Raw genomic sequence first — 144,179 nt, 5'->3', positions numbered from 1 at the left:
AAGAAGTAGATGTGGTGTATCTGAATGGTATCAAACAAGAACCTGCTTCAACCTGATGTTTTCTGAATAACTGGTCTGGTAACCCAACATATCAGAACATTCTGAGGATTTGGGTGGGAGAAGTGCTTGGGTATCTGTGGAGTTGTAAGGATTTGATTTTTTTTTTAAACTAGATTAGTACCAGGGCTGAAAGGCGTCCGCAGGCAGATTTTAGTCTCTACTTCCTAAGTAAGTGGCTGGCAAGTTAATCTACAGGATTTGCCATAACATCAATTCATGCTAACGGTTGTCTCACTAGCAAAAGTGATTTGCACCCTAAGACTGGGTCAAAGCCACTAGATGTACTTATTTTAGACTACTGTCCAGCAAACCTATATCTTCAAGACAGTCTTCTTAGCATATGCGCAATGTGCCTCAGGGGGACATATGACCAGGATTCATTGTCAAATTGGTCCACTGGTTGGATCATTAGCCTCCCCGGGTTGAGCCAAGTACTGACAGGGAGTGTGACACGAACGCATCTATGCCCCCCCTTCAAGTTAGGTCACTCCACTTTTGATACATGGAATAGCAACTGATATTGCCATAGACAAGGCAGCTGATGCAAATATGTTTAATGATTGGCAATCTCAGCTTTGGTATTGTAAGCTTTAGCAAACCAGAGTAAACAGTCTTTGATGGTTACTAAGAAGTGTCTAACCAAGATATGCATGAGGCAGAAGTGCACTAGAAACACAGAAACACTTAGGGTGACCAGGTGCCCCAATTTTATAGGGACAGTCCCGATTTTTGGGTCTTTTTCTTATATAGGCTCTTATTACCCCCCATCCCCTGCCCCGATTTTTCACATTTGCTGTCTGGTCACCCTAGAAGCACTATAGGAGCACATATTCCCCAGTTCCACAAACGCTCAAACTTCCTAGTCTTGCATGACCATAAAGAACACTTCGCTAGATTCTTACCTGAAAAGCCATCTCTGTCTTTCCCTACAAAAAAAAGGTAGCTATTGCTTCAGAAAGATGTTCTAATATGGGAGCTGCAGGTGCTCAGTGTCACTGTTACAGGACTAGCTGCACTGCTGATTCTACTTGGGTGTCCTGTGCTGGTCTATCGCAGTGCCTCAGACATTTCCTACTTCAGTTTCCTCCTCCCCCAGGGTTTTCTGTTTCTCTGGAATTTCACATGGCTCAGTCCTCTGTCTGGGTCACTTTGAATTCAATTCCCTTCTGGGGTAACAGTTCAAAAAAACTCAAGAATCCTTCCTCCCAACCCACTTAGGCTCTTAAGCCCACACTCTGGACTCAGTTCCCAGCCTGCCCAGGGATACCTTTAATTTTTTTTTCTGCTTTGGATACAACACTAACTCATAGGATGCTTCCCTGGAATCCTCTCAGGGTCTCAACCCTGCTGAGCTATCTTTTTCTCTTCTATGCTATTTGGGAGTCCCCGCTCCATCTGGCTGCTTCCCTGGAGTCCTTCCAGACCCTATTTCAAGGCCTTCCTGCAGAAAGCCAACTTGCTCCCCATGGTTCCTCTCTCAAAATGAGTTTCTCAGCCCATGAAAAGAAATTACCAGCTGATCAGGACCAATTGGGCTGGAGGGATAGCTAACCTGGCACAGGTGTGGCTGAGCCCAGCGAACCTTAAACATGCAGCCAACCTATGACAGGTTCTTATCTACTGCACCCCTCACAGGGGTCTGGCCTCAGACCTTTGCCTCTCATGGAGTGCTGAATTATGGAATTCCACTGCCAGATAAGGGCCTGGGTTACAGTCTCCTGAGTACTAACTGTGAGTAATTCAGTAGGTCACACTAGGGTTGAACCCTGACAGGGCCTCTCTTTGGGAGTGTAGCGAAGTGATGACTCACAGGTGTGGCATCTCCTGCTTGTCATCCTAGGAATTAGCTATTTTCCAGCTCTGGAGCACCCTTTGCCAGCTGATGTCTCCCCTGCCTCAGGCCTTCTGTCCCTCCCAGACCCCAGTGCCCTTTTCCTCAGGGTTCTGCCCCAGCAGTACCCCCACACTCTGGGTCTCCCTTCCCAGAGGAATCCCCAACCCTCTAAACCCACCTAGCCTCAGTGGCTACTGCCAGTCATCATCTAGCCCCCGCTCACTGGGGCAGACTTCAGTCTGTAAAGGCCACTCATCATTGGCAAGCGAGTCAGACCAGCTGCCTCTGCCTAAGCCAGGGCTGCACCTCTGCAACCCCAGTACCACCTTTGGCCTTTAGCAAGGCCTGCAGCCTGGGAATTTGCCAGGCTGGAGCTCCCCAGCTCCTCTTGCCTCTCCCCAGCCCTGCTCTACTGACAGTACCCTAAGCTCCCAGGCAGCCAGGTCTTTCCCTCTCCAGAGCAAGAGAAAGACTGACTCAGCTCCTGGCCTTTTAAAGGGCCAGCTGTGGCTGCTTCCCCAATCAGGCTAGCCTGGCTGCTTTTCCTATTGGCTCCCCAGGGCTGTTTTAACCCCTTCAGGGCCAAAGCAGGGTGACCACAGGGAGCCTGTGACAGAAACTAATTAAAGTAACTAAAAAGGTTTTCAAAACAAAGCATATTTCTTCAATTCATAGAATCATAGAAGATTAGGGTTGGAAGAGACCTCAGGAGGTTATCTAGTCCAACCCCCAGCTCAAAGCAGGATCAACCCCAACTAAACCATCCCAGCCAGGGCTTTGTCAAGCCGGGCCTTAAAAACCTCTAAGGATAAAGATTCCACCATCTCCCTAGGTAATCCATTCCAGTGCTTCATCACTCCCCTAGTAAAATAGTTTTTCCTAACATCCAACCTAGACCTCCCCCACTGCAACTTGAGACCATTGCTCCTTGTTCTGTCATCTAGTCCATTCCCCTGCAGCCAAAGCTTCCAGATCCTCCCCATCCGGGCCCTGGCTCCCTGCCCTAGGAGAGGGGCCCACAGGGAGGCGCTGACTAATGGCTGGTGTTGTGTCCTGGGCTTGTGCCAGCCATCCTGCCACCATGACAGGGAGCGACACTGCCTCCACCTGGAGAATGAGGCTGCAGGTACCCTCTCCGGTCCTTCCCCAAATATCCTCCATCTCCCCCTTCCCCAGCAGTATCCTCTTTTGGGGAACCTGAAGTATGGTAACCCTATACTATATTTATAAAATAATTAACCTATGTCCTCAATTCATCAAAGCCTCTGAAAATTAGACTTTAGGCAGTGAAATCCATATTTATATACCTATATAACTTAAGTGACCCGACATTAGAAGCCACTTTTGCAAATGTAGCCCTGAATACTTAAAACCTGGGAACAGGAAAGGTTTTACTTGCTTCTCCTACTACAAATAAATCACCACACGGTAGTGATTTTTGATGACTACAATAGTTTTTTCTTAATTCACAGCTGTGCTTCCCTAAAAATACTGCTCATGAATCATCCTGTGAAGCTAACTAGTCTTCTCTACTAAAGTTTCCTTTTGACAAGATTATGTTCCAAAGCTTTAATTTTATGCAATCATATCTGGAAGGCAGCATTTTAATATATTTCTACACAATGAACCCTCTTTCTTTATTTATAAGGGATCGGGAAGTGTTACCAATTCCCCTAAGCCATTTTTATTAGTTCTTTAACTGATCAATAGGTTTGAGATGCCTACTGAAGATCCATAATTTATATTTTTGGTGCATGTTTCTTATGCTGTACTAGTTTGCTTTGAAAAAAGGCTCTGTCAGGATGCAGTGTCAAACTTTCCCTCAAATTCACTCACTGGATAAGAGATATTAGTAAGTAATATTCAGTTTTCAAATGCTTTTTCACCTCTAATACCAACAGCTATTCCTGGAAACCAACATTAATCTTTTACCGAAACCCAGTCAAGGTCAGCGTGGAAATTAAGAGGCATTTTCTTTTCTCATTCCATGCACTTGTCAACACATACAAAGGCAGTGTCTGTCTCTCAGCATATCCCTCCTCTCAATGCTTCTCAGACTTTCTATGATAACAAGTCTATTTGATACTTTCTTTGAAATCTGGATTGTATATTTATAGTATATACCATGGTTAGGTAATGATCGAGGGATTGCTGCAAGCAAGGAAGATTAAGGATGGATGGACTGGTACCCAGAAAAAAAGCTTCCCCCCAGCCTCAGCCCAAACCTTGAGCTGAAGAGAAGCTCCCAATTTGACTGCTAGTAATGGGTAAGAGAAATTTGTTTGGTATGCCCAATGCCTCATGCACAGGACTTCTGTCAGATTTCCAGTTTGACTTGTGCCTTTTTAATGGCTCTTTTTCTCATTCATCTTACATCATATTTACAATAAAAACTGATATGTCATATGTGATATGGAACCCGCTGACACTATAATTGGTCTCCCGTGTAAACAACTTGTTGGCCTTCCTCTTACAAGTTAATACACAATTAGTATCCGCTTTCCAAAGATAGTAAATGTTCTATAGCTTTCAACACTTCAGGCCTTAACTGTCAGTGGCAAGAAGTAGTGTTTTGATACTCATATCACTACAGATGAGAGGGCTCACACGTCTTGTAGAAGTTAAAATAAGTGAAGAGGGTCAATTACTGAAGTCATGGGCTGTTTTTTTTAAGCCAAACTCAAAATTAGTCCATTGGTTGTACCTGAATCACGTAAAGCAACAAGACTAAATGCCTTGATTGTCTCAGAGACAAACCAGAAAACAAGATGAACAATTTGTAGGCCAGGGTTCCAGGATTAAAATATCAGAGGGGTAGCCGTGTTAGTCTGGTTCTGTAGAAGCAGCAAAGAATCCTGTGGCACCTTATAGACTAACAGACGTTTTGCAGCATGAGCTTTCCGAAGAAGTGGGTATTCACCCACGAAAGCTCATGCTGCAAAACGTCTGTTAGTCTATAAGGTGCCACAGGATTCTTTGCTGCTTCTACAGGATTAAAATAAGGTCTGACATTACATGGGATCTTGCACAGTCCCCTCAGCATCTTTCTTTGCTTGCACTGAAGATTTTTAAATTCCTTGTGAGCTAGATGAGGGTGACATGGCAGCCTTGCAACCACTGCTCTGCCTGGTAGGAAAATGTAGGCCAGATTTAAGTCGGTGGGCCTGAGTTCCCAAACTCCAATTGAAATCAATAGGAGTTAGGATTTGAGTGGGATGTTCAGAAGCACTTTGGCACCTATCAACATCTTTAGGTGCTTAGATGCCTTTAACTATCTGGCCTTATGATTTCATTACAGGGCAATATTCCATTAGGAGCGGGAAGGTAGTCTCACAAGGGACTGGGGATGAGGAGAGCGTCAGAAAAAATTTCTAGCATGTACCAGTTTCATATAATTATATCGTGTGCAGAAAACATGAAATTATACATACTTGATTCCTACATACATATTTGCACTCTCCTGTGCAGAAGGGACCATTACTTTCAGGTAGAATTAGTAACTTCTTCATATTTAAGCCACTAAGGGTATGTCTACACTACAAGACTATTTCGAATCAACTTAATTCGAATTTGTGGAATTGACCTTATGAAGTCGAAGTTGTGTATCCACACTAAATACACTAGTTCGACTGTGTGAGTCCACAGTAACGGGGCCAGTGTCGACTTTGGAAGCGGTGCACTGTGGGAAGCTATCCCACAGTTCCCGCACTCCCCGCTGCCCATTGGAATTCTGGGATTTCCCCCCAATGCATGCTGGGGGGAAAATGTGTCGAGGGTGGTTTTGGGTAACTGTCATCATTGAACCGTCAATCACGCCCTCCCTCCCTCCCTCCCTCCCTGAAAGCGCCTGCGGGCAATCTGTTCGTGCACTTTTCTGCTCAGTGACAGCGCGGGCGCCACAGCACTTTGAGCACGGATCCCGCTGCAGTTATGGCCGTTGTCAACTCCTCGCACCTTATCGTCCACCTCTTCCACTGTCAGCTGCTGAGAAATAGGGCTACTTTTCAATGGTGCTGCGAGCACTGGTGGACCATGGGGGACGTTTTACCAACATCAACGTCGGGTGGCCAGGCAAAGTTCATGACGTGCGTGTTTTCAGGAACTCTGGTCTGTTTAGACGCCTGCAGGAAGGTAGTTTCTTCCCGGACCACAAAATAACTCTTGGGGATGTGCAGATGCCTATAGTGATCGTCGGGGACCCAGCCTACCCGCTAATGCCCTGGCTCGTGAAGCTCTGTGCAGGCGCCTTGGACAGCGACAAGGAACTCTTCAAGTACCAGCGAGCAGTGAGCAGCGTGACCTGTGACTGTTCAGTTTCTTTACAGAGAAGCTGAACCTGCCCCTGTTTCTTTACCAAGTTATTGTTGACTAGCATCTGCAGTTACATACCCCGCCCACCCCGCTTCCCCAACTTCCAACACACGTTTAAAAATAAAATACATGTTCCACTGTAACTTTACAAAGGTTTCTTTATTGATGATTTTGTGTTACAGAGTTGAAACTGGGACACGGACTGTGCTGGGTAGGGTGTGCAGTGATGTAAAGACCACCTGTAAACTCGAGGAATGACAGGCTCCTGCTCCCAGAGCGGTCTGCAGTGCCGGACTGGATGTTTCAACGGAGCCTGCCATCCCTCCTTTTTGGGACTCTGTGTGCGGGGGCTATGTGGCCTTTTGGCGGGGGAGGATGGATACAGATTCCTCTGCTGCGTGGCTCTGTGGTCCAGGACAGGGGCCGTTGCATGAGATCTGTAACCCCCCTCCCCCGCTACAAAGTCACGTACCCCCCACCCACACAGAACCTGCAAACCACCTCCCATACCGACCAGGGTGCATACTGACAGCAGTGTGTGTGTGTGACCTGCTGCTGATCCTGCCCCCATGTCTGTACCCTGGTAAAGGTGATTGTCCTGTCAAATTACCAACCCCCTTCCCCCCCTTCAAACACAGTCTCCTCTAAAAGAACATGACGGAAACAGTAATTAACAGAAAAGTATTTTTTATTATCAACTAGACAGTTAGGGGATGAAACTGGGATGGGGGCTTGGGTGAGGCGGGAAGGAAAGGACTTCTCAAAATTTAGGGTATGAGAGCTTTTGGGTACTTGAGCACTCTGCTGGGGTGCAGTGACAGTTTTCACGGCCTCTGGCACCCCTCCTTCTGGTTGTTTTGGGTGAAGGGGGTATGGGACTTTGTGGCGGGGGAGGGCGGTTGCAGATACACTGCAGGGGGGCTCTGTCCTCCTGCCTGAGGTCCTGCAGAACATGCACAAGGCGCCGGAGCATGTCCGTTTGCTCCCTCATTAGTCCAAGCAGCGTTTGAGTCGCCTGCTTGTCTTCCTCACGCCACCTCTCCTCCCGTTCGCTGTGTGAGCGCTGGTACAGAGAGAGGGTCTCCCTCCACTGGCTCTGCTGGTCCGCCTCGTCTCGGGAGCACCCCATAAGTTCAGCGAACATCTCGTCCCGTGTCTTTTTCTTTCGCCGCCTAATTTTTGCCAGCCTCTGTGAGGGGGATGCTGTGGCAGGTCTGGAGACAGTCGAAGCTGTGTGATGGGAAAAAGGGAGTGAATTCCTTGCAAAGATACATTTTTGCGAACAATGAACACAGTCTAGTCTGTCTCTGTGAATTCTGGGTTGAGATCCCAGTGCCTGATGGGGCAAAAACCATTTTCGCGGGTGGTTCTGGGTAAATGTCGTCAGTCATCCCTTCCTCCGGGAAAGCTACAGCAGACAATCATTTCAAGCCCGTTTTCCCTGGATTGCCCTGGCAGACGCCACAGCGTGGAAACCATGGAGCCTGTTTTGCCTTTTGTGCCTGTCACCGTATGTGTACTAGATGCCGCTGACAGAGGCGGTCCAGCAGCGCTACACAGCAGCATGCTTTTGCTTTTGCATGACAGCAGAGATGGTTATCAGCCATACTGTACCATCTACCATACCATAAATTGGTAATAAGATGGTCATGGTTACCAGTCCTTTTGCACTGCACCATTTGCTGCTGTCGTAAGTGCCTCTGGCTGCTCTTAGCCAGGGGCGCAAAAGCCAAAATTGGGAATGACTCCCTGAGTCAATCCCTCCTTTTTGGTATCTAAAAATAGAATCAGTCCTGCCTAGAATATGGGCAAGTGTACTAGAGAACCACTGTATCAGAGAACCAGAGAGCACAGCTGCTCTGTGTCAGATCCTGCATAGATTATGAGCTGTACGCTATTCACAGGGGGTGCTCCTGCAACAACCCCACCTGTTCATTCCATTCTTCCCCCCAGCCTTCCTGGGCTACCATAGCATTGTCCCCCCACTTGTGTGATGAAGTAATAAAGAATGCAGGAATAAGACACAGTGACTTGTTAGTGAGAAATGAGTGGAAGGCAGCCTCCAGTTGCTATGATAGTCCAGATAGGACATTAAGGAGTGTGGAGGAGAGGAGCCCAGCATCCTGCTGCTAGTCCAGGGGCAATTGAATCTTTAGTTTACACATGAAGGGTGGGGGCTGATGAAGCTCAGCCCCCTGTTGCTATGATGAAGACGGTTATCAACCATACTGCACCATCTACCATGAAAAATTAGGTGCACCTGACATTGGGGGACCTGACAGATGCTAGTCGGCATGGTTACCAGTCCTTTTGCACTGCCCCATGTGCCAATAGGCTGATGATGACGATGGATATCAGTCATATTGTACCATCAGCCACCCATGGCGGGGGGGGGGGGGAGCAAGGATATTGGTGTTGACTGCTGCAGCATCGCATCTATCTGCAGCATTCAGTAAAGATACAGTGACATGTAAAAGAGTCAACAGAGGATTGTTTTCCCTTTCACTTCTGGGGGTGGGGGGGGTGCGTAAATTGCCGAGCTATGCCCTGACCCACCGCGGACACTGTGTTTGACCCTAGAAGCATTTGGAGCTCAGCCAAGAATGCAAATGCTTTTCGGAGACAGCAGGAACTGTGGGATACCTTGCGTCCTCAGTCCCCCCTCCCTCCATGAGCATCCATTTGATTCTTTGGCTTTCCGTTACGCTCGTCACGCAGCAGCGTGCTGAGTCTCTGCTATGCCGTCTGTCCGGAGATTTTTTTAAAATACTTTGGACCAGGCGTAACATTACAGTAATTCCCCTAATTAGATGCAGGAGTCTCCGAGCGAGATCACCCTGAGGACGGTCACTGAAGGAGATAGAGAGCACATGCTGCGTGAAAGCCAGCACAAACCAGGGCCCTATGCAGCTGTGCTCGGGGAGGCAATGCTCCCTGAGTACCTCATGAAAGCCTCGCGCGGAAAAGTGTGCTACCACGGAGCACCCAATAAGGCAGTTCTCCCCAGGAACCTCCTGCGGAGGCTTTTCGATTACCTCCAGGAGAGCTTCGTGGAGATCTCCCAGGAAGATTTCTGTTCTATCCCCATATATAGAGAGACCTCCTTTTCACATACTTCAGATTCCTGTTATATTAAGAATAAAAGTTTACATGGTTAAAGCATTTACCGACTGCTCCTTCCCCTGATTCAGGATCCGGGTTAATGGCCGGGGAGGGTTGGTAGGGGATCTCCGTGACGGTGATGAAGAGATCCTGGCTGTCGGGGAAACCAGCGTTGTAAGCGCTGTTGCCTGCCTCGTCCTCCACAAACCCTTCCTCATCTTCCCCGTCCGCGAACATCGCCGAGGAACTGGCCGTTGACACTGTCCCATCGTCAGAGTCCATGGTCACTGGTGGGGCAGTGGTGGCAGGCTCCGTAGCGTCCGTTTGCCGCTTTGATTTTTTGGTAGCCTTGTCTGGGGTCCTTGATTTTCACGCGGCGCTGCGTTGCATCCCGGCTGTATCCTCTGTCTCTCATGGCTTTGGAGACCTTCTCGTAGGTCTTTCCATTCCGTTTTTTGGAGCGCAGCTCCGAAAGCACAGACTCCTCGCCCCACACACCCCAGTCTATGCTGGGTCCCTCTTTCTATTCAGAGATTACATGAACTCCTCTGCTGGAGAGCTCTGAATTGCTGCCGGTGCTGCTGAGCTCGCCCCGATGTCCAACCACGAAATGAGATTCTAACTGTCCAGACAGGAAAAGGAATTCAAATTTTCCCGGGACTTTTCCTGTGTGGCTGGTCAGAGCATCCAAGCTCGGACTGCTGTCCAGAGCGTCAACAGAGTGGTGCAGTGTGGGATAGCTCCCGGAGCTACTAAGTTCGATTTGCATCCACACCTAGCCTAATTCGACATAGCCATGTCGAATTTAGCGCTACTCCCCTCGTCGGGGTGGAGTACCGAATTCGAACTAAAGAGCCCTCTAGGTCGAATTAAATGGCTTCCTGGTGTGGACGGGTGCGTGGTTAATTTGAATTAACGCTGCTAAATTCGAATTAAAGTCCTAGTGTAGACCAGGCCCAAGACTTACCAATTGTTGCTCCTATTGTAATATCATTATAGCTGACATGTTTCACTTCTTATATCTTCTAGTGTCTAGTGAGTAACATTTTTGGTAACGATTCTGAAGTTAGACATACACTTTTAGGAGTACAGTACAAGTCTTTCATTTGTCATTCCTCATACCAAGTTTTGAATATTTTATAGCTACTTTCAGGAAGCAGATGACTGCCTTGGAATGAATAATTAAACCTCATTTTAAAATAGCTGTCTTTGGGGAATGGGTGTCTCACTGAACTGAACAATATCTAATTCTGCTCCGAAGATTATTTCCTTGCAATTTCCTGACCTGGATTCCAGCACTTTCAACACATTGATCTTCAAGGGAGAAATAACAGGTCAGATACTGTAAGGCTGGCACAAAGGACTTTAAATGACTAAGCAGACAGAAGGGTGTGAGACTAATCAACTCTCTGTCACCACCTACTATAAAGACTTCAAAAAAGACCCCATACCATAATTTTCACATGAATTTAAGGATATCATCAAATCCTTTGCCAAAAACTCCAAGGGAAACTCTACAAACTCATCCCCCATGAACATGCTTCCAAAATACACAAACAAAGGAACCCATACAGGCCCATCATATCTGGCCATGGCACTCTCACTGAAGGACTATCAGGACTCAAAGAAACCATCCCCAAATGACTCAAGACACAAATTCCAGGACAGCAGCAGGCATCATGTGATTTCTAGGACTGCCAGATCTGCTGAGATCCTTTCCTGGAGTAAAACTGTTACTGATGGTGTCAGCAGATCTCTTAATGCCTGTATAGAAAAAAGAATAGAAGATAAATATACTGAATGTGTTTATTTGTATTTCCTAATCAAATCGTAGTGGTTGGAGAGATCAATGGATCAAATCCTTCCTTCTATTTCCCCCATATAACACCACTGATTTCAGCAACAAATTTTGGCCCTGTGGGTTTAAATGACACTAACTGTGTGACTCCAGAAACAAGGACCAAATCCTCTCTGAACCTGGCAGGGCACTCATTCTATTATACTAGCCAGCTATGTTGTATTCAGATGCTGACTTCAATTTATTTAGTAAATGCTGTAGTAATATTTGCTGTGCAACTTTATATGGCATTTTCTACAAAAGTGATTCCTCTGTTCATTTAACGACAAACTGTCATCCAGATCTTAGAATAAAAAATTCCTCAGGTACCTCCATGTGTCACTATTTAATATCATATTGAAGTTAGAACTAACTTCTTGTCAACATATGTGAACTAAGAACTAATAGACATTGCCATAAACAATGTTTAAGTGCCCTTTCTCTTCTCCACAGCATCAGTACACATACTGATGGATACTCAGTAAGTATTTAGCACCTTTTACTCAAGTAACTGAAGGTTAACTGTGCCCCAGGTACATTTCTTTCATCTTTGAAAATATTGGGAATGACATTAAATGATGCTGTAATATTCCCAAAGATACAGTATAGCCTTCCAGATGTAGCATGTCCAGGAACTGATATTACAGCAGATTGGCTTGGTATGCCAATATGTATACAAGTTTCAACAAGTAGTTGGAATTTTATTTTCAAGGTACACAGTTACAATCTTCTTTTACACTGCTTCTTTTTCACATTAACAACTACTTTTGGCAGCATCTCTTCCTTTGATATAGGTAAGGACTATTTGCACAGTACTGTACCATGGATTTATTTTAAATTTTAACTGTCACCCCACAAGACTTAATAAATGTTGACAAAGACTGTAAACTATTATCTCCAAGTGGATGGTGGAAGGGCTAATAATACATGCATGACAGACTTCACTCCCATTGGGTGTCTTTTGTGGCTGGGCCTGGGGATTAGCACCATTGAGGTCTGATGCCTTTGCCAAGTACATAGCTCCTCTCTCTCTCTCTGGAATGCAGCACTCCAGCCAACTCACCTAGTTCTCCCCTTCCAGGTTATCTAAGTCCCACTGGATATCTGCCTGCTGTTCCAGGCAGTCTTCCCATAGCTGGTTGGAGAATCCAGGTCCACCCACTACTCCAGGTTCTATTCCAGTGACCTTCTGTCCAGTAGCTATGGTCTGCTTACTCCCAGACCTTGTCTCTATTTCCCTAGAGTCCTTCCTACTTCCCTGCTGTAGCCTCTGGTGCCCAGATTTCCCCACCCAAACTGCCTCCTCTCAGGGAATAACTAAGGGCTATTTCTCTTCTTTGACTTCTTGCCATGTTGGAGACTACTTCCCCTACAGCCCTCTCCAGTTCTCAGCTTGCTGTCTTTCTACAAACTCAGCCTTCACCTGCTCAGCTGAGCTTCATTTGGCTCTCCGACAGGAGCAGCCTATCAGGTTAATTGTTCTAACAACCAGCTCTGCCTTGTGTGCGGTAACAATGTCAACAAAATTGGCATCCAGGATAGATTGAAATGGCAGCATTATAAAAAGGAAGTAGAAGGGCTTCCAAGAAGCAGGAAAAACAATTTTAAAAAAGTATGTAACATTTCCTTATGCAAAGGAAAAACATCATGCATTAAAATAGAGGTAATTAACTAGATTTATCTGCTTGAAGCTGGAGAGTCATTCAGCTTAGTTTTACATAGAGTGTAGTAATCTAAGTTTTATGGTACCAGTTGAACTAGATTATTCCTTCATACATCACACCCTTAATTCATTATCCCTTACAAAACTGGCATAAAAATGTAATAAAATGCATGTCATACATGTTTTGTATCTTCCAAACTAAACCCTTTTAAGGTAACATTTAAGAAACAATGTTGAAGATGTATAAAATGCAGTATGTTGTCAAATACCACACATTTATACATGTTAATTAAAAACAATTCCTTTTGGCATTTATTAAGTTTTAAAGATTGTTAACATAATTAAATACATACAGAAACTAATTTCATAAAATGATAAAAACATTAAGTATTAAATATTTAGGGCTAAATTCTGCTCTTATTTATGCCAGTCAGCTTTCTTGAAGTCAATGTCAATGGGTTTGCATAGAAGGGTATGAGTTTGGCACTATATAATGATTATACAACACACTTTGAAATTAAAATAACTTGACTTGGTATAATATTTTACAAATATAAAAGACAAGGAAAGAACAATCATAATAGACCATATCAAAGGATTTGTTTGTTTGTTTTTACTGTCTCTAATAATTGTGAAAGAATCCTCAGTATTTTTATTCAGAGCATTTCCCAACTCAGTATTCAAAAAGGAATATCCATTATCTCCCAGTTTTATGTGTTTTACCCCTGAATAATCATAGTTAGTCTTGCCATGTGGCACAAAAAATTGAATAAGACAAAAAGTATTCCATTTAGATATCATGTCATCTGGTGTAAAACAGAGACTTGTAACTTATATGGAAAAATATACTTTATTTTCAGAAAAGACCACATTTTTATTAATCAACTTCTATGCAACATTTCTGAAGTGAAGTTGAGGTGGATATTTTTTCTTTCCTCTTTTTCTCAAAATCCTAAAATGATTATTGTAAAATTCATATGTATAATACATTTTATTTTCTCAGATACTTTCAAAACATATTCTTATTGACCATATTTCATAGCCGTTGATGTCACTAATATGTGCTGCCAAATCTTTCTAGGTATGAAATGCATGTTTAGTCCTCCTACTCTTAGAATTCATTAGTGATATAATTTATTTCTGCTAGATCTCAAAATGTGCCTAAACAAACATAAAAGGTGTGTCCCGGGGCTGAAGACCTCTCATTCTTAAACAGATAGAACAAATTCTAAGACAAAGTGTGGGTGAAGGGCTTTCAGTTCTTCTTAAATTTCCTGTTATGGCCAGGATGCTCCCATTTTTAGCTATTTTTATCTGATCAGTAGTTTCAGTCTCCTAATCTGGAAAGTTCACGATACACTCTGAGGCCTGTTCTACACTATAAAATTACACTAGAAAAATCCACACACCCATGGTGTAGTTAAGCTGACTTAAATTCCCGTGCAGACTGCACTAGGTTGATAGAAGAATTCTTCTCTCAATCTATCTATTGCCTCTCAGGGAGGTGATTACCTACACCAATGGGAGAACCCATTCATTGGCATAAGAAGTGTCTACACTTAACCTCCAGTGGTAGCTAAAGTGTAGACAAGCCCCTAAGAGAGTGCTAGTTGGAGATCTGTAGTGCTAAATTTCTTCAGAACTTCAATAACAGAAACCTAGTTATAAAGATGTGGCCAAGAGCATAGTCCTTCCAACCACCCATAGACATAGATTCAGCTAATCAGTAAATAAGTCAGTACATCCCTCAAGCTGATAAAAGGAAGCAGTCAGATCTCTCTCATTCCAGGCATAGCAACAGTCAACACTAGGGGCTAATAAGCCAACCAGAGCCCAGTACAGAATGAGAAGCAGTATGCTCATCCAAAACCATGTCTGCTCTGTGTGAACATTAAAAATCTAATGGCTTGTTTTGTAATATTTGCCTGGATATCTTTGGTCAAATATCCCATTCCTTACCAACTACAGTTGTGTGGCTGACTGTCATCCTCTTACACTAGATATTTTTCTATTTTAGCGGTGAGTGAAAGTAGGTCCTCTAAGAATCTATCACGCCTCTGGTGCAGCACAAATAATAAATACATAATATAAAAATAATAGTACATTATATGTCAATTATTATATGTACAAAGATCCCACACCAGACACTATTTCAATTGGAAATAAAAATAACTGAGTATACAATCTTTCCAAAACATCTGTGTGGATTCTTACTCCTACACATTTCCAGTGACTTTAGTGAGATTGTCTGCAGGAGTAAGTGTCCTCACATGCATATCTGCTTTATAACAATGCTAAGCCAGAATGAAATACATTATTATCTAGGATCACAAGATAATGACAGAATTAATTTGTGCCACTGATGTAGAGGTAATATACTTGAGCTCTGGGCATCTATATTTTTTGTACAGGTTTGACATGTCAAATATAAAATTCCTGAAGTTAGATAATCCAAATAAATGTTATTTTTGAGTAAAAAGGAACTTATTTTGTTCTGAATCATAATGACTATCAAATTATCACCAAGGAAATATAGTTACTGTTTAAACTCATCACCAGTCGGTACAAATTTCTGGGTCCTGTCAGTCCTACTTCACATATTTCTTGATCTCTTTCATCAGAGACTAATCATAACAGTTCTCTCTTCTTTTTAATATGTGGGACTTAGTTTATTTCTTCAAATACTTGGTGCAGACTGCAGGATATGCTTTGTCAGCTTCCATTAGCTGATCACATATCTGGGGGAGTCCCTAACTGAAATCATCCACAATACTTTTACCATTTAAAAGTGCATTATGTATGACTCTTGTTTATCAGAGACAAAAAAAGACACTTGCAGTACATGATTGTTGAAAGTGTGCACTATATATAACTACTGAGGGTCATTGGCAAAGAGAGGTAATTGCCAGTTAATTTGATGCAGAATTGTTGTATTACTATATCATGTTTTCTAAAATAAATATGTAGTGGTAAAGCTCTAGATAAATAGGTCTATAAATTTAAATCCTGCAGTTATACTTAGAACAGGCATGTTACAGCAGTATAGAGCAAGCTTCTCCTGTCACTCTCCATACCTCATTCCTATTCCTAGAGGACCACCTTGGTGATAACAGGATAGTTCAGTCTCTGTGCCTGATCTCTCTTCTGATTCTCTGATGTTTGCTAAGAAGTTTGGTGGGTGACAAGCATTGCTATGGATTTTGTGATGAGAATATCTCTCCACTAGGAACTGAACTGAAATCACCTAATTTCCCAGAGTCCTTCAAATAGTCATTGGTAATGGTAAAGGTGCTGAGTAATTAATACACTGGAACTGATTCATATCAGTGACCCTGAAATGAAAGGTTCAATATCCCATGCTTAATTGTCGGAGCCAACCATTAATTCCAGCCAACCCACTATTAACACTTCTCCCCACTCAAAAAATAGCATATTGTTCATCTACAGGGAAAGGCCTTTATTTAGATCACTTGAGTGTTTTTTTCTTTACTCTGTAATATCATATGCTTTGCTAAATACACTCTGATGATAAGGGATGGACAACATGACCTAACTAGGTCTTTTCCATCTCTAATTTTTAAGTTTGGAACAATATATTTCAGTTTTTCATATTTCACTGGAAAGATCATTTTTAATGGAAAAAAACAATAACCACGGCAACAAACCTTACTTACTGATCAGCTCTAAATACATTTTCTGATCTGGCCTAAGACAGAAAAGTTTGTATACAAGGATGGATTATCTTTAATGCAGGAAGAATAGAAGGCCTTGAGTAAGGATGAAAGAAGAATTTTTTGTGTCATATTTTGGTGTAACTGATTTATTTTACAAAAATATATTTATAACTCTTGTTTATATGTGAATGTCTTTCTTATCATTACAATTTCATTTTATAACAAATCTCTCATGACAAGCAACAATTAAACATTAAAATATTATAATAATGAGGTGTGAGAATAGGAAGAAAACAGAGAGGTATAAAAACTTGATAGTACTAAGCTAGTCATCTGCTTATTGGTGATCACATGTCTTTGTAGAGTCATAGCAGCCATTACTCAGTTGCTGTCTGTAGCGTCCTCAGGAAGGCTCCCCAAGTGGGAGATAAGCTTCTTCTAAGGCCTATTGTTTTCCTAATGGCCCATTCCCCTCCGACTGCCTAGAATGAAAATATCTTGTCTAGTGGGCATTACCCAGGTATAACTACACATGAAATACAGATACATAATCAATATTCATAACTTCAGATACAAAAATGATACATGCACACAAATATTATAATCATATTCAGCAAATCATGTGAGATGTCATTGGAAAGGTTATGAATTATCTTGCATAAAATACATTATAACTATGTCATAATCATATCAATATGAAGAATATGGGGTGCAATGTCACAGTAGGATCACCCCCTATGCCTTTGCAGCAGCTTCTGCTTGTGGTAGCTAACCTTTCACAGTAGGGCTTCCTAAGGCCATGATTGTTCCAAGGAGAATACTCTGACTTTGAGGTGTGCCATGTTCACAGAAAACATATCACTGTCTCGGGCTGTTTTATCTTTTCATAGTAAACTCTATAAGGTTGATAGAGGGTGATGTGCTACTTCTCAGCAACATCACACCTAACACAGAGCCTCTCACTCCATGATCCAATCCATCCAGTCTCTGATCCTTCCCTTCTATTAGGCACCAAGACTGCTGTCAAGGCTGAATCCCAACTCTGTCACTCTGAGTGCAGAAGTGGGGCCCTCACAGATTTTAAAAATTAATACTGGCCACTCCAGGCTTATATTAAACTCCCAAGGTTACAGCTTTTCTCTGACCTTGGCTTGGTAAACGCTGCCACCACCCAAATGAAAACAAACAAACCAACCAAGGAAGGGAAGGTGCACTTGAGAATTCCTCCCTGTGGGGTATCCTCAAGCCCTTTCACACACACCCCCTCCTGGGAAGAGCTGAGAAAGAAAACAAAGGAAATTAGCTGTGGCTACCAGCTAATTAAACAACATGCATAAACTTCTTATGGCAACAAAAATCCAATCCTGTTCTTAAAAAAGTTAAATGTTATTAAAAACAAAAAGAAAGAAAAACATCTGGAATTTAGGCTTTTGCTAGATTTTAAAAGAGCAATTCCAAAAATCAAGCACACAAAATAGCTTTCTTGGGGGTTCAGCTTAAAGGTTACAAGCAAACAAAATCATCTGGGGCCAGCACAGAGGAGTCCACAAGCCAATAAAAAATAAAAGAAATAACCCTAATCACATCTAGCTAAACATTCTGATCTACTTACACACTTGAAGTTCAGATAAGTAGTTCTAGGCATGATCTGATGACTTATAATCATACCTGGCTTAGCTGCTTATAGCATGACTGCTCTGTCCCACCAGCCCAGAGAACAATAGACAAAGGCAAACTTTCTTTCCCAATTTTCAAAAAAGTTCTAGCCTTCCCATTGACATTTTTGGTCAGGTGCCCACTTTTTCTTCTTTACCCGGGGGACTTTTTAACCCTTTACAGGTAAAGCAAGTAAAGAACAGCTACCAAGAGGGATTTTACAGCTAACTAGCTGGGTGTCCATCAAAGGGAGCTATCCCCCCACTTTATTCATCACAACTGCTGAACAGCAGATGCTGCCACAGAAGTCTTTACTGTGAATAGATTTTGGGGAGAATTGATATCCCAGATTATCAAAAACCTTTAATACAGAAAATATGGATTTTATCAAACAAGAACCAAGTAGAAAACAATGATACTCAGGTTTTTTGACTGTGGTACTTGCTAGTGGGTCACTATTCTCTTAAAATTCTGAAATAAGTTTATTGGCCAATCTATGCTCTGAGAGAAGTAAGGGAACTGTAGATGACTTGGCAATATTTTAGTGCCATGAATATATCTTAACACACACAAACAAACCAAAACCTTATGGGAAGAGCACTTAATATGGCACAGCTATAGAGGCTCCCAATTTAAAAAAAAAAAAAAACCTATGAATACCTTAAGGTGATGGTGGTTCGGGGAGGGTGTTAATTAACCCCCTCCAAACGCTCTCATACCAAGCAGAATTGCTCAAGCTGGAACAAAAGAGAAGATTTGGTCCATAATGAACATGTTCTCTATGACATTTTCAAGTATTTGTAATTTTGCTTGGAGGGCTAAAAAAACAGTATTGGGTACAGACACAGTTCTATATATACTCACCCACATGTTTTACCCCATTCACATCAATAAGCTCATACGTATGAGCAAAATTAGGTAAGTACAGTAGAACCTCAGAGTTACGGACACCTCTGGAATGGAGGTTGTTCGTAACTCTGAACAAGACATTATGGGATGCTCCTCAGGGCAGAATGCTTGGAGCAAGGGCTCATAGCTGTGCCTGTAAATTTCAGCATCTTCACCTCCTACATGTAAGTGGCTGCCCAGAGAGTGGGGGTGTGCACAGGCAGCTAGTTCTAGCCCCCTGGCTGGCTGCAAGGTTGGTGAGTCAGGCACCCTGGGGCACTGTGGTGTCAATCGGCATGCCTGTGGCCCTTTAAAATGGAGTTGCTCCTCCAAAACATAGCATGCAGGCAGGAGCTTGGTTTTTGGCTCCAGCAGCAAGCACTCCAGGCCAGATTCCAGCAGAAGCTCAGTAAGTTTCTTTCCTGGAGAGGGATGGGGGTGGGAGGGAACTGTGCTCTTGGCTTACAGGAAAGCTGCAGACCCCAGCACTGCTCCTGCTCTGCCTGCTTGGAGGGGCTCACAGCTGTGCCTGTGAAACTCAGCGTCTTCACCTCCTGCATGTAAGTGGCTGCTCCCCAGGCGCATGTGGCAAGTAGAGGGTGGGGGTGGGAACAGGCAGCTGAGATGTACCTATCTTTAAAATATAATACAGGCACAATACAGTTGGAGGGATTGTATGCCATTTGTTTGTTAAAACAGTTTGCTATTCAACAATTTTTTCTTGGTAAAGTCAACAAAATCAATAGGTGAAATTGGCCCTTCTGGCCTTAGCTTTCTGGATAAAACTGTATCCTCATTCTTCTTGGCCAAGATTTTCAAAAGTGACTGTTGATTTGGGGTTCCTCAGTATCTGGGTTTTCAACTTGAGACCCGGAAAGGGCCTGATTTCTGAAAGTTCAGAGCACCAACCGACTGAAAACCCCATAAAACCTGTCTCATGTTGGGCACCCAACATCATTGTCTTGGAAAATCTTGTGCCTTGGCTTTTAGGAAGCAGGAATATACTGGTAGGAACTGCTTCACAGGTCTATGCAAGAAAACCCAACATAGATTAACTCTCTCTCAAAAAAAGTTTCTTCCTAACTCCTTCAGTGAGGTGTTGGCTTATGCCATGAAGCCTGAGGGTTTATGTCCCTTATACACTGTTATCCTATCTGCAGATATCCGCATCATCCATGTAAATGTCTTCTCTTTCTAATTGTAAGTTCTTTGCCATAGTGATATCTTGTGGTTCTGTAGATAAATTGTTTCTAAGTTTTAAATGTGCTGTCTTTCAGTTTCATTGACTACCCCCTGTTCTCTTATTATGAAAGAGTAAAATTGTCATAATTTGTTTCCAATCTAGCCATTCTCAGTCTTTCTGATCCCTCTTCATGTCAAAGTCTTTTCATGCTTCCAACATTTATTTATTCTATGTTGATATTGTGTCAGTCCTTGTAACTCTATCTATCTATAGTTACTAGGACTGAACACAATATTCCAAGTGACAGCATACTATCAATTCATAGACTGACATTATAATATTTTCAGTATTATGTTCAGTTCTATTCTCTCCACAAGCTCACTTTTTTCTTATTTGGCTATTACTTCTAGGCATGGAGCAGACATGTTCAATAGGCTGTCTGCAGTGATATCCGGATTCTTTTACTCGGGCACTACAGTTTATTTAGAACCAAGCATTTTTGGAAGAATATCATATTTAGTGAAACCTGTACAAAGAACATCCTTCACTAGATGCCTATACACCACCCAGAAGTATCCGTGCAAATGTACTGAATGCAATTCTTTTCCATCCTTACTGGAAAACCATTACTGCTAAGTGACCAATATTTTTGGTCCAACCAGCTTGAAGGTGAGAAATTATTTTCTCTCTTACAAAATTACTGAAACAGCGGTTACGTTTAGAAAAGTTGTTGAAGCCATTATGGCGTTAAAATATAACTTGCTATTTGTTTTCAAACTTGAAAATACTGTACACTGCATCATCTTTTACTGCTATGAAAGCAATATGATTAATGTTTTTTATGTTTTATGAAAAGGGTAATTGAATTAAAAAGCAAGATTTTCTTATGCTCAGCTAAAACCAATTAGCTGTTTTTATTGGCTTTTTTCATGCTTTAATGGTATGTACATGGAGAAATGGGAATCAAACAGATGTTACTAGCAGAGAATGAAACATTAATAATTAATACTTTATTTTTCATCTGTTTTTCAACAGTGAACATAAATGAATTTTATAATTTCTTTGTATTCTCCAAACACTGTGGAATGTGATGATGCTCTGCTTACTCAGGCAAAACTTGTGTTGAAGATAATGAGGTTTTATCTAGATAAAGATTAGGATTTTAGGCAATATAAGTCTCTATCTATAGTTTAGACCCCAGTCTTGTATTGCAATGCATTTTGCTAGACTCCTGTGCCTGGGAAGAACTCAAGTAAAACCAGTGAACAGGCTATTCTGGACTCTGGAACAGTCTGATAATTGCTGTAGGGTGCCTGCTGTAAATGAAGAACTTCCAGACTGTTCTGATTACTTTTGCCCCTCTTGGTCCTGGGTTGTGCTTATTTTGCTGTGCCGTGGAAGAGTCAACCTTGGAGCACTTTTGAAAAACCAACCTATAAGGCATTGACCCATAATGTGGAGTCACATAATCTCAGAGAGAACTCTAGAGGCCATTGTGCCTTCTGGAGTTCTCCAGCCTGCAGGCCACCGCTATGTACCAGTATGGTTTGCAGTGTATATTTTACTGCATGGCCAGCTAGCTCAGTATAGGGCTGAAAAATGGCCTGGCCTCCACCTTCTTCCTGTTCCTTTTCACCCTAGTTGGATGGGTTGTGTTACTGCCACTGTTAGTCTTGCAAAACTCTTGTGCTCAAGTGAGGCAGTCCTTCTTCTCTTCTTCTTCTTCTTCTCCTCTATTTAGATTCTTATACTAACCCTGTTGCCATGATATCTGAGCATCTGTGTTCAGACAAGGACTCAAATTATGTCCACTCCCTGTAAGAAGCAGATTGCATGTGGAGGAAGGCTTCGTCTTGCATACCTGTGAAGTGGTCACAATCTTTCCCTTTAATAATTTAAATGCATTCTGAAAGAAGCATAAAAGAGAGGCAACAACAGTTATGGGATCCTCAGTATGTTCTTTAATATCTAATAATGGCTTCTCTGGTTTCAGAGTCCTTCCAAATTGAACGTTTATTCTTTATCAGCATGCAAGGACAAAAGAAGCCTGCATCCTTCTGTGTATATTATAACGTGGTGGTTATTAAAATGATTTCAGTGTTCCAAGACCAGGCTGCATTGTGTGACCCACAGCTATTAAATTTTCCCTCCATTTATAATTATCAAACCAAGTAGTTTTATATAAAAGGCAGCAAATAATCCATTCCTGATATTTACAACAAGCTGTAACACTTAGAAGATACTTCACCACCAAAGACCTGGTGATATTCTATACTTTTCATTATTTGTACCATACTGTACACAAGAGTTTACTGTTCTAAATTATGGTGTGCTTTAAATCTTGCAATCCTGAGGGTCAGATTGGAAAAGATTTGACAGATTGACAGGATTAGCACTTTTCTATTCATCACCTGGATGGCTTACACCAGCAGAATACTAATACACAGTCTTCTAAGCCAAGACTAATAGATAGCTATAGACACTGTGACAAATATGAAAAGAGGAATCAAAGCTGACAACCACTGTCATCATAGCAAACAGTCATATATAACAAATTAAAGTACAAAAGACCACAACATAGTTTCAAGATTTCAGAGTTTAGTATCAGCCCACTGAAACCAGTTACTAAGAAAGTAAACTTTAAGGATGAAATATCCTAATTGCTCCCAGAGGGAGTACACAGAAGAAGCATAGTATTGACAATACATGTCTGTTATGGACAAGGTCCCTTAGGAAGGCAAGCAATACAATCAATGGTTCTGTACTACATTTGTTGAATGTGGATTCTGGTAGGTTCAAATTCAGGAGCAAGTCTGCTGTCAAATTACTCATTTGTCTGTGTATTAACAACCACGGAAAGGGCAGTAAAGAGAATATAAACAAGTGTAATCTGACTCAGACAACTAGGACATTCATAATCCCTGGAAGACTGGTTGACTGAACTGCAGCATATATGAAGACTACATTGGAAACATGTTTAATATTGCAGAGTGCCCCATTGCTCAAGGGCCCATTTGAGAATAAAAAATTGAATGTGCCTTATTTTGAAACCTATGAGGACTGTTTGTGATTCTCAGGAAACGGACAGCACCAAATATATCTCATTAAATTAATCCTTGCCAGTGAACATCAAGAGAACTAAAATTTGTGTCCCTTACTTCTTTTGATAGCTACCAGATAGAGGCCTATGAACTACAACCTTTAAATGAAAAAAGTGGAAAAAGTCCTTCAGAATACAATGATTTTCACACATTTCAGTGCTTGTTTGTAATTTCATAAATTACCATAAATAGCCATAAATGAGATGTTTCTAAATACCATGTTATAAACAACAATATCCTATCCCCTTGCTTTGCATTCTAAATTTGATTTAATGTTTATGAAAGATGCCTGTTGACAGTAAGTAAATCCATTTATTTTGGAATATCAGTGACATCATAGCAGAATTTCTAAAGTCTTCATGACCTATTGCTCATTTTGAGCACTCAGTAACTGATTTTCATAGAATAACAGGGTTAGAAAGGACCTCAGAAGGTCATCTAGTCCAACCCCCTGACAGATTTTTGCCCCAGATCCCTAAGTAGCCCCCTTATGGATTGAAATCTCCACCCTGGGTTTAGTAGACCACTGCTCAAACCCCTGAGCTATCCCTTATAGTGTTCTACCACCTATCATTCATCTTTCTCCTTGCTGGTCATCCCCTACTACAATGACCTTCCACTTCTCATTCCATAACACCCGGGAGTTTTCACCAATAGCACATTTCAAAATCTTCAATTCTTTTCTTGTCGGTAGCATTAACTTCCCATGACTCATACATTGCTATGGAAAATAATTAGGCTTTACACCAGTCTCACCTTCATACATTTTGAGATGCCATGTTTTTCCCACACTTTCTTAAGGGAGCCATAGGTTAGCAAGTCATCTCTACACTTCTTCCAATTTCTTTGGTTGAATATATATATATATATATATATATATATATTCAACCAAAGAAATTGGAAGAAGTGTAGAGATATATAAAATCCCAGATAATAAATATATCTACTGCTTCTACTCCTTGTCCATTAATTGTGATATCTGTTTGCATCCTGTTTTTGTTAGCCATTTCAGTGTACATTAATTTTGTTTTCATTGCATTCAGGAATAGTTCATATTCCTCACTAACTGTTTTTACAGATTCCAGTATCTGTTGATTGGTATTAGTGGTTGTGTAATTGGCAAAAAGTGTTGTGTCATTAGCATATCTGAGGTCAGTTAAGAGGTATCCACTAATGGAGGTCCCAGCTCCTTCCACTTTGTCAAAACCTTCCAAGGCTTGTCTCATAATAAATGCTGCATATATGTTAAAGAGGCCTGAGGACAAAATACACACTTGTCTCATACTCTGCCCAGGGGAAACCACTGACCATCGCTTATTAGGTTTGCACTGTGGTCTGTTGTTCATGGTAGAAACTTGCAATGAATTCAATTAGATGATTTGGAATCCCTATGTCTGCCAGTATCTCCCAAAGATGGTCATGTTGAATGGTTTCAAAGGCTTTTGAGTAGTTAATGAAGCAAATGATCAATGAATGATTGTACTCTTTGCATTTTTAAATGATGTGATGAATATTCATGATTTGATCACATGTGCCTTAATCCTTTTTGTCCACAGCTTGCTGTGGTGGTAGTTTTGCTTCTATCCTTGGTGTTTTATAACCCCAAACTACAGTAGAGTGCCAGGGGGACTCAGTGAAAACTCACAACTAACACTTTATCGTATTTCCACCCTCCTATGGTCACTCTCCTTTTCAGAGGCTACAAATCTCCAAGGTCTCTCTTGAACCCACATTTGCACCAGAGACATCTGACAAATCCTCCTAAAGCATATTTGTGTACAGTTTGTAGGACTGCTGTACTTCAGGAGTTCAGTACTAAAATGGCTACAAGAGTAACAAGTTTGTTTTTTTTTTAAAGCAACTTTAATAATAAAGTAAAATCCAGATGTTTCCGCTTTTCTGGCCATCATAACTTTGTTTAATCAGTTTATTAGTGTCTGTACTAAGCAGCAGTTATTATGGCTGGACTGCAATTACATGTGCTGCTTAATAGTGTGATTCTGTAGGTCTGATTTACCACTTCACCCTACTGAAAGTGACCAAGCTGATGGCTTGTGATCAGGAGGGCCATTTAAATAAAAGAAAAAAAAATGAACTGTGGAAAAGGCAGGAAGCACAACGAACTATCACTGAAGGAAAGAAAAGTACTAACAATACTCACTGGAGCATTTGGAGATTTGGAGCCTCTGAAAAGGAGAGTGTAAAAAATGGATACAGAGACAGGACAAGAGTAACAACTACAGGACCAGATGAAGGATGAACTACATTAAAGTGTTTACATGGTCACTAGGAGAGACATTAAAATGGTTTGGCTATAAGTGCCAGCTGTTTGTTAATGATACTTGACTCTCTGTGTGTATTTCATTTTGCCTGGATGATGTGGCTGTTTGATTTACTCACTATTTAGCCAAGATTGGGGTTGGGATGAGAGCTATCTGGGTGAAATTCAATCCAGATGAGAGAAGTAGTGATGGTGCATTGGAGAGAAGCAAATAGAAGATGTGACAGAGGTGATATTTGTTCATTTGTCTGAGGGAGCATGCCTGCCTTTTGTCACTTGGATTTGTAATCTAAAATTCCTACTGCATCTTTTATTACTTCTGGATGTTTGGACAGCAGCAACTGGCTAAGAGTGCTTTCCACCTTCCACTCCCTCTCCCCATTCCCAGTCACCACATGAGTAGGGGGTTGTGACCTTTCCTATCATATGCAGACCTCAACACACATATCATGACTGTTTCCTCCATATTAGATTGCTACAAGCCACTCTATTGAGTGGGCCTATATTTGAAAACCATTCAAAACTTTATACTTCAGAATATCGTGGCTGGCTTCTTAGAAGAGTTTTGCTCATGGAGCATGTTACACATGTGAATGAGACACTGCACTGGCTTCCAATTCCTGGGTTCACTTAAATATTTATAGAGTTTTAATCCATAAAGCTCCTTATAATGTGTGTCTTGGGTACCTAATAAGACATCTGTCTTTACAACATATCACAACACTCTAGCTAATTGTTTTGGGGACTCCCCTTTACTGGTAGTTACTTCTAACCTTGTGCCCATTCCCTTGAAGTAGAGACCTCTCCTACAGCTTGGGAAGCTGGAATTTACCCAGAAACCACTCCAACACCTGAAGCAGTAATAAACACATTAGCTTTATTGGCAAACAGTCACAGCACCTCCAAGTATTCAAGAGGGAACTCCTTCTCTTTGGACTCTGGTTGATCCAAACATGCGGTGTGGTGGGGTACATGCTCACAGGGAAACTTAGGCTGCCCCTTGGGTCAGTCCTCCAGCCCAAACTCCTGGTTTGCTGCGTCCCATCAGCATCATCTACTGCATGTCCACTCTCACAATCCCTTCTCCAGCTGCAATATAGATGGCGGCAGGAAGTAGGAGTGGGATTTTCTGCCATCTCTTGAGCCAACCAGAGCTCTGTGAGGGTGAAGAGGCCAGCTTCTCCTGTTTACTCATGCCTTTGCCATTCAGGACTCAGGGGGCAGGGCCAGCTTTCATAGCACTGCTGCTGATCTGTGGAGTGGGGCTCCAGGTTAATTATCCCCATATCCTTGCGGTCCAGGGAGGGAATTCTTAGGCCCTTTGGAATTAACTTCACCCTAGTCTGATAACACCTCCATTTGTTGACCTCCAGGGGGAAATACAAGGCTTTTTCCAAGATTGTGGGTTCAATAGGGTTTTTTTATACGGGAAGTTTTTCTTTTCTTTTTTAACCATTTGTACCTTAAAATGGAATTTTGAAGGTGCCTATGAAGAGTGTGTTAGGAACACTAACTAAATATAAAAAAAATGAAAATGCAGAATGTACAAACTACAGGAAGCTCTGCAGAGTGGTAATGCGGGCTTTCCTTCTTGGGAGGGTAGGGTGAAATGTGACCCCTTGCATTCCTATTCTGTCCACCCATACAAAGGTCATGGGAATCTAGCCCTAATTAATTTAAGAAAGCTAATATTGCATTTGGAAAAAGGGGGGTCTCTGTCTCAGTCCTTCTAAAATGGTATCCCTTATATGCTTAGGAAGAAGTTAAGATATTCATAACAATGTGGTCTGACTGAGAACCCCAAATTAGAGCTCAAATGAAAGAGTTCTCAAAGTGGTGCTATGGCTCGCTAAGCCTTACTCGTCCTTTTGCTCTTTCCAATCCCCATTCAAAGCAATGATAGTAAATATGGACCAAATATTGCAGTTCTTACTCAATTAAAGCTTCTGTTGATGCTGTTGTGTGGCCTCCTTATAGGTTAGCAATAGCCAGGGCCACCCAGGATGGGATTGAGGAGGGGGGCACCATATGGTGTTGAGACTTGGTGCATAGGGTGGCTTACTTCTCCAGCACCCTCCCCATCTCCAGCCTGCCCAAAATTTTTAAGGGTGTGTAGAAGTGCTGGCCAGGGCTAGCCCTCTCTGGGTTGGCGAGGAGCCACACTGGCTCACTACACACAACTGAGGTTTGGAGAATTAGTCCAGCTCTGGGAGTCTTCCCCGGTGGCCCTTGTGGAGGCAGAAATAAGTACAGTTATGCCGGGGCAACAATGACTCAGACCCTCAAGCAGGGGCTGAGCAATAACTCTATCTCAGTAGCAATATATACAGTAGTAAACCCCAGCCCTAGGTCAGGGTGGGGCAATAATAAGTCAGGAGCTCAGGCCCTCAGGCAGGGGCTGAGCGGTAACAGTATAAGCAGTAGTGAGCCCAGGCCCTAGGTCAGGGCAGGGCAATATGAAGTCAGGAGCTCAGGCCCTCTGGCAGTGCTGAGCAATCACAGTAGGCCCAAGCCTCTAAAAGGCCTGGGAGAGGAGGAGACTGCCACAGACGATTTGGATGGCAGGGAGGGCACAGGCCCATCCCCTCCACTGCGTCCCAGCCCGGGGCCCTAGCAGCGGCAGAAGACCCACTGCTGTGTCAGTGGACATCCTGGCCACAACACACTGACATGGGCTCTAGCAGTGCTGCAGCCAGACTAGGGTCGGCTGCCCCCGGTCTACTTCCGAACTCCCCCTCTTGTGGTAACTGGGTCATGGTGGTGTCCTCCGGGGGGTCCAGCACCATGAGTTCCTCGGGGTAGTGGGCGAGCGGCAGGCCCGGCAACTCCTCTGGGTAGTGACCACAGGGCAGGTCCAGCAACTCCTCCAGGTAGCAGGCGCAGGGCAGGTCCAGCAACTCCTCCAGGTAGCGGGCGCAGGGCAAGTCAGGCCAGTCCTGGTGGGGACCTTGGGCCGCAGGGGTTTCCCAGTCACGGGCTAGGCTGAAGGCATCTGGCATCCCCAGCAGCTGGCCCTTTACTGAGCTCTGAGGGCGAGCCTTTATATTTCTGGGTCGCCGCCTGACCCTCTGAGGGGTGAGCTCAAAGACCCTATCTCCGCCCACCCCAGCATCCAGATGGGCTCGTCACTCTCCGGGGCAGCGGGGAGCCACACCGCCTCACTACAGGGTGGTGGCTCAGTTTCAGATTTTGCCCCAAAAATCTCTGTGCAGTGCCCCTGCAACGATGATATCAGCATGAGCTCAGTAATAAGAGAACATGAATTTATTACTAGAAGAGGTGACAGAAAATGCTCAGCCACTGCTGCTGGTGATGCTGACTCCATCAACACTTTCACGTTCCTTGGGCAGGAAGTATGCCTCCACAGACCATTCTCTCCAGATTACTTCCTAGGTCAGGGGTCCTTTTCCTCAGGGAGGATCTAGCCACACTGTTTAGGAGCTATATGTTAATGTGCCACACACAGAGACCCAGCCAGCACAGTAACATGATTACAATATCATACCCACTGAAAAGTCTACTGCTGCCACAGCTTCTCCTGTTCCATAAAGGCAATGCATTGATGGTAGCAATAGTTTTGTCGGAGAAAATATGATTGCCAGTATCTTTAGTACTAGCTAGAACTAACTAGACAGCCAATCACAACTGACTCTATTCATAAAACCAATTATCCAATCCAGTCTTACAATGAAAAATAGGTATGTGTTTTACTAAAGTTGCTACTAAGCAGCAAAATGTTTTTATGCCAAGGAGCAGCATACATAATGCCTGTTTTTACAATCTGCTTTTCAATTTAAAAGTGACATGATTCTTATGTGAAATGTTCATAATATGTTATTTCATTGATGCAGAGTATTGCGGGGCAAGTGTGCCCCATCCCCTCTTGGGGTGGGGGCAGAGTAATTACTTCCCCATGGTCATGACCTTATGACAACCTTCTGTCTTGGATTGATAAGGACTAATAATAAAAATAAATATGGCTGCTCCCTCTCTCAAGGTTGTGTGGCCCAATGGTCAGAGTCAGGTGAAGGCCCCTTCCCACAGGGCTATGGGGCCCAATGGCCTGAATCAAAATGGCTTTCCGGTTCAGCTGGGGTGTATTGCCGAGTGTTCAGAGTCAGAGCTCAGCCAGGCAGTATGGCCTAGCAGCAAGAGTCACTACAGCCACCCTCCCTTAGGGCTGCTCTCAGGGCTGCATGGTTCAATGGAAAGAGTCAATATACTAGCTCCCTCTCTGGGGGCTGTGTGTCCTAGTGGCCAGAGTCAGTATGATTTCCCAGTTCAGGAGGGCTGTATGGCCTAGCAGTCATAGTCAATGACAGCAGCCTTTGTATTCAGGGCAGTGCCGCCTAGTGGCCAATGTCAGTATAACAGCTTCCAGACACAGACCAGTAGCAATATCACAGCCTCCAGACATAGGGCAGTGTGGCCTAGTGGCCAATACCCAGGGGACTGCCACCAGGTGGGGGGTGGCAGCCTGGTTAGGGGGGGACCAGGCCCACCTGACTCCACCAGGCCCCAACCCAGGGCCCTAACAGTGGCAGAACAGTCTGCCTCTGGGTCAGCGGGGAGACACACTGAAAAACACTAACCCCACTCGGGTGGGAGATACCACTCACTCACCCTCCCTGGGTCACTTGCTACCGTGTTTCCCAAAGCCGCAGTCCATGGGGTATCGGGGTCTCTGGGCTCCTCAGCGCGGATGATTCCCTGGGACTCTGCTGGTCACAGACCTCCAATATGACTCTCAGGATCTCCACCTCTCACAGGCAAGGGCTGGGAGGGTTCTTCAGCTGGAACTCAAGGTCCTTCCCAAGGTCCTTCCCCTCCATCAGCCAGCCTTGAATGAGCTGAGCTGCTCCCTTTTATACCTAATTTCCAGCTGGAGCATGTTTTTAATTGTTTCTGGCTTTTCTTTAAAAAAAAAAAACCAAACATTTTCTCCATTTCTTCTGTTTGAAATGGGAGTGGCATGGTTTAACCCTCAATCGCTGAGCAAAAACCTTTTAGATTCCACTTATTTAAGCCAAAAATACCAGAGGGTCCACTGAGAAATAAGAGCATTATCAAGAGTGCATGATGAGTTTTCAGAAACAGAGCCAGGTTTGATCATTATTTGTGTGATGGGGAAAGAGGAAAGATTTTTATAGTATCCCAAGTTGGCTGCCTCAAATCTGTTCCAGTCCAAAAATCAAACTGAGTAAGGCTATGGTACTCTCCAGCCCTCTTTTTCCCCCTAGAATTCTTTTTTTCTGTTAATACTCTTGCAACTATAGCTATCCGTTCTGCTACAGACTAATGGATTACTGCTTGGGGCATTAGTTTAATTATTTAGAGCCTAAACATTAAGGCATAATTGTTTTCTTCTGATCCTTCATCAACAATTCTCTCCCTATTTTTTTTTTGGCTTCTTCTTTTATTATGCTAACTCATTCTGGTTGGGAATTCAAATTGTTTCCTAACTTTAACCAAATATCATCCAGTTGAACAAGCAGGAAGAGAAACATTTAGGAGAGCTTATTCTTTGCATGTGATATTGTCAGCTTGCCACAAATACCACTGAAAAGGAATAGAAAGATAGATTAGATAGATAGAAAGATAAGGAGAATTATAAATAAGAGTCCCGACTTGTGATCTTAACTGGGCTTTTTTTTTTTTTTTTTTTTTTTTTTAATTTTAAGTGACACTTTAAAGGGTGTCCTATTTGATGGATTAGAGGTTCAGTCAGAAAAAGTTTACCACTTGTTGTGCAACTTGCATTCAAATTAATCTGCATAGGGCGGTAAATAATTTCCAGTATTCATTATATTCCATCATTATCTATTTAGGCTTGTTCAGTCCACTGCATGACAATAGGTCCCACCATATAGCTAAAAATCAGTCATCACTGATTGGACAAAACCTGCCGCTCCGCTTCTACGTTGTTTTATTGGAACTGTAAGGTAGAGCCAAACCATTGGTAGGTTTCCATTCTATTTTAAGTATAAACCATCCTTATCACTCTATTTTTTTTAAATGGCCATTCCATTACTATTTCATCTGGTACAGGTCCTCAGCTGCTATAAATTGGCATAATTCAATGGAAGGAACTGATTTACACCTGCATCTTTAACTTATTTAATATTCTGATTTTCAGTGGGATATAGAGCTACATTTTACCATGCTTTGTTATCCTGTTTCAGTTCTACATCTTCTTGGAACTTCAAAAGTTTCTTCTCTTTGGGTTATGCTTATTGCCAATGTAAAAAAACAACAACGTAAGTTTGAAGTAAAAGTAGAATTAGTCTTAATTAAACTGATCTTTCAAAGGCTCTCCAACCATCAATCTAAACTTTTCACCTTAGATACCTAGTTTGCAATGGCATGTATCAAATAACTGAAAAAGATAAGCTACACAGTATTTATGCACTTCTGATTCTTTTCATCTTTTTCTTCCATATTTTAGTGCAACATGATTTTTTCACCTCTGTGTATCCCATTCTGACTCAATATTCATTACATCTTACAATCAGTTTTCTGATCATTATTTCAGGCTCTTTGGAGAATGTTTAACAAATATTATTTATAAATCTGAATGGCCACAAAACAGATTTTTTCTCTTGTTGAAATACTTCCATTCTAAAATATTTGAAATAAAGGTGATTTAACATCTCACTAATGTGTCATCTAAGACAAGTAATCGTCAAAACTCTTCATGTCATCTAGACTCTGAACTATTTTTTAAACTTCATTTTTAAGTGATCCATCTTATTTGTAACTGCCTTGATGTTCCTCAGTATTCTGCTGATATATTCTTCTGCAGTCACAAGAGTGATCACTCATCACTTTCATTTCTAACTCTAATGTGGGATTTTTCATATTTCTTATCCAGCAAAAATTCTGATATTTGCAAGCTGCTGGCCTCTGATTAATCAAAGTATTATCCTGAGAAATCAATTAAAACATTGGTTGAAAGTTCTCTAAAAGTAAAGAGCATAAGACTGGTACTGTCTGCATTGTCAACTCATTATTTTGAACAAAGCCTTAAAAGCATGTAACCTGAACCAGTACGTGCAATATAAATCTACAGCAATTCTTTAGAAATGGCAGATTTCTCTCATGCTATTCTTTACAAGATGGCAAATATCTTATGTTTCTTTTCATAAAAAATCCACATTTTGGAGACTGAGTATAAGAAAACATATGGTGACTGACCAAGTGATGTCTGTAACCTTAATAGGGAGTTCTGCTTAAAAACTGGTGGAGTGATTTGACTTCAAACATTTTATTTAGATGTGGTAAAACAGGGTATGTATTTTGCAATGGAAGATTCTAGCCTGGGATCCTAGTAAACCATGCAGGAAATATGAAGTAGATTGGAATTGCCATTACAGAAGGGAAGAATGAGATTGATAGGTTCATAGATTTTAAGACCAGAAAAGATCATAAGATCATGAAGCCTACCCTCAAATGGAGGGGAAAATATGAGAGTGGAAAGAAAAAGTTAGTGAATTTTGAGGGGGAAAAGGAAGAAGGGGAAGGGTGTTTGAGTTTAGAAAACAAAAGGGAAGGGAAGAGAATTGAGGGTCAGATCCTGATTTCAGTGCAGTGGTGTAAATCTGGAGCAACTCCCTTGAAGTCAAATAGGAAATACACCTGAAGATAGAAAACACAATAGGAGACGCAATTTTACCTCCTATTTCAAGATCACAGAACCAGAGAGAGAATGTCAGCAGCAGCCAGGATAAAAGAGAGCTATAACATCTGAACGAAAGAACTTCTGCCTAGCCATTTGATCCCTAGTCTATAGCAGTGCATGGGATTCTTCCATCCTAAATGCAGGACTCTGGACTTGTCCTTGTTGAACCTCATCAGATTTCTTTTGGCCCAATCCTCTAATTTGTCTAGGTCCCTTTGTATTCTATCCCTACCCTCCAGCATATCTACCACTCCTCCCAGTTTAGTGTCAGAAACTGACAGAGGTGAGAAAAATCTTTTCAAGAAGAAAAAAAATGGCTGCTGCAAACTGGTACCCTTCAAAGTTCTAAAATGTACTATAGCAATAAAAATAAAACCTACATTTTCTGAGGAGCATAGGGAACAACTTCAATATCAAGCCATAAAATGTAAAATCAGGGTGGAAAATAAATCAGAAGCTTCTAAGAAAGAAAACATGCAGGAATAAAAATTGGAATTTGATTAAGAATTTGGGGTATTAAAAATGTTTACTGTGTTTTTTTAGTGCTTTGGAATGATAGGTCTATGTGTGAGTAGGAAATTGCTATGCGAATCCCCTCATGGAGATTTTCCCTGATGATACTATTATGGCACAAGATGTGGCAGAATCCCTTAGGAAACGCCTCAAGTCCCAACTTCAAACCTGTCAGCTTCCCAGGGATCTGCGGGGCCAGGTTTCCCTCAGACCAGACCTCTCTTTGAGGTGAAGCTCCATGGAATAGATGATACAACTCTACCTTAACTTTTAAATCTTTAAAGGTACACATTTTGGTACCAAATCATATTGGTTCATCTTGATTCTTAACTTCACCTGAAATCACATATTTAATAAAACCTTAAAATAGTATAAGAATGCAAAAATATTTCCCAATCCTCAAAGATTTACCCTTCTTTTGTCACTGAAGAAACCCACAGCTGTCAGCTCTTTGGTATTTTGAGAATTTGTATTCCTGTTCATTCTGTCACCAGTTTCAGCAATGTTTACCCAGAACTGGCTTTATCATTTAATGTTTTATTCCAAATGCTAAATTAGGAGTTGTAACAGTTGCCAATTAAGCTTCTAAAATACTAATTAAAGTGGAAAGGTGCTGCAGATAAGCTACATTTAAACCTTTTGTCTGTATGACTATTCTTCATTACAATTACTTTTAATTTTAATTTAATGTTTTCTTTTTAATTACTCATGGTAGTTATGTTACAGCTATGAAATATGATCTCCCAGTAAAAAGATCAAGAAATGCTAAAGGCTTTTTTAATATTAATTTATAGACATTATTACTGTTCAAATCAAGAATCAACGTCCCTCTCCCAAGGCTCCAAGAGTCAGAAGAACATGTTCCACCAATAATTGTCAGTGAAGTCCGAAGTGCACTACACCAGATGAAGAAGGGAAAAGTTCCAGGCAAAGATGGAATAATGTCAAAAATGATTTCCGCAGGAGGCAAAAAACTTTGGAAGGCCCTTGCTTTAAGATTCAGTCGATATCTCGAAGAAGGAAAAATACCATCTAGCTGGAAGGAATCTAATATCATTTCGATCCCCCTTCTTGTACAGCAAGAAAATCTTAAGAAATATCCCCCTATATGCCTGCTCTCTCATATTTATAAACTCTTTACAAAGGTGATAACGAACTGACTCTCGCAGAGTCTGGATGAACAACAGCCTAGAGAACAGGCAGGATTTCGAAGAAATTTCAGCACAATCAACCATATATTTATCCTTAGCAAGATTCTAGAAAGAGCGAGGGAATACAAACTCCCGCTGTTCACTGCTTTAGTTGACTATGAAAAGGCCTTCGATACCACTGAGTTCAATGCAATATTAGAGGCGCTTGCAGAGCAGGGCATTAATATGCAGTACATCAGTTTGTTGAAGGAAGTGAATACTGGATGTACAACAGACATTACTCTCCTCAAAACTCTCCTCAGCATTCCAATCGAGAAAGGCGTAAAGCAAGGAGATACGATTTCACCAAAACTATTTACCGCCTGCCTTGAAATGGTTATGAACAAGATCAATTGGAGGAGTGGTGTTAATATAAATGGAGAATGATTATCTCATCTCAGATTCGCGGATGACATCGTACTAATTGCCGAAAGCACTAACCAACCGCAGAGCATGCTACGAAGATTCAACAAGAAAAGCAGTCAGGCCGATCTGAAAATGAACAGTTGCAAAATGAAATACATGCAATCAGATGTCTTAAGAAAAGCCTGAATAATGGTAACAGGAGAAAAAATTGAAGAAGTGGAACAGTACGTATATTTGGGCCAAGAAGTTAATATGCACCAAGAGATTTGAGCAGGATGGTGTGCGTTTAATTCCATCAAGGACATCCTCAAAGGAAAAATTGACAAGACCACGCGTACAAATATCTTAAATTCAACAGTGCTGCCAGCCATGCTGTATGGCCATGAAACATGGGCACTGACGAAGAGAGAACAGTGGCTGTCGGTAGCTGAAAGGGCAATGGAATGAACTATGTTGGGAATATCCCTCTGGATCATATCCCAAATGAACGGATTAGAGAATCCAGCGGTGTGAAAGATATTGTCATGGAAAGCAGATATAATAAGATACGATGGGCGGGCCACATAGCACGGTTCATGGAAAATAGGTGGACCGCAATCATTCCCGAGTGGTACCAGCAAGAACAGAAAAGAGCACCTGGTTGGCCTCCAAGAAGATAGGAAGATGACATTGTTAAATGTTTCAGACAAATGTGGAGAAGAAAGGCAACAATGCGAGAAGAATGGCGGATGTGTTGTGATCGACGCAGTCTTAATGACAGCTGAAGACCGATCGATCCAGGTGATTAACACATCTAGGAATATATTGAAGATATTCAGCTAGAGCTCTGATTCTACAATCACGTGCATACAGACAATCCATTACATCCACATGGAGTCCTACTGAAGTCAATGGGCTCCACATGAGTGCCCAGAAACACAACCTGTTGTAGTGTTGTGGCCTGAATATTTACTCCCTGGTTCACAATCCCTATGTGTTCACTCCCTAAATAAGTTAATCAAATATTCCTTATGAAAGAATATTTATATATTAATTCCAACAAAATTTATGAATGGGTGAATGATTGAGGAAGGAATATGAACTAACCTGATCTAGTTGTTTTTGAAATAGCTGAACTGGCCCATCATTTGATTTATTTATTCACGTATAAAAAGGTCTTGAGATGCTTCCATGCATTTTTTCTGACACCTGTCATATAAATTAAAATGCAAAACACAATATAAATATATGATGGCCCATATATAAATGAATATATACCCAATTCCTCCAACCTTCATATCACCTCCTCCCCAAAATTCTAGGGAGAAAAATGGGCTCTGAAATTTCATTTTGAATAGATGACTGTACAGGAAATGGCAAACAGACATCTGCAGATTATTCGAGCACTTCACAAGCCCTCCTGTCAAGTTGCAATACTCAACTTTGTGCAGTTTGAAAAAACTGGGCCTATGTGTGAGGCTAAGATAGCAGGAAAGCATTGGTCACATGGGGAATGATTCAGTAGGTATATAAAACAAATGTAACTGACATGCCAAAGTGCAAGAAGGGAGGTACAGAAAAACAAAACAAAACACTTGCTGGTTGGTAGCAAATATTGGGAGTTCTGCTTTATTTATCCTCCTGTTAGCTGTTTATTCTGTCCGATATACTGCCATCCTCCCTCTCAGCATATGAAATACACTTGTTCTATACACCCACTAAATGCCAAATTAGTCCAAGTTTTAATAAGTTATCACTTATTTTATGACCAGTTTACATAAATGTAACTTCTATCACTATTCATATTGCTCCTGAATTTGATTCTGAAACTCATGTACACCTATTAAAAACAGGCCTTTCCTTAGTTAAACCTGAATAGATTACATTAATTTAACCAAAGCAATATTTGGTTCATACAATGGTTAGTTTAATAGCAAGGATGTGTAGAGGAAAAAAAAATTGAGACCTGCACACAGATGCATGTCCACACTGACTTAGTGATCTTCAGAATGATTAGATGAGCAATTATGAGTTCCACAACATGTGTCAATTAAATAAATTATTAAAAGCACTTTCCTTTCCATCTTATTTATTTTTCATTATATTTTTCTTCATTTTAGCTCAAAGAAGTTCCTATCCATCATCCACTTAAAAGATAGGATGTTGAAGATCATTGAGAAATACAATGCATATCATGTAGAAACATAAGTGTGATATGGTTTATGTCTCCACTATTTTCTAAAGGATTTAAACCAAACATTTGTCACCTTTTGCTTTGGCAACTACTGTTTACATAGTGTTGTAATGTACCAGTAATTGCATTTCTAATGCTGTAATAACTGATAATCACAGTGAAATTTCGTAAGGGGAACATTGCTGTAGTTGATACGAAGGCTTTATTACAACAGTAAACATATTTGATTTCTAATGCTAATTGGTGATAGGCTAAACATATTCCATTTTTTAAATTTTATTTTAATCTTATTAACTGGACTCAGCATCAGTCATTAAATTTATTCTCCCTAGAAATCAAAAGAATCATTAAAAAAGCCTAGTTAACTTCCCATTTAAAGTACAGCTTTTCTTTGTGTGTATGACTGCAATTCTTTTCAAGCAATTCAAATCCTTCTGAAGTCATTTTGGGTAATTATATATACCCACTATAAAATCTCAAAAGAAAACAAGACAGAACTACAGTGAGAATTAAAACAAAAACTGCCATTACTGAATCTTGGACAGATCTCAGGTTAACTGATTATTAAGGTGAGTAAGTATAATTATTTCTATTCTGAAGATGGGGAGGCAGTGGTATGCAAAAGTTTAGGCCAACTAAAGTCAGGCTAAATCCATATTTAGGTACCCAATAAGTGGCTTGCTTTTCACAGGTGCCATCAAAGGTCACACAGTGAGGCACTTAAAGATCTAGGAATAAAACTCAGGGCTCCTAAATACCACCCTTTTCTTCTACCTTATGGCCCTCATTGGCTCTCTGATTTTATCTCTGCTATACATTAATGAATACATATATATAATGTGTTAAAATAAGTGCAGATATAGCAGATGTGTGTATATATATATATATATATATATATATATATATATATATATATATATATATATATACGAACATTTTAACATTCATATACATATGAACATTTATATTTCACCACATTATATATATTTATACATTTATCAACTCACTGGTTCCAATGGTCCTAGAAGAGAAAGGTAAAAACATTCCATTACTCTATTTGAAGACTACATGTGTAACTCTCATCTCATGCCAGCATAAATCAGGAGTAAGGTCACTGAAGTTAATGGAGTAACACTGGTATAAAACTAGTGTGAGATGAGAATTGGGCATACAGATGATGTCTTTTACACATAAATGTGTCCACTACCACTAGCAGTATTAATCATCCAGCTGGAACTGCAGGACTGGTGGTGACAACAAGCTAATTTAATCTACATCATGAAATCTCACAACCAACATTACACGCTTCACTGCAAGTTACTGTGCCATTTGAAATAAAACCCCAAGTGAGTATACTATTAGCCAATGCCCCTGCTATAGTGATATGTTAACATTTATGTGGCTAGCAAGCGTAATAGAATAGAGAGAGATAAAAAGTATGGTAAGGTAAAATTAGGACCTCCAATTTTCAAATGACAAAAAGAAAAGGACAATAAAGACGAAATGTGCTTAAAAGATAGCACAGAAGAATTTCCTTAAACTCAGAATGATTTATCCACAAAGGCATGACAAGGTAGTGGAGATACTAACATCACTAAATTAAGGATTCACTGTAAGTACAACTAGATGAAACTTCCATATTTCACTTTACTCTGAGTACAGGGTGCAAGAAAGAGAACATTGTAGACAGTAATTTATGATTTGTACTGCCATCACACCTAAGAGCCTTTTGTCATGAACCTGGATCCCATTGTGCTAGGCACTGAACAAGTGTGGAACAAAAAGATGGTCCCTGCCCCAGAGTTTTTACAATCTAAGTATAAGTCAAGAGGCAACAAATGGATATAACTAGACTGATGGGAGTACAAGAAAACAATAAGATTGTCAGCATGATAAGCAATGTTATCAAGGCACTAGCATTCTAGCCATTGTCAAGTTATTTGTAGGCATCACAGAAAAGAGGACTTTGAAAGAGGAGGATTCATTAGTTTTGTGGTTGATTACAGGCTGTGCCTCCCAAGATGAAGAGCCTCACGGAAGAAAACATAAAGGTACTTGGAAAGTTTATCAGGTGGGTGATAGAGGTGATAGTGGCTGACATCATGGACTGATTGGAGGTGGAATTTGATTTTCCTATAGTGAATGATAGATGACAGGTAGAGAGGGGATGGCCATAAAAGGGCCTTGAAAGTGAGGACACGTAGCTCATATTTGATGTGATAGTGAAGTCAAAGCCAGTGGTGGGTTGAAAACAGAGGTCAAATGTTCTTTGAGAGAATGATCTTTGAAGAAGTGTTCTGAATGGATAGGAGGGGAGGAAAGATTGGGTTAAGGCCAACCGCCCCCCCTCAGTCACAAACTGAGACACAAGATGTTGGGAGTCTGGATAAGACTTTTTTAGCTGGGTTTATGGTAAAAAAGGCTATATCATAGAGATGTTATGCAGAAAGAATCTACAAGGTTTCAACATAGCCTAAATGTGAGGACCTAGAGAGAGGCATGCGTCAAAGATAACACTAGATGGAAAATCAATAGTGGTGGTGCCCATTAGCACTAGTGATATACAGGTATGTAGGAGAGGGATCCCGGAAGTTAAAATTAGGCTTTTTATACAAAAAGAGTAAGTTATTCACAGCACGGTAGATTTAAAAAAGCATAAATGGCATTTAGGCACCAAATTCCCATTAATTTTCAATTATCAGTTAGGTGTTTAAGTGCCACCTGTGCCTTTGAAACTCTTCCAGCACAAATTAGGCAGGAGGAACTAAGATATCTGAAGTTGAGAAGATCAGATTCATTAGGCAAGAGAACTTTGCAAAACTTGATAGATGAAGTTTAGTTTATTTTGCCATCCTCTAAAACATCAGATATCAGTGACTGCTGCCAGACTAGATGAACCAGCAATTCAGACCATGTATGTAATTTTATGTTTTTATGCATTTTTAAGTACACCAGTAAAATAGAAGAGGACAGACATCAACATCTTTAGGGAAACTAAACATAATGGTAAGAGGATTAAAAAAATGCACCAAGGCTAAATAATAGAGTAAAAGAGGTGGTTAGAGACAAAAAGACATCTTTTAAAAATTAGAAGTAAAATCCTGCTGAAGAAAATAGAGAGGAACATAAATTCTGGCAATTCAAATATAAAAGTATAATCAGGGAGGCCAAAAAAGAATTTGAAGACCAACTAGAAAAGACACAAACACTAACAGTAATGTTTAAAGTACATCAAAGGCAAGGAGCTTGCCAAACAATCAGTGGGGCCACTGGATAATTGAGGTGATAAAGGAGGATTCCAGGAAGACAAGGCCATTGCAGAGAGGCTAAATGAATTCTTTGCATTGTCTTCACTGCAGAGGATGTGAGGGAAATTTGTACACCAGAGACATTCTTTTCAGGTAACAGATTTGAAAAACTGTCCCCGATTGAGGATTCAATACAGGAGGTTTGGGAACAAATTGATAAATTAAACAGTTATAAGTTACCAGGACAAAATGGTATTCACCCAAGAGATCTAAGGAACTCAAATATGAAATTGCAGAATTACTAGCTGTCATATGTAACCTATCGTTTAAATCAGCTTCTGGAAAGATTTAAAAAAAGGCTCCAGAGGCAATCCTGGCAATTACAGGCCACTAAGTCTAAATTCAGTACTAGGCAAATCACTTGAAACTGTTGTAAACAACAGAATGATCAGAGATGAACACAATATGTTGGAGAAGAGTCAAACTTTTGTAAAGAGAAATTATGCTTCACCAGTTCTTTGAGTCAACAAACATGTGGGCAAGAGTAATCCAATGGATATAGTGTACTTGGCCTTTCAGAAAGCCTTTGACAAGTCCCTCACCAAAGTCTCTTAAGCAAAACAGGCAGTCATGGTATAAGAGGGAAGGTCCTCTCATGGAGCAGTAACTAGCTAAAATATAGAAAACAAGGGATAGGAATAAATGGTCAATTTTCAGACTGGAGAGAGGTAAATACCAGGATCCCCCAATATCTGTACTGGGACCAGTATCGTTCAACATATTCATAAATACTCTTGGAAAAGGGGTAAAAAGTGAGGTGGTAAAATTTGCATATCAAACAAAATTACTCAAGATCATTAAGTCCAAAGCTGACTGCAAAAAGTTATAAAGGGATCTCACAAAACTAAGTGACTGGACTACAAAATGTAAGATGTGTTTTTGCAGTCATATAGGTCCCAAGATATTAGACAGACAAGGTGGGTGAGGTAATATATTTTATTGGACAAGCTTTTGAAATACAGAGAGCTCTTCTTCACAGGGCCGGCTCCAGGCACCAGCATTCCAAGCAAGTGCTTGGGGTGGCAATCTGCAAGGGGCAGCAATCCCTGTGTTTTTACCCCCAAGCAGTGCACCGAATTGCCACTGCAGATGGCGGGGGCAGTCCGTGTGCCGTTAGGGCGGCATGCGTGTTTCTGCGTCAGCGGCAATTCGGCGGCAGCTTCTTTGTTTAGCTGTTCGTGGCGGTGCAGCTTCCGACTGAAGACAGAAGCTGCTGCCGAATTGCCACTGCCACGGAAACGCGCGTGCCATCCTAATGGCACACTGACTGCCCCCACCATCCGTGGCGGCAATTCGGTGTGCTGCTTGGGGTGGCGGAAACAGTAGAGCCAGCCCTGCTTCTTCAGGTCTGGGAAAGGTACTAAAAGTGTCAGCTAAATATGAGATTGAACAGATAGTTTAGAATAAGTAGTTAGCACATTAGGCAGTATTCTAAGGCAGTATTCAAGGTGAAGTGGCCCATTAACACCCTGTACAAAAAGAAGGATTAATAGGTTACAGATTTTTTGCAATAAACCATAAATCCAGTGTCTTTATTAAGATCATGATATGTTATGAATTTACATGTACAGGTTCGCCTTTTGAAAGGCTTCTTTGGACAACAAAATGCCAGTTGAAATTCAGTGTTGATAAATGCCAAGTAATGAACATTGGAAAACAAAACTTCAATTATAAATACAAAATGATGGGTTCTAAATTAGCTGTCACCACTCAAGAAAGAGATCTTGGAGTCATTGTGGATAGTTCTCTGAAAACATCTGCTCAATGTGCAGCAGCAGTTAAAACGCTAACAGAATGTTAGGAATCATTAGGAAAGTGATAGATAATAAGTCAGAAAATATCATAATGCCACTATATATATATTGATAGTGCACCACACCTTTAATTCTGCATGCAGTTCTGGTTGCCTCATCTCAAAAGAAGAGATATTAGAATTGGAAAAAGTAAAGAGAAGGGCAACAAAAATGATTAGTGGTATGGAAAAGCTTCCATGGGAGGAGCGATTAAAAGATCTGGGACTGTTCAGCTTAGAAAAGAGATGACAATGGGGCGATATGATAGTGGTCTCTAAAAATAAAAAATGAAGGGTAGAAAGTGAATAAGGAAATATTTTTACCCCTTCACAAAACACAAGAACCAGGAGTCACTCAATTAAATTAATAAGCAGCAGGTTTAAATCAAACATAAAGAAGTATTTCCTGAAACAATGCTCAGTCAACCTATGGAACTTGTTGCCAGGTAATGTTGTGAAGTATTAGTGGCTTCAAAAAAGAATTAGATAAATTCATGGAGGATAGCTCCATCAATGGCTATTAGGCAAGGGATGGTAATGGATGCAATCCCAGGCTCTGGGGGTCCCTAAACCTCTGACTTCCAGAAGCTGACATTAGATGACAGGAAATAGATCACATGATAAAATACCCTGTTATTTTAATTCCCTCTGAAGCATTTGACACTGGCTGCTGTTGGAAGACAGGATACTGGGCTAGATGGAACATTCTAACCCACTACGGCTATTCTTATGTAATTTTATGTGGTGAACCGTCACGTCCAAGGGGACATATATTGGTATACTCATTCCACTTTTATCTTTTCAGTACACAAAGAAAAGGAAAGCCCTATTGGAAAGGAAATAATTGACAATTTTGCATGGTTATTGGGACCCAAGAAGTATGAAGTCTATATTCTTAATGGTTTTCCATGTAAATTATCCATAGGGTAGAAATGGTCTTGGGCAGTGTAGAAGTAAGAACCCCCATAATCATGACATCTGTTAGAATTTTTAAAAAACTAAACTTTAAAAGAATAAGAAACTTTAAAAAAATAAGAAAAACAATAGTGAAATTTATAGTGGGTGAAACTGGAGGAAAAGGCAGGGTGTGTTGGGCTACAAAATTTCCCAAGGGCAATGATCTCAATTATTTTGTCTTGCCTTTTCAATAACCAGGCCTATATTCACATTTGTAAATGACATTTCAGAAATTTTAAAAATGTGTCAGTAAACACAAGGAATGAAAGGGTCTTACTGAAGCGCTGCAAACATGAAATAATCCGCCAGGAGAAAAAAAAATTGCAGACCACATCAGTAGAGTATTGTTATTTGTCCACATTAATATTGAAGGCAACATCTTAGCTGTTTAGAGTTTATTTTAAATGAGTGTCAGTTTGGAGAAGGAGTGAAAATGCTTAGGGCCAAATCATGCTCCCTTGACTGAACTATTCCCATGAATGAATGCATGAATAAAACAAGAGGCAGAATCCCAAATTTCCCTTGCCTGTATAGTCTCTTACATGACTTAAATCTTCTACCTAGCCATCTACATTTTACATTTGCTATCTTTCTTCTGTATTTCCTGACCTCACTCTTGGCAATGTGAACCACTTCCATGAGTTCTTTCCCAGCACTCTAAAGAAAGCTTCTTTGAGAGTTCTAGTAACGCTTGGAATGAAGTTAATGCATCTGGCCATGTGAGTAAGTTGAATGGGAGTTAGTGCTTTTGGCCCAGGACCGCAAAGGGACTTAGACTTTATAATGCTCAGCATTGCAGCCCTGGAAAAAAAAAATCACATGAACAGCACTTCAGTCCACAAAGCCTGAGTTAGATGCCTAGGCTCCCAATACAATGAATGGGGAGAGATAGGCACCTTAGAATGAGATCCACAACACACAGCTCACTAGGCGGGGAGGCACCTAAACTAGCCAAAGGGAGACACTAATCAGAGGGGTATGTGTGACAAGCCCCAACCCTCTCATGGAGATAGGCATCATAGGCCCTGTCTACACTGCCACTTTACAGCGCTGAATCTTTCTCGCTCAGGGTGTGAAAAAACACCCTCCTGAGTGCTGCAAGTTTGTAAAGTGGCAGCATTGTAAAGTGGCACCACACTGGTAGCTACTCCTCTCGTGGGGGTGGTTTTTTAGTCACTGGTGCCGCAACTACACAGCCAAGTTAAAGCGTTGCACGGCGCTTTAATGTTTGTAGTGAAGACATACCCTTAAGTCTGGGACACACGGAAACACCTATCTCAGCTAGTGATCATGAACTGGGCCAAGATAGGAACTTAGCTGTCTAACTAGTATCAGGGACCTGAAACAAAACAGCCTGGGGCAGATGAAAGAGGAGCAGGAATAGCTGCTCCTTTATAATCTTCAGCTAAGAGGTTAGGATACTCACCTAGGATATGGGCAACTACCAGTTCAACTCTCCCCCTGTGGAAGAAGGGGTTAATTTAAACAGTGAGCTACCAGCTCTCAAAGGAGTCCCCTAACCAGTAGGCTATACAGTCAGTGTAATTCTTTCTCTGGCCCAAATAGTATTTAAAAATTCCATTGTTTAATTAAAGTGGAAGAATTTCAGAAGAGATTTTGTACATGGAACTCCCTCAATCTCTCCTATAGAAGTTATTCCACTTTAATTAAACAATGGAATAGTTTAATTTTACCTGGACCAGAGAAAGAGTTAGATGGGCTTTATAAGTAACTAGGGTGCTCTTATGAGAGGTGGCAGACTCATGTTCCAGTCTCTTTGTTTCTCCTCAGGAAGAGGAGACATTTGAATTGGGGTCTCCACTATCTTGGGAAAGTACCCTATCCACTAGGGTAAAGACTATAAGGGAGGGGCTTCTTCCCTCTCCCTATCTGTTTTCTGTGAACTTGCCTGAGGGGCCTGATCTGGTAGGTGTGCTCAGAGGGCATCTGTCAGATTGGGCCTCTACATGTGACTTGTGTCTTTTTTGGTTTGTAAATCACTATAAAACAGTGATTCTCAAACTTTTTTTTTCCACAGACCACTTGAAGAGTTACTGAGGGTCTCGGCGGACCACTTAATGATCTTTCCAAATGCTATTTGTACCATTAGCTAACTATTGTAAAGCACTTTGGATAAAAGTGCTATATAAAAAACCTTAATAATAATTCATGCTTTTTTGTTCTACAAATAAAAGCACAAAACTCATATTTTAATATCAGTAGTCTTACCTTTCTAATGTGATGGATGTGCCCTCTCTCCTCTGCTGAGGAAGCCCCTGAGCTGGGGCTGGGAGGCTCTCCCTCTCTCCCCCACCACAGCAGCCCTGGAGCTGGTACTAGGAAGGAGTGGGGTCTCTCATCTGCCAAAGCAGCCACAGAGCTGGGACTGGGAAGGAGGGTTGTCTCTCCCCAGCAGCCACTAATTAGGTGGGTAGCCCTTCATTCTTTTGTTTGCAGCTGCCCAGGTGTGCACCTGAGAGAGAACTATCCATGGACTACCTGAATGGCGCTTGTGGACCACCAGTGGTCTGCGGACCACAGTTTGAGAACCTCTGCTGTAGAGCTTAGATAGGTGATAGGTACCTAGAGTGAGATAATAAATCATAGAATATCAGGGTTGGAAGGGACCTCAGGAAGTCATCTAATCCAACCCCCTGCTCAAAACTGGACCAATCCCCAGATAAATTTTTGCCCCAGATTCCTAAATGGCCCCCTCAAGGACTGAGCTCACAATGCTGGGTGTAGCAGGTTAATGCTCAAACCACTGAACTATCCCTCCCCCCTTTAGGCTTTAGTGCACATGCCCAAAGGCAAAAACTGAAGCACCAAATAAGTTTAGGCACCTCCAAGGTAGATAACAGCCAAATGGGATTTTTGAGGATTACAGTGGTGCCTAAAAACAGGACTTTGGCACATAAGTACCTTTGCAGATCATACCCTTAAGGACTATTAAATAATTTTGGGAATGGAAGAAGGTAAATCCTTTTAAAGATGAAGAAAAAGAAGACCAAAAGAGAAATCTTCACACTGTATATTCAAATCTTTAACTTCTGATTAGTAATTTCAATGTATGTCAGATTTCTAAAGCAGCACAATAACCTGTGTTAAAGTGAATTGTTCTGGCAAGGTCAGTAAAAACCTGCATAAGGTGCCACCATTTAAGCACATTTTACTCTGATCTTCCATTTCACCTATTACCTGGTGGTACCTGGAACATTCTGCTGGCATATATCTGGGACATTAATCATCAGCCAAAATCCTCTCCTGCCCTCTGTAATAGAAAATAACCTGATATTTCAGTATGTTCAAGACTCTTATTTATTACCTGCACATATGCACACTATAAACACAGACATACATACATCTTTGCTAATGATCAACAATAACGTATCAAATATGTATTCGTACATTTATAAATCTCCACTTTTTTATTTCCTCTGGGTGCAGTTTATGCACATGAATTTGATTTTAACAGCCATCTTTTGGGATTTTCATAGTTTAACAAAGAAGTTGAATAATATCATGCATCGGTACACACTTTAAACATCATATTTTTATCTTATATAAGAACTCATCACTAAAGCAGAATTCATCTCAGTGCCTTTGAATGTTAGTTATATAATACTAATTATAAAGAAAAAAAGACTTCCCAAAAAAATGATCACCATTTATGAGGAATTCAGGGCAGAAGATATAGCTAAGCACCATGGGTGCCAGGTATAATAGGCCAGGAGAGGTGTAGCCTCCCCAGCACAGATGCCACCAACCCGCCGCTGGACACCTGGGCCTTAGTGGCCCCACCTGTGCGCTGCCTCTTCCCATCCCTTCTCCGACCCTTCCCTGAGGACCCTCACTGCCGCCTGGTGAGTCCCTTCTCTCCTCCACTCCATCCCCCCGTTTCTGGAAGTCCCCTCTGCTCACCCCATCCTCCTCTCCTCCATCCCTCTCCTCCACAAGCATTTCCCCCACACCACTCATCATATCCCTCCTCTCCTCCAACCCCCGCAAATGCCCCTCCACCTGCCATTCACCACATCCCAGCAGGCAGTGGAGATCTCATGGGGATAGAGGTGAGGAGGGACGCAGAGTGCACGAGCAGTGGTGGCCTTAGAGGAAGGGGGAGTGGAGGAGAAGAGAGGAGGATGTGGCAAGTCACGACTGGGAGTGGCGGTGGCATCTGGGGCAGAGCAGGGGCGGGTCTTGGGGTAGAGTGGAAGTGGAGTGGGGGTGGGGCTGAGGGTGGAAGAGGAAGGACAGGGAGCTAGCCTCCCCCAGGGGAAGCTTCACCCACAGCCCATGCAAAAATACCACTAACAGTCTACTCATTGATCCACAAAAGATGCTGTAAACCAAGTTTGATATTGCTGTTGGTCTTTGCATATTTATTCCTTTCACTTTGACTTAATAGCAGCACATAATGCCACCATCAATCACTTTCTATGCAGCAGGCATATTTCAAGAATTATTATCTGTTACAAGCAGTCAGTCAGATTGTGGGAACTGTTCCATTCAATCTATAATTATCATAATGACAGGAGACCAAGGACTCCATTAGGAAATGGTAAGATAGAAATACCTAAAATAGAATTGGTTCAGAGTTTGGGTTCTTGTCACACTGTTGCGTGCATACTGTGGGTAATAAGCTCATAAGTGCACTGAAGGAAGGGAGAACAGAAAAGTCAGGAGTTTATTAAAAATTTAGAAAAAATAATATTTTTATTTTAAAAGCCCCTGGGAAACATGTTTCCTTGAATTACCAAATTTACAATAGCTCTTCATAAGGTCTAGAATTCCTTTTTTTTTAAATAAATCCCCTTACCAAGGGGAGAAAAAGGATATTACTACAGTCCTTCAGAATCTTCCAGCAATCATGACTGGAGTAAGCTCTTTAAACTAGACCAAACCTCAGAGCTAAACTAAACTCCTACTCTGAAGCAAGCTCCTGGGGTAAACCAGACATCTAGCTATTGTATACCCCCCAGATCTATGTACACCCCCAAGACAATTTAAACTGTGAAATTAGAATAAATGTCTTAGAACTATTGCAAACTTTTAGCTGAGCTGTGGAACTGGAGAGCATCTCTAAGCATTAGAACAAGCTTTTATAATACCTTAGCACACCACCACTACTAGATTCTGGCCAGTCAGCCCGTTCCATCTGATTTAAAATAGAGTCTCACCAAATGCAGAAAACACTACAATCTCTCCCAGCTATAAGAGAGTACCACCAATGCCCTCTTCCTTTTAAAATACCAAAGTCTCTATTATTTTAAGATAAGGAGACTTGACAAGGGGAAGGAGAAACTAGGAGTCCCTGCAGAGCACATGTTGCAGTTGGTTTCTGCTTTCCTATTTCTTCTTAGGACATAGAGGATTTTATATAGATAAAAACAGATTACCCATTCAACCCTTTCACAAGCCAACCCCCTTGGTATTCATACTCTTTTACAGAATGTTCTGTCCCACATCCAATGGAAAAAACACATCAATTTATGGAACTCATGGAAATCAAATTGTATGAGAATTTTCCAGTAAAAAAAAAAAGAAGATATAAATGTCAACATAGTTTATATCAGTAAAATCAGTCCCTTGTGACCCAATATACTCTTCAGTTATTCAGTAGATCCTCAGATTTAGATCAGATTAGTGGGTCTTGCTCTGTAACTGAAACTGTAAGGGACAATATATCATACTTAAGAACCTGCCTTCTAAGGATCTCAGAGTGGTTTTATAACTGATGGATGACAGTGTCACTGCTTATGTGGGCTGGCATTTGGGAGGAAAAGGGTAATTTGAGGAGGGATTTCTTTGTAAGGAGAGAAGCCAATTACCAGGATGCTGAGCTAACAGGGGATTTCCAAGTATGGATAGCAGCATGGAGGATGTCATTAAGGTTAGAGTGAAAGAAGAAGACAAAGCAGTATGTTCATAAGTTATTGGAGCAGAGTGAACAATGCAGGAGTGGTAGAAATGAGTTCAGAAATGTGGGTAGGAACAGAATTATCTAGTCTTGAAGGTGCAGACAAACTAGATATGGAAGGTGAGAGGAAGCTAGTAGAAGGATCTAAAGAGGAAAATTACATGAATGAGTAATAGTCAAGAAAAAATATTTTAGTGGGTCTGAAATGGAATCAGGAATGCTAGAGAGAAAGCAGTTATAGTAGCTGAGAGGTTTTAGCTACAGGGACCTGGAAGAGGGGTTTCTTGTAATGAATGAACTGGCAGATTATGTCTTTTTCTGCTCACATAACTAAAGTGAGATGGATTTTACATAAATTGTTATTACTTTTTGGACGAAAAACTGAAGAACGAAAATAGAGGATGAATTATACTTCTGGTGCAGAAGGACAGCACAAGGACCTGCACACCAATTACATCCTGCCAATTGAATCTATGGAAAATTGTAGCATGGCTGCCTGGTCACTCCTTATGCATCACAGGAAGGGTCACCACACTGATTCCTCTTAGGCTGGGGAAGAAGGCTAAAATGGGGTGTGGTGATTCAGTGGCAGGATAGTTATGTGATTCAACTGACCCTAAAACACTGCAACAAAAGGTCCGTGGTCACTGTTCCAGTCCAGAAGCTGAAGTTGCAATCAAGGAGAGGTTTATGGATGCCCAAAACTTCCATTCACATATAATCTAAATACTCAGGCTTTGTGCAGGCGGAGTGAATTTCACCCAGAGTGATTTGCCCAAATCCAGAGAGGTGAGTCAGTGTCATAGGCCAGGCTATAATACAGAAGGAGTTCCTGCTTCTTAGTTCTGTGCCCAGATCAACAGCTCATGCATGTTATGTATATTTGGTAGTGCATTTACTTTAATTTCTGTAAGTACTGAATAAAGCATTTTAAAAGTTATTTAAAAGTTGATTACTTACCATCTCTTCCCTCCCCCAACTCTGCTCCATTTCTTTTCATTTTCTTTGTTATATTTTCTTTGCAGTTCACCTATTCCCATACTTCTCCAGTTCTCCTGCTGTAAAAAGACAATGGAAAAACCTTCCTTTTTTTTCTTCCAACACAAATAAAAATAAATGTGCTGGTACAAATAGGAATTTTAACAAAATCTAGGGATTTGAGAATGTCTTTCCAGTTTCTCTTCCTTGCCTTTTTAACAGTCCATATGCTGCTGATAACATAGATCTTGCTTATGAAATTCACTTAGATATGGCTTGTATAATTAACTGAGGGCTTGAGTCTGCTATTGAGACTACGTGCACAGTAAAGGTCTTCTTGGCATGTGTAAGAGTGGCAGAACCCAGGCCTCAGAATTTACTCTGACTTTGGCTAATGCAACTTAAAGTGTCAAAATTTGCTGCTGGCACACTTAATCTAATTCTGCCCTTGGTTAATACACTGGTATCCTAATAAACGAAAATGTGGTTGTAGATGTGTAACTGAGGATAGAATTCACCATTATGGGCTGAGTTCTGCTGGCTTACAGCAGAGCAGCCCATTGATTCAGTGAAGTGTTGTAAGGTGGGCCCTACTCTTGCAATGTAGTGGCAAAGCCTCATTGAACTATATAATTTGATATATGAATAATGACAGCAGGATCACAGAGAGGAGGTGGCTGGAAGTCAGAGAGGACAGAGGTCTCTAATCATTAAAAATTACAGAAAGTTGTAAGCATAGGAGCTCAGAGAGAAACTATAGCTAAATGTAGGATTAAATTTAAGAGCAATTACAGAAAAGATACTTGTGTAGTGCTCTGCATCTTCAAAGCACTGTACAAACATTAAAATAACTAATTAAAAGCAATGTAAAAACATCTGACTGTACCTTTTTTTTCCCCCCAAAGGAGAAAATTTATGTTAATTCCAGTGATGGGATTCTTAGTGTGAAAATTACCCTTTCCAGCACAATTTAAGCTACTGGAGTTTATTTGGGGAACTCAGCAGAGGTCCCTGAGGTCAATGGAATTCATTCCACCCAAGCAGTGGGCAAACTCTGGGGCTCAGTGTATGTTATACCAGCTATGGAGAGGAATAGTGTCCACTGCAATTCCATACCCCTCTTTGTGAGGGCTTGTCAATATCAGATCAACAGAGGCCTCCACCTTCCCATTATTAGCCCCATTCAAGATGACCTTTTCAGAGCTTTGGCATATGGGTATAAGAACATAAAAACTGCCCTACTGGGTTAGACCAAAGGTCCATCTAGTCCAGTATCCTGTCTTCTGACAGTGGCCAATGCCAGGGGGGACCCAGAGGGAATGAACAGGTAATCATCAAGTGATCCATTCCCTGTCGCTCATTCCCAGGTATGCTGAAGCCTGGGTAGGAGGTTGTTCACACCGCACCCCCTTCCACACACACAGTGAGCATACTGAGCCCTTCATCATGGGGTGAATTTCACCCTTAGTTTTATTAAACAATTAATTTTCCTAGCCCTAACATCAATTTTAGAATGTTTAGACTTCTGAGATTGTCTGGAATAAGAGAACTTTTAAACCCTTAAACCATAACGATAATACAAAATGAGCATACAATATGCCTGAATGGCTAAATTATGACACAAAAAGTAGTTCTTCTATTTAGTAAAGCACAGAAAAACTGTCAACCAGAAATTATCAGAAATTGGCTGATGGATAACCCTGGAATAAAATGCAGTAATATGAATTACATATTACAGTGAGTACATAACTACAGGTATCTGAAGTCTTGAACTAGCTCAGAATAGTGCTAGAAGCTCGTATTCTTTTGGCCATACTAAGATGTGTTGTCTAAAATGTATTATTTTCCTTTCAGCTAAAAAACAAAGACAGAAAACACCCATGCACAACTGCTTTAGTACTAGACTGCTAAAGAAACTGTACCAGGCATTTCAATAAATGCTTTCAAGAAATAGAAATAAATGTAGATTGTTTCTGTACACTTCAGGCAAAATAAATTAATTCCAACAGTAACTTGAGTTTATAAATTATAAAAAGAATAATTTTTCTAAGCTTTATCATTCCTTTAAAATTGCTTTTAATCTTCTCCTCTGTTTACAAGAGAATCAGAAGCTATGTATTGAATAAAAATTAAGTGATCTGAAAGTCATCTGCAAATGTGTCTGTTTTCTTAACATCTAAATATTTTCCCAATTTAAAGAAATGTTCCAGCTGGAAATGTATGTCATTTATGTAAGAAAGTAACATGTACACCACTCTGTACCTGTGAGCATACTGTCAAATATAATTACTGAAAGAGTGATAGCACAGCAATCCTCATGGGAATAAGCACAGAGGTTCAGATAAAACTACAACTAACTTAGACCTTCCTCCTAATCAAATACTCTAACCAAACTCAAATCAAACATATGCCTCAACACACTTGAAAAGTTTGTGTGGCACGATTGGACCCTCCACAGGGAAGCAGGGCTCTTCTGTTGGGTCATCTTGTCAGAAGCCTGAATCCTGCTAGATACTGCAGAGTAATTATTGTTGAGATGTATTGGCAGATACATCCTGTTAATTCTGAACCAGCATATAAGAGGAGTTGAAGGTCTTGCTTCAGGGACAGAAAGAAGTAGAAACTAAGACAGCAGAAGTTCTGCAGAGAAAACCTAGGTACAGCCAAAGTGATAAGGCTTAGATTTATGTTCCATTATTGTTATTTTTGTTACCAATAAAGCGAAATCCAAGGAAAGCAGTAAGTTTGGATTATAGACACTGTCTGTGTATTTCTTGTCAGAAATGCTTACAACATGGTTAACGTTATCTTTTTTGCATTGCTTCCACACCTGTATATCCTGGTTTCCATTGGACATGGAAACAGAAGCAGTTAAATACCATGACAATTGTGTGTGTGTGGGGGGGGTGTGTGATATTGCTCCTAGGATTTTTGGATGTTCATCTGAACTCTTTTAAACCAGATTTTCTATTTGGCATAACATGAAACTAATACTTGAAATAAGTATATTTTAGTTTAATCCTAGAGGGACTAGTACAAATTCCTGCAAAGTTTTGCAGTGTGCCTGCCCAGACTATACATTTTGGAATGCAACAAACTGACAGTTTCAATTTCAGCTCAATGAAAATTAAAATGCTGTTTGTCTTGCTGGTACATTCTCTCTTGTTCTGTCAGTGACATACAGTACTATTGAATTCTTATTTTTGAGACTGAAAAGTCTCATAGGATTCCTACAGAAAGAAAATGACACTGAAATGAGAAGGGTCATGCATTTATGTCATAAATCACATGTAATTTTGAAATGTGTCACTAGACTTCCTGATGGAAAACTTCAGAACCTCTATTTCAATGTAATGAAATTTGTAAGATTATATCTCATATTTTACAGGTGGACAGAAACAAAAATCCCAGATCTGGATACTGTACACATTGATTACAGTTACAGATTCTGCTGTTCTTTTCTTTTTCTGCTACAGTGCTCCCTAAGACTGGATTCTAAACTGAGTTGCACAGTGTAACTATTCAAAATAATGGAAATTACTCAGGATTAGCACTAGTGTAAATAAGATGAGAACCAGGTACTTCATGTCTAATTGGTACCCACTTACACTGCCATAGTGAGGTGATGGTCTCAAAACCATTGACATATGGTTTTGCTTAGAAGTATAATGTTGGGAACTTCTTTATTAATTAAAACATAAGGAAATGAACAGAGCATTGTTTATTTAATTCATAATACTTATCACACCTGTCACTGTACGATCAGAGAACATGGCATAGATTATATTTTCAGATAAAAAATAATAATTAAACTACACCTTCTCCAAAGCTGGTCTGCCCCCTAAGATTCTTGAACTCTTTAGGTTTTCAGCTTGTCCTAGGTCCTGGGTCATTACACTAATTGAATCTATTTCCCTATGTTAAGTTCTCCTCACACCTTCTATTGGCCATCTTAATTATCACTTCAAAAAGTTTTTTTTCCTCCTGCTGATAAGAGCTCATCTCAATTGATTAGACTTTTCCTGTTGTTATGCATACTTCCACCTTTTCATGTTCTCTGTATGTATAAATATCTCCTGTCTGTGTGTTCCATTCTATGCATCCGAAGAAGTGAGCTGTAGCTCACGAAAGCTCATGCTACAATAAATGTGTTAGTCTTTAAGGTGCCACAAGTCCTCCTATCTGAGAAAATCCAGCAAGGAACAACTGTGCCCACTACTAATGGATGTGTCCCTGAAGACTCACATTTAGAAAGCTTCTTGAAAAATGTAATAGTTTGCCAAATCCTCAAGCAGCAAACACTGAACCCTGAAAATCTCTCTGATTACCAACACAGCTCCAACCTCTGGCAAAATAATTTTAAAAGTAGCAACCATGAAACTCCAACAATATGTGACATCCACCAATATCCTGGATGCCTCACAATCAGTGTCCAGACTAGGGCACAGCACATAGATGGCTCTAAAAGATTACCTCCTCATGCCATAGACACAGGCAAAAGTCTCCATGCTCACACTACTGGAGCTCTCTGCAGCCTTTGATACAGTGGACTACAAGGTATTGCTAACCTATCTACATGACATAACAAGAGTAAATAACTCAGCACTAGACTGTCTCCAAACATTCCTCTCCAGCAGAACCCAGAGTAGTAATGAGTAACTGCTTCTCCTCTCTGAAGGCTACACCCGCAGGGTCCCAGAAGGATCCATGCTATCCCCACTTCTCTTCAGAATCTACATGAGACCACTGGGAGAAATATTAGACATTATGGGCTTAGCTGTGAACAGGATGCCAATGACACTCAGCTATATATCTCATTCTCAACTGATGCAGACTACACAACTTCCAAAGAGTCTGAATGCCTACAGAAAATTGATTTTTTGATTAGTCAACCTGTGGAATTCATTGCCATGGATGTTGTGCAAGCCAAAAGTATAACTGGGTTCAAAAAAGAATTAGATAAGTTAATGGGGGATAGGTCCCTCAATGGCTGTTAGCCAAGATGGCCAGGGACATAACCCCATGCTCTGGGTGTCCCTGTACCTCTCACAGTCAGAAGATGGAACTAGACAACTGGGGATGGATCACTTCATAGTTGTCCTGTTCTTATCATTCCCTCTGAAGCATCTGGCACTGGCTACTCTTGAAAGATTGAATACTGGGCTACATGGGCCATTGGTCTGACCCAGTATGGGCATTCTTATGTTCTTCTGAAGAACCGCTGGGTTAGGCTAAACACAGGCAAGACTGAACTTAAGTCAGAAAGGGGAAACACATTGAAAAACTAGTTGAGATGTTGTCTCCACCTTCCACTGAGGACATTTAGCCCCCATTTGTCATAGTGACATGAAGCCTGGGAGTTTTGTTTGACTACTCAATAAGTTTGAATGGCCATGAGCATCAGCATCTAAAAGTGTCTTCCCTCATTTCCAGCTTTTTAGGAATCATCATCCTTCCTCCCAGATGAGTACCTGGCCACAATGATCCATGCATTTTAAAACTCTACAATGGATTGTTATCATTCACTGCATCTAAAGAGAAACGTGAAGATGATGCACAGTTCCATAAGGCATGGCCACCTTCTGTATGTCTCAGGCTACCATGAATACATCAGACCTCTGCTGAAGTCCCACTGCTGGCTTCTGATACCAGTTTAGGCATTGGTCCTAATTTTCAAAGCAATTAATGTATCAAGCCCCAGCTACATTAAAGACCGAATTTCAATCAATGAACTACCATGATAACTGCATTCTTCTGGGATGATGTAGATCATAAAGCCCAAGAGGAAGCATGTGAGAGCTGGAGATGAAGAATTCTCAGTCAAGGGGCTCTGGCTATGGAACAAACATCCAGAGGAGATCAAGTGAAACCAGATCATCTTTAGAAAATGCTACAAATTTCTCCTTTTTGAAAACATCTTTCACCATAATGATGAAACAACTCTGAAGCACCTTTGTGCTCAATAAAACCCTACCAAAATCAACACCCAACCCCAAGTGGAGTCTTTACTCCCAAAAGGTAGATGTTCCATAAACTCTTTGAAGTCCACTAGGGATTTTGCTGTTGGAGACTGGAGTTGATTTTCTGTGGAAGACCCACAGATGCTGTAGTGATGGGTCACTATAAAAAGCCATGAGTTAGGTGAATAGGTTACAAGGGATGCCATACTCTCGTGTATGATTGCGTGCAGGAAAGAGGCAGGAAAGTAACACCAGGAAGAGACAGAGTAGAGAGAAGGAGACCAGCAGAGGACACAGAAAGGAACTACCCACACACATGGCCTCTGCTTCTGGGAAGTGAAGAAAGGTATTAAGCAATTTACTCACCTGTCTTCCTGTTCTTCCCACTCTTTGGTAACAATGGTAACTGGCTGTGGTAACAACATGCATGAAAGCAACCACTTTCTTATGCAGGAGTGTAGCTCATGACAACAGCCTCTTTTATAGTAAGACTAAAGTGGAAATGAGGGGTGAAAGAGTCAAGCACTGGAGGGAGACATAGAATGCTCCCAAATCTCAGCCCACACTGCAGGTAGGTCATGCTGCTGCCAGGAGTGGGGAACATTTCACAGTTCAGGGCAGCTGCACCTGTATTTCCATCCCATGTGGTCCAGTAAGGACACCCATTCTTAGACTTTCAGCTCCCCAACTATCACCTGTCTTGGGTTGAGACAAACATTTCTCTCCCTGCTGATTGGGGTATTTCCAGACTTCACAGTTCCCTGCTGTGGTGGGACTGCGACTCACCGGTGCGGCACCTCCTGCTGGTCGTCCTGGAAATTAGCTCTTCCAGCCCAAAGCACCCTCTGCAGGCCGGTGTCTCACCTGCCACTGGCCCTGTGTCCTTCCCAGACCCCGGTGCCCTTTGCCCAGGGGTTCTGCCCAATGCAGTACCCCCTCACTCTGGGTCTCCCCTCCCCGGGGAATCCACAACTCCTATCCCCATCTTGCCTCAGTGGCTACTGCCAGTCTCCATGTAGCCCCCGCTCACTGAGGCAGACTGCAGTCTGTAAACCACTCATCAATGGCAAGGGGGTTTGGACCAGCTGCCTCTGCCTATTCCTGGGCTGCCCCTCTGCAGCCCTATTACCCTTGTGGGCCCTTAACTCAGCCTGCAGCCTGGGTCTTTGCTAGGCTGGAGCTCCCCAGTGCCCTCTGTTCTTCCCCAGCACTTCTCCATCCTAGATACCCTCCTCAACTTCCCAGGCAGCCAGGTCCTTCCCTCTCTAGGAAGCTAGAGAGAGTGTGTTTTTCAGTCTCTGGCCCTCAGCCCTCTTATAGGGCCAGCTGTGGCCTGACTGAGGAGTGGCCCCACCTGTGGCTGCTTCCCCCAATCAGCCTAGCATTTCCCCACCACAGCCCTCTCCAGGGCTGCTTTAACCCCCTCAAGGCAGGAGAGGGGAGACCACCCCGCTACACTTGCCTACACAAACTGCCTCAGCAGGCCTTCTTTGCCTTCTTTTCTCAAAGGCTATAAACAGCATAATTACACACAGTTACATTACCACACTGCTCTTTCTAAGCAAGCACATTCTATTCTTAAGATAAAAGCATCACAGAGAAAATATATTAAACCAATAAAAGAACCTATGTGCATGCTAATAAGCTTACCAGAGATCACCCCAATGCCAACAAGAGCCCTGGTAGGTGAACTGTCTTTCTGGGGATGAGAGAAAAAGCTAGTTGAGATGGGCTGGAGCTGCTGTTATTGTTGAAGTCTGATCCTGTTTCATCCCAGGTGGTGTTTGGGATTCAGTTGGCTACTGAAATGAGCTTCACCATCATGGCTGCCACGCCCACCATCTCCTGGAACCTCAAACACCAACTGAATCCCAAACACCACCTGGGATGAAACAGGATCAGACTTCAACAATAACAGCAGCTCCAGCCCATCTCAACTAGCTTTTTCTCTCTTCCCCAGAAAGACAGTTATTACCATGTAAGAGACTGTCAAATATGTTTTTTCCCTTCTAAAAACGCTCCCCAACTAAAGGGAAAAGGAACAGGGGATGTTGTTAAAATGAAAGCCTTACTTAATACTCTACATTTCAAGTGCTTTAACTGCTTTTCCTTTTTTTCTTTCTCTGTAATAAAAGGTTAAAAAGATGTTTAATGGTATTTTTGCCATGACGCTAAGCAGGCAGCAGTCTTTGTATACCAAATCCTGGACCTTGTTTAACACTGTTTAACACTGGACAGTAATTGGGTTATGTTAATACCTTCATCCCATACATTCCATCTAAAGAAATACATCAGGCCTCTGATCTTGTCCTCATGTAACAGGACAGTGGGTTTCTCCTCAGGCCACAGCTTCAAAAGGATAGGTCTAGAGGTAAGAAGTTTCTGTTTCCTTTTCCCATGTATTTCCTATGTATCCTACTTAACTTTGTTTGTCTAGCACATTGTTTCAGAATCCTTTGAAGCTCATAACACTTCCCAGTGCCTACATTAGTCATATCCTCCCCCCTCTTACATTCAATCTCATAATAACACATACACATTTGCATTTTAATACAATGAACTCTAAAAATACAGAAACTTAATTCAATAAGATTTAACTTAATTCAATAAGATTTGGCTAGGATATTGCAGGAAATTGCCATATGTGTCTCAGGAAGCATCTGGTGGCATATTTGAAGACACCACTCCCATTTGTCTGCCTGCTGTCTGCCTTATTCAAGAGCAAGCAGACGCTTTTCCCAATCATTAGCATATGTGGCCAGGGTTCCAATTAAGCAAGTATTCTTTAAGAGCACCTTTGTTCTGAAAGGATTTTAATAGTTATTCTTACAGTGCCACCAAACCACAGCAAACACAAGGAGGGAGAGGAGCAACCAATCAGTGGACAGCATGGGAGAAAGGGGGAATTTTATATAATGAAACCTTGGCAATTCCCTACTCTTCCTGAAATTGCAAAAGACTCTAATATTTCCCTGGTTTCATGCACTGGTGCTCCTTTGCTTAGGTGTCATAACCCCATTGCATTGTACCATTATTGTAACGGCAAAAAGAGAGGCGATGAGGTGCACTGAGAACTGCAACTGCTGCCCTGTGGGGGGAGAAGAGGTAGATGAGCACCTGGGTCTAAGCCTACCACCAACTTAATTCTGCAGTGATCCAACTTTTCTCCCACTCAATAAGAACTATAGGACTTGGTCCAAAGGTTGCACACACTATGCAATTTAAGCAGGAAGTTTTTTATTCTAATTTCATTACTTAAATCTATATCTTAGGACATAAGGAGCCTGGAAATATGTCTTATGAGAAGGTAAGAGTTCTAAGCTGTAAATTAGGAAGGATCAGATCACAACATCAAACTGTAAACTCATCTGTGTTGGCATTGAATACATACTGGTCTGAAATCTTCATGCAATCTGGCTGCATTTCATCTAGTTGTCATGTTTCTGCTTCAAGAGTTACTACTTCATCCTGGGATATAAATTTTCTTGATAGCTTCAGAACAGCTGTCAAGTAAAATTTTATTACTAAATATCTGCTTCGTATCCCAAATCAACTGTTGATTCCCACCTCATGAGACACAATCTCTGAAATAACTCAAACTCTTAGCTACATAGAAGCAACAAGGTCATCCAGCTGGCTGCTGCCAGGAGTCACTGCGGAGTAACTAAGTCTCAGAGTTGGGCTTGTGTTAATATACCCTTGGTACAAGACGTCAAACCACTGGGCAGAATCAAATTGGGTAATAAAAGAAAAAAACTCACTAAATGTAATGGTGTACAGCAAAATTCAGCATCAAGCTCTGGGGGCCAATGTAACTGATGTGTAGGAGTGTGTGAAGCTGAAGGAATTTCTGTTCAGAGAAGAAATAAAAGACCAGATAAGCAAAGGGGGAAACCGTGCAGTAAATTTCTGTTTGATACAGGAATCAAAATATTATCTGCATCCAGGTCAAAGTGCAAGGCAGGAGTAAGTACCTGAAGCAAACGATAGCAGCTGTAAGACCACATACAGTGGAGGACTTAAATGAATTGTTTTGAGGAACTGCAATGTCATACGATGGTCAGCTCAAAAGACATCCTAAAGAGTAACTCCAACACTCACACCTATAATCAGAGTCTCTCCTGGCAGCAGAATTAGGAAAGCTCTGCTGCACAGGGAGGGGTTTAGCTGAATGCAAGAGTCATGAGGGGTGGTGAGATGGTCAGATATGTGGTAACAGGGATAGCTGGTCAAAACTTGAAATTTCCAATAGTTGGGAAATTTTAATATTTTGAAATTTGTTTTCATTGGAATTGGAATGAAATCAGATGGTTTTGGAATTTCCCATGGAATGGAAATTCCAAAAAATACTCATTTCACAAAATTCCATTTAGGAAAAAAATAAAATAAGCACTTAGTGCAATAATTAGAAGAGCCACTGTCTTCAATATACTAGAAAACTGGTTCCAGAGGTATTGAAAGTAGTTTCTCTTCTAATTAATACACTGAGTGCATATCTTCTTGTTCAAAGTGACAAACTGTTTCATTAAAACACAAACAGCAAATACATTGAACAAGAAATAAGATAAAATGTTTCAATTAGAACTAAGTAGCAACTGCCCTCAGTGATTTTAAAAATAAGATAAAATGAAAATAGGCTATTTTAACTATTACATTGTCATATATGTCATTACTAATAGTACATAATGTGACATATCATGTCATAATATTATCTGACTTGATATATGTCATAATGCATTACCACTACTGACATGTCATGTGCTAATGTATAAAAATAATAAAAATTAAAAAAAGATTTTGAATCAAAATTGCAAATTATTTTCTGAAATGAAATTTTCCAACATGACAAATATTTTGCTTTGAATTTTTTTGTGTAAATTGATATTATAATTTCACACACTCACACCAGAGTTTCGTCAAACCAGCATTTTCCAACGTGACACTGTTTCTACAATTTGTTTCTGACCAGATTTAATGAATATGTATGGACAGACCTGGGCAAAAGAAGCTGATGCTATGCAGAGCACTTCATTCTCTGCAATGGGGACCCTTCCAGTGCCATAATGGCTACTGTGGAGAAAGAACAGCACTAAGGGGTAGACAGGAGAAGGGAGGGGAGGATTCTTCCCCATTGGGCATCCTTAGAGTTACCCAGTGTGATATTCAGTATTGGAGCTGTGTACTATACTGGACTATAGAATTGTGACCTGACAGCAGACCCTTGAGACAAATACCAAGAAGAACAATGGACTCAAGAAGGAAAAAACTAGGTGGAGTTTCCAAGCACTGACAGATACATTGTGTACTGTAAAATGAGAGTTTAGCCCAAGGGTTTAAAACTTTTTCATATTTCTGTTGCTGAAGGTTTGAGATATTTTAAGGTTAATTTCCAATTATCTGATTTACTGATTTCAGATAAAGGTGAATATCAAGTAGTAAAATTTGTACCTTCTGTTCATTGAGAAACAATTTGGTAAGGACTTATGCCAGAATTAAGCAGTCAAGTGCAATAATTGAAGGATAATTAGGTTACATGGATTGTACACGTTTGTGTCTTTCTCCCACAAAAGGACGTGAGCCATATTGGTTTATGTATCATTTTATTAGGAATGAGAAAACATCAAGAAAATATATGAAACAATTGAAAACATTTTAATCTCCAAATAGTAAACATTGTTACAGCCATGTAAGAATACCCATGTGCAAAATAAATGGGGGCATAACTTTGTCTAAGCACTGATATTATGTAAAACCATGTTCATTTGAAAAAAATAAATTGGGATATTACTCTTGTAGGTACATACTTACCATGAAAGGATCCTATAAATATAGCTCACCCAAGTGTTAATCTTACCATACATACTCCTGTTGTCTTCAACCCTTAATATTATCAAGTCCCCCCGCAGTCTTCTTATTTCAAGATTAAACATGCCCAGTTTTTTTAACCTTTCCTCATAGCTCCTTTTTTTCTAAACCTTTTATAATTTTTGTAGCTCTCCTCTGGACTCTCTCCAATTTGTCCACATCCTTCTTAAAGTATGGCATCCAAAACTAAGCATAAAGCAAAGCCTCACCAGTGCCAAGTGGAGGAGAACTATTTACCTCCCTTGTCTTTCATAAAACACTCCCGTGAATACACCCCAAAATATTACCCTTTGCAACTGCATCACACTGCTGACTCATATTCAATTTGTGACCCATTATAACGCCTGGATTCTTTTAAAAAATATTACCGTGTAGCCAGTTGTTCCCCTTTTGTAGTTGTACATTTGATTTTTCCTCCCTAAATGAAGTACTTTGCACTTATCTTTACTGAATTTCATCTTCCTGAATTTAAACCAGTTTTTCAATTTGTCAAAGTAGTTTTGAATTCTAATCCTGTCCTCCAAAGTACATGCAGCCTCTCCAAGCTTGATGCCATCTGCAAATTTTATAAACATGATCTCCACTCTATTACCAAGTCATTAATGAAAGTAGTGAATAGTACCAGATTTAGGACTGACCTCTGAGAGAACTCACTAGATACACCTTCCCAGTTTGACAGTAAACCATTGATAACTATTCTCTGAGTACAGGTTTCAGAATAGTAGCCATGCTAGTCTGTATCAGCAAAAACAACAAAGAGTCCTTGTGGCATCTTAGAGACTAACAAATTTATTTGGGCATAAGCTTTCGTGGGCTAAAACCCACTTCATCAGATGCCTGGAGTGGAAAGTGGGTTTTAGCCCACAAAAGCTTATGCCCAAATAAATTTGTTAGTCTCAACAAATCTACTGTTTCCCCTCTACCTAGTAGGCCACAACCCTCTCCAAGAAATGAATTCGGCTGGTTTGGCATGATTTGTTCTTGACATATCCATGCTGGCTATTCTTTTTAATCATCTTATCATTTAGGTGCTCACAACATGATTGTTTAATAATTTGTTCCAGTATCTTTCCAGCTATTGTAGTTTGGTGGACCAGTCTTTAATTCCATCGGTCCTCTTTGTTCTCATTTTTTTAAAAAAAGACTGGTATTATGTTTGTCCTTTTCCAGTCCTCTGGGACCTCACCCATCCTCAATGAGTTCTCAAAGTGCTAATGATTCTGAGATTGCTTCAGCTAGCTCTTTAAGTACCCTCAGATAAATTTCATCAAGTCTTCCTGACTTGAATATATCTCACTTATTTAAATATTCTTTTACTGTTCTTTCTGAGTTTTGGTTTGCATTCCTTTTCCCTTATTGTTAGTTTTTAGTGAAGACTGAAGAAAAATAGGCATTAAACACCTCAGCGTTCTTGATGTCATCAGTTATGAGCTCGATTTCCCTGTTAGGTAGAGAACCTACACATCCTCTTGCTTCTAATGTATTTATAGAATGTCTTATTTCCTTGTATTTCTCTTGCTAAGTGTAAGTCATTTTGTGACTTAGCCTTTGTGATTTTGTCATAAGAACATAAGAACATAAGAAAGGCCGTACCGGGTCAGACCAAAGGTCCATCTAGCCCAGTATCTGTCTACCGACAGTGGCCAATGCCAGGTGCCCCTGAGGGAGTGAACCTAACAGGCAATGATCAAGTGATCTCTCTCCTGCCATCCATCTCCATCCTCTGACGAACAGAGGCTAGGGACACCATTCTTACCCATCCTGGCTAATAGCCATTTATGGACTTAGCCACCATGAATTTATCCAGTCCCCTTTTAAACATTGTTATAGTCCTAGCCTTCACAACCTCCTCAGGTAAGGAGTTCCACAAGTTGACTGTGCGCTGCGTGAAGAAGAACTTCCTTTTATTTGTTTTAAACCTGCTGCCTATTAATTTCATTTGGTGACCCCTAGTTCTTGTATTATGGGAATAAATAAATAACTTTTCCTTATCCACTTTCTCAACATCACTCATGATTTTATATACCTCTATCATGTCCCCCCCTAGTCTTCTCTTTTCCAAACTGAAGAGTCCTAGCCTCTTTAATCTTTCCTCATATGGGACCCTCTCTAAACCCCTAATCATTTTAGTTGCTCTTTTCTGAACCTTTTCTAGTGCTAGAATATCTTTTTTGAGGTGAGGAGACCACATCTGTACACAGTATTCGAGATGTGGGCGTACCATGGATTTATATAATGGCAATAATATATTCTCAGTCTTATTCTCTATCCCCTTTTTAATGATTCCTAACATCCTGTTTGCTTTTTTGACCGCCTCTGCACACTGCGTGGACATCTTCAGAGAACTATCCACGATAACTCCAAGATCTTTTTCCTGACTCGTTGTAGCTAAATTAGCCCCCATCATGTTGTATGTATAGTTGGGGTTATTTTTTCCAATGTGCATTACTTTACATTTATCCACATTAAATTTCATTTGCCATTTTGTTGCCCAATCACTTAGTTTTGTGAGATCTTTTTGAAGTTCTTCACAATCTGCTTTGGTCTTAACTATCTTGAGTAGTTTAGTATCATCTGCAAACTTTGCTACCTCACTGTTTACCCCTTTCTCCAGATCATTTATGAATAAATTGAATAGGATTGGTCCTAGGACTGACCCTTGGGGAACACCACTAGTTACCCCTCTCCATTCTGAGAATTTACCATTAATTCCTACCCTTTGTTCCCTGTCCTTTAACCAGTTCTCAATCCATGAAAGAACCTTTCCTTTTATCCCATGACAGCTTAATTTACGTAAGAGCCTTTGGTGAGGGACCTTGTCAAAGGCTTTCTGGAAATCTAAGTACACTATGTCCACCGGATCCCCCTTGTCCACATGTTTGTTGACCCCTTCAAAGAACTCTAATAGATTAGTAAGACACGATTTCCCTTTACAGAAACCATGTTGACTATTGCTCATGAGTTTATGTTTTTCTATGTGTCTGACAATTTTATTCTTTACTATTGTTTCAACTAATTTGCCCGGTACCGACGTTAGACTTACCGGTCTGTAATTGCCGGGATCACCCCTAGAGCCCTTTTTAAATATTGGCGTTACATTAGCTAACTTCCAGTCATTGGGTACCGAAGCCGATTTAAAGGACAGGTTACAAACCTTAGTTAATAGTTCCGCAACTTCACATTTGAGTTCTTTCAGAACTCTTGGGTGAATGCCATCTGGTCCCGGTGACTTGTTAATGTTGAGTTTATCAATTAATTCCAAAACCTCCTCTAGTGACACTTCAATCTGTGACAGTTCCTCAGATTTGTCACCTACAAAAGCCAGCTCAGGTTTGGGAATCTCCCTAACATCCTCAGCCGTGAAGACTGAAGCAAAGAATCCATTTAGTTTCTCCGCAATGACTTTATCACCTTTAAGCGCTCCTTTTGAATTTTGATCGTCAAGGGGCCCCACTGGTTGTTTAGCAGGCTTCCTGCTTCTGATGTACTTAAAAAACATTTTGTTATTACCTTTGGAGTTTTTGGCTAGCTGTTCTTCAAACTCCTCTTTGGCTTTTCTTATTACACTCTTGCACTTAAGTTGGCAGTGTTTGTGCTCCTTTCTATTTGCCTCACTAGGATTTGACTTCCACTTTTTAAAGGAAGTCTTTTTATCTCTCACTGCTTCTTTTACATGGTTGTTAAGCCACGGTGGCTCTTTTTTAGTTCTTTTACTGTTTTTCTTAATTTGGGGTAATTTGTCCATATATGCTTGTGATATTCTTATGTACATAATTCTCAGAAGCCCAATCTTTCAGATAATTACGGAGCAACTCTGGATTCTGAAGGGAGCTCTTTTCTATTTAGTCTTAACTGTGACACTGGGGCCTTACAGGCATGGGGCAGGGAGTGTGGAAACTTCCCAGCATGAAAAACATAAAAAATAATATGAAGCCTCAGTAAGACAATACATTTCTGTATTGGGTAAAGCAGGCTTGTTTTGACCTCATAGGTTTTCCCCTTAGGGAATGACTGGATTTAAATTTCCTCGAGGCTAGTATGAATTGGACAGAACATAGAGCTCTTCCAGTTGCATATTTCCTTTCCTAGGTGTGGCTTTCTCTCACCTCTTTATGTACACCAAGCCATTTAGCAGTTAAGTGGATATAAGATTCTTCCCTCACTGGGCAGCACTGAGCTCTAAAGCAGTGATACTCAATTACATCTACTCACAGGCCAGTTTGAGAATTTTATGACAGGAGGTGGGCCATTTGCACAGAAGACTGACCAAAAAAAAAAAATTCAGTTGCCAATAAATAAAGACCTTGATTGCAACATAAGTATTAGTGTTTCTATCTTTTAACAAAGTTTATAAATCAACATTATCACCTGCACTTGTGGCAATATCTAAGGGGAGAGGTGACATTGACGATCTCTGGCAAGTTTTGTGAAGCGTAGTTTGTAGGTCAGGGCAAGGTGCATGCACTGGTGAAGATGCTCATCTCTCAAGAGATTACGGTGTTGGTTTTTATAATGTTCATGGTAGAAAACCTAGATTCGCAGAGGTACATTGATCTGAACATCATTAAAAGACAGATGGCTAGATACTGGCTATTCTGAAACTGGTCAGCATATTGAATCCAGAAATAACAAAGTCCCATTTCTCTGAATTTTGCCTTCAAGCCATCTGAACTGTGTTTCTAATTGAAAGGCATCTTCATCAACTGAATCACGAATGTTCTTTGCTTCAGAAGGGCAAGATCGATTTGCAGAGACAACAAGAAGCACCTCATGAACAAATAAAAACAAATCCTTTGAAATATTATAATTCTCAGATCACATTTTAAAATTTTTGATCAGATTGTTTAGGAATTCTTGCATCATTTTCACTGAAGTTTCATCTATAGCAACAACATGTAATGTGGTAAAGTGCTACATCTTTCTGTTAAATCTGTCTGAAAGATTTCAAGATTCTTCTGAAAGGCACACACTTTTTGAAACCGATTCCCAGCGCTGTTTGCACAGCCTTGGAGCTGCAAGTTGGGGGAATGCAACTGACCAGTAATATCACACAGAAAAGCTACCTGTGACATAGCAGGGACATCATTCATAAATTCCAGGAACTCACAAGCCTTGCTGGTCTTCGGGTTTGAAAGAAATTCTATTATTTCTTTTTGAAGAGCACAAGTCCTCTTTAACACACACCCCTTACTTAACCAGCAGACGTCATTGTGTTGCAACAGGTCACTGTATTTGGCTGAAATGTCTTGTAAAAGAGCTTTAAAACAATGACATGGAAAGCAAGAAGTTGACCACATATAGTTCACTAATCTCATCGTAATACCCATTTCTTTTCAAGTCCCCAGACAATTTACCACATGGGACAGTACGTTGAATGATGCAGTAAGGTGTATTTAATGAAGGGTGTATCACTGCCAAAAGTGAATCAAAGCCCTTCTCTTTCTGTGTCATGGAGGGACCTCCATCTGTAACAAGCAAGTTTACTTTCTGCAAATCTAAACCATTTTTTTTTCCAAAAAACCTTTTGCCTTTTTTAAAAAGATCTCTCCTGTGGTGCAAGTTTCTAATGGAATTAAGCACAAAAATTCTTCCTTGAAAATTTCACCCTTATAAAATCTAACATACAACGATAGCTGGGCAGTGTCATTTAAATTGCTTGATTCATCCACTGCAAGAGAAATGTATCTGGCACTTTTTAAATCGGAAAGTAGTACTGACAAACAATTCGCATAAATTACCTCTAATCTTTTCACTGCTGTGGAATCAGACAGGGGAACTTGTTTCACACAGTTCACAATGTCATCTTTGTTTTTTCCTCTGGCAAAAAGATCCTCTGAGATTTCCAATGTGCACTCCTTCACAAGTTCGGCATCCAGGATAGGCCTTTTCTTTTTAGCTAGTACCCACATTATCCGAAGAGAAACAGCTGTTGCTTTTTCCTGTACAGTCGCTGATGTTATGAGCATGAAATTTTAAGTATGATATGAAGACTTCAGATTTTCAGTTTTGTCATGTCTTGCAACCGCTGCCAGGAAGATAGGTCATGTTGAAGTTACTGTGCTTTGATGCAAAATGGCACCTCACATTGATGACCATGCAGATGTATACAGTGGTTTAGTATATTAAACACAAAAGTTTTGAATTTAAATGATGTGGCATAATAAAAAGAAAATCCACTGTCCAATTTGGGTTAAAATCTCAGTGTTTGCTGTTGACTTTGCAATGTTTACTCCTATTTGCATTCATTTTTTGCTCCATTTCTGTCCAGGGCCGGCCATAGGGAAAATGGCACCCTGGATGAACTTGTATTTTGGTGCTCTTTCTTTGAGTCAAGTCCTAGGATGTGGGGTTCAGGCTGCCAGCCCTCGAGGCAGCTTGTGCAGGCATATGTGTAGTGTGACTTCTATATTTGGGGGGCCAGCACCTTGCAGCAGGGCCTGGGGAGGGAGTGCCACCTCCACCCTCTGACTCACCTCAGTAAGCCACCCAGTCTGTCTGGGTTGGGGGAGCACAACCAAAACTTACAACTGAAAGTGAGGGCTCAGCTGAAAAAGTTTGAAAACCACTCAGGGTGCTGGGGGGAGGGGAGTAGCAAGGTCTGTGGGCAGACAAGGGTGTACCTCAGGGCACAGGGAGGTGTATAGCTCAGGGTGCAGGCAGGGGTAAGTAGGGGCTGAGTGCAGGCAGCCATGTACCTCAGGATGCCAGCAGAGGTGTTCCTCATGGTGCAGGCAGGAGGTACCTAGGAGGTGTATGTAGAGAAGGGTGTAGGGAGGAGTGTAGAGGGGGCAGTGTCTGAGGGGGTGCTACTGCTGCAGGGCCTGGCCATGTACTCAGCCCCTAGTTGACACAGTGGGGGCAGCTCTGCTCCTTGTGGCTGTGTGTGCAACTGGCCCGGCCATTTGTTATCCAGTCCATGTGGGGAAACCGACCTGGATGCACAAAGCAGCTCACCCCTAAACGTTCTTCCGCACCCATGCAGCGGGACTGGGGCTGGCCCCGCAACCCCTTAGGGGGTGTGGAGGAACATTTAGGGGGAGAGTGAGCAGCGACGCAAGGTGCTCTTTGCATCCAGGTAATTTTCCCCACACGGGCTTTGCTGTGAGGGGTCAGGAGTGGCCTCATTTTTTTAAGGTGAACTGGTGGGCCACACAGGTAGCCTTTGTGGCCACATTTGGCCCACGGGCTGCCTATTAAGTATCACTACTCTAAAGCTTTAGAACACAACACAAAGATAGATGCAGTATGAGACATGGTGAAGCAGGAGGTGAAGAAACACAGGGAACTCACAACAGACTCCTTTTGCACAACAGGAATCACCTGCCACTCCAGACTCATACAGCAAATGCCGCTGCCTGGCTGAGAAGCATCAAAGTCAGATGAAACTGTTCCTATTGCAATCTACAATCATCATAACAGGGAGAGAGACTGTTCTCATTTTCATTACTAACTGTAGCTGAGGCACTCAGAGAGGGATTCCTTCCCTCATTGCAAACAAGCAATTCAGCAAAGCGAGTGGAAGGTTAGTATCTGGGAAAGGACATTTTAACAAATAGCTACATGTGCTAGGGAAGTTACTATAATTTATTCAAAGGAGACATGCTGTCACTTTAATAAACATAAGCCAAATTTGGATCTGGTGCAAGTGGGTTTGACCCTCAAAGAAGTCACAGGGCCAAATTCAGCAGTGACACAAGTTGGTCAGAAAATGGTATATTAGTTACATTCAGTCTGCGCATCTACTGAATGCCAAATCAGTGCAAGCTACTGGGATACCACTTTACCAATTACACATGTTTGGATTAATTCAGACCCAACATGTATCTTGCATGACCTGTTTATTTCACTATAGTCAGTTTTTATCCCCTATTTCTCAAACAAAATTTCACTACTCTGTGTTACTAGCACCACATTAGAACAAATGAAAGGATTTTTAAAATCAGGTTTAATTTCTACTGTTTTTACTGTTGATTTATTGTTTGCAGCCATCTTGGAAAATGAGGATATATAGGCAGTTTCCTTGTTTATAGTGAGGCTCAGTTCCCGATTCTCATATGCCCTAGCAAAATACTACAATGCCAGATTACAAACACTGCAGTGGATTGTTTAAATATTTTCCCTTGGATTTCAAACAAAGAAAAGTTAATGGAAACATTTCCACTGATCCTAGAAAATCATGGTTATACAAGACCTATATTTTAAGCGTAATCTATCTGACAGAATCGCTTCAAATTAGAAATCAATAATGAACACATGGTACCATCTCCTTGTTCTCTCCTGCACACAACACTAATAGTCAGAAAACCGAGAAAGCACCAAATAATATTTCTGGATCAATTTTAGCCTGTATTTAACAAGAGCTTTCCTCCTCCACTGAAAAGCCCCATCCCCCCTCATGTAATGAATCCAACATACCTTGAGGACTCTTTTGTACTGTCACATTTTGCTACTTTCCCCTGCCTCCCTTACATTAGAGACTGCTGCCTTATAGTTAGCAATTCTGTCCTCTATCCTCCACTGCAGCTCACAGGAAACAGCAGGAGATGATGAACACTAACCCACTTTGGTTGAATGCTTTCTTCTCCCCAACACTATACATTATTATTATTTGGATTATGGATTCAGGGATCAGGAATCCATTCTACTACACACTGTACGAAGGTTTATTAGAAAGACAGTTCCTACCAGAAAAGGCATCCACTCTAGGTTAAGGAAGCAGAGGGAAAATGAACGTGGGGAAGGGAATGTACCATCTATTTTTTGTCATTGTTGGTACTAAGCACTTAATCAGCACAAATCAATAGAAAGCAACCTCTACGCCAGGCTACCTGTACCATATTTAATCATACCGGTGTTTTTGCTGTATCAAATCACTGCTATACCTTTATCCCAGATCACCAGTAGTTTACCAGTTGCCTAATGTTATAGAATCATGCAATGAAAGATGCTACCACAAATTTGTCCTGGAAGAGAAAGAGAAGAGAACAAAGACTAAGGAAAACATTGATGGGAGCAGCAAAGAAGAGAAATGAAGGGGTACATCATGGCAGCCTTATCTCTGATTTTTTAAAATAAATACTTACAATTCTTTTAATTGAACAATGTCATATGGGAATATAAGGTGTTATTTTAATATTTGAGGGAAGCTATTTGTGCTTCAGGTAAGATGTGATCATTCCTCTTTTGTTATGTCCTTTAGTGCTCACAGGTTGACTAACAGAAACATTGCTTGATGCAAGTAATGTCGTTCAATTAGAAACATGCGCCTACAGGCCCAAAAGATCATTTTGGGTGCTTTCCTATAATGAGAAGTTCTGCACTGACATGCTGGAAGTTTTTCTAAGAAAGTTTCCACTTCATTTTGTCTCTCTTTGGAAGGCCTCAGTTAACGAGCTTCCAAGGCCCAACTTTTTAACAGAAATACAAAAGGTTGACCAAATGCAAAAATCATTCCTGTGACCCTCTTCAAGTTGGCTGACAAGAAGAAAATTAGGTTACACTACTGCATATTATTTTAATAATTTTTCCCTACAGAGGTTAAATAACTGCAACAACTTGGTGGTATCATGAAGAAAATGGCAACATTTGAATCTAGTCCATAATTGCAAATAGTAGGAGAAAGCATTGCAGTGAATACTGAATTGTACAGATGATGAGCAGAAGAGCTGAACCAGTAAGACTGAAGACAACACAATTAAACTGTAGGCCCTCTGTCAAACTGTGTGTTAACATAGCATGAGGGATGCTATGCAGACATAGCAAAGAGCTGTCACTAGAAGCTAAAAGAACTTTAGGCTTCAGTGCTTGCTTCACACAAGAATATATGTAAAAGGTTGCTGTCAGCTCCTACTTCAAGTTAAATAAGGAATAAGAATCAAGCTTGTCTCCCACTGTTCTGCTTCAAGCACTGAATACCTGTAAGCACGAGTGCATCTGATAAGTATAGTCAGAAGCCATGGGAATTTAAAGAGATCTCTGAAGTACTGCTTTCATATAAATATGGAAACAATGGCTGACTGTCTGCCAATGTTTTTGCTTAAACTACATTCCACTTAGAGTAAGTTGGTCCTTTTTTTTGCTTAAATGCATAATAACATTCCAAATAAATGGTTTGTTTAAAGAGCAGATCATATAATATTTACAAACAATGTATTTAATTCTCCCCACCCCCTGCTTTCACAGTCAAATACATTATTTGAAATTAATTTATTCTAGCAGTTATTGTATCAATTATTTATATTTTTTTCATAATTTAACCAGTGCTAGTTTTTTCACATTAATATAGACTTATCTAGTGTATCTGCTCATTTGCTATAGTGTACAGACACAGGATACAGTATAGAGATATATTGTTTAAGGGCTTGATCTGCAAAGAGGTAACTTGATGCACTGTGAGTAGTCTCAAAGATAAGCATGTGTGGAAATCTTTGCTGGATTGGGGCATAAATTTGTATTTACAATGCACAAATGTAGATCAACCCCCCTTTGGGTAAATATAATCTTTGCAATAATACTTAATGTACAATGTATTTGAACATTGCCTGTCCTAGCACAGTAGGGTCTCAACCTGGTTGAAGTGCTACTAAATTATAGTAGATTAATACATAATATTATTATTATCAATAATAATAAATAATATTTTCTACTTTATGAACACTACAATAAACATTCTCTAAGTTACCAAGTTGATGCAAGTTGAACTATCTACAGGTTATCTTTCCTCTCCAAGAGTCCCCTCAATCCAGTGAGAGGGGAGCTGCCTTGTACTTCCTATATCATTGGTACCCACACGTGAAGAGCTGGAAAGCCTCCATACCTTCAAGCACTCCTATTTCTGTTTACATAAATCAGATGGGTCCTGCAGAGGTCCTGTCCCTTTTCCCTTTGGGTGAGAGGCTGCTTTTTTCATTCATGGCTTATCTCTCTCAAATTATAACAAAATAAAAGGGAGGAAATGGATTTGGGAGTGGGGGAGATATTTGGGGGAAATAGGGAGTGGTTTTTGGAGGGAGAGTTTTCTCACTTTCCCCATTTTAAATCCCTGTCTCTTTTCCCCACTTTCTCATCTTTTTCTCTCCCCAAATCAAACACTTCTGACCCTGAAAACACTGCAAAATACTACTGTGCTTTTAGGAGGTTTTCTCGCTACTAAATACTAGTCTTGAAATTTCCCCCTTAATCTCCACTTTCAGATTCTGCTGTTCTTCTTTCCCTTAACGCTGGGCCTCAGATTTATCTCCAGCAGCTCCTGTACCTCACTCCCCTCCCCCCCCCACTCTGGTTCTAAGTGAGCACAAGGAAAGTTAGGGTAATCTGGAGTTTCTACAGTCACACTGAACTGGGAGGTAGCGGTGAGTCTCTGTTCCCTAGGCAGGGGGGAGGGATAGTTCAGTGGTTTGAGCATTGGCTTGCTAAACCCAAGGTTGTGTAGTTCAATCTTTGAGGGAGCCACTTAGGGATCTTTGCAAAAAAAAAATCAGTATTTGGTCCTGCTAGTGAAGGCAGGGGGCTGGACTCAATGACCCCTTCCAGTTCGAGGGGATAAGTATATCTCCATTATTTTATTTTTATTTAGGAACCTAATTGTAGCTAGAAGTTGGAAAGGAGGGAAGGTGCTGCAAACCTGACTTGGGAACATATTTCATGTTTCAGGAGCTATCCCAGGCCTAGGGAGTTCTACCTATTCCATGTGCTGAGGGGAAGAGGAAGGAGCAGCTCTTCTTGGTACCCCTTTCCCAGGAGGAAGGCAATCAGAGTAACGTCCCTGTAGACTAACAAGATTTAGATATAGCCTAGTTTAAGTGTAGACTGAGTGTAGTTACTGAAGCTATCTCAGTATGATCCTCCCAACCAATATCTTATCTGTAAGACAAGACAGCAGGATTCTATGGTCAACAATATCAGATGCTGCAGAGGTTTAACCATATGAGTGGTCTTTGTCCATAGCCAATAGAACCCATCAGTGTTATCAACAACATATCTGTTCCATATCCTGGCCTGATGGATTGGATGCAGGCCATAAGCATCTATTCACTTTTCACCCTTCTATAACTCAGATATGGCTAAAGGGATTTTGCTCAAACTTTCCAATTCGTTTTGCCCTCAAGCAGGAACCAAGTGTAGAAAATAAATCTCTCCTGAAAAATGTCAGATAGATTAGAGTTTGAAAATACACTATTGTATTGGAAACTGCTTTACAATATTAACTAAAGCATGTGCTGCCAAGCAAGCTCTATAACAAATAAATAAATGAGATAATAGTAATAAAGAGTCCTGTGGCACCTTATAGACTAATGGTGCCACAGGACTCTGTTGCTTTTTACAGATCCAGACTAACATGGCTACCCCTCTGATAATAGTAATAAAAGATGCATATTTGTTACTGTATTGTAGAATCCAGTAGTGTATCTACATAGTTTAAGGGAATAATGTCCTCTTTGGGAGATAACTCTGATGAGGAGGCATTGAACTGGTACAGTATTGTGAAAATTAGTAAGTGGAGGTGGTCTAGTCAATTAACATTGTTGATAACTTTCTGGAAAACTGGACCTTAAAGGTCATGTGGGGAGGTGGTAAATTTCTCTCATTAGCTGGAAAGAAGCACAACTTGTTCTTTGGTGAGTTCTGATGTGTTTAGTTGTGTGGTTTTTTTTTAAGTTTTAATAAAATCACAGATAACCTACAAAAGATGGGATGTCACTCAGTGGAGGAGGAGAGATGGTCTGACCTGCCACAGTTAAGGACCTGTTTTTAGGAACCACAGCAGGTTTTTAGGAACCTTACTTTGGACAGCAAACTGTGAAAATAACATGAACAACAAACACAGATACTTGAGGTTTAAAAACAAGTACTATCTGATAATGTAGTTATTCATTAATGTTCCTGTGAATTCTAAAAACACTTCATGCAATGACTCTTTCCCCTTTAAGTTTTTCCTGAGATGACATGGACTAATCACAGATAACATGACATGATATATATTATTTTTGTAATATAACTTCGGACACCACTTGTGAGAACATACACATAGCAAAAAACCCTCACTGGTTTTGCAGTACTATAATGTTTGTCAAGGTTAATATTTACTGTTACTTGTTGCATTCTGCTCTATTAAAGCCCTCTGAACATCATTGGAAATCAGATATTCTGATATGTAAATAATGCATTCTTTCTGTTCAATTAAACTCTGCTCATTTGAATTGTTATTCAGATCACAGCTTGTTTGTTGCCAGTGAAATGAAGGATTTTTTTTTCCAGTTTGGGCAGCTGTCCTGTGAGAATCTGAGGTCTGTCAATAGGATAGAGAAAATTACATTAGGATTATAATTTGGACAGTTTTATTTTCCTCCAGAAATCTTTCTAGAGCAAAGAAAAAATCTTTGTATCCCTTAGTAAAGAAAGGTGCATAGCATCTGCTTTTTGGCACAATGATATTAACTCTTTTGTTGTTGAGCAAAATTCCAAGGAAGGTATTTTCCAAGATGGAAATACCACCAGTGGAAATATTCAAGTATAGACACCCGCCTGTAACATAGAGTTAAAGTCATTCCAATTGCAATACAGGGGAATGACCTGTAGAATTATACATTAATTCCAGAATCAGTCATTTATCTAATCAAGTCAACTCCACACTCAACATCATCATATCTGCACACTCAGAATTTTAAAAAATAGTGGTTTAGTAGGAGTAGAAAATAAATATACTATCAGAAGAACTACAAAACTCTTAGTCCATATGAAACCCTATATGTAAATAAAAAGGAGAAAAACATCAAAAACATAGGGATGGGCAAACATAAGGGCCAATTTGATTTGGAAAAATATTCAAAAACTTACCTGAACTCTCCAGACCTCAGTGGTCTGCAAAATCACCTAGAAGTTGTAATGTTTCATTAGAACTTGGGACTCTGATATAGTATGTCAAGAGGGAGGACACAGCATTTTTGTATTAACTGCATGAGCACTCAGTTCAGTCTGTATATGCTCAAGCTTCATGAAATAGGCAAATACCAAGTGTGGTCAGAGATGCTTAACAAACATATGCAACAAAAGCATGTAGTGTCTCTCAGATTCCACTCATACATTTAGGATCCTTCCCCCTTCCCACCAAATCCATTCACACAAGCCTCATTACAAAGTTCAGAGTAGACACACAAAACCTCCTCTATCTCAAACATCCAAGAATTTGTTTCTGCTTATAGGTAACAAAAGACACAGTCCCAGCAATATTAGAAGGCAAGAGGTATGCACAATCAGATAATAAGTAAGATAATTGGGATTCTGGCCCAGATCATCAAAGGCATTTAGGCATCTAACTCCCAATGGGAGCTAGGTGCCTAAACACCTTTGACAATCTGGACCTTAGTCCATTAAATGTAAATCAATAGATCAAATTCTGTTCTCTCTAACACTGGAGAAAATGTGGAGTAATTCCATTGAAGTCAATGGAGATGGAAGTAATAGGTAGGCAGAATTTCCCTGGCCGACCCTACTAGAACTCATGCTTCCACATCTGCACTAGAGAACATGAAGGGTTTTTTTCTTCTATCTTTCTATTTTTTCATGTTGTGGCAGTGCTACCAGTTGCTGCATAGTGTCACCTCAGCATTTCAAACCAGTGTTGCTACCCGTACAGGCCATATTATTTCTGATAGATGGATCAAATTCCCAGATCACTTTTATCTGAGGTGTGTCAGCTGTAATTTAGTAAAAAATTCAATTCCAGTTTACAGTGGCGGCCACTGAAAGGTATGACAAGCAGGGGACATCCTCACTGCAGACTGAAGAATAGTACAGACCAAACTCTGAACTGATTTATACCCCATATAATCCCATTGACATCAGCCAGGCTGCATGAGGTGTAAATCAATCCAAAATTGGGTCTTAAAAGTTCTATAGAAACTGTGTAACATGTTACCGAATCTTGCAATGCCTGCTGGGATCCCATAAGCTCTCACTGACTTAGGTGATTTTACATATTTGTTAGCTGAAGGCCTCCTCCCCCTCCTTTTAATCTACTTTAGGCAGGAATTTTTAAAAAGTTCAATTTGAAGAGACTACAAAGTGTCATCCTCTTAAATGCACCTTGCATAGTTCAAGAATGAGTTTCCCTCCCGGGGACCTGCACAGTGCTCATTAAAAAGCAATGCATATTCATTGCATTGTGCTTGCATAATAAGAATTAGGCAAAACAGAGGCTGCATCTGGAAAGGCAGCCCGCAGGCTAGAAAACTCTCTGAGGCATCTGAAAGAGAGAGAGTGTTACTTTTTGGCTTCATTTTGGCCATTATTGATACACAAGGAAATTTTCATTCAATTTTAAGGTTCAATGTGAAACAGGAGACAAAGGCTTGTGCAAAGTTGTGTTTATGATAAATCAGATGAAACAGAGTAAAATGATGGAGATTTTAGATGATTATTTTGGAAGTTTTTATGAAACAGCAGCTGTCAGTGCTAAGACTTTCAAAAAGTGTACATCAGTAAATATCACAGTCTGCTGTCACACTTGTCTCAACAGGCAACACTCATTGTCATCCCTTGGTGAAACAACTACCCGTTTCTTTATTTCTGATTCATGCTGGTGTGACACTTCATTCCTATTTCCCCTACTGTATCATGCCACTTTATGCGTTACCCCAGTCAGAAATGATATTGCCAGTTGTACCCATTGTAGGTAGTATCCTACATTTACATAGTGCCTCCCATCACAAATGAAGCTAAGGCATTTATAACACAGAAAGGAATCAGTTCACCTGCTTCTGGTCACCCTTCTGGACACCTGGAAGGTGACATAATGAATAGTAATATAGCGGAGTTACAATTTTGGAAAAGGACATCAGGGTTGATATGTACTTTTTTTTTTTAAGTGCCACGTGGTCTTTAATGCTCAGAAAAAAGTATCTTAGCCAAAACAACTCTATGCATTAAAATTTATAGAACTTGTCAGCTCTTCTACGATTTAGGGCTGTAGTTCCAGGGAACTATCCCTGGACGCTTGACAACCACTAAGCCATCCCCTATAGCTAATTATCAGTATTTTGGAATGTTGGCAAAGCACTCCTGGAATCATTAGCCAAGATAATCCCCTACCAGGATGTTAGAAGTTGCAGGAGAAAGCTTATCAGGATGTAATTTCAGTTATTATAACCCATGTCATCCTATTGGGGGCAAGATTTGCCAAACTCAAATTTTGCATGTTCACAGGGCAACCACAAAAATCCAAGACCATCTGAGTGGAGGCCCTGTGCCTCCACAACAGTTGTGGCCCCAGCTCTAGCTCTAGATAATTGTGTTGCACAATGTGTTGCACAGCCCAGAGGAGTAGTACTCACAATTTATCAACTTCTTGCTGGCTTATGCTAAACAAATCAGTCATGTTTTGTTCAATTCCTATTGGAGAGGTGTCAATATTATAGAAAATACTGTCAGAACTGACAGCCTCGGTGTCGGTTTTTGTAGAAAGATCAAGAATTGAATGGGTTGGAGACTCAAACACACTCACAGACATAGGCGTGGTCTCTAACAGCAGAGCAGAGACACAATGGTTGGGTAGGGACACTGCCTGGGTTGTATTTCCTGTGTTCAGTAGATAAACAGAGTCTAATTTCCAAGTTCTGTCAATCCAGCATCTTTAATAAGCACACAAGTCACTTAAAAGAAAAGACAGATGGTAAGGAAGACCTAGCACAGTTCACTCATAGCTATTTTGCTACTGGATTGTATATTTAGCTCTATAAAAGCAGCAAAGAATCCTGTGGCACCTTATAGACTAACAGACGTTTTGCAGCATGAGCTTTCGTGGGTGAATACCCACTTCTTCAGATGCAAGTGGTGGAAATTTCCAGGGGCAGGTTTATATATGCAAGCAAGAAGCAAGCTAGAGATAACGAGGTTAGTTCAATCAGGGAGGATGAGGCCCTGTTCTAGCAGTTGAGTGAAAACCAAGAGAGGAGAAACTGGTTCTGTAGTTGGCAAGCCATTCACAGTCTTTGTTTAATCCTGAGCTGATGGTGTTAAATTTGCAGATGAACTGGAGCTCAGCAGTTTTTCTTTGAAGTCTGGTCCTGAAGTTTTTTTGCTGCAGGACGGCCACCTTAAGATCTGCTATTGTGTGGCCAGGGAGGTTGAAGTGTTCTCCTACAGGTTTTTGTATATTGCCATTCCTAATATCTGATTTGTGTCCATTTATCCTTTTCCTTAGAGACTGTCCAGTTTGGCCGATGTACATAGCAGAGGGGCATTGCTGGCATATGATGGCATATATTACATTGGTGGACGTGCAGGTGAATGAACCGGTGATGGTGTGGCTGATCTGGTTAGGTCCTGTGATGGTGTCGCTGGTGTAGATATGTGGGCAGAGTTGGCATCGAGGTTTGTTGCATGGGTTGGTTCCTGAGCTAGAGTTACTATGGTGCAGGGTGCAGTTACTGGTGAGAATATGCTTCAGGTTGGCAGGTTGTCTGTGGGCGAGGACTGGCCTGCCACCCAAGGCTTGTGAAAGTGTGGGATCATTCTCCAGGATGGGTTGTAGATCCCTGATGATGCGCTGGAGGGGTTTTAGCTGGGGACTGTATGTGATGGCCAGTGGAGTCCTGTTGGTTTCTTTCTTGGGTTTGTCTTGCAGTAGGAGGCTTCTGGGTACACGTCTGGCTCTGTTGATCTGTCTCCTTATTTCCTCGTGCGGGTACTGTAGTTTTGAGAATGCTTGGTGGAGATTTTGTAGGTGTTGGTCTCTGTGGGGTTAGAGCAGATGCGGTTGTACCTCAGTGCTTGGCTGTAGACAATGGATCTTGTGGTGTGCTAGGGATGGAAGCTGGAGGCATGAAGGTAGGCATAGTGGTCGGTAGGTTTTCGGTATAGGGTGGTGTTAATGTGACCATCAATTATTTGCACCGTAGTGTCTAGGAAGTGGACCTCCTGTGTAGATTGGTCCAGGCTGAGGTTGATGGTGGGGTGGAAGCTGTTGAAATCGTGGTGGAATTTTTCCAGAGTCTCCTTCCCATGAGTCCTGATGATGAAGATGTCATCAATGTAGCGTAGGTAGAGAAGGGGCGTGAGTGGACGGGAGCTGAGGAAGCGTTGTTCCAGGTCAGCCATAAAAATATTGGCATATTGTGGGGCCATGCGGGTGCCCATAGCGGTGCCACTGATCTGGAGATATATATTGTCATCAAATTTGAAATAGTTGTGTCTGAGGATAAAGGCACAGAGCTCAGCAACCAGTTGTGCTGTGGCATCATCAGGGATACTGTTCCTGACAGCTTGTATTCCATCAGCGTTTGGGATGTTGGTGTAGAGAGCCTCTACATCCATGGTGGCCAGGATGGTGTTTTCTGGAAGGTCACCAATGCATTGTAGTTTCCTCAGGAAATCAGTGGTGTCACGGAGATAGCTGGGAGTGCTGGTGGCATAGGGTCTGAGTAGAGAGTCCACATATCCAGACAGTCCTTCAGTGAGAGTTCCAATGCCCGAGATGATGGGGCGTCCAGGATTTCCAGGTTTGTGGATTTTGGGTAGTAGATAGAATAGCCCTGGTCGGGGCTCTAAGGGTATGGTGATTTGTTCCGGTGTTAGCGTAGGGAGTGTCCTGAGTAGATGGTTCAGTTTCTTAGTGTATTCCTCAGTGGGATCTGAGGGAAGTGGCCTGTAGAATTTGGTGTTAGAGAGTTGTCTGGTGGCCTCCTTTTGGTAGTCAGACCTGTTCATGATGACAACAGCACCTCCTTTATCAGCCTCTTTGATTATAATGTCAGGATGGTTTCTGAGGCTGTGGATGGCATTGCGTTCTGCACGACTTAGGTTATGAGGCAAGCGATGTTGTTTTTCCACAATTTCTGCCTGTGCACGTCGGCGGAAACATTCAATGTATAGGTCCAGACTGTCATTTCGACCCTCAGGAGGAGTCCATGTGGAGTTCTTCTTCTTGTGCTGTTGGTGGGAGGGTAACTGTGTATCAGTGCGCTGTTCAGTGTTGTCCTGAAAGTATTCTTTGAGTCGGAGACGGCGAAAGTAGGCTTCCAGATCGCCGCAGAACTGTATCATGTTGGTGGGGGTGGCAGGGCAGAAAGAGAGTCCCCGAGATAGGACAGACGTTTCTTCTGGGCTGAGTGTGTGGTTGGATAGATTGACGATATTGCTGGGTGGGTTAGGGGTACCACGGTTGTGGCCCCATGTGGCAGGTAGGAGTTTAGACAGCTTACAGTCCTTTTTCCTTTGTAGAGAGGTGAAGTGAGTGATGTAGATCTCCTGTCTTATTTTAGTGAAGTCCGTTTGTATGGAAGTTTGGTTATTAATGAGAGTCTCCAGGTTGGAGAGCTCTTTTTTGATGTTTTCCTGTTTGCTGTACATGTATGTTTTCCTGTTTCTGCGGCGATCTGGAAGCCTACTTTCGCTTCCCCAGCTAAAACCCCTCCAGCGCATCATCAGGGATCTACAACCCATCCTGGAGAATGATCCCACACTTTCACAGGCCTTGGGTGGCAGGCCAGTCCTCGCCCACAGACAACCTGCCAACCTGAAGCATATTCTCACCAGTAACTGCACCCTGCACCATAGTAACTCTAGCTCAGGAACCAACCCATGCAACAAACCTCGATGCCAACTCTGCCCACATATCTACACCAGCGACACCGTCACAGGACCTAACCAGATCAGCCACACCATCACCGGTTCATTCACCTGCAGTCCACCAATGTAATATATGCCATCATATGCCAGCAATGCCCCTCTGCTATGTACATCGGCCAAACTGGACAGTCTCTAAGGAAAAGGATAATTGGACACAAATCAGATATTAGGAATGGCAATATACAAAAACCTGTAGGAGAACACTTCAACCTCCCTTGCCACACAATAGCAGATCTTAAGGTGGCCGTCCTGCAGCAAAAAAACTTCAGGACCAGACTACAAAGAGAAACTGCTGAGTTCCAGTTCATCTGCAAATTTGACACCATCAGCTCAGGATTAAACAAAGACTGTGAATGGCTTGCCAACTACAGAACCAGTTTCTCCTCTCTTGGTTTTCACTCAACTGCTAGAACAGGGCCTCATCCTCCCTGATTGAACTAACCTCGTTATCTCTAGCTTGCTTCTTGCTTGCATATATAAACCTGCCCCTGGAAATTTCCACCACTTGCATCTGAAGAAGTGGGTATTCACCCACGAAAGCTCATGCTGCAAAACGTCTGTTAGTCTATAAGGTGCCACAGGATTCTTTGCTGCTTTTATAGAGCTAAATATACAATCCAGTAGCAAAATAGCTATGAGTGAACTGTGCTAGGTCTTCCTTACCATCAGGATTCTTTGCTGCTTTTACAGATCCAGACTAACACGGCTACCCCTCTGATACATTTAGCTCTAGTAATTCACCCTAATATTTAATTTAAAAGCAGTTCATTCTAAAGAGTGGCTACAGATAAATGTTTTTTTTGTTTTTTTTACCTCTGACGATCTCGTAATGGCTGAAATAACAGTTCCTGATTTGCTTTAAACTTGAAATGATAACAGGGAAGGAAATTAATAAATAGATAAAATGACAAGTCTTCAATCAAGGTCACCGGTTGCTTAAACTGTATTTTGCTTCTCATATTTTAAACACTGTCTGTACTTGTCACTAGATCTTATGACACACTTGAATATAAACTGATCTTGACAGGAGAAGAGAGTTCTAGCTACAATCAACAAGGACAATAGTGTTTGGAATAACAATCAACTTAACACTATCAATATTTCATTTATTAAAGTTGAAAAAAATGAGTCAAAACTGCATTTTCAGCTGTGGGCAGAAAAATGTAAATGTACTTGGTACTTTTAGCTCTCTAATGTTTTCACTTTATTATCATCTACCATGAGAAATCTATTTATTTTACTTATCTTCATTTATATGAAATGCCCACATGCTCCATATGAATTTATACCTTTAAAAGATACCATGCAACACTAACACAACCTTGCCCAATTGAAATCAGTGGCAGAAGCGGCTATTGCCTTCGTTGTGGTCAGGATTATACTCAATATATGTTTAATATAAAGAACTCTATTTAATATTTATGGTCCTGTAGTTATGGCACTGAATTGTGAATTAGATCTGGTTTCCGTTCCTAGCACTGCCGTTACAGATGTCCTTGGGCAATTTACCTAACCTCTTTCTGCATTAGCTTTCTCTTCAGTAAAGTTGGAATAATAATACTGCCCTGCCTGATGAGGGTATGGTGAGGTGAATTTAATTAATGTATGCAAAATGCACATAATATAAAATGATGAGTGACACAGAAAAATCCTGTTTGGATTAATGGAGGTTCCATCTATTTCTCTGGAATTTTGTTGAGGGCTATTTCTCTGAAATGCTGTTGGCATTGGAATGGGGGATCTTAGGGAGACGATCAAAGTACTCTAAGAATGTCCCCAGAGAGTAGTTATCAGCGGTTCACAGTCAAGCTAGAAGGGCATATCGAGTGGTATCCCACAGGGACCAGTTCTGGGTCTGGTTCTGTTCAACATCTTCATCAATGATTTAGATAATGGCATAGAGAGTACACTTATAAAGTTTGCGGATGATACTAAGCTGGGAGGGGTTGCAAGTGGTTTGGAGGATAGGATTAAAATTCAAAATGATCTGGACAAACTGGAGAAATAGTCTGAAGTAAATAGGATGAAATTCAATAAGAACAAATGCAAAGTACTCCATTTAGGAAGGAACAATAACTTTCACATGTACAAAACGAGAAATGACTGTCTAGGAAAGAGTATTGCAGAAAGGGATCTGGGGGTCATAGTGGATCAAAAGCTAAATACGATGCAGCAGTGCAAAAAAAGCAAACATCATTCTGGAATGTATTAACGGGAGTGTTGTAAGCAAGACATGGGAAGTAATTCTTCCACTCTACTCTGCATTGATTAGGCCTCGACTGGATTACTGTGTCCAGTTCTGGGTGCCACATTTCAGGAAAGATGTGGACAAATTGGAGAAAGTCCAGAGAAGAGCAATAAAAATGATTAAAGTTCTTGAAAACATGACCTATGAGGAAAGATTGAAAAATGGGGTTTGTTTAATCTGGAAAAGAGAAGACCGAGAGGGGACATGATAACAGTTTTCAAGTACAGACGCCCCCCCAGGTTACGCAAACCCAACTTATGCAAATCCGCACTTACAGAAAAAGTTCCGTAAGCTTGAAATGGGGGGTGTTGTTTTGTTTTTTGCATAATTATTGGGTATGCGTTTCCAACTTATGCAAAAGTTACGCAAGGCGTTCCGGAATGGAACACTTGTGTAAGTCGGGAGCATCTGTACATAAAAGTTTGTTACAAGGAGAAGGGAGAAAAATTGTTCTTCTTAACCTCTAAGGATAGGACAAGAAGCAGGGGGCTTAAACTGCCAAAAGGGTAGTTTAGATTGGACATTAGGAAAAACTTCCTAACTGTCAGGGTGGTTAAACACTGGAATAAATTGCCCAGGGAGGTTGTGGAATCTCCATCATTGGAGATTTTTAAGAGCAGTTTAGACAAACGCCTGTCGGGAATGGTCTAATACCTAGTCCTGCCATGCGTACAGGGGACTAGACTAGATGACCTCTCAAGGTCCCTTCCAGTCCTAAGATTCTGATTGTCTGTATTAGATATGTTCTATTCTTATGGAGGCTAGGATACCTGCTGGATGGTTTTTTTTTCATATTAATAAATTGTGTTCCTAAGGGATCCTTCTGCCTGAGAGAAGCACTTTATACATTTAAAATATAATACTGCTGAAATAATGAAACTGGTCAACAGACAGTTACAAACTGTATATCAGAGAAGACACAAATGGGGCAAATAGCTACATAAATGATAAGTGTAGGGGAAGAGTTAAACACACATGGAGAATAAAGGTTCTGAGGGAAGAAAATCAAAATAAAAGAACTGTAATGATTAGTGTAGACAACACCTCCACCAATAACTGGTGCTGTATATTTATCTTAGTGCTAAATTCTTTTGTTTTTATATTATGTTGCTGTATCTGATGGGAGGGTAAGTTTGAGTCCTGCCTGCATTCACTGGAGTTATTAATTGAATTGTCCCAATAAATCTCTTCATTTCTTTAAGCAAGTATTACAATTCACCTCCAAACAAGTCAAATATAACAGATTCTTCCAGGCAAGTGGAAGTGGAATTTTGCAATTCTTCCTAGTTTCAGTTCTCAAACAACTGGGCACTGAAACTGGATATGTTTGCAAATGCTGCACATTTGGTCAAATGAAAAATTACTGATGTAGAATGTCATGCAATGTTGCTATTATTTGTTGGATTTTCATTGCCATTTAATTTTTCTATCCTTCAGATATGTTTCACAAACCTGCAGGGAACATTTTCATTTACTTTTTGACGTGGGCAGTAGGTGAACTGTGGTCTTGGGGAGGCTAGCCCCCAGCTGCCCCACCTCTTCTGCCCAGGGCCCCACCCCTACCACTCCCTTTCCCCTGCCAGAGTGATGGGTGGGCAGGCAGCATGGCCCCCAGCCCTGGGTGGGCAGGCAGTGCGAGCAACAGCTCCAGTTGCTTGAAGACCCTGGCTACAGGCCAGCCCCCAATAGTCCCAGACCAGGGCAAGGGTGCCAGGGCCCTCCGAAAAGTGTGGGGGGGGGAAACCCTGCCTGAGGTGGAGGCAAAGGCAGGCAGCCTCCTACCCGTGTCCCAGGTCCCCCGCCCAGGGCAGGTGGAGGGACCCAGTCTTCCCATAGCTGCCTGCACAGTTCTCCCTGACCCAGCTCCGGCCAGGGGACGAAGACTTGTAGCAGCAGCTCATCCATAAGAGCCAGGTGGGCAGCTGTGGGAAGTGGCGGCAGGCCGTCCACCTGCCCGCGGTGCGGGGGGGCCGAGCAATCCCCAGCCCATGTCCTGGCTCTCCGCCCACCTGGAGCAGGTGGAGGGTCTGTGACTCCTCACAGCTGCCCGCACAACTGGAGGATCCACCGTGGATCCCCACAGCTTCCGGGCTCAGCAGCCGGGCTCTATGATGGCCCGTCCAGGGGGTGGGAACTCGGGGTGGAAGAGGAGGGGAAGTGGGTAGGGTCTGCACAGGTGAAAAGTGGGTGGGCCAGGTGAAAGGCCCATCCACGGAGGAAAGGGCTATGGCCCCTGACCCCCCCACCCCACCCCTGGTTCCAGCGCCACTGGTCCGGGCCCTGGCCAACAGCCACAGCAGAGTGAGGTGGGAAGCAGGAGGGGGCCTGGAGGTGGAGTGTGGGTGGGGCCATGCAGGCAGTTTGGGTAGGCTGAGCCTTCCCCTGCCTTTAATAACTACCACCAATGCTTTCTGAAGCAGGATTTCATAAACTCTTTGATAAAAGCTTAATGTATCTGTATTGAACTCTCCTCAGTGCAGAACTAAAAAAAGGGAGTAAAATAAGGGGCAGATTCTGATGTCACACACAGAATTATGGGAGTGGATGAGAGGGACATATCCCCAAAGTAAGTGCTGGGGACTTTCTGTGATCTGCCATTCCTGGGCACACACCTTGTTCAATACCAGTGTCTGGGTTGCTTGTGCAGCCCTTTCACTCCTGTAAGCTTCCTCTCAAGACACTTGCCTGTACATTTTAGATGATACTAGCTGTTTTCCTTAACTCTGTTTTGCGGGGTCTGTAGGACTCTTCAAACCCCACTGACTGACTATGACTCCAGCCTCTGGGCTTGACAAACCATTATATTTTGTTTAAACATAACAGACATAAAATCACTTACAGTAACCCCGTCTACATTTTGCTGCACTAGATAGAGCCTAAACATGTAAAATCCCAGCAGTGCTTCCTCTCATGCTCACAGCTTAGTTCCCTGACCTTTAAATCGCCGCCCTTTAAATGACCCCGGGTGGTTCAGGCCGGGCAGCATGGAAGGGCTGGCTGGGGGAGGCTGACCGCCAGCCTCGCCCCTTCCACCTGAGGCCCTGTCCCTTCTGGGGGCCCAGAGACAGGCCCCCGTACCGGTAAGTAATTTATCTTACTTTCACCCCTGCATCCAGGGGCACATACCACAAATTTTCCCCTTCATACAATTTCTCTTGACAATTTACCCTACAACATCATCTCATATAATTCATTTTCAGGTTCTCCATGGGAGGCTTATGCTGACTTATGGATGTGGAAACTCATGACACTCTGGATGAGGATCTTTATCCCATCCAGCCCCAACATTTTGATCAAAATTAGTTCACTGAATAGAGCACAACTGAAATCAGATGGGGGTCCAAATGCTCCATGTTGTTGTTTTTTTTGCAGTAAAATGAAAAGTACATTTGGGCCGGCCCTTCAATAGTTACCATAGTGACACAGTGTTTTGAAATTACAATGGACAGTAGTGTAGCCTGTCCCTCATTTATTATTTAAATGGTGTTTTATTTTCAGGCAATACCAATGAGTTTATTCTAGTACTCACTTTTCTGTTGGAAGATAGTACAGAACAGTTTATGTAACTCAAGAACACTTTGATGTGGTGTCCACCCCACATAAGGCCTGAAGGGGTTAAGTTGGCTAGATGGGCCAATTAACTGCACATGCTGCACAGAGGAGGAGCCAGGGGGTAATGAGGGTTAATTAGAGGAAGAACATCTGGATAGAAATACGTGGGGCCTGTATAAAGCCCAGTAACTGAGAGAAGAAGGGGGCTGCAGAGAGAGAAACTGCAGTCACTCTCAGGGTGAGAGAAGGTAGGAAGTAGCCCCGGGATACAGAAGTAAGGTTTGGGACTGTGCAGACCCTGACTGCTTGTTGTAGGGGTTCTGGAATGGCACTCACTGTGTGAGGTCAGACCTGTGTTCCCCTACCAGCCACTGGGCAGTGACTCCATTAAGGAGCAGTGAGAGGAAGGACTGCCTGGAACAGTGGGTCCTGAAAGGCTTTTGACACCCTGGAAGGGGAGGACTACTGTGACCTGGCCAGAGGGCCAAGCCACGAGGCAACAGCACTTGAGTCCCGAGAAACCAAGACACAGAGAGAGATGGAGTACAACCACAGGAAGGGGGTGTTGGCCTGGCAGAGCTAATCCCCAGACATGCCCAGAAGGAGGCAATCCAGTGGTAAGTAGACCCAGACTTTCAAAAAAAATCAATCGCCATAACTTAAAAATAGAAATTGGGAGATACATGGCACTCTGAGATCCCAGAGAAGAATGAGTCTGTATTCAATGTGAGAGAAGGAAGATTGAAACTAAGATATTTTCTATTCCACCACCCAAAATGTTGAGACAAAAGAAACTTCCTCCAACTGAGTGAAATAATAATAATGCTTCACTGAAAAAAGTGAGAAAAACAATAGTATCATGTCACAGCTCTGACCCTAATGGGGTTAATGCAATGGCCAATTAATCTTGGTCTCTTAGATGAAGTAATCAAAATATAAAAGGCTGCGTGGGTGGCAGCAGAGAGGAAACAGCTAAGTGTGAACCAAAGCCTTTTCTATAGATCTGTGTGTGGAGAATGGTTGTAGTTGCTGTCTTTGTTTTGCTACTACTGGTTTGGTTTTGTTTGGACTCCGTATACATTTTCATAAAGGCAGCCCTGGAGAGAAGGGACCACAACTGACTGAAGGCTGCCTGACTGTTTTATATTATGGGCTGGGAAATCAGTGCACAAGCCCACAAAACAGAAGTAAAATTGTTGAAAAATAGCCTCACAATATGTAGCAACCTGCCATTAAATTAGAATGGAACAAACATAGTGCTACTATGAAACATATCCTAAATACTTTATTGTACTATATTTACAGTTGGCAGGATTGTTTACTTTATGGTAATAAAGTTGACTGAAGCTGAATTGTAATTTCCATGAAACTGTATCAGTGAAATATATTAGTACCATAGGAGATGGGCAGAAAACTCACTGTAATAAAAGAACAGCTCAAGTACACTAGCTATTCATGTGATGTTTTGTCCAGTCAATAACTACAGAAGCCAAAACAGGATTTTCATTGGCTAGGATGTCTATGAACCCTGCCCCAACATATTCATATTTGATTCTAGAGATGTGTAGATCTATATTGTAGGGTCCACCTGCAAGATGGCCATCTATAAGGAAACCACATCCAAGGAAGTGGAACCCTCCCAGTCATACATCATTCCATCGTAGTCCTGGGAGGACTGTTGCTGTGCCCTGCTGGGTGTACTTTACTTCTTGTTTAATCAGAAGCAATGTTGTCCTCAGTAAGGATATGTAACTTACACATTGTACACAGGACAACTCACTAGTTAACCCTATTGTTAGTGCTCTTTTCAGCACTTGTTTGAAATCCTACCAGCTGCCTACATCCTTATTCTTATCCTGTTGCAAGATATATTCTATAATGTATGGACACGTAAAAACAGTCCAATCTGAGTTATTCATACTGAATTGAATTATTTCACAATCCAGAGAAAACAGTTTTATTAATAATAATGTCTTTGGTACAAGTATAAATGTTACTTACAATACTTGAACTGACAAGGGAGTGTCGCAAAATATATGTTCAATTAGTTCATTAATCCAGTAAATTGTCTAGGTACAATTCATATTTCAGCATACACTACATAGCCTTCTCATTACCCTATAGTTCAGCACTGCAGACTTTACTGAGATACTCGGTGACAACTTTTAAGAAGTGTGAGCACACAATGTGAGCACACATATCATTCACACCTGGAAGACCTAGGCATCCAACAGCATTTATCTCAGCTCTTAAAATAAACTCCTAAGCAAATGTAATAATGGTCATACATTCCCATTTTTACAACACTTGAACCAGAGAATGATCATTTATTGACATCTCCATCTCGGTTTCATCTAACCTTTCAGTGGCAAATTGAACTCTGTAAGTGCTGGCATTTTCCAAACAGCCAAATGCATGAATATTTAGAATTATATGTGGGAGTGCAAGTCTCAGCTCAGCAGAGCCTTAAATATGAAGGCAATATTGATGCCTCCATTATACATATGCACATACAAAGTGTAGTTAAATATCCTATAAATGTGAGTCTGATCTTTCTCATGCTGTTATATGTCAGGGATAACTCCCCCAAAGTCAATGTGTTTCACTGAGAGACAATAGTGTCCCCCTCTTTAGTTGAAAATGTTGGGGGTAGTACTGGGGACGGGGGCAAAAATGTCTTCCTTTCCTCCATAAGTAAACGTATGCACATAGTAAAGTACACCAATATGATTTTCCATACAAATGTGTCAATTACTGTTCTGTTTTATAAAAGACCTGTTCATATACCAGGTTCCTATTATATCTTTGGCCTGATTATAATCCAATAGTGGTTTTACAGTAGTAGAGTATTTCTTGCCATTTAAGACATAGCACACCACATCTAAAACTCAGAAATGGATTCTTATTCAGTTACTCTACTATAAACCAACTTCATGCCACCTGACTCAGACTACAGACCTTCAGGGATACACATGCAACAGTTTAGAACTGCTGCACTAGTGTAACTAACTCCACGGATTTTAGTACAGTTACTCCTGATTCACACCAGTATAAGATAAAAAACCATACTATATTATCTGCCTCTCTCCTTAAGATAAACATGCCTCTCTAGTTTTATATTAATGTGTTTAATCTTTAACCTTAATAAAAAATGTCTTCATAGAAATTCTCTGAGTACAGGTCTGGCTGGATAATATTTGGTGAATTTGTTTCCTGAGTGATGGCACACCAGTCTTTCATCAACTAATTCATTTGCTAAGTACTTTCCTTTGGTGGAATTCAATCAATGCTATAACTGTTTCAAGACCATTTGGCAAATGTAGTATTTGAAGAATACTGCTGAAATTCATTAAATAAAATATTCAATTAAGGCCATTTTTATACTCTTTGACTAGCTCTAGTTGTGTGTGTTTAAATAAGCAGGAGGATGGACTAACTTTCATCCCAGATAGGTTTGGATATCACAATTAAGTGCCAAATTCTGAACAGTGTTTTGGGTGTAAGTTGGTCAGAATTGATGCAAATGGTATTCAGTGAGTGAGCAACATGAGTGTGATTTACATGCCGATTGGTCAGACGTATGCATGTGTGTATAACAGAAGAAACAACTAATGTCTAAAAGCTACTATGGAGAAGATTCTTCTCTTTCTTATACCCTTCACCTAGTTGCTTTTCCTGCTACACCCTCTTCTCTTTTCTACCCACTTTGCGTGTACGTTCAGATGATATTCTAGGACAGAGGTCGGCAACCTTTCAGAAGTGGTGTGCCGAGTCTTCATTTATTCACTCTAATTTAAGGTTTTGTGTGCCAGTAATACATTTTAATGTTTTTAGAAGGTCTCTTTCTATAAGTCTATAATATATAACTAAACTATTGTTGTATGTAAAGTAAATAAGATTTTTAAAATGTTTAAGAACAAGAAGCAATGGGCTTAAACTGCAGCAAGGGAGATTTAGGTTGGACATTAGGAAAAAGTTCCTAACTGTCAGGGTAGTTAAACACTGGAATAAATTGCCTAGGGAGGTTGTGAAATCTCCATCTCTGGAGATATTTAAGAGTAGGTTAGATAAATGTCTATCAGGGATGGTCTAGACAGTATTTGGTCCTGCCATGAGGGCAGGGGACTGGACTCGATGATCTCTCGAGGTCCCTTCCAGTCCTAGAGTCTATGAGTCTATAAGAAGCTTCATTTAAAATTAAATTAAAATGCAGAGCCCCCCAGACTGGTGGCCAGGACCTGGGCAATGTGAGTGCCATTGAAAATCAGCTTGCGTGCTGCCTTCGTCACGCATGCTGTCAAGGTTCCTTCCCCACTCTGAACTTTAGGGTACAGATGTGGGGACCTGCATGGACACTTCTAAGCTTAATTACCAGCTTAGATCTGGTATCGCTGCCACCACTCCCAAGCACTAATTCCCTTCCCTGGATAGCCTTGAGAGACTCTTCACCAATTCCCTGGTGAACACAGATCCAAACCCCTTGGATCTTAAAACAAGGAGAAATTAACCATCCCCACTCCTTTCTCCCACCAACTCCTGGTGGATCCAGATCCAACCCCCTTGGATCTAAAAAACAAGGAAAAAATCAATCAGGTATTAAGAAAAAGGCTTTTAATTAAAGAAAAGAAAGGTAAAAGAAAACCCTCTGCGAGAGATTAGCATACCAGCTACTCTCACAGACAATAGATTCCAAACACAGAGGATGTTCCCCTGGGCAAAAATCTAATACACACAAGAATACCCAAATTTGATAATTCCCTTAATGGTACCAAGACAAGTTACAAAGAAATTAAACATAAACCTATTTATTCCTTTCTAAAACTTACTACTCTGATAAGAGGCTGGTTCCTTGATCTTTTTCACTCCGGCTGAAACTGAGACTCTAAACAAAGGAAAACTTCCCTCCTTCCTTTTGAAACATCTTGTTCCCCCATTGGTTCCTCTGGTCAGGTGTCAGCTAGGCTAGGTGAACTTTTTAACCCTTTACAGGTAAAAGAGGCATTAACCCTTAACTATCTGTTTATGACACATGCCATAGGTTGCCTACCCCTGTTCTAGAACTATAGAAGTGAATTGGTGCTTTGTCAATGTGAATTGACTTTACCAGGTCCTCTCTTTGACTTGTTTTTCACACCCATTTAATGTATATGGTTTGTTTCTCATCTCACACCTGTTTTACACTGAGTGACAACGTTCACTTCAGTGAAGTTACACTGGTGTAACAGAGCAGATTGGATTTTGTGCTCAGTCTATGGCATCAGAACACAGAAGGAAACATCCCCACCATATAATATCTCTTTCCCACCTATTCTTCTCTGAACTGCATCTGCCATAGTCATTGTCACTAGAATGGGCCTTGTGTTTTCTGCAGTATTTGTTGTTTAACTTGGATTAATTCAATGAAAACTCAGGGAAATCATATTGAGTAAGCAATGAAAGTAGTTCACTAATGGCCCAGTGTTGTCTTCCCTGTCCTGAATGTCTACTGCATATTCTTCCGGAAAGGAAGCAGGTAATAGGGAGGGGGAATGAGAGAGAAAGAGGGAGGTTGAGAAGAAATAAGGAGAAGGAATAGACAAAGAATAGATGTAACTCAAAAGAGGGAAGGAGAGGAGAGTGCTAGCAGTAGCTAGTAGATAAAAGTTCCTTGTACAGTTGTACCACTGTGCTCAGTGGGAAGTAGAACCAATGGGGAAACATCAAGGGGGAAATGTACTCACTGAAGATGAGGTGAGGACAGAAAAGAGACACTGCAAGAGGATAAAAGTATTCACTTTGCTCCTGCCACAGCAGAGTTGTGAGTCCCTGCAGCAGGTTTCAATATTTTGGTAATAATAAAAACATCTTAGAATATCACCAAAATAAATGAATAAATTAAGGCACTTCCATTTCACTGTATCAGATATTTCATGCTCTGAAATATTTGCCAATTATTGTGTTCACAGTGCTTTTCTTTTCTGAGGAAAGGCTAATATTTCCTGCCTATATTTTTTCCTGGGTTGGGGGTGAGTGGGTTTGGTGAGTAAACAAATAACTCCTTTGCTCATTTGAACAGACCTTTTTTCTTTCTCCTTTATCTAGTAAAACTTCTCTGCCCTATCAAAACAAACAAAAAAAATGAAGCTTTTTCCATCAAATAGCTATAAATCAAATTGTCACAGTTTCAGAGTAACTGTACCTCTGATCCAGTCTATGGTCTGCTCAAGGTATGTGCCACCTATAGGCCTCAGGCCTCTAGCGATCACATTTCTCTGAGCAAGGACCCACCTCCCTCTGCCTCCACATCCCCCTCGTGAGGTTTAGGCTGCAGATCCCTGCAATTCACTCTAATTATCCCAGCAGGTCTGAGCTAGCTCAGCGCCTGTAATTTTACTCTCTTTCTCCAGCGACAATGACAGTGGTTTACCATAGACCAGACAGCCTTACCCACAGCAAAGTACATTTATTTTAGGATAAAAGCATTACAAAGAAAACCTATAATAAAACAATAAAAGATATAAATGCTACCATAGGTCTCCCATCATCCATACGGGGGGGGACTGTTCGAAGACCTTCAAACCCTTTGATTTGCCCCTTTGGTAAAAGGTTCATGTCAGTTCTCCAAATGAGAAACCCTCATCTATTATTTTTTTTTGCCTAACATTTAGAGCTCAATAACCCTTCTCGACCAGACAATGTACAATCCCTGCCTCACCGAGATGCAGAAATAAATTTGTAAAGTTGATACAATAGTATCAGCGATATGCCTGTATTAGTCATATCTGCCACACAAATTGCCAGCTTATATTATCATTCATGAAATGTCACTTTCATTTTAACTTGCTGAGGCTTGGATGTCACTATTCTACCCAAGAGAAAATATTTTATTGTGAAAGGATGAAATTTGCTGGAGTGACTGCCCAGTGGAACTGCAACCCCTGCATACTCACAGTAGGCCATGGGATATATAAGTTTGTGCAAGTGAACCTAAAATCAACACATGTTACACTGTGATCATCTGGTCTGATGTCCTGTGTAGCACAGGCCAAAGAATTTCCCTGAATTTTTATAAGTTCCTGTTGAGCTAGAGCATATCTTTTCAGAAAAAAACCCCAACCCATCCAATCTTGATTTAAAAATTCCCAGCAATAAATTGTTCTAATGGTAAATTATCCTCACTCTTAAAAATGTCTGGCTTATTTCCATTGTGAATGTGTCCTACTTCCATTCAAGCCATTCAATCTGGTTATACTTTCAGTCTGAACAGTCCTCTGTTCTCAAATTCCTGTTCCCTATGTAGGCATGATAGACTGATCAACGCACCTCATAAACCTTGTATTTGTTAAGATAAATAAACTGAGCTCCTTGAGTCTATCAATATAAGCCATGTTTTCTAATCCTCTGATCATTCCTGTGTCTGTATTCTGAACCCTCTCAATTTATCAACATCTTCTTGAACTGTGTGCACCAGAACTAGACACAGTAAAAGTCCCACCAATGCCAAACACAGAGATTAAATAATCTCTCTACTCCTTCTTGAGAGTCTTCTGTTAATGCATCCATCATTAATGGTATCACATTAGCTCTTTTGACCACACTATTGCTTTAGGAGTATCATGTTCACCTGATTATCCACTGTGACCCTCCACTCCCCTCCCCAACCTAGATCCTTTTCAGAGTCACTGCTTCCCAGGATAGCGTTCCCGATCCTATAAGTATAATCTGTTTTCTTTGTTCCTAGCTGTATGGCTTTACATTTGGCCATATAGAAACACATATTTTTTGGTTGCAGCTGCTGTTCCAGCCCATAACAACTTTGGGGCGGAGTAGGGGACATGGTGCTGAATTACAACCCCATATATTGGCTCCAGATTGAGAGAATGGATTTAGCCTCACACATCCCCATCCAATTCATTTCCACACTTCACCTGCATAAACCTTGGCAATTCTGTGCAACTCTTACTCACATTGACTCAGTGGGACTAGTCCATGTTCCACAATGTGAGTAAGGGTGGCAATCTAAGCCACTGGTTTTTAGGCAGGTAAAGTGAATTTGACCCATTGGCCTGATTCAGATAGGTGATGAGTTCCCACAACCCCAGTGAAATGAATGGGAGTTTGGGAGCTCAGCATTTCACAGGACTAGGCACTAATCTAGAAATTAAAATCAGAATAAAATTGAAGTTAAAACTAAATACAGTATACAGACGGCACAGGCAGCATCGCATCTATGAATCAATGTGTCAGCTATGTCTGTTATATGACATTACAAATTCCTTGGAATCCTTATCTCCAGTTCTGCAGATGCTTAGTCTCTACACATGTGGAAATTCCAGTTCTAAATCTTATTGTACTTCTTTCTAATACACTGTTACATTATTCATGTAATCCATTCTTAATCTAGTATTACCATCATCTATTATTAATACATTCTATTACAAATTTAGGAGTAAATATACGCCTAGTTCTGTCATTTATTTTGTTGTAAATCAATAGTCTCCTGCTTCCATTATTTATGAATGCTTTTTGCATTTTCTATCCAGGATCTGTTTAAAGAATTCTCAGTGTCAGTGCAACAGCCTAGTTAACTAAACTTTGAAAAGGAAATAAAACATATTAAGGAGCACTAACTATGGAGCATGTTAATGGGTATTAATACAAGAGATAAGTCAACAGACTGACTGACAGAAAGAGAAATTCAAGTATTATCCATATGCATGTTATATAAATTCTATAATCTACCACTCAAACAAAATAAATAGCAAATCTACTGATACTGTAATTGCAAATATTTCCACGGCTAATCTCTACCTTGGGTCATGCATCAGTTATTTATTCTTGGTCTGATCCTGCTCATGTTCATACTAAATGAATGTGGCATAAGTAAGATCAGAATCAGGCCCTCTATTTTTGTGTCTAAATATTTAGGCTCAGTCTGTACTCAAACACATGGGCAGGCTTTAACATTTGATATTTTTTATGTTTATTTCCCAATTAATTCAAAAGTAGCTGTTTTGGAAAAATTGTACTTAGCTTTCCTAACCTGAAATAGTTTAGCAATTGTTGGTTTATTGCTGCATTTATCATACTTTCCAACAGGGAAGTATACCATATTCTGTTGACCCAAATTTGGCTTTTTTAATGATTATTCCCACAAACTAATATTGGGATTAATTGATATTTCATTCAGAACACTATTACCACTTTATAACCCAAGCAGTTGGCCAATTTGGGAACTTGCAGCTTGTTTTCATTAGGAGGAGAAACTGATGATAGAGTCAGGAATGTCTTTGATGCGGTCCCTGTTTGTTTACAGAGAATGTACATAAAATCATGTTTCCCTGAATGCAGCAGGAATCAAACAATAAGTGGCAGTTTTCTTACTCGCAGTTAGAAGCCTCTTTCCAGCCAGCACTCAAACTAGAAAGGTCTCTCTCTCTCTCTCTCTCTCTCTCTCTCAGCATTTCTCTCATGATCATGTGTGATGAGGTAATCTGCCCCTTAATGGTAGGGCTCAGCACCTTTAAAATTTTGGGAGGTCTGGTATACAAACACCAGGGAAATATTGGGAGAGAGGAAATGGTCCCAGGAATAAGTAATGTTTGGAAGGAATTGCATTATTGTCTTTTTAAGGGACCAGGGCCAGGAGCCTTGCAGATCGAGTGGGGCAAGGCTCCCCTCTAACCCAATCAATTGGGGATGAGTTGAAAAAGGGACTAGCATATATGTTGCCTCTTCCCTCATAGCAAGGAAATACCAGCAGGAGAAGGTCTCCTGTTCTACTCTCCTAGCCAAAAAAGTAATTGAGGAAAAAAGACCCAGCTGAAGGCAAAGCTTGCTAAAGCTCTGCTGCAGCTGGCCTAAACAACAACCTCTAGCTCCATGGAGGTGAGGTAGAGGGAACTCCTGTCCAGGGTATCAAGTTAGCCACTTAAACCACAGCCCCAGCTGCACGGAGGAGAGCTGGGAGAACTCCTGTCTTAAGGAGGCAAACTGTAAGAACAGTTTGGAATATAGCTCTGTGTGTGCCAGAGAGGCTGAGTAACCACTGAGAGCAGGGGCTATCAGGAACAAATCAGTGAGAAGCTGCTCAGGAAACCAGACCCTTTGGAGGAGAGAACCACAGGTGAGAGCCAGAGGAATAGTCTTCAGAGGAGCACAGCAGGAAGCAGGCCAAGGAAACTGCTTACTTCTTCTTCGAGTGATTGCTCCAATGCATTCCAGTTAGGTGTGCGCGCCGCGCGTGCACAGCATCTCGGAACTTTTTTCCCTAGCAACCCCGGCGGGCCGGCTGGGCGCCCCCTGGAGTGGCGCCGCTATTGCGCTAGATATATACCCCAGCCGGCCCGTCCGCTCCTCAGTTCCTTCTTACCGCCCGTGACGGCCAGTTGGAACTGTGGAGTGCTCTTCGTTCTCCACGATCCCTAGCGTTTGTATCTCTTGTATATAGTTAGTTTTTGTAGTTAGTTTAACAGTTTAGATAGTTGGTTAGTATAGATAAGGTGAAAAAGGGGGGTTCCCCCTTTTTACCTCACCCGGTGCGGGCTCATGCCCAAGGCACCGGGCTTTAAGCCCTGCGCGGCGTGCCAGAAGCCCATGCCCATCGGAGACCCGCACGACGCCTGTCTCCGTTGCCTGGGAGAAGGGCATAGAACGGACAAGTGTTCAATCTGCCTGACTTTTAAATCGCGGACCCGAAAGGAGCGGGACATCCGTCTAAAGCAGATTTTAATGGAAGCGTCGCTTCGACCACCGGCACCGTCTGCGCCGGCACCGCGAACTGCCTCGGTGCAGAGCGCACCGGCGGCACCGAGCCGCTCCACCTCCGCGGCGCCAATACAGAAGGCGGCTAAGCAGTCGCGGCACCGCTCGCTTTCGCCGAAGAAGAAGCACAGGCAGTCGAAAGCAGTAGCGCAGGCCCGCTCTGAGGACTCTGCAAGAAAGGTTGCGCAGTCGGCGGCACCTGCGGTGCCAGTGCACGGACTGTGCACCGGACCCTTGACTCCGGCGCCGCAAGGCCCGTCGAGTCCGGCACCGCCACGCTCCCCGGTACCGTCCGCGGTTGAGCCCCGGCTACCATCAACGCCGGAGACATTCGCCTCTGCAAGAGACCTGATCCAGCTGATAGAGGCACCAGGCCTCCGGCCCCCGGCACCGCCGGTGCGGGCTGTCATGTCGGCGGGGAAGCCGGCCAGGATGACCCGGCCACCGTCCCTGGACAGGCAGCATGGACGTTGCTCCCGGTCCCGGTCTCGTTCCCGGTCCCGCGGCAGGTCTCCATCCAGGCGCTCGCGATCTCGGCACCGCTCACCTTCGCGGTGCCGGTCGCCATCAAAACGCCGGTCGCAGTCCCGGTACCGCTCGTCATCGCGGTACCGGTCATACTCCCGACGCCGCACGAGATCCAGGTCGCCATCGCGTCGGCGCCATCAGAGATCGCCGTCCCGGCACCGCTCCCGGCACCGTGATTCGCGCGCCCGTTCGTGGCACCGTCGATCTCAATCCCGGTCGAGCTCCCGGCACCGGTCGAGCTCCCGGCACCGATTGGGCTCCCGGCACCGGTCGAGCTCCCGGCACCGTGGCGGACGCTACTCCAGGTCCCCTACCCGGTACCGGCCGGAGCAACCTCGTGCTTCTCTGCCTCCCGGGGACGGACTGCCCCATTCGGCAGCGCACTCTGCGAGTGCTTCGGCACCGCCCTGGCCTTCTCGACCCGAGTCGGTCGCTTCGGGCACGCATGGCTACGGACTCCTGCCGCCCACCCCACGGGACAATCCTCAAGGGGCACAACCGTGGGGCTTTTGGGTGCCATGGGCCCAGTACGAGGCCCAGGGGGTGCCTTTTCCACCTAGGCCCCCCACGGCGGAGCGCAGAGCCCCAGAGGCGACGATTTCCAGACCGGCCCCTTCGCCACAGGCGGCGGATGCTGTGGCGTCGGAATCCCAGGACCAGACACAGCCCGCACCCTCAGATGGGCAGGTGGTGAACCCCTCTGACGAACCGGTCGTCCAAGGGTTGTCCTCCTCGTCCTCGCCTGATGAGGCGGTGGCCGGTGCAACAACTAAGGAGCCTCCGCCAATTGACGTAAGAGCTCACCAGGACCTCCTTCGTCGTGTGGCGAAGGCGATGGCCTTGCCCATAGAGGAGGTGCACGAGGACGAGGACCCTATCACCAATGTGGTTGAGGCCGACACGCCGGTGAGGGTTGCACTTCCGTTTGTACGGACGGTGCAAAAGAACGCCACCACTATCTGGCAGACACCAGCATCCGTGCCCCCTACAGCCCGTGGGGTTGAGCGAAAGTACTCTGTCCCTCCCACGGGCTATGAATACTTGTACATGCATCCGACCCCGGACTCCCTGGTAGTCCAGTCGGTTAATGACAGGGAGCGGCACGGTCAACCGGCTTCCGCGCCCAAGTCGAAGGACGCGAAGCGTATGGACCTGCTGGGCCGAAAGGTCTATTCTGCAGGAGGCCTGCAAATGAGGATTGCCAACCAGATGGTCCTCCTCGCCAGGTACGTCTTTGACATCCTGACGTCCCTGGCGAAGTTCACCGAGCTCCTGCCGTCAGCCTCCAGACAGGAGTTCGCGGCCATGTTGGAGGAGGGACGAAGATCGTCCAGATCCTCTATTTCGGCCGCATTCGACGCTGCAGACTCGGGGGCGAGGACCTTGGCTTCCGGGGTCACGATGCGGCGTATCGCCTGGCTGCAGTCTTCCACCCTGCCGCCGGAGGTCCAATACACGTTGCAGGACCTCCCCTTTAACACTAAAGGGCTGTTCTCTGAAAAGACGGATTCTAGGATCCAAACTTTAAAGGACGGCCGTATCGCGATACGCACGTTAGGCATGCATACGCCGGCGACGCAGCGTAGGCCCTTCAGACCACAGCCCTCCCGACCGGCCTACCAGTCCCGGTATCGGCCCTACAACAGCCGACGTCCGGCCCAAAATCGCCGTCGACCGTCCGGCAACCGCCGCAACCAGGGCCAGGCCGCTTCAAAGGCCCCTCAGGGCGCCAAGCAGGCCTTTTGATGGGACGCTCGAGGACGGCCCATCACTCTCCCAACCGGATCCTTCCCCTCTGTTTCACAATCGCCTTTCCCATTTCTTTTCGGCGTGGTCCCGGTTAACGTCGGACAACTGGGTGCTCCAGACAGTCCAGTCGGGATACCGCCTGCAATTTGTTTCACCCCCGCCTTCCCACCCACCCTCCCTGTCCCTCTTCAGGGACCCCTCTCACGAGCAATTCCTCCTACAGGAGGTCCAGACTCTGTTGAGCGTGGGTGCCATAGAGGCAGTGCCTCAGGACAGAAGGGGCAGGGGATTCTACTCCCGTTATTTTCTCATCCCCAAAGCGAAAGGGGGGCTACGTCCTATTCTGGACCTTCGAGAGCTGAACAAGTACCTGCTCAAGCCCAAGTTTCGCATGGTCACTCTGGGGACCATCATTCCCTCTCTGGATCCGGGAGACTGGTTTGCCACCCTCGACATGAAGGACGCCTACTTCCATGTCGCGATCTATCCTCCGCATCGTCGTTACCTTCGGTTTGTGCTCAACGACACCCACTACCAGTTCACGGTGTTGCCGTTCGGACTGTCCACAGCCCCGAGGGTGTTTACCAAATGCATGGCGGTGGTCGCCGCAGCCCTCCGACGTCGTCAGATGCACGTTTATCCCTATCTCGACGACTGGCTGGTTCGAGGCCAGTCCCGGCAACTTGTGATGGGCAACGTGGCAGAGATCCTGTCTCTCTTTCAGCGGCTCGGTCTTCTCATCAACACAGAGAAGTCCACTTTGATTCCGACGCAGCGGGTGGAGTTCATCGGAGCGGTCCTCGACTCCACGACGGCCAGAGCCTGCCTCCCTCGCGCTCGGCACCACATGATGGTCTCCATCATCCGGGACCTCGTCGCCTTCCCAACCACGACGGTGCGCTCCTGCCTCCGCCTCCTGGGCCACATGGCTTCGTGCACGTATGTCACAGCATACGCGCGGCTCCACCTCCGCCCGTTCCAGTCTTGGCTCGCGTCGGTGTACCGCCCTCATCGAGACCCCATCGACATGGTGGTCACGGTCACCAGAACGACCCTCGAGTCCCTCCGCTGGTGGCTCGACCCGGACGTCGTGTGTGCGGGAGTCCCATTTCACCCTCCTCGGCTGTCCGCTACTTTGACCACGGACGCCTCAGCGCTCGGTTGGGGGGCCCACCTGGGCGATCTCCACACGCAGGGCCTGTGGTCGGTCCAGGAGCTCGCCCTGCACATCAACGTTCGCGAGCTACGCGCCATTCGCCTGGCCTGTCGCACCTTCTGCGCCCGCCTCCAAGGTCGTTGTGTGACAGTATTCACGGACAACACCACCGCGCTGTTCTATGTGAACAAGCAAGGCGGAGCCCGCTCCTCCCCCCTCTGCAAGGAAGCGATGCTCCTGTGGGACTTCTGCGTGACCCACTCAATTCACCTGGAAGCATCCTTTCTACCGGGAGTGCAGAACGCGCTGGCCGATCATCTCAGCAGGTCGTTCCTCTCCCACGAGTGGTCTCTCTGTCCAGATGTCGTCCACACAATCTTCCGGAGGTGGGGGTTTCCCCAAGTAGACCTCTTCACCTCCAAAGACAACAGGAAGTGCCACCGGTTTTGCTCATTCCAGGGTCGCTCGCCAGGCTCCCTGTCGGACGCCTTCCTTTATCACTGGAGGGATCGCCTCCTCTACGCCTTCCCTCCCTTTCCGCTCGTCCACCGAGTGCTCCTGAAGCTTCGGAGAGACCGGGCCCACGTCATTCTGATCGCGCCGGCCTGGCCGAGGCAGCACTGGTACACCCTGCTGCTCGAGCTCTCCATTCGGGAGCCCATCCCTCTTCCGTTGTGGCCGGACCTCATCACCCAGGATTTCGGCAGACTCCACCATCCGAACCTGCAGTCCCTCCATCTTACAGCTTGGTACCTGAGTGGCTGACCCACACGGAGAGGGACTGCTCTGCAGCGGTTCAACAGATCCTGCTCGAGAGCAGAAAGCCTTCCACTCGCTCCACTTACCTGGCGAAGTGGAAGAGGTTTGCTCTCTGGTGTGATCACCGAGGTCTTAATCCCTTCCTGGTACCGGTCCCTACCATTCTGGACTACCTCTGGAACCTTAAGGAGCAAGGTCTGGCGGTCTCCTCCTTGAGAGTCCATCTGGCAGCGGTATCCGCCTTTCGTCCCTCCGTGGAAGGTCGGTCCATCTTCTCGAACCGGATGGTTTCCCGTTTCCTCAAGGGCTTGGACCGCTTGTACCCGCCGGTGCGGCGCCCTGCCCCGACCTGGGACTTGAACCTCGTGTTGACCAAGCTGATGGGTCCTCCGTTCGAGCCCTTGGCCACATGCTCCCTGCTCTACCTCTCGTGGAAAACGGCTTTCCTCGTGGCCATTACTTCAACGAGGCGAGTTTCAGAGCTTCGCGCCCTAACGGCGAATCCGCCGTACACGGTCTTCCATACGGACAAGGTGCAGCTGCGCCCTCATCCGGCCTTTCTCCCGAAGGTGGTGTCAGCATTCCATCTCAGTCAGGAGATCTTCCTCCCGGTATTCTTCCCGAAGCCGCATGCCTCGCCTCGGGAACAGCAGCTACATACGCTCGACGTCCGTAGGGCGCTCGCCTTCTACATTGAGCGGACTAAGTCCTTCCGGCGTTCGCCCCAGCTGTTCGTCGCGGTGGCTGACCGCATGAAGGGAGATGCGATATCCGCCCAGCGGATTTCCTCCTGGGTCACTGCGTGTATCCGGACCTGCTACGAGCTGGCTCGTGTACCACCAGGCCGTGTCACTGCACACTCGACGAGGGCACACGCCTCATCTCTGGCCTTCCTGGCCAACGTCCCAATCCAGGACATCTGTCGAGCGGCCACCTGGTCTTCGGTGCACACCTTCGCCTCCCATTACGAGTTGGTGCAGCAGTCTCGAGACGACGCAGCCTTCGGCTCTGCGGTATTACACTCCGCCACGTCTCACTCCGACCCCACCGCCTAGGTAAGGCTTGGGAATCACCTAACTGGAATGCATTGGAGCAATCACTCGAAGAAGAAAAGACGGTTACTCACCTGTAGTAACTGTTGTTCTTCGAGATGTGTTGCTCCAATCCATTCCAGACCTGCCCTCCTTCCCCACTGTCGGAGTAGCCAGCAAGAAGGAACTGAGGAGCGGACGGGCCGGCTGGGGTATATATCTAGCGCAATAGCGGCGCCACTCCAGGGGGCGCCCAGCCGGCCCGCCGGGGTTGCTAGGGAAAAAAGTTCCGAGATGCTGTGCACGCGCGGCGCGCACACCTAACTGGAATGGATTGGAGCAACACATCTCGAAGAACAACAGTTACTACAGGTGAGTAACCGTCTTTTTCAATAAGGAAATCATCTGCAAAGCTTGGATGGTGGTAAGATGATAGGGAATAGCCAGCATGGATTTGTAAAGAACAAATCGTGTCAAACCAATCTGATAGCTTTCTTTGCTTTCTTTGATAGGATAATGAGTCTTGTGGATAAGGGAGAAGCGGTGGATGTGGTATACCTAGACTTTAGTAAGGCATTTGATACGGTCTCACATGATATTCTTATCGATAAACTAGGCAAATACAATTTAGATGGGGCTACTATAAGGTGGGTGCATAACTGGCTGGATAACCATACTCAGAGAGTAGTTATTAATGGTTCCCAATCCTGCTGGAAAGGTATAACAAGTGAGGTTCCGCAGGGGTCTGTTTTGGGACTGGCTCTGTTCAATATCTTCATCAACGACTTAGATTGGGGAATTGGTCCTGCTTTGAGCAGGGGGTTGGACTAAATGACCTTCTGAGGTCCCTTCCAACCCTAATCTTCTATGATTCTATGAGATGTTAGCATAGGAAGTACGCTTATTAAGTTTGCAGATGATACCAAACTGGGAGGGATTGCAACTGCTTTGGAGGACAGGGTCATAATTCAAAATGATCTGGACAAATTGGAGAAATGGTCTGAGGTAAACCAGATGAAGTTTAATAAAGACAAATGCAAAGTGCTCCACTTAGGAAGGAACAATCAGTTTCACACATACAGAATGGGAAGAGACTGTCTAGGAAGGAGTACGGCAGAAAGGGATCTAGGGGTTATAGTGGACCACAAGCTAAATATGAGTCAACAGTGTGATGCTGTTGCAAAAAAACCAAACATGATTCTGGGATGCATTAACAGGTGTGTTGTGAGCAAGACACGAGAAGTCATTCTTCTGCTCTACTCTGCGCTGGTTAGGCCTCAACTGGAGTATTGTGTCCAGTTCTGGGCACCGCATTTCAAGAAAGATGTGGAGAAATTTGAGAGGGTCCAGAGAAGAGCAACAAGAATGATTAAAGGTCTTGAGAACATGACCTACGAAGGAAGGCTGAAAGAATTGGATTTGTTTAGTTTGGAAAAGAGAAGACTGAGAGGGGACATGATAGCAGTTTTCAGGTATCTAAAAGGGTGTCATAAGGAGGAGGGAGAAAACTTGTTCACCTTAGCCTCTAAGGATAGAACAAGAAGCAATGGGTTTAAACTGCAGCAAGGGTTATAGGTTGGACATTAGGAAAATTTCCTAACTGTCAGGGTGGTTAAACACTGGAATAAATTGCCTAGGGAGGTTGTGGAATCTCCATCTCTGGAGATATTTAAGAGTAGGTTAGATAAATGTCTATCAGTGATGGTCTAGACAGTATTTGGTCCTGGCATGAGGGCAGGGGACTGGACTCGATGACCTCTCGAGGTCCCTTCCAGTCCTAGAGTCTATGAATCTATGAATAAATCTTGGAACACTGAGGAAGAAAGCTAATGTGCCAATATTTAAAAAAAGGCAAATAGGGTGATTTGAAAAATAATAAATTTGTCAATCTGACATCGATCCCCAGAAAGATTTTGCAGCAGCTAATATGGGATTCAATTACTAAAGAATTAATGAAGGGTAATGTAACTAATGCCAATCAACAGGGATTTATGGAAAATAGGTTCCTGTTGAGTTGACTTGGTATCTGTATTTGATGAGATTACAAGTTTGGCTGATAAAGGTAATAGTACTGATGTAATGCTTTAAGGCATTTGATTTGGTACAACACAACAATTTGACTAAAAAACTAAACTATATGCAATTAGTTATTAGAACTATATAAAATTAACATGGCACACATTAAATGGATTAAAAGCTGGCTAACTGATAGGTCTCAAAATGTAATTGTAAACAGAGAATCATCATCAAAAAGATGTTTCTAGTGGGGTCGCACAGGGACCTGTTCTTGGCCCTGTGCTATTTAACATATTTATCAATGACCTCAAAGAAAACACAACATCATCACTGATAAAGTTTGTGCATGACACACAAATTGTGGGAGTGGTAAATAATAAAGAGGATAGATAATTAATATAGATTTCAGGGATCACTTGGTAAACTGGGTATAAGTATACAATGTGTTTTAATAGAGCTAAATATAAATGTATATGTCTTGGAACAAAGACTATAGTACATATTTACAGGAAGGGGGACTCTATCCTGGGAAGCAGTGAAAAAGATTTGAGGGTTGTGATGGATAATCAGCTGAACTTGGGCTCTCAGTGCAATGCTGCGACCAAAAGAGCTAATATGATCCTCAGATGCATAAACAGGGGAATCTCAAGTATGAGCAGAGAGGTTATTTTACTTCTACTTCTATATTTGGTACTGGTGCAATTGCTGATAGAATACTATGTCCAGTTCTGGTGTCCACAATTCAACAAGGCTGTTAATAAATTTTGAGAGGTTTCAGAGAAGAGCCATGAGAACAATTAAAGAATTAGAAAACCTGTTTTATAGTGATAGTCTCAAGGAGCTCAATTTATTTAGCTTAACAAAGAGAAGGTTAAAGGATGACCTGATTACAGTCTATAAGTACCTACACAGAGAACAAATATTTAATAACTTTTAGATTTAATCAATTCATGATCCTTTGGCTGGAAGTTGAAGCTAGACAAATTCAGATGGGAAATAAGCCATACATTTTTAATAGTGAGAGTAAATAACCATTGGAACAATCTATCAAGGGTTGTGGAAGATTCTCCATCACATTTTTAAATCAAGATTGGATGGTTTTCTTTCTAAAAGATATGATCTAGGAATTATTTTGAGTGAATTTTATGGCCTGTTTTATTCAAGAGGTCAGACTAGATGATCACAATGGTCCCTTCTGTCCTTTTAATCTATGAAACAGTAATGAGTTGGGAGAAATTGGTGCCAACCATTTTATACATGGCTCTTAACCTGGACCCCAGAAAGTGAATGGGTCTGAGTTCCCCTACCAAACTCAACAAGGCGGTTATTAAGACCTTGAGCAACAGCGAAACACAATTCAGAAATGTTGTAATGCTACTCAAATATATCTATGGTGTTCAACAGTATGTGAATCAATAAGAGTGAGGATTGAAATGAAATATCATATGGAAATATCTACTTTGACGGTAGTACAAACATTCTAAATGCCATGGAAATGTCAGTATCATAGTGTGACCGTAACAGCATCACAGTGCAAGAGGGCAAGGATTCACTGTTGTGTGGTGGTGAGCTTCAGCTGGCCTAACCAGTTGAGCATACCTTAACTCATTAATGTCATAACCTGTATCTAAAAGGTGTCATGTATAGAAGCTAGGGTGACCAGATGTCCTGATTTTATAGGGACAGTCCCAATTTTGGGGTCTTTTTCTTATATAGGCTCCTATTACCCCCCGCTCCACCCCGTCCTGATTTTTCACACTTGCTGTCTGGTCACCCTAATAGAAGCTAATATCCTACTGATCATTAATATTATTGTGTTGTGTATGTATGGAGGACAAATTAAAAATTACAAACATATTGGCAATTATTTTCTTAAAGCGTGTCTACCAGACAGAAGTGTTGCCTGCTAGAGCTGATGGAAGAGAAAATCCAAGGCTTGGAGATGCAGGTGGAAACTACAGTTGAGTTTCAAAGGAGGTTTGAGTAGGTGATGGAGGAAAGGCAAGAGAGGACTGAAGGGAAAAGTCAAGACTTGCAGATGCAAGCTGGACTGAAGAATTCAGAGAGGAGACTGCTGGATGAGGAAAATGGTCAGTGAAAGCATGTGATTATGAGAACCAGAGAGAGGAAAATATCAGCTAGTGAAGGAGAAATAGAGCTCAGGAGCAGGTTTGCTGAGTTGGAAATGAAGAAAGGGCCCAGCAGGCTGTAATTGAATAAGGGAGGGCAAGGAAGAAGAGAAGAGTGGCTAGGTCCTGTAAGAAAAAAGGAAGAACCAATGGAAATACCCCAAGTGCAGAGCCCCAGCAGGATACAGATGACTTGCAGAAGATTGCAAGGGCGAATAAAAGACAAGAGGACCTGCAGCCAAAAAGAACAAGAGGAAGGCTGGAGAATCACACCATGACCAGGAAAAGGCAGGTCTACATGCTTGGGGACTCCCTACTAAGAAGAACAGACAGGCCTGATCTGAAGAACAGGAGGGTATGCTGTCTCCTGGGAGCTAAGATATGGGATGTGGACCTGAGGCTGAAGAAGGTCCTAGTGGGAGGCAGAAAGAATCCACTGATTGTCCTTTCTGTGGGAACAAATGACACCTCTAGATTCTCACTGGAACATATCAAGGCAGACTATGCCAGGCTAGGGAAGACATTGAAGGAAATGGAGGCTCAGATGATCTTCAGTAGGATTCTGAAAGCAAGGAGAATGAAGGTGAGATAAGATTATTATGATCAACAGACGGCTCAAGAAGTGGTGCTCTAAGGAGGGCTTTGGGATGTTTGACCACTGGGAAGCATTCATGGACAGAGGACAGTTCTGTGGGATGGACTCCACCTGAGTAGGGAGGGAAATCGACTTCTGGGATGGAGGTTGGCACAACTCATTAAATGAGTTTTAAACTAGGAACTCAGGAGAGATGGTTGGGAGATGCTCATTTAATCTCCAGCCTAATTTTCACATTGAAAGGAAGGAAAATCAAGTAAGGAAGGATACAGGAATGGAGAAAGGAACAACAGTGCATAGGAGAATGGACATTAAGAGGAAGGATAGTGCTGATACAGTCAGATTGGCGACAGTAGCAGTAGAATGACTATACCCAATCGGGTGAGGAATGTGGGCAAAGCCAAGACGCAACAATTAAGATGTTTGTACACCAATGCGAGGAGCCTGGGTAACAAAATGGAGGAACTAGAACTACTGGTGCAGGAAGTGAAACCAGATATTATAAGGATAACAGAAAGATGGTGGTATAGTAGTCATGACTGGAGTACAGGTACTGAATGGTATATGCTGTTCAGGAAAGACAGAAATAAAGACAAGGGGGATGGAGAAGCATTGTATATCAATGATGAGGTAGATTATAAAGAAATTAGAAGTGATGGAATGTATAAGACAAAGTCTGGGCCAAAATCGCTTTGGGGAAGAAAGCTACTAGAAGTTCCCCTAATATAGTGTTTGGGGGTGTGCTACAGACCACCATGATCCAATTTGAATATAGGTAGAAACCTCTTTAATTTTCTAATGAAATAAATGCTACTGGGAATTGTGTGATTATGGGAGACTTTAACTTCCCAGATATAAATTGGAGGACAAGTGCTACTAATAATTGTAAGGCCTAGATTTTCCTGGACATGATACATGACAGATTTCTTCACCAAATAGTTGCTGAACCAACAAGAAGTGATGCCATTTTAGATATGATATTGCTGAGTAGTGGGGACCTCATAGAACAACTGGTTTTAGAGGACAACCTTGGTTCGAGTGATCATGAGCTAGTTCAGTTCAAACTAAATGGAAGGATAAATAAAATAAATCTGCAACAAAACAGATCTGATTTCAAAAGAGATAACTATAAAATTTAAGGGAATTAGTTAGGAGGGTGGACTGGACTGAAGAACTCAAGGATCTGAATGTGGAGGAGGCTTGAAATTACTTTAAGTCAAACTTGCAGAAGTTATCTGAAGCCTGCATTCCAAACAAGGGTTAAAATTTGTAGGGAATTGTTGCAGACCAATCTGCAGATCAGCAAGCATCTCAACAGGTGATTAAGAGAAAGCAGAATGTCTACAAGGAATGGAAGATGTCAGGGATCAGCAAGGAAAGGTACCTCTTGAAGGTCAGAAAGTGTAAGGATATAGTCAGAACTGCCAAAAGCCAAGCAGAGCTGAACATAGCAAAGGGAATTAAAACCAATAGTAAAAAGGTTCTATAGTGATTTTGGCCCAGACTTTGTCTTATACATTCCATCACTTCTAATTTCTTTATAATCTACCTCATCATTGATATACAATGCTTCTCCATCCCCCTTGTCCATGTAAATAAGAAGAAAACAAGGAATGAAGAAGTAGGACTGCTAAACACTGAGGATGGTGAGAAGATTAAAGATTACCTACCCATGGCCCAATACCTAAATAAATACTTTACCTTAGTTTTTAATGAGGCTAATGAAAAGCTTAGGGAAAATGGCAGGGGGGCTAATGTCAATGAGGATATGAAGGTAGAGATTACCACATCCAAGGTGGGAGTCAAACTCAAACATCTAAATGGGACTAAATCAGGGTGCGAGGGCAGCGGGGCAGATAATCTCCATCCAAGAATATCAAAGAAACTGGCAAGTGGATTTGCAAGTCCAATAGCAAGGATTTTTAATGAATCACTAAACTTTGGGGTCATATCCTATGACTGGAGAATTGCTAATATAGTTCCTATTTTTAAGAAACGGGGGGAAAGTGATCCAGGAAACAACAGGCCTGTTAGTTTGACCTCAATTGTATGCAAAGTCTTGAAACAAGTTTTGAAAGAGATAGTAGTTAAGGACAAAGAGGTGAACAGTTATTGGGATAAAATACAAGATGGTTTTACAAAAGGTAGATCATGCCAGACCAACCTGATCTCTTCCTTTGAGAAGATAGCTGGGTTTTTTTTTAGACAAAGGAAATGCAGTAGCTCTAATCTACCTAGATTTCAGTAAGGCATTTGATACAGTTCCACAAGGGAAATTATTAGTTACATTGGAGAAAATTGCTATTAATATGATAATAGGAAGGTGGATGAGGAACCAGTTAAAGGAGAAACTGCAGCAGGTCATATTGGAAGGTGAACTGTCAGGCTGGAAGGAGGTTTCTAGTGGTCTTGCTTAGAGAATAGTCTTCGGACCTATCTTATTTAACATTTTTTTTACTGACATTGGCCAAAAAGTGAGGTGCTAATAAAATCTGTGGATAACAGAAAGTTGGGAGGTATAGCCAATACGGAGGAGGACCAGAATATCATACAAGATGATCTAGATGACCTTGTAAACTGGACTAATAGAAATGGGATGAAATTTAATAGCTCAAAGTGCACGGTCATGCACTTAGGGACTAAGTAGAATTTTTGCTATAAGCTGTGGATGTATCAGTTGTAAGCAACAGAGGAGGAGAAAGAGCTGGCTGTATCGGTTGATCACAGGATGACTACGAGCTGTCAATGTGATGTGGCCCTGAAGAAGGCTAATGTAGTCCTCTGATGCATCAGGCAAGGTATTTCCATTAGAGGGAGAGGGCTCTGAGTTACTACAGAGAATTCTTTCCCATGTATCTACCTGGAGGGTCTGGCCACATGCTTAGGGCCTAACTGATCACCATGTATGGGATCAGAAAGGATTTTTCCCCCAGATCAGATTGTCAGAGATCCTGAGGGGGTTCGCCTTCCTCTGAAGCATGGGTCCTGCATCACTTGCAGGTTTAAATTAGTGTAAATGGTGCATTCTCTGTAACTTGAAGTCTTTAAACCATGATTTGAGTACTTCAGTAACTCAGCCAGAGGTTAGGGGGTCTATTACAGGAGTAGTGGGTGAGGTTCTGTGGCCTGCAATATGCAGGAGGTCAGACTAGATGATCTCAATAGTCTCTTCTGACTTTAAAGCCTATGAGTCTATGAGTTAAAGTTACTCTGCCTTAAATAAAGGAATGTTATTCAATTTCTGCCACCTTGAAGGTATTTCCAAGGTACATTAAGAAACACTGGTGATGCAATTTACATAAAAGGTAAACAGGACCAGTAAGGCAAAAAGAGGAGGCGATAACCACTGAGTATCACGACAGGGAGAGGAGACTACAAGAGATAGATCGATTTGCATTTTAGCAAACACCAGCTAAGAAAAAAAAACAGCATGAAAATCCCTTCAACAGGAGCCTCCATGTCACCTTCCACACAGCTTGAATGAATTTTATTTTGGGGGGTAACCTTCAGAAGAATCCATTTCAAAGGTTCAGTGGACTGTAACAGAGAGGAGCAAAGAATTCCAAGTTATCTTTCCCTGAAGAAGACCAAGAAACTGAGTGATTTAGACTTTGTATGAGATCCTGAGGAACGGAGTGGCCAGCCACTTTGCTGGAAGGTATATTGGTAAGGAAATTACTTTGAATATAGACGGTTGCTTGTTTTATTGAGTCATAGCCTCTAGAAAGTGTTTTTCACTTTTATTTGTTGTAACCATTTCTAACTCTATCCTTTATACCTGGTCACTTAACATCCGTTCTCCTTTTGTCAATAAACTTAACTTTTAATCTAAACCAACCCAGTTATGTATTTGATTTATATTGAATGTTAACTTCAGTTAATGTGGCAAGCAGCAGCGTATTGTGTCTCTAAAGGAATGAATAAACCTGAATATCTCTCTGACTGGTCCAGGAGAAAGCTGGATATTGTAGAGGACATGATTTGGGGAAAATTCAGGACTGGGAGATGTTAGATTCATCTTGTTAGTTGTAACCAGAGTGTAGCTGGTCTGTAACAAGCAGGTTGTTGGGACATAATTGCTGAGTCAGAGTTGCATAACACAGAGACACTCAGTGCTGGCTTGTATGCTGGCTGAGAGCATCAAGACAAAGAAGCTATGGCCACAGAGCATTTTGTGGTACTCAGGGTTACAAGGCCGGCAGTGACACAATACTTCTCTGGTCTGCACCCCAGAATGTGACATATAGTATTTCAGTTATGGAATAGTACTGAAATGATCAGTCCTTCACTATCATTTTATAGAGAGATGCAGAGGAGGGTTGTGTTCTGTCTGTGTCATACATGAGAAGGGTTAATATGCATAAAATAGCTCCTTTCCAGAGCAGCTACTGTCATAGATAAGAGCAACCATATTGAACCCTGAAGGTATAATAAGCCATCTGGAGTTTGTTATGATAATGGATGTAACTTGATATCCTGCTTTAGGGACTGGTGAAGTGGAGTTTGTGTGGAGTCAGTCAAAACTGAGTAATACTCAGCAGGTATACAAAGCTTTTTCATTGGTAGAACTCAAAGCACTTTTCAATGAAGTCATGATCTTCCTTCCAATCTTATGTACAGGGTATTGAAATAGAGAGAGAAAAAAGGTGATTTGCTCAAGCTCACCTAGCATCAGGGCTAGAACCCAGCTCTCCTGAGTCCTAATCAGTGTACTAGCTGCTGCATCACACTGAATTATTGCTGTCTAGTTTCTTCATGTCCTTTCAGTTGAATTAATCTCTTAATTAAAGTAATCTGTGGTTTTCTAATTCACCACCAGACTGTCATTAACTGTTATTCTTCCAAACATAACTGTTTTCATGGCTGAGACAGAGGAGAAAATGAAAATTAGTGAGCTAGAAAAAAGCCCCTTTCCAACTGCCATGCAGCCAGAAGGTGACATTTCTATATCACTGTCTTTTCCATAACAGATTTCATAGATTTTAAGCCAAAAGGGAACATTATGATCATCTAGGCTGACCTCCTGCATAAAACAGGTGATAGAATTTCAACAAGTGATTTCTGTATCTAGTCCATAACTTCTATCTGAGCTATAGTATATCTTTTAGACAGACATCCAGTCTTGACTTAAAGACTTCAAGTGATGGAAAATCCATTATATCACTAGGTATATTGCTCCAATGGTTAATTATCCTCACTGTTAAAAAAATTAGCGCTTTATTTCTCGTCTGAATTTGTCTAACTTTATCTTCCAGCCATTAGATCTTGTGATGCTTTTGTCTGATGAATTAAATATCCCTCTAGTATCAAAAATCTTCCTGTGGAGGTAAATAGAGACCATGATCAAGTCACTTCTTAAACTTCTCTTTGCAAAGTTAAATAGATTTAGCTTCTTTAGGCTCTAAGTGGCAGGTTTTCCAGACTTAAAATAGTTATTGTACATCTTTTCTGCAGCCTTTCCAATTTGTCAACATATTTTTTAAAGTGTGGACACCAAAACTGGGTGTAGCATTTCAGTAATGGTGTCATTAATCCCATGTACAGTGGAAACAGCACCTCCCTATTTCCATTTGAGATTCCTTTGCCTATCAATCAAAGACTTGTATCAGAGGGGTTGCCGTGTTAGTCTGGATCTGTAAAAGCAGCAAAGAGTCATATGGCACCTTAGAGACTAACGGACGTTTGGGAGCATGAGCTTTCGTGGGTGAATACCCACTTCGTCGGATGCCACGAAAGCTCATGCTCCCAAACGTCTGTTAGTCTATAAGGTGCCACAAGAATCAAAGACTTGCATTTAGTCTTTTAGACATTACATTGCACTAGGAGCTCATATTCAGTTGTCTATCCACCATTACCCAAAGTCCTTTCCTGAGTCACTGCTCTCAAAATTCAGCCATTCAGTCTAGAAGCGTGAATTGAATTCTTGTATAGCAATCTTGTAATATGTATATGTCTGTAAAAACAAAGAGGAGTCCTTCTGGCACCTTAGAGACTAACACATGTATTTGGGCATAAGCTTGTGTGGGCTATAACCCACTTCATCAAATGGGTTATAGCCCATGAAAGCTTATGCCCATATACATGTGTTAGTCTCTAAGGTGCCAGAAGGATTCCTCGTTGTTTTTGCTGATACGGACTAACACAGCTACCCCTCTGAAACCTTTCTCTGTCTGTATTATTTCTATTTCTATTGTATAAGATACAGAAATACAGTTACTATAGGATGAGGAAGGCATATACTATCACCAGTGGCTCATCATTCACTTAAGCAGGTGACAAGTATCAGAGGGGTAGCCGAGTTAGTCTGGTTCTGTAGAAGCAGCAAAGAATCCTGTGGCACCTTATAGACTAACAGACGATCTGCAGCATGAGCTTTCGTGGGTGAATACCCACTTCTTCGGATGCAAGTGACTTTCTTAACAAGGAAATCCTTGGGTAGGAGAATAGTAAACATAGTATATTAAGGAGAAAATGGAATGACAACAGGCATATTCTTTTCTTGGCCAGATAAGAAATGCAGCAGTGGTGCTGTTTACAATAGATTGTATCTGATCACATACAGTAGATATAGATATAGATAGATATCTTTCAGAAAGCTGTCACTGCAGGCTTACGGGTGAGCATGAAGTTCTGGAACAAGGTCAGATAATTTTAGAAAGACAGTAAAATTTCAAATATACTGTAGAGAAAACAAAGATGTAGAGTTATGTGCAATTAAATTCAAATGCGGTGTCTTTGACAGATATGTACTGTCTCAGCTGCTGGCTTGCTGAAAAAGGCAGGTTCATAGAACTTGGACTTCATTATCCACAGAAACATTTTATGCACCGTCATATATCACAACTTGGTAGTACATGTCCTTTTTCATTTGTTCTTTTGCTCCAGAAAGCAGTTCCAGAAACTAATGCATAAATCCAAACTAGGAATTACAACAGTGAAAAGTAAAAATGTGTGAATAAGATGGAAAGTACAACTTTCAAAACCTGCCTCCAAAGTGTGTATAGAAATTACCCTTTTGGGTGACTTGGTGTCTGTTTGTCCACATGTGGGATTTGCATATACAGTTTAATTATCTGCTTTTGAGACTGGGCCACTGCATGTCTTCCTGCTGCATTACTTTGGCAGTATAAGGAAACTAAATCTCCATATTGGTTCAGTTAGATCTATGATATCATCATAGGCGGCAGGTTCGTATAATTTTTGGTGGGGCCCAAAATGGTGGTCTCCCCCCCCCCGCTCTCACCCTGTAAGCTGATATAAAATGAAGCTACAATGCGTCAGCACCACAAGATTACAAGGGTCAATTAAAAGTGGATAGTCAGAAGCAGCACTTGCCTGCTTCAATATACGGTATTAAATTTTGTTGCACCTGTTGTGACAAAGTGGGAATGTTCTTAATGTTTTCTCTGAATACTGTGTGGGTGCCTCAGTTTCCCCTGCAAAGTGCCAACTGACGGTGTTGGGGACAAAGAGATCAGGTGGCCTCCTTGTCCGGAAGAGACACAAAGGCCAGATGAGGGAGTGTCAGTTTGGAGCTGGCTGGGGAAATCGGGAGAGGCCCAGAACTTGGGTCTGGGCTCCCCGCCCCCCAAGATGGACCTGACTGAGGGGTCCTGTTTTCTGTACCTACAAGCTCTGTTTTAGACTGTATCCCTGTCATCTAATAAACCTTCTGTTTTACTGTCTGGCTGAGAGTCACATCTGACTGCGGAGTTGGGGTGCAGGGACCTCTGGTTGCCCCAGGACCTGCCTGGGCACACTCGCTGCAGAAAGTGCATGGTGTGGAAGGGCATGCTGAATGCTCCGAGGTCAGACCCAGGAAGGTGTAAGCTTCTTGCTCTGGAGACAGTATGCTCAGAGAGGAGGCTCCCCCAGAGTCCTGACTGGCTTTGTATGGAGTTGTTCCAAAGCATCCTAGCATCCCCTTCCACACCATGCGCTTCCCGGAAGTCTGCACAGGCACTGACACTCCCTCCTCTGGCCTTTGTCTCTTTTCCAGGCATTAGGAGGCCACCTGATCTCTTTGTTCTCCAACACCTTCAGTTGGCACCTTGCAGGGGGGTGGCCCAGGCCATCAGTTGCCTGGAGGCAGGGTTGCAGCCATTCTCTGTGCAGACGGCATCACACTGGCCCTCTAGGGCTTTACAACAATCACACCCCCTTATCCCACCATCTAGAGCCTTAAGAAATGCATTGGGGAAACTGAGGCACACAGACAGTATTCAGAGAAAACACCTGTATACGACCAGTTACATACTTTGAAGGGTGTAAAATAATCAAATATTGTGCTAAATACAATGATACTCCAAACTGACCACCAAATTTAAGTTGCATGTTTTTCCCCTCAGGTGAGGGTTCTGGGGTGGGGCTGGGGATGAGGGGTTCACAGTGCAGGAGCGTGCTTGGTGCTGGGGGTACAGGCTTTGGGGTGAGGCAGGGCTGAGGATGAGGAACTTGGGGTGCAGACAGGCTGCCCCAGGGCTAGGGCCAGAGAGGACTCCCCATCACCACCACTGGCAGCAGCAAGCTCCAGGGGAGGGACCCCTCCTCTGCCCCCCTACCCCCCACAGCACAGTCACTCTGCACCACAGTCACTGCACATGCTCCTAGGGCCCCTCAGGTCCAGAAAGCTCACTCCCCTCCCCTATGATGGGTACTGGGGGGGGGTTGCCATCACAGGTGGCCTTCCATGCTGCCCCTCACCATAACTTCACTGTGGGTGATGGGACTGCCCCTTGCCCAGCATGGGGCAGAAGTGGGGTAGGCAGGGTGGTGGCTGGCTATGGGGTGGGGGAGCAGGGTGTCATAAAATTCATCCAAGCCCCAGCTGCTCGGTCTAGGAAGCCTCCCTCTCCCATCCCTCCTGTGGCGGGTGGGTTGGTGGGTGCTGGGGGAGGGGGCATTGCCTTCACATGTGGCTTCCTGCCTCCCCTGTGCAGCCTGCTGCGCCTCACTGGGGGTAGGAGTGGGGGCTGGGGCTGGGGGGGAATCATAGGGTCAAACACTCAAACATAATAAAAAAAATCATAAGGTCAAACACTCACGGAAGCCCCAGCAGCTGCTACGGTGAGTGATGTCCCTCTCCTGGCCAGAAGTCCCGTTCGCGTCTCCTCCAGGTAGGGGCAGGGGAGGGGAGAAGAGGCCCCCTCCACTCCCCTCCCCCTCTACAGCAGCAGTTAGTTAGCATTGTTCTTATGCTAATGCTGCAGCTGTAGCCTTAGGCTACGGCAGCAAAAGCAAGGGAGAGAGACACTCTCTTTACATTCAGGCAGGGAAGCTTCGGGGGGGAAAAACCTAGCTCCAAATATTGGTGGAGCAGAGCCCCTGATTATGAATATTCCTGGGGCTTTAGCCCCAAGAGCCCATATAAGTTGGCGCCCATGGATATCATAGACCTGCCTGTGGTCCCTGATGGGATAGAAAGGGTTAATGAGCTGTTCCTTTCTAATGTGAGAGTGCTATGTAACAACTGTCTACCTGGCCTGAGGATATTAGTTGATCTTTTCATTTGCAAAGTCCTGTATAATCATTAGGAAATTAATCCCCAGTCCTCCAATGAGCTCAGCATGGGTGGATCCCTGAAACCAGGTGAACTCCACTGAAATCAACATGGCTGTTGTGCAGGCACAGGCTCCAGCTGCATGGCACCTACTGCAGGATTGGGGCCTAATTTATTGATATTTGTACAGCACCTTGAAGGTGAAAAGGGCAACATAACTGGTAAGTATTATATTACCAAAAAATGTATGAGAAATAAATAAGCAGTTCAACCCTAGCCTTATCCCTTTGAGGTAAGTAAAGAATTGTGCTATCCATGTCAGTGTATATGCTGAGAAAATCATTAGATCCAGTTAAAATTATTTTGTCAAAATGTTTAACAAAAATGGCTTTTCAATTAAAACAAACATTTTCACAGAAAATATTCATTTTGAATGCAATTTGCCTGTTTTTCAACAAAAACTCAAATTGAATATTTTTTCCCAATAAAGTTGATTTTCCCCTTGTTGTTTGTTTGTTTTAAATAACATTGGCAAAACTATAAAAATAGTTTTAGACGGGTGAAAATTGTCAGTTTGGGCTTTCACTTATTTTACCTAAAAAGTAACTGGCATTTTTTAACCAGCAATAATAGCTATTATTTTAAAATTGTACCATGGCTGTATGTTTACCCCCCTGTATGGTTAACCCAATGCTTTAAGTATCTGAACTGTTGTCTATGGGTTATTTTTTTGAGATTCTAAGCTCTTTGCGGCAGGGATGTATTCTTTCCTAAGTTCTATACAACACTGAGCACATTCTGTTTCTTTCCAAATAACTAACAGAAATAATAGCTTTATCCTCTTCTCTGAAAGAGGGGGAAACATTTCTCTTCAGGTTCCAAGTAACAAAAATAGACTAGAATAATTTATATCTAGCCATCTAAAGAAGACTGGGGAATCACAAACAAATAAAACATGGACCAGATTTACTATACTTCATGATGAAAATGATTAAAGCTTTGCAATTCATCACAGAGATTTTAAGATATGAATCAGACACTTAGTCCTGTTTTTCCTCCTATTTTTATTTGATTTTCTATTGCTTTTGAGCAGAAGCATCATAAATACAAGCTCAGCCTTTGAACAAATTATATTCAATTCAATGCTCTCTAATAAAACTTCAGAATTAATAATAAACTCCCAACCTTAATAAGTCAGGGCTGTTTGTCAAACTTAGTTCTGATGTTGGCATTTCGTAGCAGCCCTAGTTATTAGCAGAAATCATTTGTATTTTAAAGATGAATGCTTTCAGGCCTCAGCGGGAATTTTCCACTACCTCCTGGTAAATACAACCTTCATGTTTATGTTTTGTTTGTTTACTACATTTAAAGAAAACATTCTCTCAACACTATGAGAGCTGTGAAAGAGTGGTTGAACCCAGCTAGGTTGCTCCTGAGAAGTACCTAGTGTTTGCAGCTCTGTTTGTAAACTCTGGGAGTTGTGCTCAGCATCTCTCAGAATTCAGGCCTAAGTGAGCCTGCTATTTAAGAAATAAAACTCACCAGTTGTTAAGTCTAGGGAGAGCTTAACTCAAGCCAGTGGAGACTATGAAGGTGGAGAGAGAACTGGAGATGTCAAAATGCTATGCAGTGCTGGGGCTTGTCAGCTCTATGCTGGTAATTGATTTCCACCCCGGGTTCATAGTGACCAACTGGAGCATGTTAAAAGTGGAAATCTTCATCCTGTGAGTAATTCCAATATTTCAAAATTTGTTTTTCTCATATCACGGACAAAAATTTTGTTGAATAAAAAAACAAAATATTATTGATTAAGAAACTTCAAAATGTTTTGTTTCAATATTGAATAATGAAACAGTTCACTTTGGTTCAGCACACCTGAAGTATTTCTGTTTGGACAACCAGACTCAAACCAAAATATTTCACTTTGATTTTTTCATATCATCAATAGGGGGGAAAAGAAGAAGAAAGGAAAAAAGTGTGGGGGAGGCAAAAATGAAAATTTCCTGCAGAAATTACTCAATTTGCAGAAGTTGCATTTTCCATAGGAAAAAAATGTTAATAGAAAATTCCTGACCAGTTCAAATTCTTACCATCTGTAAAAATTATAAGGAGCCATTTAGTAACCTAAGAAACAAGGCTAAATCTGTGTCCTAGAAAACAGTTCTTAACATCATAATCACCATCATCACAAATGACATATGTGATCCTTTGATAGTTACAGTGCAGTTGCAATGACTGAATTGATAGAGACCACATTACTTTTTATTATTATTATTCCTTATTGAGGGTTCTTCCATAACAGATTTGAATGCTCAGTTCTTTGAAAATCAGGCCACTTATTCAGGTGCTTAAATATGCATTTAGGATTTTAATTATACGTTCCTATTTTTTAAAATCTTGGCTTATACTCTCCAGACCAATATCAACACTTTCAATTACACCCAGAAGCAAAAAAGGAGGTCCAGGGCAGTTGTTGTAGAGCTGGCGTAATATATAACCATAAGCTAACTCCACTTTGCAGGCAGGAAGCTGCATTCTCACCACTGTATATTGTGAATTGTCTTCATTGTAGATCTTGTTGACTCAAATTGCATTACAGCAATAAGAGCCTACATATCTCTGGTGATGTCCATATCCTAAAGAAAAAGGTCAAAGCATCTAACGAAGCATCTGTGAAAAAAGGCAGTCCTAATTATATGGGACTCCAGAAGAAATAGAGTAGCCAGAGAATTCCAGAGTAGCCCCAATTGCGCTTTTTAGTGCAGAAGATGCATCTTAATAACATGAATCATCCATGTCATACTCCCAAGACTCTTCCTCTACCATCACCTTTTTCTTATCTAGCTCAAGATTTAGCTAGCTCATTTTTTTTCTAATCACAAGTAGGGTTAGTTGGTGAGAAAATACAGATATCCCACCACCTGATCTGATAAAATAAAGACATTGCTGAGTCTCTGACTGCGGCTCAAGTTGCCTTTCCGTTTTTTCACATGTATGTTGAGCAGGAAAGGTGACAGAAAACAGCCTTGCTGAACTCATGTGTGGGAGCAGTTGCCTCTCAGCTACCTTTATGGAATCACACTGCACCTATGCCCCCGAGATGAATCAACAAAAGATGGTAACCTATCACAGATTCCTGATCACTGTCCATTATTAGAAGTCTATTGACCAGCAAAATTACTTTAATCTCTGTGCCATCCTTAGGCCAGAAACCAAACTGAAAGTGACTATAAACAAAGGATAATAAGAAAAAGCAGTATATATTGTTGTGGAGAGATGACTATGGGGTACTGCACAAATTAATGTTAGGTCTGGTTTATGTAACAGCTAAATTAAGCATATTAATGAAATTTACCTATGATACTAAATTGGAAGGACCTGCAACTACCATGAAGAGGAATTATTCGGCATAATGCACAGTGAGGGAAGATATAACTAGAGCTAAGTAATGGGATGTAATTAAGAAAGATGATATAAGGAAAACCAGCTTGAAAATGAGGAATAAAGTCTTCAAAATCATCTAAGTCCCTTAGAATCCTAAGTTTTTAGGCTCCTAATTTCAAAAGTCACATTTTAAAATGGCTTCATTAAGGCTCTTGAAAACTTTACCAAACACCTATAAAACTGGGAGAATCTTCCAAGATACTGATAGAAGCCCCATTTTCTTTAGCCATTTAAAATTAAACTGGGGCAAAAAAAAACATAAAATAGCATGTCTGCACTAGCATGGAGAAGGCCATAATACCATAATACCCCCTGAGGTGTTTCCCTCTTTGACTTCCATGATTCCATAAATCTACAAATTGTGGTGTGTGCTTCAAACATGCACATTCATTTTTAATAGCTTCAGGTATACCTGTGCTGTTTAGACTATGGGTACGTCTTCAATCGATTTCTCAGGGATCGATATATCGCGTCTCATCTAGACGCGATATATCGATCCCCGAACGCACTCCTGTCGACTCCGTAACTTAGGGTGACCAGATAGCAAATGTGAAAAATTGGGACGGGGAGTGGGGGGTAATAGGAGCCTATATAAGAAAAAGACCCAAAAATCAGGACTGTCCCTATAAAATCGGGATATCTGGTCACCCTACCGTAACTCCACCAACCCGAACGGCGGTAGCGGAGTCGACATGGGGAGCCGCGGACATCGATCCCGTGCCGTGAGGATGGTAGGTAAATCGATATAAGATACTTCGACTTCAGCTACGTTATTCTTATATCTTATATCGATTTTCCCCCGTAGTGTAGACCTGCCCTGAGCTTCCCTTTGTGTAGTTTGTAACTTTACAATCTGATCTGAGTGAGGGGAAGCAGCTGTACTGCCCCAGGAGCAAACCAGAGAATGAATTTTGAGCCACTTGATCTGTGGGAGTAGTAAGATACTTCACTCCTATTCTTGGACCAGCTTACTTCCTCCATGTACTTGGCTAGCCACCCTGACCAAAGAGGGGGATATGGAACCAGGACTCCTATTGCTCCCCATCCATCTCTGCCCTCACTTTCTTACAAAGAGGGAGTATTGGGCAAAAAGCCTCTGCCGGTCTTCCCAGGACCAGTCACAATCTGAGCAGGCACTAGCAGGGGAGGGAAGGGGGCCTTACACCTATGTGCAGTTGAGTAAGCACTGTGACAGTCTAGCCTTCTGAGATTAGGGGTTCACACAAAGCTGAAACTCAAAGTGAACTTGATGTATGAGAATATACCCACCTCCAAATCAAATATAATATTTGCATGAACATTTGGAAGGAGAAACTGCTGAGCTCTGCATAACTCTAATGATAATAAGCTTACAGGCTAGAGCTCACTTGCTTGAAGGACTTATTCAAGTGAGTTTAATTCTTTGGAGACTACTTTTCACTAGCTTCAGTTCCCACATATTAAGAAGTATATGCAAGCTATAAAGAACTATTGTTTCCAGGTCTAGTGTACATTAGATTTCATGTGGAACATGATAAATACTGAGTCCCTGCCCCACCCCTGTGTAAAAAGAACCAACTAAGATAGGGTCAATAATATAGACTAAGAGGCAGACATTGAATTCAAGAGTCCTGTCATCTATCACAGTGGTTCTAATAGGATTTTCAAGTATATTTAGAGGTTATCAGTTTATAACATTCTGTCTACCAATTACTCTCACAGACATTTTCTAAATGGCACAAGAGTAGTAAAGCTATACAGAGGAACAGCAAGCACAAGTATTTGGTAAATGACAGTGGGGTTATGCCGTCATTACTCTCTACTGACAGTTTACATTTTACTAGATGATACTCTAAATGCCCAGAGGCGGATTAGGGGTTTGTGAGGCCATGGGCCATAGCAAATGGGGGCCCCTCCCCATCCCTTGCCCCTGCAGTCCCCCCTCCATGCTCCTGCTGGGGAAATGGGGTGGGGCTTGCCGAGGAGCAAGGTTGGGGCACTGGGACTTGATCAGCCCCCTCTGCCTGGCACTCCTTCCGGGGAGTGGTGTTGGGGCATGGGGGTTTGCCCTGCTCCCTAGGAGGAGCACTGGTTGGGTCAGAGCACGGGGGGTGTCCATTTTTTAGGGGGCGGCCCAATTGGCTGGGGCACCTGGGCACAGGCTCCATTGTCCCAATGGCTAATCCACCACTGTAAATGCCTTCCTAAGTGGGTAGCTTTGTATTTGAAGAACATTCTTCAGGATTTTTTTCTCCTAATAAATTATTTAGGGAGAAATACAGTGTAGAAGGAACTAAAGCATGTTAGATTGATAATTGTGCTGTAAAGGGTGTCAGTAAAGAGGGTCAAAATGGTTCAGGAAGATGCACTGTAAGGGTCAGATCACACCCTAGATACGCAGTAGTATTTTCCATTTGTGCTTTATGCATAATTAACTATCTGTCAACAATTGGCTTCACTCATGTTCTTATTTTTATATAAGACTAGAATTTTAGTCTATAGAATGATAGGGATACATTTTAGCCCTTGAAAACTAGATTAGCTCAAGGTGGAGAAGAGTGTGCTCAACAACTCTGGAAAATGCTATTATGGCTGCATTTCTAGAGGATCCTGCTGGTCGGCAGCGCTTGCCACCCCTTTATAAAATGTATCTGTCATCGGCATCACACACCCTACAGCAGCCCTGCTATTGCATGGCAGTGTGTCAGAAATGCTAGGACTCGCCTAGATGTGTCCCCTCTGGAATGATAGGAGCTGGCTGACATTCCAGCTGGAGGACTGACAGCAAAAATGACTAATTTATAGCCTCTTCTGGCATGGCAGTGCTAGTGCATAGGCTCTCTGAGCTCTCTCCATCCCCAGTGTGCCTGTACAGGGGCATCCCTATGGTAACATAGGCCATAGAATCTAAAGGTATAACTAAATGAAAAGGATAGTAGTTACTGTAGGAAGAAAGGCAAGACATCAGGAATATGGCCTAACTAAGCTACAGCTTTAATATGTAGCACATCTGGGAAGTATCAGTCAATAATTCATCCAGTGCAGGTCATCCTTCCTAGTGTAATCCCTTCCATTTGATAGATGGACGTCAACAGTCACTCACCTCATAGTCCCAGCACTATTGCTGACACCCCATCTCCCTCTCTCATGGTGATGAACAGAAGGCTGTCTCCTGGCTGTACCACATATTAAGAGCCCGAGCCCAATTCCCCACCATCTTTAGGAGATGCCTTCTCTGAATCTGCTTCCACTTCTGGTTTATCAGGGAGCAAACCTTCCTATAGAATTTGCACTGTGCACCTGCCAGTAGGAAGTGCCAGCAATATGTCTGCCTGCATTTCTGAACCCATAACAAATTCCCAGATTGTGAACCATTCCTTACCTAACAGCATCCAGAATCAAATCTACTTCCTAGTCAGGGTAGTCCCTGGCCAATGAATGTAAGAAGACCATCCATTGACACCAGAGTATGCCCCTGAATCCATGTCAGTTCAGAGCCTTCTTACCACTGGGGCCCAACAGTGAACTTCCAGGGGAACTTGCCATTATTAATTCACAATATTAAGCCCATATATCCAGCCACCAACTTCTATGACCTGTTTATATGATCCTGAAGAAAGGGACGAACAGGAAGAGTTTAGCACATATTAATCACTGAATTATTCTCCTCAGCAGATGCCTCATACCTTGTATGCATTCTGATATCAGCATTGATAGGCATAATCCATTGAACTTCTGTTCCAAGCTGAGCTTTGGATGTAGCCAGTCCAAGCTTGAACAAATGGGATCCCAATTCACCAATGTAATCTTATCAATACATGCCCTTTGACATTTCCATGAACATTGCCCTTCCCTGAGAAGAAGAAATGGCTTGGCACCACCAGCCTCCACACTAGGCCAGTCATTTGCTTTGACTAGGCAAATCCCATCCTTCCTACACTTGCATAGTACCATAACTCACCTTGCTACCTGTTTATTGCTTTTTGGGTGTCCACCGCTCTTACAGATCCTTAAACTCCAAAGCCCTATCTAAATCCTCCCTTGCTGACTCCCTATTAGCCCTTATAGGGTTCACCCTCCTACGAGCATAACTAAAACCTGCTGCCAGGGTTCTGGTAACCCCATATCCACATGCAAAATGTGTGGCTCAATAAACAACTGAAATTATACCATAACTGCCAGTCCATGATGTACCCATGACAACATGGATCATAGTGTCAAATTCAAAGAATGCTCACCCCTGCCCTCGAGAGATGAGCAAATTCCTCCACACCCCCACCTGTATGGTCAAGTTGCTTTGACGTAAGGCAAAATTGGTCAAGAACAGGGTTTCTCAAACAGGGGTCGCCGCTTGTGTAGGGAAAGCCCCTAGTGGGCCGGGATGGTGTGTTTACCTGCCCCGTCCACAGGTCCAGCCAGTCACGGCTCCCATTGGCTGAGGATCGCTGCTCCAGGCCAATGGGAGCTGCTGGAAGCGGTGGCCAGTAAGTCCCTCGGCCTGCGCCGCTTCCAGCAGCTCCCATTGGCCCAGAGCAGCGATCCGCGGCCAGTGGGAGCTGCGATCGGCCGGACCTGCAGATGGGGCAGGTAAACACACCGGCCCGCCGGGGCTTTCCCTACACAAGTGTCGACCCCTGTTTGAGAAACCCTGAGCAAGAACCAAGATTCCAGATGTCTAGCAGCCCCCAAATGAGCTCTATTGTAGCTCCCAGCATCAACTCCCAAATTCCACCCACCTTGTACTCTGAGTGACTTAAAAAACTAACAGTTACCAACATGGATCACTGCCTGTTTTTTTACTTCACAATTGCCTTTCTTACTCTTCCCAGTTTCAATGAGCACAATATATCGGAATCAGCTTCCAGGTCAGACTTTGCCATCCAGTCCTCCCATAAAGGAGAACCTGTTGCACTGATTCAGGTATTGTCCAACAGTCAATAAAGCCTCCATCTCTTAACTTGCCCTTAATGACAAATGGGGTTTGGCATTGACTGAGGAGGCAGGTGACTACCACGTGCAAAATACCATCCTAGAATCAAAGGACTGGAAGGGACCTAGAGAGGTCATCTAGTCCAGTCCCCTGCACTCATGGCAGGACTAAGTATTATCTAGACCATTTCTGACAGGTGTTTATCATAGAATCATAGAATCTCAGGGTTGGAAGGGACCTCAGGAGGTCATCTAGTCCAACCCCCTGCTCAAAGCAGGACCAAACCCAACTAAATCATCCCAGCCAGGGCTTTGTCAAGCCTGACCTTAAAAACCTCTAAGGAAGGAGATTCCACTACCTCCCTAGGTAACTCATTCCAGTTCTTCACCATCCTACTAGTGAAAAAGTTTTTCCTAATATCCAACCTAAACCTCCCCCTCTGCAACTTGAGACCATTACTCCTTGTTCTGTCATCTTCTACCACTGAGAACAGTCTAGATCCATCCTCTTTGGAACCCCCTTTCAGGTAGTTGAAAGCAGCTATCAAATCCCCCCTCATTCTTCTCTTCTGCAGACTAAACAATCCCAGTTCCCTCAGCCTCTCCTCATAAGTCATGTGCTCCAGTCCCCAATCATTTTTGTTGCCCTCCGCTGGACTCTCTCCAATTTATCCACATCCTTCTTGTAGTGTGGGGCCCAAAACTGGACACAGTACTCCAAATGAGGCCTCACCAGTGCTGAGTAGAGGGGAATGATCACATCCCTTGATCTGCTGGAAATGCCCCTACTTATACAACCCAAAATGCCATTAGCCTTCTTGGCAACAAGAGCACACTGTTGACTCATATTCAGCTTTTCATCCACCGTAACCCCTAGGTCCTTTTCTGCAGAACTGCTGCCCAGACATTCGGTCCCTAGTCTGTAGCAGTGCATGGGATTCTTCCGTCCTAAGTGCAGGACTCTGCACTTGTCCTTGTTGAACCTCATCATATTTCTTTTGGCCCAATCCTCTAATTTGTCTAACCTGCTCTTAAAAATCTCCAATGATGTAGATTCCACAACCTGTCTAGGTAATTTATGCTTAACCACCCTGACAGTTAGGAAGTTTTTCCTAATGTCCAACCTAAACCTTGTTTGCTGCAATTTAAGCCCATTGCTTATCGTCCTATCCTCACAGGTTAAGGGAAACAATTTTTCTCCTTCCTCCTTGTAACAAACTTTTATGTATTTGAAAATTGTTATTATTTCCCCTCTCAGTCGTCTCTTCTCCAAACGAAAGAAATCATTTTTTTCAATCTTCCCCCATAGGTCATATTTTCAGGAGCTTTAATCATTTTTGTTGCTATTCTCTGGACATTCTCCAATTTGTCCCACATCTTTCCTGAAATGTGGCACCCAGAACAGGACACAATACTCCATTTGAGGTGTAGTCAGCATGGAGTAGAGCAGAAGAATTACTTCTCATGTCTTCCTTACAATATTCTTGCTAATACATCCCAGAATGATGTTCGCTTTTTTTGGCAACGGTGTTACACTGTTGACTCATATTTAGCTTCTGATTCATTATGTCTCCTAGATCTCTTTCCACAGTACTCCTTCCTAAGAAGTCATTTCCCATTTTGTTTGTGTGCATTTCCCATTGTGTCTGATTGTTCCTTCCTAAGTGGAGTACTTTGTATTTGTCTGTATTGAATCCTATTTACTTCTGACCATTTCTCCAGTTTATCCAGATTGTTTTGCGGGACAGTAACAAAAACCTTACTAAAGTCAAGATATGCCACTATGTTTCCCTGGTTGTCCTTATTTCCCTTTTTATAAGATTGGCACTATATGTCCATTTCTAGTCCTCTGGAATCTCTCCTGTCTTCCATGAGTTTTCATTAATTGGTCACAAAGAGATCATAAATGTGTATATGTTTTGAGATTGTCCAAAGATATTTTAGTGATATATTTCAGCCTATGGATTGCTCAAAAACTGATCATAGAAAGAATTTATTGAAGAATTTATCACCTCTGTCATTAGTCATTTAACTCATATAATCTCTTCTTTACCTAACCTTCAAAAAAAGAGCTATATCTGGGGGGGAAATGGTCATGATTGTCTCAAGAAGTAGGTGGATGAGATTTTTAGTGAAGAAAGAAAGGTAACAGGAGAGAAACAGGTGAAAAGAACTTCAGAATATTTTAAAACGTTCCTGTTTGTCCAACAAATAAGAGCATTATATTCTGTCTACATCTATTTTCAAAATATCGAAATTCCTTCCTGACAGAATAAGTGAGAGTGACAAAAGATTGTGTCACAAAATACTAATATGACATGACTGTGCAGATCCTCCAAAGATTTTGCCAACAACAAAAAAAGGGAAGTGAGCGCCAGATATTTCCAATATTTAAAATGTTAAAAAAATGAGACTTTTTAAAAATGATAAGAAAGCAGTGAGAGGTACAATCTGCTCTGTGTTGTTTTAAATTTCAACTTTAATTAAAAACAAAATGCTAAACCTCTTAGTACCAAACTTTAAAATGAACCACCCACAACGTAGCCTGGGAGGTGGGTGGAGAGACTTTGCCTGGGCCAGCAGGGGAAAGAAAACCCTTAGCCACTTTTAAGGAGTACACCCACCATTCACCTCTTTATAGATTGGAGGAGGAGAAATGGAGGGACTCTGAGCTGATTGGTGGGACACAAGCCCCTTACCTAGTAGGCTGGCTTGTCTGGAGACTGAGTTAGATACAGAGGTGGATGTCTCTAAAATTTAATAAATGGTGAGGCTTGTGGGAGGAGGGCTGGGGAATACAAGACAATTACTCTGTATGAAGTACAAGTGTGGCATCTTCAGTTTCACCCCTGTAACGATCTTGATGTTCATTAAATAACAAACCAGTGAATGAGAGAGGAATAAAACTTTAATAAAACAAACTGGAGAGCCTCTCTGGTGAACTGCTGCACACCCTCGCCTCCAGGACACATCTCTAATTCCTATATTCATAATACTGTCTCTTGTGAGGGAGCATCTCTAAATTATAATCATCTACAAACATATCTCTACATCTTCTCTCTTAAATAAAAACAAATTACTTGTTATATATAACAGCTAACAACAATCTAATAACACATGCATTAAATTATTTATCCATGTAGTACATTTCCATAAACCCAATGTATCAACTACCTAGAGAGAAGAGATTACTAGCACATCACTCTCGAGTGAATCTTTACCACTCACTTTCCTTAAATACCCCTTCTCCAGGCAGGTTAGCAAGTTTCTATGATTCTTTCAGGATGTTTAATCTCCCGCTCTGATCGTCTCAGTATCAGCCTTTCATTAGAGTCAGAGTTGTTCTCTTGTTCCTTGACATAAGAACATAAGAATGGCCATACTGGATACAGCCCAGTATCCTGTCTACTGACAGTGGCCAATGCCAGGTGCCTCAGAGGGAGTGAACCTAACAGGTAAAGATCAAGTGATCTCTCTCCTGCCATCCATCTCCACCCTCTGACAAACAGAGGCTAGGGACACCATTCCTTACCCATCCTGTCTAATAGCTCCTAGCCTTCACAACCTCCTCAGGCAAGGAGTACCACAAGTTGACTGTGCGCTGTGTGAAGAAGAACTTCCTTTTATTTGTTTTAAACCTGCTGCCCATTAATTTCATTTGGTTGCCCCTAGTTCTTATATTATGGGAACAAGTAAATAACTTTTCATTATTCACTTTCTCCACACCACTCATGATTTTATATACCTCTATCATACCCCCCCTTAGTCTCCTCTTATCCAAGATGAAAAGTCCTAATCTCTTTAATCTCGCCTCATCTGGGACCCATTCCTAACCCCTAATCATTTTAGTTGCCTTCTCTGAACCTTTTCTAATGCCAGTATCTTTTTTGAGGTTAGGAGACCACATCTGCATGCAGTATTCAAGATGTGAGCGTACCATAGATTTATATAAGAGCAATAAAATATTCTCTATCTTATTCTCTATCCCTTTTTAAATTATTCCTAACATCAACAATTTATCCTTTGTGTGTTGATGATAAAGGATCAAACAGATGGGAAATGCCAGAGTCCACATCTACTGTCAATGTGTTGGAACTTTCTGGGACTAAACATAGATCCCTTTGATTATGTTGAAATGTGTCCTCCTGGTCTGTCTGGACTACATCAGACCATGGATGCAGGTGTTCTTTAATAGTACCTCTTTGGCCCCAATAGTAGAGGTGTCATTTCTTAGTCCCATTATCACCTGGGTTAAGAGATGGGAGATCACAGGACCTGTTGTCAAAATAATATTTCTGCTTCCACTTATGGTTTTCTTTCAGATTTCATACAGTTGCATTGTTATGAGATTTCAGCAAATGATCAGTAACTGATAAATTAGAGCTGATCATTCTTCCCATTAGCTGCTGAGCTGGAGAAAAGCCATTCTCCAAAGGTGTACTTCGGTAAACCAGTAACACTTTATACAAATCACTGTCAAAAGTCTTTTTCATAAGGTTCTTTACTGTCCATTAGACCTTTCCACAAGTCCATTTGATTGAGGGTTATTAGAACTTGATGTTTTGTGATGAAAATCCCAATCTATGGCAAATTGCCTAAAATCTGCACTGGAAAATTGTGGCCCATTATCACTAAAGACTTAATCTGGAATTCCATGTCTGGAGAAGATTCCCTTCATGCTGGCCGTCACTGATTTACTACTAGTACTGGGCAATGTGCAAATTTCTGGATACAGAGAATAATAATCTGAGACTATTAAATAATCCTTTGATTGCCAGGTATATAAATTGGTACCTACCTTCTCATAAGGCCTTTGTGGAACTGGATGAGGTCTCAGCGGCTCTGCCTGTTGACGTGGCTTGTATTTCAAGCAGTTTCCTACCACTTTAGTAGTGTCATGACTGATCTGTGGCCAATACAGCACCTCTCATGTTCGTTGTTTGCATTTCGCAATTCTCAATGACCCTTGTGGATCTTCTGTAGCATTTATTTTTGGAGTCTGATTGGAATTACAACCTTACTGCCCTTGAAAATCACCCCATCTATCACAGTGAGTTCATGTCTGCAGTTCCAGTAGTTTCTTATACTTGGACAGCAACTGTTTACTTCTTCAGGCCACCCATTAATTATCATTTCTTTAAGAATTCCCAACTCTTCATCTTTCTCCATTTCCTCTCTTATTTGTTGAAGTTTCAGGTTAGCTATGGGAATTGACTTTACAATCAGATCTACATAGGCTTAAATCTGTCTCTAAAGTATTCTCTGATTTCGTGGCAGCACTGCTCTGGAAAGTACATCAGCAGTGAACATGAATTTACTGGGTGTGTAGGTGACAATCAAATCACACTGTTGCAGCTTTATCATCATTCTTTGAATCCTTACGGTACAGTCATTTAGCAGTTTGCTAAATAATGCTATCAGGGGCTTGTGGTGTGTTTCAGCTTCCACTGTCTGTCCATAAATATACTGATTGAATCTGTCACAGGCAAACACTATTCCTAAAAGCTCCTTCTTGATCTGTGTGTATCTGATTTCTGCCTCAGTCAGTGATTTTGATGCATATGCAGTTGCCAACCCTTGAAACAGGCCATGATATTCCTGAAAGAGTGTCCAGTATCATCTGGTAGTGAGAGCACCCTTTTTTACCAGACTGAGTTTTTCACATGCAGCCAAGCCTAAAATTTCTGTCACCTCCTTTGGCACAACAATGAATGGGGACCTATACACGATGTTTTTATGGTTGATGCTAGCAACATACCTCCCCTTCACTGGTATATTTGTTCCAGAATAACCAGTCTCTTTTATTTTTGTTGGGTCCAGTTTGGGATCAGTTTTCAGTCTCTTATAAACTTGTTCAGACAGAACACTAACTTGAGCTTCTGTGTCCAGTTTCAGTAGAATAGTTGTTCCATTCACTGTCATAGTCAGTATCCAGTTCCTCTCATCAGGCTTGCTAGATCCCAGTACGCCTATGAAAAACTCCTCAACCAGATTGTCTTTAACTGAATGCACTTGACTTTTCTGCGTTTCAGATCTGCAGCATTTGAAAAATGATTATTTTCCCCATATTTATGACAGAATTTCCCGAAGGCAACACACTGGGGCCATGCTGTGATCCACACTCTCCACATGACCATCTGTACCCAGTCTTCCCCCTAGCAGTGGTTTTCATAGTAAGTGGTTCTACTTTTTATTTGACTTATTTTGGTTATATTCTTTTGTACTTAGTAAATGGATAACCCCTTCTGGTGAATTCAGCTCTTTGGCTTGTGCTTTCACAGTTTCTGCTGCCCTGCCTATTTGGAGAGCTTTTTCCAAAGTTAAGTCTTCTTCAGGGAGAAGTATCTCTCTTAACACATTGTCTTTAATGCCATAAATGATTCTATCTCTTACCAGAGACTCTGTGAGCTCACTAAAGTCACAGGTTTTACTGAGTTTCCTTAATTCTGGAACATATTGATCTATGGTCTCATTATTTTGCATGCATGTAAAAAATGTGTGCCTCTCAAAGGGGAAAGACTGGGTACAGATGGCCATTCCTTTTTGGCATGCAATGTTCCTCAAATTTAGTCAGTATTTTACCTAACTTCATGCTTCCACCTTCTTCAAGATTGAAGTTGTTATAAATATCCAATACTTCCTCCCAAAAAACATGCAAAAAGATTGATTATTTCACTTTATCATTTTTCTCCTCTGCACCTGTGGCGCTAAATACAAATCAAATCTCTGTCTGAATGTTTTCCAGTTCTCTGGAATATTGCCTGACAATTTCAAAATGGATGGAGATTGAAACACATCCATTTTTAGCTTTTTTCCCTTTTCTTAAGCTAATCAAACTACTGTTGTGCTCACCAAATACATACACAAGCCTCTGTGCCTGGTGCTCCACGAACTTCTTTGGTGCCTCCCTTTGTCTCTGCTTTCAGTTGCAAACACAGGAGTTATCTTCAAAATGACTGAAGTTTCCTTCTCATTCAGCACTTCTGTTACCATGTACAATGTTATTATAATTCATTAAATAACAAACCAGTGAATGAGAAAGGAATAAAACTTTAATAAAACAAACTGGAGAGCTGCTTGGGTGCACTACTGCACACAGCAACGCAGTGTTCCCAACCCCCGCCTCCATGGCACATCTCCAAATTCCTATGTTCATAATAATGTCCCTTATGAGGGATCATTTTTAAATTATACTCTTCTACAAACATATCTCTACAACACCTTAGGAGAAGCCCCCATGAAAAGAACAAGTTAAAAATTACTTAGACAAGTTAGATGTCTGAAAGTCCCCAGGGCTTGATGAAATCCATGCTAGAATACTCAAGAAGCTGACTGAGGAGATATGTGAGCCATTAGCAATTATCTTTGAAAAGTCATGGAAGATGGGAGAGATTCCAGATGACTGGAAAAGGGCAAATATAGTGCCAAACTATAAAAAAGGAAATAAGGATAACCCGGAGATTTACAGACCACTCTGCTTAACTTCTGTATTTGGAAAGATAATTAAGTAAACAATCTGCAAACACGTAGAAGATAATAAGATAAGTAACAGTCAACATGGGTTTGTCAAGAACAAGTTGTATCAAATTAATCTAAAAGCTTTATTTGAGAGTGTAACAAGCCTTGTGGATGGGGGGAAGTGGTATGTGGCATATCTTGACTTTAATAAGGTTTTTGTTACTGTCTCGCATGAGCTTCTCATAAACAAATTAGAGAAACACAACCTAGATGGAGATACGATAAGGTGGGTGCACAACTGGTTGGAAAACCATTCCCAGAGAGTAGTTATCAGTGTTTCATAGTCAATCTGGAAGGGCATATCGAGTGGTGTCCCACAGGGATCAGTTTTGGGTCCAGTTCTGTTCAATATCTTCATCAATGATTTAGATAATGGCATAGAGAGTAGACTTATAAAGTTTGTGGATAACACCAAGCTGGGAGGGGTTGTAAGTGCTTTGGAGGATAGGATTAAAATTGAAAATGATCTGGACAAACTGGTGAAAGTACTCCACTTAGGAAGGAACAATCAGTTGCACACATACAAAATGGGAAATGACTGCCTAGGAAGGAGTACTGCAGAAAGGGATCAGGGTGTAATAGTGAATCAGAAGCTAAATATGAGTCAACAGTGTAACACTGCTGCAAAAGGTGAGCCATCTGTGATAGATGGGGTGATGTCTTAGCAGGAGTGATGTCAGCAAGACATGAGAAGTAATTCTTCTGCTCTACTCCACCATGATTAGGCCTCATCTGGAATATTTTGTCCAGTTCTGGGTGCCACATTTCAGGAAAGATGTGGACAAATTGGAGAAAGTCCAGAGAAGAGCAACAAAAATGATTAAAGCTCCAGAAGATATGACCTATCAAGGAAGATTGAAAAAAAAAATGGGTTTGTTTAGTTTGGAGAAGACTGAGAGGGGACATGATGACAGTCTTCAAGTACATGAAAGTTTGTTACAAGGAGGAGGGAGAAAAATTGTTCTCTTTAACCTGTGAGGATAGAACAAGAAGCAATGGGCTTAAACTGCAACAATGGCAGTTTATATTGGACATTAGGAAGAACTTCCTAACTGTCAGGGTGGTTAAGTACTGGAATAAATTGCCTAGGGAGGTTGTGGAATCTCCATCATTTGAAATTTTTAAGAGCAGGTTAGACAGATTCTTTCCAGAGATGGTCTAGATAATACTTAGTCCTACTCTAAATGCAGGGGACTGAACTAGATGACATCACAAGGTCCCCTCCAGTACAACCATTATATGATTCTATGAACAAAAAGAAGGGCTTTATTTGCTGAATAACTGGTTCACAGTGAGTAATGCAACTAGATCTAAATAAGATAAACCAATAAAAGGCAGTAAAGGTGGGCCAGATGGCCTTTTCTTGGTCCAAAAGTTTTGTACATTCTTATTTGCATTCTCAAGAAATAGCCATCCATGGAGTCTATTTTCTCTAGGAAATAGCATATGATGTATGACACGTCTTCTCAGTGGTCAGTACTGTGTTTTTGCTGCTTACTAATATTTTCCTCTTATATAATATTGTATGCAATGAATTTCCAGGACAAGTGTTTCTTATATAATTCATATGATCCTCCCTAGATTATAAATAGCACTGGTAAGATACAGTTGTCTGCAAAAGAGTTGTCTGCATAATTAATTCCCATAGAAAATGTAATATTATGCAATAGAATAGAATTTCTGTGAATGTGTCCTATTGACTATAATGGCAATTTAAGGCAATTTTATTAGAGAAATATGCTGAACTATGATCTTTGTGGCAATGTACATGGGAATAATGGATGTTTTGCTACCTATGTCATCTGCTGTTTAGAAAGTAAAATAACTTATTTCAGTTTTACTGGAATGTAATGCAGAGCCAGAGTACTTTAGTTAGTGTTGATTCATTGCAGACAGCATACTGCATGATGGGAAGTGTTAAATTATCCAACATAATGTACACATACCTTAGAAGCATAAGAAAGTTCAAGATATTCACTTCATTTTTTTACAAAAAGCAATACATTTTTGCAGTTATGACTTGATTGAAGGACCTAACATTTTTTAAGTATTTTTTTACATAATTGTCTTGAAAACCAAATATTTTATATACATTATACATTATTGCAATGATGAAACTCATTTTTGTCCTTCAATTACACTGCTGAGAAAAGGCCAGGGTTTTGAGGTTATATGGAACTCTGGAAAAAAAATTCTGTGTGTCTGCACCTGTATGATATGGGAAGGAGGGGCGGGGGGAATGCAATGATTGCTAGGCATGACATTACAGGCATTAAGCCATGAGGTGACAGGCATTAAGATTACAATCTGATTTTATACCAAATCTTGCAATTATAGATTTAAAGTTTATAGAGATAAAGTATGGGAGGGAAATTTTATTCTCCATATACCATACTGTATGTCATTTTTATGGGAAAAATTTCTAATACTTCTGATTTCAGTATTGTAGATAAATAAAATCTGTTGGCGTCTCCTGAACGGCACTGTTACCTGTAATCAGGCCCTATTTGTCTATTTCTGCTGGGTAACAGGGAGGCCACTGGTTTGCTATTCTCTTCCAGTGTCGGTCTTTCCCTCTGCCTTTCAACATAGGCTTGAGTCTTAGTCATCTTGAGAGGTAAGACAGGTAACTGGCTCCTCTGTTTTTTTGCAACAGGACTGAGTAACTCCTTCACTAGTTCTCCTTAGTCTACTCATTGTAGTGCGGTTTTTAAGCTATCTGAGGTGATTTGCTGAAGGGGAAGGAGGCATGAGCTGTAAAAATGTGTTGCCCAGCCGCCTCCTGAAAACTAACACTGAAAGGGTAGCAGAGAGAGAGAGAGAGAGAGAGAGAGAGAGAGAGTGCAAAGATTCATTGCCTCTCTCCATCATCATGTAACCCTAAGGTACTGCCCTGGAATACCTGACCATCTTTACTTCTCATCTCTTGGATTTTAATTTTGACAGTTAAATTTACTCTGTGACTGAAGTCCAGCTTCTCCTTTGTGACACTTAGTATAATCATCTAATGTACGGTGATGCACAAATCAGATTAAAGATCAAAATAGCATCATTTGTATAATTTTGTACTGTTGGATCCACTAAGCACTCATATTAAGCCATGTTCATTTTGGGATTTTGCCAAGGAATTTGCAGTGTTTTGGGCAAAAGGAAAAACAGATGATCCCAACAAAACTATAAATTTTAAGCACTGAATAGATAGAGAGAATGAAATTCCCACCTGTGTGTAGAGAAGATCCAAATGATTGCAGGGTCGGTGCCTCACATACCATAACAGTGAGGAATGTGTTTTAAAGCAGGCACAAGCATGGATTGGCCAATTGAGCTGTGCTAGTTAAATCGTGTGATTAGGGTGGGTTCTCTCACTTTGGCTGTGTGTGTACTGTACAATAACAACAACAAAGAGGTTTTATTTCAGAGGATTAATGAGTAAATTAAAAGAATATGTGGTCATTTGGATGGCATATTAATGCAATTTAAATAGATGTGTTCTATAACAGCTCCAGTGAGTGTCAAATATGGAATTAAAATTATTCACAGATAATGGGGAAAAGGACTTCAGAGCAGGTATGCCATATCTGTAGAGTGCAGAAGTTTGGCTACAACTATCAGTGAAAGGGAGGTTTTAAAAATATTGCTTTTCTTAGCTAGACTTGATTAAGTGTGATATACTTAAAAACACATACAAATTAAGATTCTGGGTTGGATCAGATCTTCATTATCATGATTCTGGTCTCATCCAGCATCCAGATCCTTATTTATTTTGGAGAATCCAGCTCCAATTACTGGTGCATGTTCTTGTAACTTATCTTGTGATTTCAGCATGGTATTTGTTTTTGGGGGGAAGTTGGAGAGAAAAATCAGTATAAGTTCAAGGTCAGAAATTGGATGATAGTATAAATAATTTGTGGAGACTCATTCTTGGTGGAGAATTCTCAACAGAGGAGTTCCACTTGTAAAACTCACTCTCTTTGCCCCTCCATCAGTTTGTAAGCTCTCAGAGTGCAGTGCAGGTCCCAAACAAAGCCATTGTGCTTCTTCTCAGACTTTTCTCTATCTGCCTTTCTCCTCTGAGTTGTATATGGAAATGAGGCTTTGCAGTTATGCACCCAAACATCACAGTGGGGGGGAGGGGAACTCTCTGGCTGCTGACATTCTCCAGAAACAACCAAACCTCACATGGCAGCTTCATATTCACACTGGGTGAGGGGGCGGGGGTAATTGAACAGAATCCTGTGGCACCTTGCATGAGAAGAATCTTGTGGAAAATGAGCCTTCACCCAAGACTACAACCTGCATCCTCTCAGGGAGGAGAGAATTCAGAGTTGAGACACTAACTTTCATTGTCCCCCCCCCCCCCCTTCGGTGTCTGTGTGGCTGAGGTGCCACTTTTCTATTAGCAATTGAACTAAGATCACTATCTTATTCCACATAGGCACCAAGAGAAGCTGTTAGATGGTAACTGTTCACTGATAATAAGGACAAGAAACTAGAATGGAGAAACAGTACAGGGCGATGGTGAAATCTTAAAATCCCCTTCTCCTTTTGCATCCTTCCCATCCAGTTCTGGCCCATTGGAGAATACAGAGAGAATAGTATCTTTGGAAGTTTGTCTACTGTATTCTAGTTGTTTTCTCCACAAGACTTCAATATAATTAGGCATAATGGGATGAAAGAAAGGAAAGAAAATGTAGGCTCAGTATCAGAAAGCTACATCCTTGTGATGATTTTATTAAAATATGGAAAAATGTTCAGAGGGAAGTGGTAGAACCTAGACATTACGTTACTTAGAATAAAACTGCACAAAACAACTAGAAAATATGATGTCAGGAACAATCCTCCCTTAGCAAGGGATGTATGAGATGACCCTGGCTTCAGCTGTAATAGCTATACATTTCCATTTGTCATTTTTTGTGTGTCTACCTATTTTTCTTGATACATAACTGTCACTTCCAACATTTCCTCTGCTTAATGCGCACAACCATGAAAATGTCAGGTTAATTTGTGATGAAGAAATCTATTTAAACAATTTTTAGTGTTCTGTAATATATGATAGATGTCCAAGTACATCATGAAATACATAATTTAGTCATTCCCATTTTCTCCTACCCCCCACAATTAGATTTTAATGTTTTACCTGCTTGCATATCCTTTAGACATGCTCACAAAAACATTTATTTGTTTCACAGCAGGTGCCCAAATTCAGATAGCCTTTTATCTTTGCTTGATCAAGAGCTTTGTTCTGTATTTGCACTACCATCTCCAAAGCATATGAAAAAAAATGATGGTGATATAAATGGTGGTGTAAATGGTTTGGAAAATAGGTGTAAGTAACCCTAAATGGTAAGAAACTGTAAATTATACCGGTAAGCTATACTATTCAATAGACATGCAACACAGGAATCTTACTATGCCTGCCTCAAAAGGGAGATAAATAACTACAGACCTCCATGAATTGCTTAAAATAGTTTTCTACACATGATTTTTAGCTATGATATTTTACAGCATCTAGTGCCAGAAATAAGTCATGTGTCACATTAGACGACTGTAGGAACTCTCCTTTCCAGTAGTATAAAGTTCCCTAAATCTTAAATCTGTCACTGGTTTGAGACTGCATATTATCCATCTTGGGCTTCTGGCCAGTGGAAGAGGTAACATTTTCATGCATGTAGACTTTTTAAAAATTAATAAATAGAAAAGATTTATGATGGTAGCCAACAATTACAGAGCATGTTACACAAGAGAGAGTGGAAGGAGAAGCTTTGGCCATAATATTGAGGCAAACACATTATTTTAGCAAAAGTGATATAAAATCTTTAATGTCCATGTAGAGGTGACAGGAACTTGATGTTTAATGGGTAATCTGAAAGACACTGACCAATAAAATGCAAAATGATCAATTTTCCAACTTCAAAAGGATAAAGAGTTTAGTTAAACTTGCATTTTCTATTAGAATATTTTTTAGTGGATACAAAAAGGAGTCTAGCACTTTACAGACTAACAAATATATTTGGGCAAAAGCTTCCGTGGGCTAAAGCCTTACAAGTGGAGGGGGTCAGTGCTAACGAGCCAATTCAAAAGGAGTGTACATCACTTTTGTAGTGTTAATGAGGAAATGTAAACAAGGTGAAAATGAGGAAATGTAAACAAGGTGAACCTTGTTTACATTTCCTCATTAACACTACAAAATTGATTTCCACTCCTTCTTGTCAACTGTTGAGAATTGCCTACTTCCAAGTTAAATTGAATTGGCTCATTAGCACTGATCCCCCACTTGGTAAGACAACTCCCATCTTTTCATATGCTGTGTATTTATACCTCCCTACCGCATGTTCCACTCCATGCATCTGATGAAATGGGTTTTAGCCCATGAAAGCTTATGCCCAAATAAATGTTTAGTCTCTAAAGTGCCAAAAGGACACCTCTTTGTTTTTGCTGATATAGACTAACACAGTTACCACTGAAACTTTTCAGTGGATGTTTTTATTCCTTTGTAATTATTTTGTTTCCCTTTGATGTCTTTTACCTTGCTAGTCAACAAATTATCTAGTGTGTGACAGACTAAGACAACTGTTTTCTGCTTTTTCTTTTCTGCCTCCAGTTCTTGTTTCCATATCATGGATACACATTTTTGCTATCCTGTTAATATTAATGCCATTTTAAAACTCTTCTTCATGGACTTACATTGATCTGTGACTTTCTTTCATCTAGGTACATAGTAAAACTCCCCTTAAATCTATTGCTACATTTTGTACAGGATAGGCCCAATCCTGTAGCCCTTATTCAAGTAAGTAGCCTCATGAATTTAAGATAATTAGGTGTAATGAGAAGAAAGTCTCCATTGACTACTTGAGTGAGGGCTGCGGCTTGTTCTATATGTTCTACACTGTGTAAGAGTTAAGCTCAGCAAGAACCTTTACATTGCCACAGGTCTTTTAGAACAATGGGCTTTCCTACACTTCCTGCTCTCTGTCTTTCACACACATTCATTCATGAATTAGAAGAAAGGCCTTGGTTCTGTTATGGCAACGTTCAAGTTATTTATAGGGAGAGCTTTTAAATCAAAGTTTCATCAGATAATTATCATCAGATAATTATGTTCACTGGTTTAAAAAGCAGGTTAGAAAACAAATTGCCTATACCTACCTATAAGCCTCTAAACAATTGCAGGTCTAAAGGTCTATCTGAAGTTCAATAAACCAATTTAAACTCATAATGCAGAGGGGTAGTTCCAGGTAGTACCTTAGTCAATGATAAAACTGCCATAATCTGCAATGGCACCAGGATTTAGCCTTTAGGATTTTCTCCTGTGACTGGATGGTCGTACACCAGTTCAGTCAATAGTAGTTTTGTCTTTAATTGCAGTGGGAGAAGGATTGGGCCCCTGATCTCCAGTTTGCAGCAATCTTTAGAATTCTATTTGTTGCCAAGTCCTATCATGAATAGACTAGCTGATGTTTTTCCATCTCAAAGCAATTGTATTCCACACAATGCTTCATTACAGAATGCTAGTTAGTATTTTTTGATACTTTCAATTATACCTCAGGCAGTGAATTGTTAGTTCAAAGCATAATAACTTGTTAGCATTGTCTATTTCCAATAGGTTAATGATGGTATTAATTGGATGTAAAGCTGACAATGCATTATGCATGTTGTTCTGCCAACTGGAGAAAACAGAATTTGCATACGTATATTTCTTTGTAATAACTAGAAAATGTGTAAACGTGCAAAATAAGATTGACAGCATCTCCTCTTTAAAATTAAACAAATAAGCCAACCACACAATTCTTTTATGGCTATCATACTGAACATAAGAACATAAGAACAGCCATACTGGATCAGACCAAAGGTCCATCAAGCCCAGTATCCTGTCCTCTGACAGTGGCCAATGACAGGTGCCCCAAAGGAAATGAACAGACAGGTTATCATCAAGTGATCCATGCCCTGTCACCCAATCCCAGCTTCTGGCAAACAGAGGCTAGGGACACCATCCCTGCCTATCCAAGATAAGAGCCATTGATAGACCTATCTTCTATGAATCTATCTAGCTCCCTTTTGAATGCCATTATAGTACTGGCCTTCACAACGCCCTCTGGCAAGGAGTTCCAGAGGTTGACAGTGCGTTGCATGAAAAAATACTTTCTTGTGTTTGTTTTAAACCTGCTATCTATTAATTTTATTTGGTGGCCCCTTGTTCTTGTGTTATGAGAAGGAGTAAATAACACTTTCTTATTTACTTTCTCTATACCACTCATGATTTTTATAGACCTGTATCATATCCCCTCTTAGTCGCCTCTATTCCAAACTGAAAAGTCCCAGTCTTATTAATCTCTCCTCATACGGAAGCCATTCTATACCCCTAATCATTTTTGTTGCCCTTTTCTGAACCTTTTCCAATTCCAATATATCTTTTTTGAGATGGGATGACCACATCTGTACAGAGTATTCAAGATGTGGGCATACCATGGATTTATATAGAGGCAATATGAGATTTTCTGTCTTATTATCTATCCCTTTCTTCATGATTCCCAACATTCTATTTGTTTTTTTGACTGCCGCTGCACATTCAGTGGATGATTTCAGAGAACTATTAGAATGACTCCAAGATCTCTTTCTTGAGTGGTAACAGCTAATTTAGACCTCATCATTGTATATGTATATTAGGATTATATTTTCCAATGTGCATTACTTTGCATTTATCAACATTAAATTTCATCTGCCATTTTGTTGCCCAGTCACCCAGTTTTGTGAGATCCTTTTGTAGCTCTCTGCAGTCTGCCTGGGACTTAACTATCTTGAGTAGTTTTCTATCATCTGCAAATTTTGCCACCTCACTGTTTACTCCTTTTTCCAGATCGTTTATCAATATATTAAATAGGACTGGGCCCAGTACAGGTCCCTGGGGGACACCACTATTTACCTCTCTCCATTCTGAAAACTGACCATTTATTCCTATCCTTTGTTTCCTATCTTTTAACCAGTTACCAATCCATGAGAGAACCTTACCTCTTATCCCATGACTGCTTATTTTGCTTAAGAGCCTTTGGTGATGGACTTTGTCAAAGGCTTTCTGAAAATCTAAATACAGTATATCCACTGGATATCCTTTGTCCGCATGCTTGTTGACCCCCCACAAAGAATTCTAGTAGATTGGTGAGCCATGATTTCTCTTTACAAAAACCATGTTGACTATTTCCAAACAAATTATATTCATCTATGTGTCTGAGAATGTAGTTCTTTACTATAGTTTCAACCAATTTGCCCAGTACTGAAGCGAGGCTGACTGGCCTGTAGTTGCCAGGGTCACCTCTGGAGCCCTTTTTAAAAATTGGTGTCACATTAGCTATCCTCCAGTCATTTGGTACAGAAGCTGATTTAAATGATAGGTTACAGATGACAGTTAGTAGTCCTGCAATTTCACATTTGAGTTCCTTCAGAACTCTTGGATGAATACCATCAGGTCCTGGAGACTTATTACTGTTTAGTTTATCAATTTGTTCCAAAACCTCCTCTAATGACACCTCAATTAGGGACAGTTCCTCAGATCTGTCATCCAAAAAGAATGGCTAAGGTTTGGGAATCTCCCTCAGATGCTCAACAGTGAAGACCGATGCAAAGAATTCATTTAGTTTCTCTGCAATGGCCTTATCATCTTTGAGTGCTCCTTTATCATCTCGATCATCCAGTGGATCGTCCACTGAATGACCTTTACTTTTCAGCACTGGATTATATGTGAAATATTTTTATCTGGTGGTTGTTTTCACTAGTTTGTCTTTTTAGAATTTTATTGCAGCTTTTCTGTGAAGACGCAAGTAGCCCAACTGTAGATTGTACATATTTCAGCATTATGGATTAAGAATCACCATCTAGTACAGCTTGTGCTGGAGGCATCAGAATAGTGATAAACCTGTAATATATTATTTTCTCTGTCACAAGATGTGCATGAGTGTGTGCACAACAGTGTTAGAGCATCAAAGTGTTGAAAAACAACTAAAAAGAAGGGAAGCAAGTAGGCTTGCTACAATGAGAAAAAAACCCAGGACTGTTACACCACACCAAAACTGGTGACAGTAAGGACAAGGCTACAAGATTAGCTAAATATAACAAAAACAGGACCATGGCAAGGATGATAACAATATGAGTGGAAGAATGTGTGACCAAGGTGTGCTAAGAAAATGTAATCCAATCATGAAAAGTGTTTTGTGTGATTTTGAAAATGCAGCAGGTATATAGGTATACGTGAAATATACCACGTATAGGTCAAGGTATAAAAAGAGTGCTAATTACTGACCATAAGTAGAACAAACGGAGATCTACACAGCTGCACCGGTATGGACCTGATATGACAAAAACAGTCTATCTGTGCCCCAGGACTGGGTAACGGATTG

The sequence above is a fragment of the Mauremys mutica genome, chromosome 3, assembly GCF_020497125.1.
Source record: "Mauremys mutica isolate MM-2020 ecotype Southern chromosome 3, ASM2049712v1, whole genome shotgun sequence".
In the NCBI taxonomy this organism is placed as follows: Eukaryota; Metazoa; Chordata; order Testudines; family Geoemydidae; genus Mauremys; species Mauremys mutica.
The sequence above is the reverse complement of the archived record's forward strand: the minus strand, read 5'-3'. Positions refer to the sequence as shown.